General features: G+C 43.5%; 2 protein-coding genes across 4 annotated transcripts; both read right to left on the bottom strand.

Moving 5' to 3' along the window:
• Positions 1 to 418: 418 nt before the first annotated feature.
• Positions 419 to 51,807, bottom strand: GOLPH3 (golgi phosphoprotein 3). The gene is made up of 4 exons (XM_075932593.1): positions 51,339 to 51,807; positions 22,350 to 22,481; positions 9,251 to 9,365; positions 419 to 2,362 (listed from the first exon to the last, which is right to left on the bottom strand). The coding sequence occupies exons 1-4, from the start codon at positions 51,552 to 51,554 to the stop codon at positions 1,938 to 1,940; spliced, it is 888 nt and encodes a 295-aa protein (XP_075788708.1). The 5' UTR covers positions 51,555 to 51,807; the 3' UTR covers positions 419 to 1,937.
• A 30,891-nt stretch (positions 51,808 to 82,698) lies between these two features.
• On the bottom strand, positions 82,699 to 143,611 carry MTMR12 (myotubularin related protein 12). 3 transcript variants are annotated; one of them, XM_075932591.1, is made up of 16 exons: positions 143,365 to 143,611; positions 124,466 to 124,520; positions 122,872 to 123,008; positions 119,928 to 120,000; positions 116,133 to 116,263; positions 113,856 to 113,949; positions 111,633 to 111,756; positions 110,845 to 110,920; positions 108,434 to 108,540; positions 106,465 to 106,589; positions 96,047 to 96,125; positions 92,911 to 92,981; positions 90,762 to 90,934; positions 88,491 to 88,658; positions 87,237 to 87,398; positions 82,699 to 85,637 (listed from the first exon to the last, which is right to left on the bottom strand). In XM_075932591.1, exons 1-16 carry the CDS (start codon positions 143,575 to 143,577, stop codon positions 85,065 to 85,067), a joined length of 2,361 nt encoding a protein of 786 aa, XP_075788706.1. In that variant the 5' UTR covers positions 143,578 to 143,611; the 3' UTR covers positions 82,699 to 85,064. The 3 variants fall into 3 exon arrangements, with proteins under 3 accessions (XP_075788706.1, XP_014425687.2, XP_075788707.1); XM_014570201.3 differs by lacking the exon at positions 143,365 to 143,611 and adding an exon at positions 129,597 to 133,080; XM_075932592.1 differs by lacking the exon at positions 143,365 to 143,611 and adding an exon at positions 124,321 to 124,370.
• Between the last annotated feature and the right edge of the window lie 568 nt (positions 143,612 to 144,179).

Raw genomic sequence — 144,179 nt, 5'->3', positions numbered from 1 at the left:
ATACCAGGCTCCATTCATTTCCTACAAATTATAGATGCAGTGAATTGAGGACATTTAGACTTAATTACCTGACTGTATTTGAAAAATCAGTTACAATATCAGTAATCAAAAGTAAACCGTGGGAGTAAAACTGGGGGTCCAGTTAAGCTAAGTTGAAAAATAATGCTCTCAAGTGGAAGAGGGGCACCAGTGACACACACAACTGCACTCTATTACCCAGGCTTAGATTGTCTCACACTGGTCATCCAAATCTGCAGGACACAAGACACTAACACTGGCAATAATAAAAATGTCCATACTTCATTGATAGCATGAAAACAAATCCTAATAAACAGGATATTAACTAAAACTGTCAACTCAAAATAAGATTTTTTCTAGTTAACACAAAATACAAATGACATGCTTGCTCTGTTTCAGGCACTTTCAAGATCATAGTTTATTTACTGTAGGTAAAAAGCTAGTATACAGAATAGGGATCCCTTAAACTTCAACTCTACAGTTATACACCACTTAGTATTTTTGCTCAGAATGTTAACCAAAAAGTTTCTAAACACCTGTAAGCCCCACTATTAGTATGCATGTTATGAGAAAAATAATGTGTAATTTGCTTAATGCATAATATTTACACTGTGAAACCAGTGGCAGATAACAAGCAGTGGTAAAGAGGTAATAAACTTTAAAAAGCCAAAGTTTATATTTTTACATTGTGCTAATCAACATAATTGTATATAAAATAATTAACATAGTAGAGCTTCCCATTGCAGAAATCTTACTTCTCTGAACTGTAGTCATTACTTGCTAATAATTTTCATGCAAGACCTCCTAGGTTTGACATTTGATTTTTTTAACTGTAAGTAGATTATGACATTTAAGAGACAAACATTAACTTGTGTACAAACAAAATTAAAAACTGCACTCAAGAACTGTACTGGTCACAAGCCTCTTCCATACAGAAATAATATAAACGATGACAGCAACTGGTCTCCTCTCCATACCACAAGTATAAAAGGCAATGCATAGGCTGAGTTGTACCTAGATGGTACAACTCCATAGACATTGGGAACACACAGAGTTCACACACATGCTCTTTGTAAGAGGCCTGTCTTTCCATCACATGGCAATGGCTGAAAGCAAATAAGGGGCACAGGTGTACAACTAATTAAATCTTGCAAAATACAAAGATGGGGAGGGGGGTTGTTAATATACAATTCAAACTATATACAGAATATAATGGAATGTATCCCATCCCAAAACTGCGTTGTGAAACTTCTGGACCTTTCTACACTAGCCTTGTAAATCAGAGTTGAAATATAACAAAATGCAAGTTCACAAGAGATTTACATAAGAGGTAAAACTTGTGGGACATTTGACATTAACTATTTATGAAGACGTTTAATGGATATTTTAATTTCAAAATAAATTTATGAAGCACATTTGGACCAATATTTATATAGCAAATGTCCTGACAGACACTTCAATGTTTAACTTTGGTGATTTAAAAGGCCTTTTTGTGACTTTTGTATGAACTGCACAGCAGAATGCTACTGACGTGTGTACACATCTGCATCAGCCGAGACTTGTGATCCAACTCTGCATACACTTTTCTTCCTTGAGGTGCTTTCCAAGTTAAACCAGTCCAGCAACCAAAGACTGAAAAATGCATTAAACTAAGAATTTCAGGTAATTTTAATTTAATAGAGAATGGAATGCCAATATGGCAGCAAAACTTTTTTTTTAAACAGGAAGGTCTCTTATACGAGCAGAATCCGTATACAGATACACAAAGGGAGAGGGAATACGCCACCTATCATTCCTGTGAAACAAGAGCTGATTCATCATGTGAGAAGGTACAAATTACAGAAAACATGAATAGTCAATTGAAGAGAAATAACTGGGTTACATAAAGAAGAGAGAAGAACACTTCAATATGATTGCAGTTATTTTGTGAAGGCTGCTACAACAGCCCACAGGACCTCATTTGTGTTGGCCTTTAGACATTCAACTTCCGGGTCTAAATCCAGAAGCTGCCGCACTCTCTTTGTGGCTAAATCATACTGCTCATCCAGTAGGGGGGCAAAAGCGTTCTCAAGGACATCTGAAGCATGGGCTAAGTAAATGAGAGCCAGCAAGCGCTTGTCCATGCGGTGAGGGTCATTCACCCATTTGTCAAGAACTGCTTCTTGAACTTTCTTGATGAGGCGCTGTTTTATATTGTTGTTGGTGAGAGGGTGGGTAGTCATGTCAAAAAGAAGGAAGTTCTGTTTCTCCGTCGTCAATACTCCTTTTTCCACTAGGTTTTTAGCTAATCGTTCACGCACGTTTCGTAACTGGTAGTGCAATTTTAATGGATTCCATGTCTCACCTAAAAAAGATAAAGATCAGTTAATCAAGGTTTAGCTTCTATCTTTACTATTCACATTGATAAGTGTCTACTTTTTTCTGTAGTGCAAAAATAAAGGCTTCAATATAATGATTTAATGCAGAAAGATGCCATGCTACTGTTGGTTCCCTTCTAACCTCCGGGCAGCAGATATAGGCTTAGACAGGTGGAACATAAGAATGCCTACCTGTACAACTTCAGGGCTCTCAAACTTATACAAAAAACATATAGCTGGTTAATTTGCCCTGTTTTGAAGGTGAAATGCAATCAAAGCAATGACTTTGTCATCACTTACGTATGTAAGAAAACCATGCAAAGTGGAGACCAGGAAAGCAATGAATAAAAATAATTCTCAGTAAACAAAGAGTCCTTATAATCTTTCCCAGCACTGCCACTTGAAAAGGCTGGGAAATTGTCATTTTCAGTCATTACCATTCTTTCTGCCACAAAGTTGTGATGCTTATTCTACTCCCAGATATCCTTTTTATTGTTTTTACTAGTTATGTTTATATTCATCTCCTAAGTATAGACAAATCTGAGATAATGTTGACCATCCACTCTCTACTATTACGTCTTTATGCCTGAAGAAAGTTATGATGCTAACACGAAATAAGGAAAGACATTTTCAAACACATTTTTAAAGGGAAGAAAAAAATGTAAGGTTAAGTAAAATGCTTTTTTAAAATTTGGAGGTAAAACAGTGTAAATAAATGCAAAGTATAAAGCAATGGCAATAGTTATGACTGCCAAATTTCAATTTAACTCTTGTTTTTAATCACTTGTAATATACTTAAGCTTTCATCTTGTGGGTTAAAATTTTAAGGTCTAGTCTACTGAAAGTGAATTTTTGAAAGAATGAACAAAAGAAAGAAATTCCAAAATAAAACAAATACAGGCAGTCCCCGGGTTACATGGATCCGACTTACATCGGATCCCTACTTACAAACGGGGTGAGGCAACCCCGCACTAGCTGCTCCCCCCCAGCAGACCATGGAGACGCGGAGCGGCTTTTCTCAGCAGACACATCAGCTTGAGAATAAAGGACTGAGGGAAGTGAGGTGTGGGAGAATGAAACAGCTCTGGAGAAATGTTTGGCTAGAGTTTCCCCTACAATATGTACCAGTTCCGACTTACATACAAATTCAACTTAAGAACAAACCTACAGTCCCCATCTTGTACGTAACCCGGGGACTGCCTGTAGAAGTTTCCCTGACATTTCAAAAAGATTATTTTTTATAAGCCAGCAAGGATATGAAAGTTAAAAATCTGGCAAGGAAATGGCTCTTCTTCATAAGGGCTTTGGCAAGCTACAGTCTTTTGAAAATGCCATTTTGTATACGTACAACAAAAATGTTTACATTATTGGGGGTGTAACTCCTTCAGAACTTTTCAAGGAAATGCAGAGTACATGCATATATGCAATCAAAATCTGACTAAACCTCTGAAGTAGTCCTGTGAACTTGATTGACTCCTTCAGCATGCACATTATTGCCTAGTGAGCCTCTATCAGCCCTGCCTCAATATAATTTCTTCAGGTGGGTCCTGAATAATGAAGAGAAAGTAAGCAGGGATTATTAGCAAATTGGTTTTTTGCTCTTTACGGTGTCTGTACGACTCAAATGTAGTTCTGCAGGTGCTAATAAAATCAGTAGATTGGAGACACCTGTGACCAAGCCTCTAAACTTCACAAAACTGCACTACTAGAGAGTTAAGCATGTTTATTATACTTCCAGAAATACTGGATGTTTTTACATAAATTTGCATGTTCTGCAGGCTGCTTTCCCTAGGGATCACCTTAGGAACCACACCGGCTTGACAGACATGGCCTTAAAATGACCTAATTTGCACATCCATGATGGCTCTGAAATAGGGATGTTAAATAGCGTGTACTTGAATAGTCGTGTAACCACATGACATTTCGATAGTCCCCAGGGGCGGGACCTGCAGCCAGTGCGCTACTGGCGCCACTCCGGGGGAGCTCCCTACCACACTGCACTGCTGCCTTGAGGCAGCAGCATTGGGGGGGGGGGGGGGGGGGGGGTAGGGGGCGCGGATCTGGTGCTCATGGGGATCTGGGAAACTGGCTTTTAAGCCAACTCCTCATAGGCACTGGCTCCCACTTCTTCTCCCAATCCCCCGGATACAGAGGTAGCAGGGCGGAGGGGGACAGGAGGGAGGAGGAATGTGCGTAGTCAACAAGATTAACCTTTAAGCCCAGGCTTATTGGTTAATTGTGCAGTCATCTACACGTTGACATCCCTACTCTGAAAGATGTCATGTAAGCATCCTCTTCAGTAGAAACTCTCTCTCACACATTACGCTGCACTAATTTAAGATCAGAGTCGCTTTTCCCCAGGAAAACTCTTCACTCAAACCAAAATACTAAAAAACAAAAACTGTGTTGTCGTGAAGATTATTTAAAAATCCAAGTATTGTTTTTCAAAAAGCAGTTCTCTAAACCAAGGATTCCTCAATCCTACCCCAAACAAGCAACCAAATAATAGAGTATAAAGAGTATTAATCCAACTTTCAGCCGTGTTACCTTAACCTGTGATCTCCTCAGGTCAAAATATGGATGAGATCTTAGAGGAAAACCTAGGGTGATGGTGACATCTTATGTTAACTTTGAATCAGTACTGACCTAGTACACTCAGCATGGGGAAAGGGAAAGTGTGCTAATATGAATGGTGTATTTTGGATAAGAAAAGCAAATGCCTTTACAACCTGTAGAAATATCTGCAAGATCTGGGGCTATTAACCAGAAATCCCTCTAAACCACAAACCTATTATTTCCCCTCTTCTTTCTTTCCCTCTCCCACTAATTCATGCACAGGAAACAGGAATGATAGTGACAGGCCCTAACCTGGAAACTATGGGGACCCACAAAATCATGTAGCCCAAGGCCCCCAGAACAGTTCATCTGGTCCTGGATAGTGATAATGCAGGTCATGTAGGAATGTAAAATCCCATTTAATCAGTTAACCAGTTAAGCATTTAACTGGTTAATCACTTAAATGGGGATGGGCAGGATGCTGGGTTGCTCTAGCCCAGCTGGGCCACCGGTTAACCATAATCAGTGAGCATCACCCGGTAAAGGTGATTATTACTGGTTAACCGTTCACATCCCTAATGTGAGGCACGAAATGCAGTGGAAGGGAAGGAGACTCCATTTTAATTTATACTATTGATTTATTATTTGTGCCACACACACAAGGGGGGAAAAGTCTAACAGTGATTTTAGGTCTCTAACTTCATTCTGCCTGGACTAAAGTAATGTTGTAGTTTCCACTGAACACAGTAGTTTTCTTCATTTTTTACTTTTCTAAAGTGCACAGTGTTGCTAAATACTGTTTAACAACAGCTGCAGCCCATTAAGAGTAGCTGCATTTCACTTGCATGCTGGATGAAGTAACAGACAAACAGGATGGATAAAAATAGATGATTACAAAATCAGATACATTTAATATAAATGCATTTTTTCATTGTTTAATATCAATCTGTTCAAAATTAAACTGAAATCCTGACAATTTATGTTAAGGCATAATTTTACTATAATCTAGTAAAATAATTTTAACAAAATATGCTGCATAATGAGCACTCCTCAAATGTTAATGAGTTGGAGGATGCTGCTTTTTTAATTTGTATATAGTATCATGGAGAAAATAATATTTGAGGTCAACTCAAATGTTATAAATATATCATAACTTTATGTACTGAATATTATTTTCAGTCTTTATAATGGAGCTGGTGTATTTACATTTTTACAGATGTAAGTACTTTTAGTTTCTGCTGTGCAGAGAAGCTTTTGCCTTAATTATTTTTGGTTTCGGTTTGCTTCAGCAGCCAGTACAAAGAGAATATTTTCTTTGCGTAGACTATTTCATTCAAAATTGAGAAACCAGTTGGGAGTTGAAAAAGCAAGAAAGATTTTTTTTATTCTTAAGTGGCACATAGGATCTGGTCCAAGAGGTGAATATAGCAGGTTGACCTGCTCAGTAAAAGAATCTATAATGTAATTACATTTAACATCCTTCAGACTTCAGAGCGACAGGGAGAAATTCAGCACAGTAGCATTTAATTAATTAACAGGGACTATGCAAATACGAGGAACTTAGTTAAATGGAAATTTAAAGGAACAGTCACAAGAGTGAAATGCCTGCAAGCTGCATGGAAACTATGTAAAAACATCAAAATAAAGGCTCAAATGAAATGCATAGCTCAAATAAAAAAAACTGTAAAAGGATCAAAAAACCGCCACTGACTAAATAGAGCAGTGTTTCCCAAATGGTGTTCTGCGGAACCCCAGGGTTCCACGAAAAAAATCCATTACAACATTTTATGATGTAAAAAATATATATATATATATATATATATATATATATATATATATATATATATATGTGTGTGTGTGTGTGTGTGTGTGTGTGTGTGTGTGTGTGTGTGTGTGTGTGTGTGTGTGTGTGTGTGTGTGATTTTTGTTTTTAAATACGTGCAATTAAACTAAATGTTGATCTCACGACCTTGTTTAGCATTTGTTTATTATTATCCTTACTTATTTGTGGTCTACTTTTTCAGCTCCATATATTAGACTGTTATTAGGGGTTCTGCAAAATTCTTTTGTGTTTAAAAGGGTTCTGCGGCCAAATAAAATTGGGACACACTGAAATAGAGCAAAACAGGCAGTTAGAGGCAAAGAAATATTCTTTAAATGACAGAAGTCAATGAGGGAAACAGAAAGAAGCATGAACTCTGGAAAGTCAACTATAAAAGTATAACTAGTAATAAGTAATAAAGTAGCCAAGAGCAAATGGCATTCACTTGAGTTCCAAAGGAACTCAGATATGAAATTGCAGAACAATAAACTGTAATATGTAATCCACTGTTTAAAATCAGCCTCTTTACCAGACAACTGGAGGAGAGCTAATATAACGCTAATTTTTGAAAAAAGCTCCAGAGGTGATCTTGGCAATTATAGAACAGTAAGTGCAACTTCAGTACAACGTAAGCTGGATGAAATCATTGCAAAACAGAATTATCAGACACGTAGATGAATATAATATGTTAAGGGAGAGTCAACATGGCTTTTGTAAAGGGAAATCACACCTCACCAACTTTTCAGAATTCTTTGATGGTGTCAATAAGCATGTGGACAAGGGTGATCCACAGGATATATTGTGCATGGTTGGACTTTCGGACAGTCAGACAAGAGCCCTCACCAAAGGCTCTTAAGGAAAGTAAGCAGTCGTGGGATGAGAGAGAAGTTCCTCTCATGGATCAGTAACTAGTTCAAGGACAGGAAACAAAGGGTAGGAATAAATGTTAAATGTAATAAAAATTACAAAAGGTGATTGTGTACTTGGCCACAGTAAGATGGAAAGGCACTATATAAAACAAGATGATCATTATTCAGCAGTAGAATTCCCTTTTCATTTCAGTGCAGACCAACTGTGATGGATTTAAGTGTACTTGCAATTAACATTTGTCTTCAGTAATGGGATAATCTAATTTGCATTCCATCTCTTAATACGTATTTGTGGAACTCTCTCAAGGCAATTGTGTCCAAAAAAATCACTTTGTATGCTTCATTCTGAAGAGATTAGAAAGGACTGTTCTGATTAGTCAAATTTCAATTTTATAAGTTTCTCTGAATGATAAATTCTGAAGCAAAAGTAAAGAAAGGTGTGGGCTTGTTTTGATTTATAAAAGTCACCAAATTGTGTTTAAATTTGAAATATCAGTTCCTCAACTTCCATTTCTTCACTGGGTTTATATGCAAGATCTCTGGAGGACATGTACAGTAATTCCTCATTTAACACTATAGATATGTTTCAGAAAATGATCGTGTTAAGTGAAAATGTGTTATGCGAGGTCAATTTTCCCATTGAAAATAATGGAAAAGGTGGGGGTTGTGTTTCAAGTGGTGGTGTCTGTTGGGACCGGGACATAAGGTTGGGGGAGAAAGTGGATTGTGTTACAGCAGGGAGGGGAGATGTTTGGCTCTGGGGAAGGGAAGAGGAGAGGAGAGAAGAGAGGGGGATTGGGTTGGGAGTATGCCAAGACTTGCACTGTGTCTGGCATGGGGAGGTCGCCGGGGAACGGCGCGGCAAGCAGCGCACCCTCCGCCACTTTGCAAGGAGGCGGGGGAAGGCCCGCACAGCCGTTGGTGATGGGCCAGCTGGGGAAACCTAGCCACCAGCCTGCAAGTGGGGGCGGAGGAGAGGGGCAAGGCATCTGGCAAGGGGGAGTCAGCGGGGAACAGCGTGGCGAGCGGCAAACCCTCTGCCGCTTTGCAGGGAGGCGGGGGAAGGCAGCCGATGGCGACGGGCCGGCTGGGGAAATCGTGTTATTCCAGGGACGGTTGTGTAATTCAAAAAGCGTTCCCTAAAAAAAAAAATCATGCTAGCGTGAAAACGTGTTAAGCGGGCACATGTTAAATAAGTAATTACTGTACAGTAAACTCCTAGAAGGATGTAACCTGAACTGAAGCTATTCCTTCTTCCAAAGGGGTGAGCGGTGGGGAGAGATATAGGCTCTTATATCCTGGCAAGGAAGGCTTGTGTTACTGTGGACAACTGTTATTTCTCAGCAGAGATGTGGTGTTCCCAAATAATTAAGATTTACTATCCCTCAAAATTTGAGGTGCCAGGCAAATTGTATTCCCAAATGTTACATCTGGATCCCTTCTATCCAGTTAAGCCAATACCAGCAGTTACCTGTATTGTTCTACTGGCCACATTTTGACACATGCTACAACACACCGACAATCAGTAATTTTGCCAAGACGCAAATTACAATATTTCCTCTAATCGAGTGGTGACAGTGAACCAGAAACCAGGTTTATTTTTTAAACCTTTTAAAATTCTATCTTACCACTAAGCAGTTCAATCCAGTTTTGTACTGTTTCGGGAGGCTGGGTTTCCTTAATGTGTTTCAGAGCTTCATCAAGCAGAACATCACCTGTGGGAGCATCTGACTTGCAGATCACCTGATGGCAAGTACAAGAAAAAGTTGTGTTATCCCTCTCTATTTTCAACTCATTTTACACACCTTAAACATCTAGGATAAAAACCAGAAAAAGGCACCTTAATACCTCACAACACTATTACATTTGGTCAGCAATTCTCAATAGTGCACATTACATCTTGACCAGACAGTCCTATGTGAAACAATTTAAACTCAATTTAAAAAGCAACAGATAATTTCCTCTTCGTCTCTGAATAACCTGCAGTGTAGCTGTATTTAAAACGTCATTTCAATGTACCAGGTGACTTCCAGTTTGTACTACTTCTGTACCAAAAAAAAAAAAAATAAGGCCATCAAAAATGTAACTGTGAAAAAGTATGTGTAATTATCACGTCAAGCCATTTATAGACAGACTTTGCAAATACTGTTCTCAACTTTGAAACACACATTACATAAAGAGAATCCCCGATTTAATTTTTATTAGCCTTTCTGAACCATCCAGAGTAATCTTTATTACTTAGCTTTGCTACACTTCAATTTTTAGAACTGACATTTCGGCAGGTAACTTATTCAGCAAAGTTTCTTTGTGGTCTCCCACTAGCTGCAATTCATGCTCTTCCATAACACTTTTATGATCTTTCTGTTGCAAACAGCAACCTGCTGCCATCTGGTGACATGATTTGTATTTACTAAAAAAAAATAAAAAGATGCATGCAAAACATGCAGCCCAATTCTCATTTCATATACTATACAGCATTATGCAGAAGAACCACATTACTGATTTTTAGTATACTTCAACAACAACAATTCCATGTAACAATGAGATTAGATAGTTTAACTGAGACACGTTCTCAAAGGAAATTTTAAATGCAGGTTTCTTGGAGTCCCAACAGTATACCAGTGGCATTCTGGAGAAGAATCTGTATTATTCAATATTTGTAACACACAAAAGTTTTAATTTTTAAAGTGTTTTAAAACTAAACCAATCCTCACAGAACATCAGGGAAATTGGATTTTTTTTTAATCTATTGGCCAAAAGAGAGTCAGATCTAGAATTACAAAGCAAAAACAGTTGGTTCTCAATCCTATGCTCAGCTAGAGCCGTGTGTACCACTATACTAGCTACGTATAAATAAAAAACCTGTCAAAACATGAATATTAAATTAGTCCCTCCTCCAAAAAAAATCATGGACTCCACAACATTGGTAAAATTAGAACCTTCTGGAGACTGCTGTCAGGTGATTGGTAAACTTGAGTTTCCTCTAGATGTGATTTGCTATGAAGATTGAATATTGGGTGTACTTCAACAATCTAGAATCAACTAGATCAATCATTTCCAGCAAGCGCATTCGATATAGGGTTTGATATTCAAAATCCAATGGTTTCAGATTCAATGTGTTGGTGGTCTGTGATAGACAGGCAATCAGACTAGGCAATGATCTGTTGGCCCCTGCTGTCCTCAAACTCAACGATTATTTCTATAACAGCAAAATTGAGAACCACATTTTAAAAAGTAAAACTCTGTCATGCAGTTATCTATCAGTAGCATACAAATGTAAAAAACTGAATTTCGGCATTGTAAACACTGTGATGAAGCCATACAACAAAGAAAACCCTAATAAATTAGCCTAATGGGACGAAATGACCAAAGACATTCAGATATGTGGTTATTTAATCTGCATTAATAGATATTTCTTTAGTTTGTGGCACAAAATGCATATGTTTATATTTCTAACTGGCAAAGTACCCATGTATGAAATCCCCAGCCAAAGCGGGGATTTGAAGGATAACCAGAAAGTTTTCTACAAGCATGTTAGCAAGAAGAAGGTGATCAGAGAGGGTGTGCGGCCCCTACTGGATGAGGGCGGTAACCCAGTGACCGATGATGTGGGGAAAGCTGAAGTACTTAATGCTTTCTTTGCCTCTGTCTTCATGGACAAGATCAGCTCCCAGACTAATGCTTAAGTGACGCAATATGGGACGAAGGTGGACAGCTCTTAGTGGGGAAAGAACAGGTTAGGAACTATTTAGAAAAGCTAAACATACGTAAATCCACAGGTCTGGACTTAATACATCTGAGGGTACTGAGGGAGTTGGAAAATGTTATTGAGGGGCCTTTGGCCATTATCTTTGAAAAGTCGTGAAGATCAAGAGAGATCCCAGATGACTGGAAAAAAGCAAATGTAGTGCCCATCTTTAAAAAGGGGAAGAAGAACGATCCAGGGAACTATAGGCCGGTCAGTCTTACCTTAGTCCCTGGAAAATCATGGAGGGGATCCTCAAGGAATCCATTTTGAAGCACTTGGAAGAGACGACGGTGATCAAGAATAGTCATCATGGATTCATGAAGGGCAAGTCGTGCCTGACCAATCTGATTAGCTTCTATGATGAGGTAACTGGCTGTGGATACGGAGAAGTCAGTCGATGTGATACAGTCTCCCACAATATTCTTGCCAGCAAGTTAAGGGAATGTGGATTGGATAAATGAACAGTAAGATGGATAGAAAGCTGGCTGGAAGGTCGGGCCCAGCGGGTAGTGATCAATGGCTCGATGTCAGGATGGCAGTCGGTTTCTAGCGGAGTGCCCCAAGGTTCGATTCTGGGACTGATTTTGTTCAACACCTTTATTAATGACGTGGATGAGGGGATGGACTGCACCCTAAGTTTGTGGATGACACTAAGCTAGGGGGAAAGGTAGACACGCTGAAGGGCAGAGATAGAGTCCAGAGTGACTTAGACAAATTGGAGGATTGGGCCACAAGAAATCTGATGAGGTTCAACAAAGACAAGTGTAGAGTTCTGCACTTGGGACAGAAGAATCCCAAGCATTATTACAGGCTGGGGACCAACTGGCTAAGTAGCAGTTCTGTAGAAAAGGACCTGGAGATTACAGTGGATGAGAAGCTGGACACGAGTCAACAGTGTGCCCTTGTAGCCAAGAAGGCTAATGGCATATTAGGCTGCATTAAGAGGAGCATTGCCAGTCGATCCAGAGATGTGATTATTGCTCTTTGCTCAACTCTGGTGAGGCCACATCTGGAGTAGTGTGTCCAGTTCTGGGCCCCCAATTACAGGAAGGATGTAGATGCATTGGAGAGGGTCCAGCAGAAGGCAACCAAAATGATTAGGGGGCTGGAGCATATGAGCTACGAGGAGAGGCTGAGGGAGCTGGGTCTATTTAGTCTGCAGAAGAGAAGAGTGAGGGGAGATTTGATAGCAGCCTTCAACTTCCTGAAGGGAGGTTCCAAAGAGGCTGGAGAAAGGCTGCTCACAGTAGTGACGGATGGCAGAACAAGGAACAATGGGTCTCAAGTTGCGGTGGGAGAGGTCCAGGTTGGATATTAGGAAAAACTATTTCACTAGGAAGGTGGTGAAGCACTGGAATGGGTTACCTAGGGAAGTAGTGGAGTCTCCATCCCTAGTGGTGTTTAAGTCTCGGCTTGACAAAGCCCTGGCTGGGCTGATTTAATTGGGATTGGTCCTGCCTTGGGCAGGGGGCTGGACCTGATGACCTTCTAAGGTCTCTTACAGCTCTATGATCCTATGAATAGATCTATATGACATTTTGAATCACAAGAACAAAGGGCTCGTAATTTATTACTACTTTTGGGGGTATCGTAACAGGTACATTTTATAGACTCAGAGAAATGGAAAGACTGGCAGGAACCCAAAGCAGCCATCTAGTCTAGCTCCCTGCACTTGGGCAGGATTATCCAGATTACCCTAACAGGTGTCTGTCTAACCTGCCTCTAAGGAGTCCATAACCTCCCTTGCACACCTATTGCAGTGCTTACCTACCCTTATGGGTAGACAGTTTTTAATATCAACCCTAAATCTCCCTGGCTATGTATTACATTGATTACTTCTTACAGTATCCTCAGTAGACATGGTGAACGATCAAGCACTATCCTTTTAATAACAGCCCTTCTCATACCCGATTATTAATTTATATTATAAATATAATCTTTTTTCAAGACTAAACATAGCCAGATTTTTTAACCTTTCCTCCTTGATCAGGTTTTCTGAAAATTAATTTCTCCACATCTTTTGTGAAATGCAGTGTCCAGAACTGGACACAGTAATGCAGCTGAGGCCTCAATAGTGCAGAGCGGGACAATTACCTCCCATGTCTTACATATGACACTTCTGTTAATCTACCCTAGAATATTAGCCTCTTTTCCAAGTCTACCACATTGTTGGCTTGTACTCAATTTGAGATCCATTACAACCCTCAGAGACTTTTCAGCATTAGTACTGATTCGTCAGTTATTTCCCATTTTGCTTTCATGCATTAAGGATAAGAGGTGGGTAACTGACTAATTGTGAGGTCGATACAATTTGTATCAATCGCACGATTAGTCGACAAGGGAAAGAGACTGTGCCGGCTCACACCGGTCCAGGAGCTACCCCTGCTGTGGCTCTTCAGTTTAAATGTAGTAGGAGCCAGGTGCACAGGCAGTCTGGCTCTTACTACATTTAAACTGCAGAGCTACAGCGGAGGTGGATGGCTCTTACTACATTTGGTATCCTAGGCTGAATTCCATCACACTGTGTTGATTTAAACTAGTCTAAATATTTTTAACCTATTCTTTCCTTATTTGGCTTGTGTTTCTTCCCCTTGTTGGTCTGCTAAGTAGAGGACCTACACCTGAATTAGTCTCTCTTGTTCCTAATGTATTTTTAAAAGCTTTGCCAATTGACTTTTGTGTCCTTTGTCAAGTGTAACTCATTCTGTGGCTTAGCCATTCTGATTTTGTTCCTATATGCTTGTGCTATTCTACTGTACTCATGTTTAGCAACACGTTCATGTTTCACATTTTTGTTTGTTTTTTTTTAAAATTTCAGATCATTAAAGAGCTCCTGATGGAGCCATAATGGCCTCTTATTATTGTTCCTATTTTTCCATTGTATTGGAATAATTTGCAGTTGTGCCTTCTCACGCTGTGGACCATAACTCCCTGGGGAAATGTAAATGGGTTTCTGAGAGGTTGCTTTATTATTTAAAAACAAGTTTATTGATAATACTTAGAGTTGCAGAAATAGCCTTGAAAAGGTGAATCAAAATACTGATGCATTAACACCAGCTTGAATTAGCAGCTCTAAGAAATATCAAAGCTCTGCAATTCTGTGGCCATGGAATCAGGTACTTTTCAATTATGCTACAAAAATGAAGTATGTTGTCATGGAATTTTCTATTTATCTGCAGCCAGTTGCCCATTTTTTTTTTTTCCTGTTTCCCTTCTAGGCTGGAACAAGCCTATAACTGTTTCTTACTCTCCCAATTTTTCCCTTGGGGAAGTTAATTGGATAGCACACTGTTGTATAGAGGCAAGCATCTGGGAAACCCCAGTCAACCTCCCTTTTTTCTACAGATCCTCTGAATGTTTCTCTGCCCTTATAGATCATCATTGGCCTGCTCTAAATGTTTCTCTTCAGGAACTGACTGCGTCATGGGTTTTTCAACCTGGAGGTCAGGACCACGCTGCCCTTTCCACAGTGCTAAATGGGACAGTGATCTTGGGAAATCAATCATAGAACCAGGTGCCCAAAAGGGAGAAATCAATTTTAGTCTTGTTGTAATGGGGTGCGATCGCCCCGCACTCCGAACGCCCCTGTTGCCATGCTCTGCCCACTCATTCACAGTCCGCTCATTCACAACCTGGTGCAGAACGTGAGCACCTAATCCCGGCCCCTTGGAGTAAGGGGAGCCAGAGTCTACAAAGTTAGTGAATAAGCAAATTTGGCTTGGGTTTTTTTTTTTGTTTGTTTGTTTCTCTTTTCTGTTGCCATTTTGTTTTTGGAGTAAGACATGGAGCCAGCCAAAATGCTCGAATGGCTGGCAAAAACCAAAGACAGCAGCAACAACAGCAGATACTGCTGATACAGCAGCTTGCTTCGCAACACCAAGAGCAGCAAAGGCAACTAGTGCAGGAGCTGGCGGAACAGTACCAAGCGCAGCACGAGAGATGGATACAACACTATGGGATGCCGACAAGAAGAGGGGCTACGCCAGGTGAGAGTAATGAGGCCGACCAGGGCACAATGTAACAGCTGCCAATATGCCTGGCTAAGATGGCCCCACAGACGATCCCGAGGCATTTTTGATCACGTTTGAGAGGGTGGCTACTGCGGCCCATTGGCCGGAAGAACACTGGGCCATCCTACTAGCCCCTTATCTGACTGGACAATTATAAGGTTAAAAAGGCGATCCTGGAGACCTTTCGCCAAAGGTTTAGGCAAGAACGCTATCCCCCAGGGACAAGGCCCCAAGCAGTCACACAGAGGTTAAAGGAAGTCAGATGGCGCTGGCTGGAACCAGACCAACGGTCGGTGACTCAAGTGGCAGAGGCCGTGATTCTGGAGCAATTCCTGCACATTTTGTCCAGCGGAGGGTAGCGCGGGGTTCGGCGGCATCGCCCGTCCACTCTTAATGAAGTAGTCACTTTGATGGAGGATTACGTGACGGCAGAATCGGCAGAGGTAATAGGAAAACTGGCCCAGGAAAATCCCCCACTGAGGCCAGGGGCCGACTTGGCATCCTGGCAGAAGGAAATTAGCAGAGCAGGAGGATGAACGCGGATGACGGGAAGCGGCGAAGGACGGAGATTAGCCCCGGTGCGGGCAGCCCCTGTCCGAGAGGCAACCCCCAAAAAGGCTCCACAACTGACTGAGAAAGAACCAACCCAGGGGAAGGGTGGACCCTCTAAGGGCGCATGCTTCCAGTGTGGCCAAGAAGGGCACTTCCAGAAGGAGTGTCCCTATATGGATTGTACATATGGACAGCCCCTGACGGGGGAGGGAATGCAAGGATGACAAAGTGTCTGGAGAATCCTCAGGGTTATTAAGATAGAGGGAGTGTCAGTGATGGCACTTGTAGACTTTGGGCGTGGCCAGACCATAGTGAAGTCCGACCTGGTGCAGGAAGGGGAACCTAAAGGGCCGCCGGAGTTCATGCAATGCATGCATGGGGACGTCAGCCTCTTTCCCACGATGTGGGTGTGAATTACTGATGGACAAGAGGAGAGGTGGTGCTATGTGGCCATAGCTCCTATGCTGGCTTATCTCATCCTCTTGGGCAGAGACTGGAAGGGGTTTCACCGCATTGTGGAGGAGTGGGGGCGTCAGGGCAGGGGGAAAGGGACCAGATGTCCTGACGGGGGAAGAAGGTGGCATTAGGGAAAGGGGAGGTTATAACCCCGAACCGTAGCACAGCAGCCCTCGAACCGGCTGGGGGTCCCAGCACAATGGGCGTTACAGATCCAGTGGCCTAACCCGAACTCTGGAGCGGAGACTTCATGCAGGAGCAAAGAGAAGACCCCTTACTGCGAAAGGCCTGGGAAGATGCTGTGGAGACCGACGAGCAGGAGGGCCAGGCAGCCCGGCCAGTGACAAGTCCCCATTTTGAGGTATATTGTGATCGTTTGTATAGAGTCATGGAAGGGGTGGAGGTGCACGAGACAGTCTGGCAGCTGCTGGTCCCAGGGCGATATCGCCGGCAACTCCTAGAAGTAGCACATGCGAACCCATGGGCTGGTCACCTGGGGTATGAGAAAACTGTCAAGAGATTGTTGCAAAGATTTTACTGGCCGGGGATATACCAGGAGGTGAAGGGCTTTTGTGACTCTTGTCGTGAGTGTCAAAAGGCTAGCCCCAAAGGGGCACCCAGGGCCCCTCGAGTCTCTTTACCAGTGATCGAGGTCCCCTTCGAGTGGGTCGCCCTAGATCTGGTCGCCCTCGAGAAGATGCAGACAAGGCACCAGTACATTATGGTCCTGATAGACTATGTGATGAGGTACCCCGAGGCCATATCTTTGAGAAATATCACCGCCCCAACCCTTGCTGCAGAGCTAGTGAAGATCTTCTCATGAGTTGGGATCCCTCGTGAAATCCTAACTGACTAGGGGACTAATGTCACCTCACGATTGTTAGAGGAGCTTTGTCAGCTATTGCAGATTAGAGCGTTAAGGACCTCTGTTTACCACCTCCAGACCGACGGCTTGGTAGAAATTTCAACAGAACACTGAAAAGTATGTTAAGGAAATTTGCAGAGGAAGATCCTAAGGCGTGGGACAGGCTCCTGCCCGCCCTACTGGTCGCAGTTCAAGAGGTACCCCAGGCATTGACAGGGTTCTCGCCGTTTGAGCTCATATACAGACGGCAACCCCGGGGTATACTGAATGTTATTAAGGAAGCCTGGGAGGAACAAGTGACCCAGGTACAAGGCTCAGTGCAGTACATTCTTAAATTATGTGAGAAACTACATACCCTAGGGGAATTTGCGAGGGAAAACCTATTAACGGCCCAAGGGAAACAAGCCAGGTTTTATGATAGGGGAACACGACTTAGGACCATCGAGCCAGGGGACAGAGTGTTGCTCTTGCTATCCGGTCAGAATTCCAAAACGTTGGCAAAATGGCAGGGGTCCTTTGAGGTAGTTCACAGGGTGGGAGAGGTTGACTTACGAAATAAGAATGCCAGGGAGGTAGAAGGAGACCAAAGTTTATCATGCTACGGCCGACGGACTGACGAGTTACAGCAGAAATCTCCGTCAGCCGGACAGGAACTTGACTGTGCCTGTCTTTAGGGCCCTGGGCTGGGACCTGTGAGAGAGGACAGATCCGGGCCCTCCTACCCCAACGGTGCCAGTGTACAAGCTATTGGAAGTCGAGACTTTAACCGAAGAGGCAGGGTGGCTAGTGAAAAACTCTGAGTAGAGGGCCAATTAGGAACCTGAGTGGGACCCCATGAGAGAGAGGGGACTAGCCCACTCATTCACACTTGTGAACAAAGGCAGAGAGAGATTAAGTGCCTAATTTTCAAAGACAATGACCACTGACTTTGTTGCCAAATGTGAGCGTTTGTGTAATTGTGCTGGGGCTTCACCCATTTATTATATTTGTCCTGATATTTCTAATTTGCAGACAAGTAACTGATATTGGCCATCTATTGCTCATGCTTAATATTTTGTCTCTTAGTATGCATATGAAACTTATATGAAAGTTCGATTGGTGACTTTCCACAATGCAGCAGTCCTGCTCTGGAGTTGAGTGGTGCTAAATATGAAACTTCTCTTGCATTCATTGTTTTTTAAGCAACTTCTTCACTGTATAGACCTCATAGTCTGCTAATCCACTTTTTTATGGGTGTCTGACTTGTAAGCTTATGCAGGTGCTCAAAAGATGGACACACAAATTTTCTGAAACATGTAGTAAAATAGCTGTCACTTTCTCCATCCCTGTCCACTGCTGATCCAATGAGGTTATAGTTGTCCTGGTCCTCATTCATTTTGCAGTATAACTCCCTCCTGCCCACCCTCTTCCATTTTATGAAAAACAATCAGATTCCAGACACATTTCATTATCCTGGCACAATCAAAGTGTGTCTGGTACTTTTGTTGAAACCATCTGGCATCTCTAGGGGAGAAGTGTCCAAATGTCTAGTAGTTTAGCACTCTGCATTTGGGGAAACTCAGGTCTGGAAGGCTGTTCAGGTTATCCTGCAAAGAGTCAGTAGGCTGATGGAAGCTGATGGAGAAAATTTAGGCTTGTGGTGTCACAGCTGTGAGCCAAGCAGCCTAGCACTAAGGCACTCGAAATTACACAGCAGGAAGTGACAGAATCCCTTACTAGTTCCCAAAACTTCACATCAGCTGCACCACAACTGTACAGACCAAGACCTGGGGTGAGTGAGAGGACTGTTCCATATTTTAATCTGTTATGGTTCAAAATTAGATGGATAAACTGAATCAATTAGCCCCTCTATTTCAATAGGCCTCAAAATTTAAATATTTTGCCAGAGTATTTAAAAGTCTCTTAAACTCAGAATAAATCACTTTCTTCAAGATGTTCTTATGCATTTTTTATGAGCTTGCTGATATTTTAGCATCTGTTTTCAAAAATGCATGCACACTCCACTCTTATGGAATAAAGAATGCATGACTTTTCGAACAAAAAAATGTCAAATTCTAAGCAAGTCAACCCTGAAATTTTCCCCATAAGTAGCAGGTGTGAAAGTATGAGCATTTTAAATACTAGCAATTTGGGCTGTTAGCTATGTTATTCCTGTGGGTCACCTAGACGATCGAGATATAAAAGAAGCAATCAAGGATGATAAAGCCATTGCAGATAAACTAAATGATTTCTTTGCTTCAGTCTTCACAGCTGAGGACGTTAGGGAGATTCCCAAATCTGCACTGTCCTTTGTGGGTGATGAATCTGAGGAACTATCCCGATTTGAAGTGTCTTTAGAGGAGGTTTTGGAACAAATAGAAAAACTTAACGTTAACAAATCTCTGGGACCGGATGGCATTCATCCAAGGGTTCTAAAAGAACTCAAATGGGAAATTGCTGAACTATTATCTGTGATTTGTAACTTATCCTTTAAATCGGTTTCCGTACCTAATGTCTGGAAGGTAGTTAACGTGACACCAATATTTAAAAAGGGCTCTAGAGGCGATCCTGGCAATTACAGACCGGTAAGTCTAACTTCAGTACCGGGCAAATTAGTTGAAACAATAGTAAAGAATAACATTGTGAGGCACGTAGAAGAACATAATTTGTTGGACAAAAATCAACATGGTTTCTGTAAGGGGAAATCATGTCTTACTAATCTATTAGAGTTCTTTGAAGGGGTTAACAAACATGCGGACAAGGGGGATCCAGTAGATATAGTGTACTTAGATTTTCAGAAAGCCTTTGACAATGTCCCTCACCAAAGGCATTTGTGTAAATTACATGCTCATGGGATAAGAGGGAAGGTCCTTTCTTGGATTGAGAACTGGTTAAAAGACAGGAAACAAAGGGTAGGAATAAATGGTAAATTTTCAGAATGGAGAGGGGTAACTAGTGCTGTCCCCCAAGTCCTGGGACCAATCCTATTCAACTTATTCATAAATGATCTGGAGAAAGGGGTAAGCAGTGAGGTGGTAAAGTTTGCAGATGATACCAAACTGTTTAGGATAGTCAAGACAGACGCAGACTGTGAGGGACTCCAAAAAGATCTCACCAAACTGAGTGATTGGGCAACAAAATGGCAAATGAAATTTAATGTGGATAAGTGTAAAGTAATGCACATCAGGAGAAATAACCCCAACTATACATACAGTATGATGGGGGCTAATTTGGCTACGACAAATCAGGAAAGAGAACTTGGGAGTTATCGTGGATAGTTCTCTGAAAACTTCCACACAGTGTGCAGCGGCGGTCAAAAAGGCAAATAGGATGCCAGGAATTATTAAGAAAGGGATAGAAAATAAGACACAGAATATTTTACTGCCCCTGTATAAAACTATGGTACGCCCACGTCTTGAATACTGTGTACAGATGTGGTCTCCTCACCTCAAAAAAGATATTTTGGCCTTAGAAAGTGTTCAGAAAAGGGCAACTAAAATGATTAGGGGTTTGGAATGGGTCCCATTTGAAGAGAGGTTAAAGTGACTGGGACTTTTCAGTTTAGAAAAGGGGAGACTAAGGGGGGATATGATAGAGGTATATAAAACAGTGGTGTGGAAAGGGCCGATAAAGAAAAGTTATTTATTAGTTCCCATAATAGAAGAACTAGAGGACACCAAATGAAGTTAATGGGTAGCAGGTTTAAAACTAAAAAAAGAAAGTTCTTCACACAGTGTGTAGTCAACCTGTGGAACTCCTTGCCAGAGGAGGCTGTGAAGGCTAGGACTATAACAGAGTTTAAAGAAAAGCTAGATAATTTCATGGAGGTTAGGTCCATAAAAGGCTATAAGCCAGGGGATAGAATGATGTCCCTGGCCTCTGTTTGTCAGAGGCTGGAGAAGGATGGCAGGAGACAAATCGCTTGATCATTGTCTTCGGTCCATCCTCTCCGGGGCACCTGGTGCTGGCCACTGTCGGCAGACAGGCTACTGGGCTAGATGGATCTTTGGTCTGACCCAGTATGGCTGTTCTTATGTTAAGCACCACATAACCTTTTCAGGTTAAGTCTTTTGTACATGGGACTATAGAGAGTCAAGTATTCTTTCAATGACAACAAACACCAGAAAAACAAAGCACCTATGACTGTAACATCTTTTAACTCCAAGCTCTCCCTTTAAAAAAAAAAAAAAAAAACACACACACACACAATTAACAAAATTAAATCCAAGATGGCTTTTTGGAAAAACAATATTGGCATGAGTGAGGACCCAAAATAAACATAGTCTTTAAGAAACATTCTTGAATGTCTGACAAACCAAAGACACTCCATTAAGCTGAAGGGAGGGCGAAATATTCTGCAAACTAATCAGGGCTAAATACTGCTAAATACTTAACAGTAGGTAAATCTGTCTGCCTAAACAGAGGTCCAATTCTTCAAAAGTAGAGGAGGTTGGAAGGAAGCTTGGAATGTTTTCAAACTCCCCTTTAAAAAGTTGACCAAAAAATAAAAAGTATATTTATTTTGTGGTAAAAAGGTAACATTTAACCAGTTTCCAATAACTTGATTTTATAAATGTCCATTAACACTGCTATAACTAGTAATCCCTAAGAATTGTAGAAATCTCTATAAAGAGTTACTTTAAAATAAAAGCTGGAAAATCCAGGTGCAAAAGTGATGGATTAAAGACTGAGCTAGATTTTTAGCTTAATTGGGGCTCTGATTCAATAAAATACATAAGAACACACTTAACTCTAGAATACATGAGTAGTCCCATTGACTTCTGTGAAACTGATTATCTGCTACATTAGGCACATACTTAAGTATTTTACCAAATTGGGTCACATCTGGTTAAATAGTTTGAAGTTATGAAAATCAATTCATTAACTCCTTTTCAAAGTTCTTCAGGATAGGAACAGAGCTAAAGTATAGACACATAGCATAAAAAGTATTCTGTATATTCCTTTGGACATTTGGATTCTGACCATGACTGGATAACATATCTCAAAAGAAAACAAAAAAAGATTTTTTTTCAATTTTCAAATTGTAATTTACACCAAGGGCATTGCTTAGAACACTTCAGAAAACAAATAGTATTTTGTTTGCTTCTTTCTCTTACCTTTCTTGTTAGCAAACTTTTACGCCTCATTCCACATGCCTCCAGTTGAAGACGTCCTCTCAATGCCAATTCAATTAACATGCAGCCACGCAATCCAGAGGAGATACAATCATTCCAAAAAGATGTGTAACCCTGTAGAAAAAAAGACAACTTACAGTGTTTCATCTGTATTTGAAAACAGAAAGGCTCTCTCTCTTTTCTAGTCAAAAGAATTTCAGGCAAAGGTCAATTTTCTTCTACCTACCATCACATATCTAGAAAAATTAACTTTTGACCCAGGACTCTATATAGGAAAAACTGAAAGACAACCTACCCTAGATTTGTTCAATTTGTTTCTCACCCTGTATCTTTGAAGAAAGGTGAAACAGAAAATTTAAAAACTTTGCAGTAAATGACAGCTATATTGTTATCTTCAGTGTGTTATGTTAAACATATGCACAAGCAGCATAAATTACTTTTCGGAATTAATTTGTTCAGACCTCAAAGTTTAAGTTGTAGCCTAATTTAGACACTCTATTGGTTGAATAGTATCATCATCTATTCCCTGAGCAATACTAACATTACATTTACATTTGTGAGTAGAAAGGCCCTGAAGAAATGCTTAATATTGGCTTTCAGACTGGTATTATTGTAAATATCATGATTATGCATAATAATAGATAAGCAATCCCAGATCAAATGAAAGGATCTACTTAAAACACAGAAACGCCTTTTTTGTGAGTTGGTCACAGCACAAATAGGCAAGTAAAACATCCACTAAATCTGCTATTTATGCACACCTGTGTCGTGTGTGGTTTCTCTGCAGTGTTTCTCTAACTGGGAGTCCCAATCCAAAATTGCAAGCCTATTGTAGGGCGATTGCTATATGTCACCCTTACCTCTCTGGTGCTTTCAGAACTGGAAAACTAGAGAGCAGAAGTAAGGCGGTATGGCATGATACGGTCACCCTTACTTCTTCACTGCTACTGAGAGCAGTGCCTGGCTAGCAGTCTCCACTCTTTGCTCTGCCTTTAGTACTGGACAGCCATAAAGTGGCAGGTGCTGGCCCAGTACCCAACTCTAAAAGCGCCACAAAAGTAAGAGGGCAACAGTATATAGTACAGGATAAAAGTATACAAAAAAGAGAAGATTTCATGGTCCATACCACAATTTTCACAGCATCGAATTTGTCAGACCTCTAAGTATATGCAACACTTTACTCTGTTTGAGAAGAGTACATTGAATAAAGTATTTCACAGGAGTAGCCATGTTAGTCTGTAATTTTAAAAACAAGTGATCCTGTGGTACATCTACACATCAAGGCTAAAGTTGAATTAAGCTACACAACTTCAGCTACGTCACCCTTAGGCTACACCTACACTGAAAGGTTTTTGTGCAAAAAAAAGGCCATTTTTGCGCAAAAACCCATGGAGCGTCCACACCTAAAATGTGCTTTTGAGCAAGGAAATCAAGAGTAAAATGGCAGAACAGAGGGGCTTTTTCCGTCGTAGGTAAATCTCCTTTTACACAAGGCGTAACTAGCTGCGCCCCCCCCCCCCCCCCCCCCCGAGCAGACCAGGGAGACGCGGAGCAAATCCTCTGAGGACGCGGGCGGCGGGATCGCGACGCCTCTCTGTGGTCCCGCCACCCACGTCTCCCTGGTCTGCTGGGGGAGGGGGGGGCACAGCTAGCTCCCCCCCCCAGCAGACCAGGCTTTTCTCACCGCGGAGGACGCGGGCGGTTCTGCCGCCCGCATCCTCCGCAGCGAGAAAAGCCGCTCCGCGTCTCCCTGGTCTGCTGGGGCCCCCCCCAGCTCGCTCTGCATCTCCCTGGTCTGCTGGGGGCCCCCCCCCCCAGCAGACCAGTGAGACGCGGAGCAGCTTTTCTCACCACGGCTTTGCTCTGCGTCTCCCTGGTCTGCTGGGGGCCCCCCCCCCTCAGCTTTTCTCGCCACGGCTTTGCTCCGTGTCTCCCTGGTCTGCTGGGGTCCCCTCCCCCCCCCAGCAGACCAGGGAAACGCAGAGCAGCTTTTCTCGCCTTGGAGGACGCGGGCGGCGGGACCGCAGCGCATCTGGGCGGTCCGCCGCCCAAGTCCTCCGCGGCCAGAAAAGCCCCATTCGTATCTAGGGATCTGACATAAGTCGGATCCACGTAAGTCGGGGACTGCCTGTACTTATTTTACTGAGGTAAGTTGACAGGAGACCCCTTCCCTGTCGACTTCTCTTGAGCTTCTCATTCAGGTGGAGTGCCAGAGTCTAGGGAAAAGTAATCAGCAATTGATCTACTGCATGTATACTAGACTTGATAAATCAACCCTTGCTGGATAGATTGCTCCCCAGTGATCCGGCCAGTAGTGAAAAGAAGCTCCAAATTAGGGATGTTAAATGTCAGTTAACTGAATAGTCAATTAACCTCATGAATTCTTATCAGTTAGTTGACTATTCTATAGCCCCCAGGGGTGGGGCCGGCAACCAGTATGTTCTGCCACTCTGCACTGCTGCCTCTACTTAAAAACCAGTTCCCCTTGCAGGCCAGCTGCCTGTCATCCTGCACAGCTGGCTCTGATACAGAGGCAGCAGTACAGGGTGGAAGCAACCCCTGTCTGGGGAGGGAGGGGGGGAGGGTCTGTGCTCCTGGACCTGGCAAGAGCCAGAAATGAGTCAGGCTGCCTGCCCACCGGGCTCCTAATACTCTTTAAATGCAGAGCCACAGTAGGAGTAGGTCCCAGACCCAGCGCGAGCCACGACTGAGCCAGGCTGCTGGCAAGCACGCTAAAAAATGTATTGGCAAGGGGGTGAGAGGGGAATGTGTGTAGTCTATCATTTACAGTGTTTCTCAACCAGTGGTACAAGTACCCTTAGGGGTACCTGAGAGAAGCCTGGTGGGGTACATCAACACCTGAAATTTTGAGAAAACTGAATTTTTGTTTTAAGTTTTACAGCGCTTTATTATTTTTGTAGTTTTTACACCCAAAAATTTCATCGTCCGCCCGGCTACCATTAAGTTGTTTAAACAAATGTGTTGCAATGGTAGAAAAAAATGTTGTGTGTCTCAAAACTGTAGGTACTGGGGGTACTTACAATTTTTTTGGTGAGGAAAGGGGTACTTTATAATAAAAAGAAGTTTAGAAACAATGGTCTATAGCATTAGCCTATAAGCTTTTGCCTTTCGGTTAATCAACTACACTATGTTAAATATTGAGTGACTTACTAGTCGAGGAGTGGATGGGCACTTCCGCATTCCTCCTTGTACATTTCAAAGGAGGAATGCAGAACTCACTGTGCAGCCGGGGCCAGCAGGAAGTCCCGCTGACTCCGGGCTGCACACGGGTGTGCCAGCTTTGAAATGTACAAGAGTCCCCAGTGGGGGCTCTTGTGCATTTCAAAGCAGAAGCACCCGCATGGAGCCTGGTGTCAGCGGGGGACTCTGAGTCCCCTGCTACCCTAGGCTCCATGCTACCCTGCCACTTTGAAATGCCACACAGAGCCCAGGATCAGCTGGGAACTACCCAGTTGATTCCAGGCTGCTCACGGCATTTCCACAGAGCGTGGGATCAGCTGGGGACTACCCAGTTGATTCCAGGCTGCTCACGGAATTTCCACAGAGCGCGGGATCAGCTGGTGACTCCCCAGCTGACTCTGGGTTTTGTGTGGCATTTCCACAGAGCCCGGGATCAGCTGGGTTTGAAATGCTACGCTGGAACCCAGAATCAGGTGAGGAGTCCCCAGCTGACCCCAGGCTCCAAGTGGCTGCCCCAAAGAGACAGCACTGCACAGAGCACGAGCTCAGCTGTGCGGCGCTGCCACTTTGAAACTACGAGGCAGCATTTCAAAGAGGTAGCACCGCATAGCTCTGTGCGGCACAGACGCTTTGAAATACTCCCTCTTCCCCCCCCCCCCACTTTGCTGCCTCCGTCTGATAGAGGCGGGGGAGGATACTAGTTGACTTGACTATCCAATAAGCATTTGCTTACCAGATAGTCGACTAGTCCTTAACATCCTTAATCCCTATCCCAAATAGCCCCATCAGGAACTATGGAGCCTGGAAGCCCAGACTACCAAGAAGCAGTAGAGGCTCTGAGTTGGCAATGATTTTCTTACGTAAAAATAAAAAAAAATTCTGACAATGTTTAATTTTCCCCACAGAAAATTTCAATTTTACAGAACGTGAGTTTTCTGTCAAAATCATTCCAATGGAAAACTCTCAACCAGCTTTAGTTTTACTCTGAAAATGGAGGAGAGGGCACAGAATCCATGAAGTCCAATAGGACTTCTGCTTCTGATTTTATGTTGAAGACATTCTGATACTTTGATGACTGACAACAGAATAAAACTGTAGAGGCGTGTCTATACTAGGAAATTATTTCAAAATAATTTATTTTGAAATAACTCTTGAAATAACTATTTCAAAATCGTGTGTCTACAATACAGGGAAGCGTCGAAATTAGTTCGAGGCAGGCTCCCTCAATATGGATACACTACTCCGACTTAGAGCTTTAGAAAGTACTGGGGAGTAATTACTGTGAATGACTCTGGGGGAATAGTTATTTCAAAATAGCAGCAGTGGAGCATCCACACTACCACTATTTTGAAACTATTATTATTCCTCATGGAAAGCAGGAGTTATTATTTCAAAACACCAGCCCCTTATTTCAAAATAACTCCCTAATGCAGACCAGGGCTAGGTGTTTCTTCCTATGCCTCCTATTTCACAAATTATTTTGACACTAGGCTGCATACTTACTTTCCCCATACAATAGTTTCCTGCTGCCTATTAACATGTAAATAATTCCTACATTACATTCCAGCTTTCTTTTAAACAAGCATTCATTAAGTAAAAATGACTTTGGTGTGCTGTCTCGCAAAGCTGCAATGGGAACAGTGTGTCAAGCAGCCTTGTTCTGAAAATTTATTGGAAGGAGCAGCTCAGTGAACTAAATTAAAAAAATTAGGAAAACGTTATCTTTGCACTGTCAGTAACATCAACTGTTCAATTCCTTGTAGTAGTCAACTCAAATCACAAAAAGGGAGAGTTTTTCCTGTATGTAACTTATTATGCTGTTAATTGTTGCATTACCATAACTACATCCTTTTTTGTCTCAAAGCATCTTTTGCTTGGGGAAACACATTCATCTGAAGATTGGGAGTTTTTAGCCACCTGCCAAAACATTCCCTTCGCTTCCACTTGTTGCTATCCAAGCTGTAAGCAATATGATTCTATGGATGCTATTTCTGTGTCAGCCAAAATCTAAATGGTATGCTATCGCAAGGTTATGATACTGGGTAAGCTATTACTGCATTTTTGAAACATTTGTTTCCTTTGCTTATAATTATGATACACCACTCTTTTCTGTACTTGTGCAGACAAGTCTTAATGTCTATGGCTTATTGGTTAATTGTGTACTCGACTACACAAGGACATCCCTAACCAAGACCCCAGCATTTCATTTTCTTTCCCCTTTCCTTAAATGTACAGCATCCGTATTTCCTGTTCTGCACAAGTACCCCTTTTAACCATTCCTCTTAACTGCTGTTAATGTACAACTTCCACAACAGATTGAACCTGTATAATCTGGATTTCCCTCATCTGGCAACATTTGTTTTCATCATCCGTGGGTGCTCCAGGACTAGAACCTTCATGGAGAAAAGCCAGGGGGCACTGTGCTCCGCAACTCCTCCCCCACCTTTCCAGACATTATGGAGTAGCCTTTCAGGGAGAGAATTTAAGGGGAAGGGACAGGAGGTACAGTAAAACTCCAATTGTCCAGCATCCGGTGGTCCGGCACTCCCAACAGTCCGGCACGAACTGGAGCCCGGAAGTGCTCTGGCCAGCCGGACAATTGGAGCTGCTCCGCGCCGCTTTCCCAAGTCCGCTGCTGCCACTGCTGAAACTGACCAGCTGCGGACCTGGGGAAGCGGCACGGAGCAGAGCAGCTGGGGTGCTGCCGGGTTGGTCCTGCAGAGCCACCCCTCACCTCCCTGCTCGGCGCCCGGCAGCACCCCACCTGCTCTGCCCCATGACTTCCCCAAGTCCGCCGCTGCTGAAACTGACCAGTGGCGGACTTGGGGAAGGGCGAGCAGAGCAGCTAGGGTACTGCCCTGAGCGGCGCTGCGGGACCAACCAGGCAGCACCCCAGCTGCTCTGCCCCAGAGCTTCCCCAAGTCCGCCGCTGCTGAAACTGACCAGTGGCGGACTTGGGGAAGCCGTAGGGCAGAACAGCTGGGATGCTGCCGGGTTGTTCCCACAGCGCCGCTCCTCACCAACACCGGGTTCACCCCATGCTGCACCGTTTCCCACCCGACTCCCCTCCCCCCCCGGACCCGTCACAGCCCCTCTGCCATAGTACCTCTTGATACTCCGACATATCCGATAATCCGGCACCCCCTGGGTCCCAAAAGTGCCAGATTATCGGAAGTCTGCTGTACTCAGGGGAAGAGGTGGGGCAATGGCAGAGCCTCACAGCCCATGGCTGTGAGCACAGCCTGGCAGTGCTCTGCCAATGGCATTGGGGCCTTAATCCTGGCCCCCAGCTGTGGGGTTCTGCAGCCACCTCACCTCTCACACTGAGCGCCTCCTCAGCCCCACTGTGTGAATGCTGGCTCCTCTACTTCCACTAGAACACAACGCTGCAGCCAGCAGAAGCAGAGAAGCCAGCTTGACCACCATCACCTGGTAAATTCCCTCATACAGGACCAGTCAGGTGCTGAGGTTTCCAGACCAGAGAAGTTCACTTTCCTCTGCTCAAGTCCACACACCAGGCATTTCATTGTAACTACACAACTCCCCAAGGAGTTTTTTTCATTTTAAGACCCCTTCCATCTTCTTAATAATAGTATCCTAATAATATTTTATATAACTTTTCCCCCTCATCTACAGTCACTTGAGGAGGGGGAGAGAGAACATAAATGGGTAAGCAGCATGTGTCAGGACAGAAACTGCATCACTGGCACAGGCAACTGCTCACCACACCACTCACTTGCAGCACAGATAAGTACCTCCTGACTGGGACCAAGGAGAGAGAGATACTCAACTTCTGAGGACTCGCGCTGTCAGTCAGTCAGCTTTGTCCAACTACTTTTTTCCTTTTCCCATTGGACAGGTGAGTAGGGAAGGGACAGATAATCAGATAGAGATTTCTTTATAGGTTAGGAGTTTCAGGTCAATATATTTAAGGGGATGAATGATACAGGCAAGAGAGAAGTCTCTTCACAAGAGTCCATTTAAGGATAATCTAAAAACATTCTACACTATGGAGACTATACCAGCATAGCTAGATCACTGTAACTATGGCAGCATTACCCTGTAGCACAGATGCAGCCTCACCTACGGCAGGCTGATCTAAAATATGCAAGGCAATATCAATTGACCGGATCTGTGTTTGAACAATAATCTTATATGAAAATCAGCTAATCAAAATCAATTTTTAGTAAGGCATCACAGCTAACTTTTCTAAAAAGCTTCAAAAATCTAAAAAGTGACTAAAGCTTAAATTTTTAGGTTAGGTTTGGATTTGGTCTCTATTAACTGTTTTTCTATCATAGTACTGTACCTACTAAATTAGCAGAGAGTTTAAATAACAACTTTTAAGATTTTTTTAAACAATGTTTTGAAATTCAACTAATGCCAAGTAACAAATACTAAAATATATGCATATTAACTAATTTACACATGATTAGAAATACCCAAATACTTTACCTGATGGGACTCAGTGTCACTATAAATTTGATAACTACAGCCAAGCTGGGGAAAACTCTACCATCTTGTATTAGTATTTCAGGATAATCCTTCAGTCTTTTCAAGCATGCCCTTCACTTTGTTTTTAAGCAATACTTCATTTTATTCTTCCAGGGAGAATTTGTTGAAAAAGCTCTCAACACATTAATAAGCCAAAAAACCATAAGCACTGCAAAAATAAGTATTTAGACAATATGCTCTTGCTTTGTTTACAATCATTCCCATGGTAAACCTTTTACTATTAAAAAACCTAATGTATGTGCTTATTTTTCTTTTGTAATATGACTTGTAATATTTCAATTTTACACATACACCACTGGTATGGAAGTCACATAATAAAATACTGGCATACCAGAAGAGTTTATTTTTTGAAGCTCCACAAAGAACTGAAAGCATTACAGAGTAACTGCCTACTGTTTATAACATGGCTAACTAAAACATGCGTCTTTATCTAGTACAATCAAGCTGTTATTCTCCAATTTGCCTAGATATTAAAAAAGACATAGCAATGATTTATAGCTGCCTATTTTCCAAATCTAATTCTTGAATTAAAATCATAATGAGCTCTAATCTACCTTTGTTATTTGAGTCTCAATTCAATTTTTACCAAGAGAAACTCTCTTTGAACATATGTAACTTACATGAAATAGAATACAATGTAGCCCCCCATGGTCATTTCTACAATTGGAAAATGGTGTATTTTCAACATGTTATCTATCATTCCAGTGTAGACAAGACAAGTTTTAAAACACATTAATTAAAACACATTAGGCACACATTAAAAACAATAAATGCCTTGTCTATACTACAGTGTTACCAAGTGTTGGTTGGTCTGTTACATGCACCCATTTTCCTAGTGAAGATAAGACATTAGTTACATATTATAGCCTGGGGGAGAAGTATAATAGAATGTATGTGGGTAAGGCTCACCAATCTGACTAGAAGGTTCTAGGTGTTAGTCTTCCTTACCCAGGTCACATAAGTTGAAAGCTATAAAGCTATTTCTGGGGGTGGATCTGGGGACCCACAACAGCAGCCACGCTCACAATGAGGATAATACCAAATTAAAACAATTTTTATTACAACAGGTATTAAGATGGCAAAGAAAACAAAGCATACAGCACCAATTACACAGATTGATTCAATCACCTCTGAGGATAACATTAACAAAATCTGGTTATATAAACTGTACTTCTCTAACTATACAGATAGAATTACCTAATATAATACCATACTGACATCTCCTTCTCCAAGAAGACAGAGTGTAGAAGGACCAGCCTCCCTCCGCTTGCGGAACTTAGGTGCAAGGTGAAGTATGGAAAACTAAGAAGCAAAGACTTAGAATAAGTACAGGGAAGCAAAGAGCTTAAATGAAAGAAAGATATACTTGATGAGGAAGAAGCTAGATCTTGTGCTCAAGCCCCAAGCTTCCCTATTCCCATAGCTTTTATTCCTCTTTTTGCATCATAATGACCAGTCTTCTAATAACTAAAATCAGATTTCTGCACCCTAAGATTTTTGTGGGTACACATACTTGATTGGGTGGTGATATTCAGACATGTTTTGAATATGCATGAATAAAATCATGATTCTCCCCCCTCCCTTGGGCTCATTCCCAAACATGGAAAAAGCAGGAATTTTGCAGTTAGATAGAGAGGGTCTGTTTCTTCCCATTTCCTTAATCCACAATGTTAGTAAACTGGGTTTTGCAGTTTTGGATTTATTTTAGGTCTCACGAATGACAGACCCCATCTGTGTACTTACCCAACTGAAAATTTCGACACAAGGTCTTTCAGAATTTCTAAAAAGATATTAAGGATATATAATTTCTAAAAGATAATTAACCCTTACTTATCACACTACGCTACTGCTAAAGCTAAATCATACAGGCCAAATCAAGTCCTGCAAACCTTGCATTACTGGCATTTCTATTCAAATATAGAAAAAGGGATAGAATAGGAAAAGATATAGTTTGGCAGGCTACAATATAAGTTACCCCTTGTAAACTTTTGATAATTAAATTAGTATCTCAGCAAGCTGCATACTGATTTTACAGTTGTATGTCAGATTTACATACTGCTACGCAAACCTTATTTTCTAATGAACTATCTGCTGCAGATTCAAATAGCAGTTTTAATTAAAAACATTACTTCCAAATGTAATTAATGTTTTATACACAGTAATAAGAGCTGGTGTTGTAAATGTTAATTTCTAGGCTACTTACCAACTCAGCTAGAGTTTTAGCAGAGCACTGCACAATTTATAAAAACTGAACTGAGATTTTGCAAAACCTGGGCTAGCAGCTGAACTAACTATAAACCATTTTTTTAAATCATGCTCCTAAGTTTATAGGCAGGTATCTAAATTGGTAGCACTTCATTATAATATTTTAAGTTATTTTAAGGACAGTAAGTACTGTGCTTAATCTAACTGATTATTCAGACCAAAATACATCTTTACTTCTAGAGAGATGAGGTTCTCTGTTCATTATCCTTTTAGTAGAAACTGTTTTTTTTTAAACACAATCTAAGAATAATGTTCTGAAAACTTTTGAAGGGAAGGGAAAGAACAGAATGCTTTCTGAGCCTTCAAAACTGCACTGTGTGGAAAGGGATTATAACTCTCAAAGCTATGCTTTTCTCAGTTAGCGTAATGGTCACAAAATAAAAAGTATATTTACAATATAAATTCTCATAATGTTAATTTAAAATCTGCAGCATTCAGATTTGTTTCAGAGGTACTTTATAAATGGCTCTCATTTCTGCTATATAGTCTTCTTGCTTTCTCAGATTACAATATTTATTCATAGCAGGTTGCAACAATGAATGTTGAGTTCTTGTTTTTGAAGAGCTTCTTGTTGAAGCTTTTCTAAACATATCATACTTATTTGCTATGGGGTCAGAGTATTATACATCCATTCAAATGGCCTGCTTCTTCCATTTGCAGTGCAATGCACTGATACATAAAAGGTCCCTGTTTTAGATGGACTATCTGAAATGCTGTTTGATGCAAAGGAAAATAGCAAGCTTTTCCGAACATCATGTTCGGAATTAGCTTAGCCCAGGCAGATGACTAAAAGCAGAATCTAACAGATGGCTGGAAACTAGAAAGCATTTCTGTGAGAAAATCCATGAGGGGGACCCCACTTTTAAGAATATGAATTAGTAATTTTTTTTTAATCTCATTTTTCTAATACTGATTTTTTTAAGTCACCCTAACAAATGAATTGAAGGGTAAGTATCACTTAGAGTCTAAACAATACAGTTATGTAAGAGGGGAATAAAAGCCCCAAAAGCTGTTCCCATCTGTTCACTTTCCCACCTCATACCAACTTGTTAGGAAGACTTTGCCTCTTTTTTCCCCTTTTTCTTTTTTTTTGGGGGGGGGGAGGGAGGCAAAAGATGAACATTACATTTTGAATTGAACACAACTATGAGTTGAGCTGCATGTCCTCTGGCAAGAAGTTGTATAGCTGGGATCTTTATGGCAAGACTACTCTGCCCCAGCTCTGACAGTCTTTTCTTGTGCATCTTAAACTGTATTGGCACTGTGCAGTGCAATTATTTCAGTGGGTCACATAAATTATCCCAGAGGGAATTAAGTACCAACCCATTAACAGACCCGCAGATTAGAACCAGGACATCAAACTTGGAAATTAACAGTCTTGGAAACCTTGGATCATATATACAATCCTTCATGTCACCTACTGTTGAGTAGGAGACTTGCCACTCAGCTACATCAGCAGCAGCTTCTATGTTGGGGATATGCTTGTTCCCAGATAATCAGCGCAACAGTCTAATCTGCTGCTGACAAAAACTAGCATTACAATGTCTTAGATCAGTGGCAGGCAATAGTTTTTGATGGGGGAAGGGTGCCACTCAAAAAATTTGGAAAGTGGTCAAGGGCCATTATATTAATGGAGAAGGTACAGGGTCTGGGATGGAGGTTGTATGCAGAACAGATCAAGTTTGGGTGAAGGAGGCAGTCGTGACCTAGGGCACTCGACTGGGGTGCAGGAAGTTGGATTGTCACCTAGGGCGCAGGGAATTGGGGTACAGGAGAGGGTACAGGGATTTGGGTTGTGAGCAAGGGCAGGAGACGTCTGACCTGGGTCAGAGATTGGGATACCAGATCTGGGATTCGGGCGCAGGATGGGGGAAGAGGATTTGGGTATGTGGAGTAGAGGGCAGGAGTGAGGGACAGAGCGTAGGCAAGGGAGGGACTGGGGTGCCAGAGGCAGGGTCTGGCCACGAGACTTACCAGCCAGCAGCCCGTTCTTGAATCAGCCTCCCTGCCAGCCAGTGTTCCCTCTAAGCTGCTTGGTAGCACAGCTTCACAGGTGATTATTCAGCCCCACCCAGTCAGTCAGCTTCATGCACAGAGCCCTGAGCCTCTGACTGGGCAGGGCTCATTAATCACCTGTGAAGCTGTGCTGCCACACAGCACAGAGGGAACACTGCTGCCTGCCTCACTCCCACACAGGCTGCTGCCATGTGCTCTGGAGCCTCTTGTGCTTTGTGGCTGCCCATTATTGAAACGAGAAGCTCCCATTGGCCGGTTTCTGGCCAGAAACCAGCCAATGGGATTGTGCTGGGGGCAGGAGCAGCTCCTAATGTTTCCCCACTCTCTTCCTAACTCACAGTTTCCAAAGAAAAAACACTCTGCAGCCACATTTCTGAGCAGCATGCAGATGGGGCAAGGCAAGTGGGAAGCCTGCCTGGGGCTCCCTGCAGGGTCCACGGGCCAGATCCAGTAGCTTGGTAGGCCAGATCTGGCCTGCCAGCCATATTTTGCTCACGCCTGTGTTGGATCCTCATCTAACAGAAAGCAGCATGTTGTTCTGCTCATCTGAAGGTGGGAAACATACATTAACTAAAAGAATTACCCAGCATTGCTCGGGTCCTTCAGGGCAGAAAGATGGCGGTGTCAAGGGTGCAGGAGTTGGGGGCTCAGTGCAGATAGTGGTGGGTGAAAGAATCAGGGCAGAGGGTTGATTGCGGGGGGAGCTCAGGGCAGGGAGAAGAGATACAGGGTAGAGGGCAGAAGATTGGGGGGCTCCCCAGTGTTGACTGTAGCAGCGAGGATGGTGCTACAAGCTGCTGGCCCTTCCCACCACAGCTCCTCTGGGGGGGCTGCAGTGCCCAGCTCTGGCCACCAGCTCCTGGGAACAGGGGCGAGGCTGCATGGCCTGTCCCCGGCAGGCACTTGGGATAGGGGCCCAGTTACTTGTGGACAGTGGCCCATAATATAGTGAGATCTTAATACATGTTATGCTGATCATTCTATTCCTGGTGCGACTGCCACCCTGAGGTCACTCTGCAGTATAATGTCCCTTGGGCTAGCTGTCCCCAGTGGTCATTGCGGAGCATAGCTATCCTTGCTCTCAGCCCCCGCCTTTCTGTGTTATGGAAAACAATCAGATTCCAGGAACATACCCTTATATTTTCAAGCAAGATCAGAATTTGGTTATACCAAGAAAAGGGGAAGCTGCATACCAAATTTGGTGGTCCTAGCTTTTAGGCTGTGTCTAGACTGGCCAGTTTTACTGGAAATTCAGCCACTTTTCCGGGAAAACTTGCCAGCTGTCTACACTGGCCGCTTGAATTTCTGCAAAAGCACTGACTTACTACTGTAAGAAATCAGTGCTTTTTGTGGAAATACTATGCTGCTCCCGTTCAGGCAAAAGTCCCTTTTGCGCAAAACTTTTGCACAAAAGGGCCAGTGTAGATAGCTCGGATTTGTTTTCTACAAAAAAGCCCCGATCGCGAAAATGGCGATTGGGGCTTTTTTGCAGAAAAGCGCATCTAGCTTGGCGACAGACGCTTTTCCGCAAAAAGTGCTTTTGTGGAAAAGCGTCCGTGCCAATCTAGACGCTCTGTTCCGAAAATGCTTTAAATGGAAAACTTTTCCGTTAAAAGCATTTCCAGAAAATCATGTCAGTCTAGACGTAGCCTTACTGTTTAGGAGGAATTATTGAATAAACGGACTCACAAACAGATGGACAGACACACAAACTCTCTAATTTATTATTTAATACACACACACACACACACACACACACACACACACACACAAATAAATAAATAAAAGCAAGGTAAGTCCAGTCTTACTCTGAGGCTTCCAAACATTTTAATGTTCAAAGTCTTCCTTCTATCAGTATATTGATGAAGGTTTAACAACTGTGTTCCCACTTCTGGTTTTTCGTCATTCATTTTCCCACCCATCACACACACAGACTTTAAGGATAGAAGGGACCATTATGATAACCTAATTTGACTTCCTGTACATTGCAAAACACAACCTCATTCACCCACTCCTGTAACAGATCCCGAACTTCTGGCTGAGTTACTGAAGTCCTAAAATCATGATTTAAAGACTTAAGTTACAGCGAATCCACCACTTACACTAATTTAAATCTGCAAGTGATCCATGCCCCAGGGCTGCAGAGGAAATGAAAAAATAGGGTCTCTGCCAATATAGTTGGGGTGGCGGGATGAGGTCGTATTTCTTCTTGACCTTCAGCTAGGGATGTTAACTAGCAATTAATTTACTAGTCAAGTAGTCGATGGAATTTCCATCGACAACTCGACTAGTCAATAGGCACTTGCACACTCCACCTTTGAAATGTACAAGAGGGGCTCTTATGCATTTCAAGATGAAATGCCAGGGGGAGCCCGGGATCAGGTGGGGGCTTCCCAGCTGACCCCAGGCTCAGTGCGGCGTTGCCACTTCGAAATGCTGGATGGAGCCCAAGATCAGCTGAGGTCCATGAGGGTGGGCGAGATTCTGTGGCCTGCACTGTGCAGGGGGTCAGACTAGATGATCATAATGGTCCCTTCTGACCTTAAAGTCTATGAGTCTATGTGCCACTGCTGCTTTGAAGTACCCCCGCTTCCTCCGCTCTTGCTGCCTCTATCTGATAGGGATAGGGGAAGTGACAAGACAACTATCTTGTCGACTATCTGATAAGCATTTGCTTATTGGATAGTTGTCTAGTTGACTAGTCCTTAACATCCCTACCTTGAACAGGAGGCCAAATCTACCAGCCAGACACCTGCGAAAGAATTCTCTATAGCAATTCAAAATCCTTCCTTTCTACAGTCCCATCACCAGTCATTGCTGCTGGCTAGCTATCATAGGCACATCTGCTGCTAGCTATCATAGGCAGTCTCTTCTTATCATCTCCTCCATACATTTATCAGTCTAAAACCCCTTGGAAGGGGCCAGATTAAGTAATGAAAAAGATTCTAGATACTACATATGTAAACATAATGGAAAAAAACTTAGAGCTATTATCCAAGAAATATAACATATTAATAAAATAAAAAGCATTATTCCATATGCACAAGAGGCATAGGAGAAAAATGAATTAAGGTTGAAAAAAAAATACTCAATACTATTTCCCTAGGAACAAGGCCTATTAATATGGGTGAAAGATACCTACATTTAGGATCATGCATCCTGCAATTTCAAGGATCAGAAAAGCTATTCATACAGAACACAATATAGGGTTCTCATGTAACACTGCAGGCTTTAGTTTTGGACTACTTAATTGTGTGCTGCCTTAACATTTTTTAAGGTTTTTTATGGAATTACAAAAAAATTAACTTATGAGGTCAGTGATTAAATGCCTCATTAGAAGAAATAATGTTAACTGACTGTCAAGAATCTAAATGAATGCAGGATTTTACTACAAGGATGTGATCAAGTTTCCCTTTGCAGACCTTTGTCCAATGTAATTGAGTTATTAGAGAGCAGATGCATCTTAGCTGCTATATATGGGCACCTCTACACAGCAGGGCTAATGTCAAATTAAGCTGCACACCTTCAGCTATGTCAATTGCATAGCTTAAGTCAAAATAGCTTAATTTGGTTTTTGGGGCTGTCTACACAGCAGGAAGTCAAAGAAAAAAAAAAACACTCTTCCTTTGACTTCTCTTACTTCTCATGAAATGAAGGTTACCATGAGTCAGAGTAAGAGTCCTCCAGCTCGACATTATTTCAGAATAATGGCTTTTAGTGTATGCGCACTGTTATTTTGGAATCAAGTCAGTTATTCCAAAATAACGCTGCTGTGTAGACATACCCTATCTGTCAGCCATGTAAAAACCACTTACAGGCTGAAGCCCTACATGGTTTAAACTCAGGTAAGAAAGTTAAAATATAATGCAAAGTCTGTGTTCTACTTTTTGTAGAGCAATTTTCAGTTTTGAAGTTTTCAAAAGCATGCTCTCTTCTACAGTGGTTTTTCAAGCCAGCACCCATAATGATCTGTCAGTTATTTCAGTAACTCACAAAATGACCTAAAATAACTTTTTTCATAAATCATTGTTCAGTATCTAGCTCAAAGAGTCAAATGTCTACTGCTGCCCAAGCTACACAAATTAATAATTAAACTTCTCTGTATGTCTATGCCAAGAGACGTTCACAGTTATAAGTTACAGAAAAATTACTGTATTTGTCTAAGCTGCAGACTGCAATACATAACAGTAAGTACCTCAGCATATTTTACAATTGCAATGTGTTGTGTTTCAGCACATTGAGACTTAGGGGTGTTAAAAAGCATTGCGTTTTCTTTGAAAACATGTTACACATTCACACATGGGGAAGAGGCAGCTCCCCATGTGTACCCGCTCCCGTCTGCACACCCTCCCCTCCCCCGCTGTCTCTATATCACAGCGGAGTGGGGAGAGGAAGAGGTGGCTATGTGGAGCTGATGATTAAAAGCCAGCACCAGCTCCCATCTGCTCCATCCCACCCCGTTTCTGATACAGTGATACAGAGGGGTGTCCTAGCGTGTAACCATGATGGGCAACTGATGAGCCCAGGCTCATGGTTAACAGTTTAAATAAATACACTATCACATCCATATTGGGAATCAGTTAAAATATTTTATCTGTAGTTTGCATATCAATTATTTACAGTATAACAGAGGACCTATTGAGGATCGTTTAATAATTCATAATTTTTTCCCAATAAATCAGTTGTAGCACATCTGTAAATAGTGTGGGAACTAGGGATATAAACAAGTAGTTGTCCACTTGCATTGCCCTCTCCCCTGCCCAGCTATTACTACATTTAAGCTTCAGAGCCACAGCGGAGAGGAGTAGTTCCCGGACCAGGCATGAGCCAGTACTGAGGCTTCCTCCCTTATCAACTAACCATGTAGTAGATTAGAAATTCTATTGATTACAGGCAGTCCCCGAGTTACGCGGATCCGACTTATGTCGGATCCGCAGTTATGAACGGGGCTTTTCTCGCCCCGGAGGACGGGAGCGGCGGGACGCCCAGATGCGCCGCGGTCCACTGCCCCCGTCCTCCGAGGCGAGAAAAGCTGCTCCCTGTCTCCCTGGTCTGCAGGGAGACGGGGAGCAAAGCCGCGGAGCACGCCTCCAGGGGGACAGCCCAGGCGCGCTTGGGCTGTCCCGCTGCGGGCGTGCTCCAAGGCTTTGCTCCCTGTCTCCCTGGTCTGACCAGCAGACCAGGGAGATGGGGAGCAAAGCCTCGGAGCACTCCCGCAGTGGGACAGCTGCGGCGTGCCTGAACTGTCCCGCTGCCCGTGTGCTTTGCGGCTTTGCTCCACGTCTCCCAGGTCAGCAGACCAGGGAGACGGAGAAAAGCCGTGGAGGACTTGGGCGGTCCCGCCACCCCCGTCTCCCTGGTCTGCTGGGGGGGAGGGTGCAGATAGTGCCCCCCCCCAGCAGACCAGGCTTTTCTTGCCTACCCCTGGGGTAGAGCAGCTGGGGGCTGGCGGGTTGGTCCCGCAGCGCCGCTCCGGACCAACCCGGCAGCACCCCAGCTGCTCTGCCCCCGGCGTCCTGATTCAGCCGCTGCTGGTCAGTTTCAGCAGCAGCTGAATCAGGACGCCTGGGGCAGAGCAGCTGGGGTGCTGCTGGGTTGCTCCAGTAGTGCCGAGGAGCCGCGCTACTGGAGCAACCCAGCAGCACCCCAGCTGCTCTGCCCCAGGCGTCCCCAAGTCAGCCGCTGCTGAAACTGACCAGCGGCTGACTACAGGAAGCCCGAGGCAGATTTGCTCTGCCCCAGGCTTCCTGGAATCAGCCGCTGATCAGTTTCAGCAGCAGCTGACTTTGGGACGCCTGGGTTTCTTAAGTTGAATCTGTATGTAAGTTAGAACTGGCATCCAGATTCAGACGCAGTTGAAACTGATCAGTTTCAGCAGCGGCTGACGCCAGTTCCGACTTACATACAGATTCAACTTAAGAACAAACCTACAGTCCCTATCTTGTACGTAACCCGGGGACTGCCTGTACATGATTAGTTAATTACTCATTTCCTAACATATCTAGTGGCAATAAGTTATATACACACCCATTCTGCCTCAGTATCAGAGGCAGCGGGGGGTGGAGGTGAGGCAGAAGCCAGTGCCTGTGGGGAGCTATCTTTTAAGCCAGCTTCCTGTGCATGCTGGCTCTCGCAGAGCTTTCTGTCCTCCCCCGTACTGCTACCTCCAACAGAGGCAGCAGAGTGGAGTGGCAGGTGGGAGCTGGTGCTTAGGGAGAGCCAGCTTGAAGCATGTCCCGTGGGCTGCTCCTCCCCTTCCCTCCCCCACATGCTGCTGCCTCTGTATCAGATGCAGCAGTGCAGGCAGGAGCTGATATGCACACTGGTACACAGCTTTTAAGCTGGCTCTCCACGTACATCAGTTCCCATGGCTGTCTGCTCTTTCCCCTCCCAGGGGCAGCAGTGCGTGAGGACAGGAGGGAGCCGGTTTTCTGGGGAAACTGGCTTAAAAGCCAGCTCTCCATGGGCACCAGCTCCCACCTGGCCCTCTGCGTGTAAAGATGTAACCCCTAAAAAAAAAAAAAACCTGCGGTTACACATTTACACAAATGCATGTTTGTTAATGTCCCTAGTGTGGACATACTGCTCTGATTGAAAACATATTCATTTTTTACAAGGATGATTCAAAAAGAAGCCAGTAGCTGTTATAGAAAGCAGCCAAAGAACAGTAGTTTTCAAAGGGACTGACCCCAAAGCGAGAGACAGTACAGAAGATGAAGAGCTGTTCCGAGCAAACTAGACTATACTGCTTGTTTAAATTACACTTCTATAAAAAAAAAATTCCTATCCTCCCAAAATTTACTTCCTTAAGTGCTTCAGTAAGTTCATCTTCCTTAAGTGCTTCAGTAAGTTCATCAGAGTAACCCACTTTCACTGTTCCTTTTGTAAGTACTATCTTAAAGTGTAATATAGTAAAATCTTTCTTCTGCTATAACAATAGACCAGGGCTACACAATACGTGGCCCATGGGCCACATGCAGCCCGTTTGTTTGAGGCCCACACTGCGGTTTGGGTTTTCGTGGGGCTCAACACGCAGCCTGTGGGTGGAATCCTTTGAACATAGCCTCCTCTGGGAACATGCTCCACAACAGCGAGGCATCTCCCAGGTAGGGTGAGCATTAAAAGATGCAAGCAGATGGGCTGGCAGAACAGACAGTTACAGGGAGTCATCATTTCTAGCTCCCAGGGAGAAGGTGCCAGCAGCGCCGGGGCACTGTGAGAAGTGCCCACAAGGCTAAGCAGCCAGCAGAGTGTGAGAGGTGCTGACTGGCTCACACTGGCCACGGGTTTGGGTCCAGTGCCGCGGCTTAAGGCTTAATCTTTGTATTTATGCCTGTCAGTGTGAAAGAAGCTATTTGCATAAATATTTGCATGTATATGCAACCACACTTAAATTGCGTCCCTCAACATGTGCTGTGAATATCATGGTGGCCCCTGGGGCTTCCAAAGTTGAGTAGCCAATTGTCATCCTCCAACTTCAAAAAGATAGCACCCTTGAATCACAGAAATTTGTACTTTGTGTGAAAGCCAAAAACTCTCTAAATGGATTCAAATAGATCTTGTATTTAAAGAGTGGGCACAAAAATTGAAAGAAAAGCCAGAGAACATGAATGAATAGGACATGAGTAGGAAACTGGATTGTCAGAGTTTTGAAATATTCCTAAGACTGGCAGAGTTATTTTGGTCCACCACCATTTATTAATTTGTACATACATGTGCAACACACAGTTATTTTTAAAACAGTAATTCTGTTCATTAAAAATGTATCATTGTTTTCTATCATAGCAGCCAGAAAACTTCTGAACATATAAAATTAGAAACAAGTCACTTGTCAAGTACTTATCCAAGCAAAAATAATAGAAGTGGAAAATGATAAGAATGGACCATCAAACTAAAGCACTCGAACACATGACTCCTTTAGTCAATGGCTTTAAAAAAAAGTCTGGATGAACTGGGTTTCCTTTTTGGAGTTTAATTTCTGAAGGATTTACAGAAGAATTGTAGAATTTCCTGAAAATGTGATGATCCCTGAAGAATCCTAATTATGTACTGTGTTCCAATATGTTAGCTATTCCCCCCCCCCCAAGGATACCACATCTGTCAGTTAACATTAGTCTCCACCATCCGAGAAGCATGCCAAGGTGCTATTAATTGAAATCTCATCAACTTAAGAATATTTCAGTCTCCTAGATCTTTCAAGCTACCCAACTCCAGATATCTTTAGATACATCACTATTTCATAATATATAGATTTTTATCTAGAATGTCAACTGTGTTATTCAAAGACTATATTCTATAGAAAACTGCTTGCAATAGGGATGCTGAAATGTAAAAACACAGCAGTTACATCATTACTCACACCCGCAGCGACAACCGGCTCCTTGGGAGCTGGTGTGCATAGGAAACTGGCTTTTAAGCCAGCTCGTGGCTACAGATGTTAAATTGCAGTGTCTGACTAATCATGTAGTAGATTAATTGTGTAGTCAAAACAAACTGTGTCAATAAGGATTGCTCTGCATAGCCTCAGCCGGAATAGCTACAGGAGCCAGCTCAAGCCGGGACTGAGCAGTCCTGGCTCACGCTAATCTGGAAGCCACCCGTGTTGCGGCTCTGCATTTTAAATGTAGTAAGAGCTGCCAGGTTCTTACTATATTTAAAATTCAGAGGTGCAGCATCCCCGACCAGCACAAGCTGGGACTGCTTGGTGCCGGCTCGTGCTGAGTCCAGCAGTCTCTGTGGCAGCCAGTCCTGTCCGGCACGAACATAGGCTGGTGCTGGAGCAGCCTCTGTTCACGGCAGCCAGGGCTGGCCACTGTTCAGCACCAGCCCCTGTTTGCAGCAGCCAGGATTGGCTGCAGACAGAGGCTGCTCTGGTACCACCCCTCTTCGCAGCAGCCAGAGCTGGCCACCGTGAACAGAGGCTGCTTGCCGGCAGCAGCCCCTGTCTGCAGGGAGAAAGAGGCAGCTCCCCGCTGGGACCCACACAGACAGGGGCTGCTGCCAGAGCAGCCTCCTCTATACCCCCACTTTCTCTGATAGTGATAGGGGTGGGAGGCAGCACCGGCTCCTATCCCCACCACCTTGCTGTTTCTCATAGAGGCAGCAAGAGGGGAGAATCATAGAATCATAGAACTGGAAGAGACCTCAGAAGGTCATCAAGTCCAGCCCCCTGCTCTAGGCAGGACCAATTCCAACTAAATCAACCCAGCCAGGGCTTTGTCAAGCTGAGATTTAAACACCTCTAGGGATGGAGACTCCACTACTTCCCTAGGTAACCCATTCCAGTGCTTCACCACCTTCCTAGTGAAATAGTTTTTCCTAATATCCAATCTGGACCTCTCCCACCACAACTTGAGACCATTGCTCCTTGTTCTGCCATCTGTCACTACTGAGAACAGCCTCTCTCCATCCTCTTTGGAACCTCCCTTCAGGAAGTTGAAGGCTGCTATCAAATCCTCCCTCACTCCTCGCTTCTGCAGATTAAACAGACCCAAGTCCCTCAGCCTCTCCTCATAAGTCATATGCTCCAGTCCCCTAATCATTTTGGTTGCCCTCCGCTGGACCCTCTCCAATGCGTCCACATCCTTTTTGTAGTGGGGGGCCCAGAACTGGACACAATACTCCAGATGCGGCCTCACCAAAGCCGAATAAAGGGGAATGATGACATCTCTGGATCTGCTGGCAATGCTCCTCTTAATGCGACCTAATATGCCATTAGCCTTCTTGGCTACAAGGGCACACTGTTGACTCATATCCAGCTTCTCATCCACTGTAACCCCCAGGTCCTTTTCTGCAGAACTACTACTTAACCGGTTGGTCCCCAGCTTGTAACTATGCTTGGGATTCTTCCGTCCCAAGTTCAGCACTCTACACTTGTCCTTGTTGAACCTCATCAGATTTCTTGTGGCCCAATCCTCCAATTTGTCTAAGTCATTCTGTACCCTATCTCTGCCCTTAAGCGTATCTACCTCTCCCCCCAGCTTAGCGTCATCCGCAAACTAAGGGGGGAAGTGAGTAGTCAATACTCCAGCTGACTACCAGAGAAGCATAAAAAGTAGACTAGTTGACTCCTTGCTAACATCCCTATTCCCAGCATGTACTGGCTTCTGCCTGCTACTGCTGCCTCTGATACTGAGACAGCAGTATGGGGTGGCAGCCAGCTCCTGGGGAGGTGGTGCATGCTGGGAGCTGGCTTTTATATGCTCACATCCCTAGCTTGCACACAGAAAGCTAAACAGAAATGTAAACCTCTAAGTATTTTGCCTCAGTATCCACACGATGCGTCAGAATGTTTAACGAGACATGTATGTGTGCACATATACTTGTTTTTACGACTTTTTTCTGTATATAAACTTGCTATTAAAATATCAGAAAGGTTATGTGCATATGGAAAAAATAAGGAGAAATAATCAACAGGAAAAAATAATATGAACTCATAATGTATGAACAATATCATAAGTAAGGGTCTGCTCTGGACACATGTATATTGCACACACAGAAAATACAAGTAGAGAATTAGTAAAGTAAAAAAGCAAATTTGTCTATACCAAGGATGTCCCAGGCTTTGTTGAACCAACTATAGAGTGATTACACACTGCAGGCATCAATTGAGAATATTGCTATGATTTAATTAAAATAGTGCATCTCTTTTGATAGGGTCCACATAGAAAACTACAATACATTGGACATATTTAGCTGTGTGAAATTCCAAGAACTACATGCTATTTGAACCTTTTACAAAAATGTTTTTTGTTTTTTTCTAAGGAAAGCTTTACCACATATTTAAATTACAAATTGCACCCATTTCAACAGCTTCCCTTCTAGCATCACCTAAACTATATACATATGTTAAATTATATTGACAGAATACTAACACATATTATCTAGACTGTTTCCATCACTCCCTCAAGTTTTCAAAGAAAAGAAAGCAGAGTTATTATTTAGCTAAGATACGAATATTAAATTCCAAATCAACTTTTCCTGTCAGGTATCTACAGTTTTTAGGAGAAAAAGAGATGTTAGCCTAATAAAGCTATACTGAAGTTTTCTATGACTAGAACTCAACACTGAATCACTTGGTTTGATATTGATCGTATAGCACTGTAATAAGCATATAAGACTTAGCTTGAAATTCAGTCACTTTTAAAAGTGAGTTTTAAAGTCATTTTGGGTACTATACCTGCTCCTAAGTCTCCCTACCATTTTTTGTGGTGTCATAGTCACAGGTGACTAATTTTAAAAATGTTTTTCTCTAGCCTGTTGTTGTAAGGAAGACCCACACAAACAAACTTGAAAAATCAATCATAAAGATAGAAACAGCTAAACTAACTATACAAAAAAGTACTGCCAAATGCACAAAGTAGACTATTTGGAAAAAGTGAGAAAATTATTTTTGTTTACTAATATTGATTAGTATGACTCACCATAAACTAGGGATGTTAAATGGCGGTTAATCAACTAATTGAGTAGTTGATGGAGTAGTTGGGAGCTAACCCTGCTGCAGCTTTGCATTTTAAGCATTGTAAGAGTGCACCACAGTATCCCAGAGCCGGTGCAAACCAGGACTGCTTAGTTCTGGCTTGCACTGGCCCTGGAAGCTACCCCAGCTACGGCTAGGCATTGTAAATGTAGTTGTGCTGGCTCCGGGACGCTGCAGCTCTGCCCTCCCCGCCCCACTGAAACAGTGGCTCTTGCTCCCCAAAGGCAGCAGGGGTGATGAGTTGTCAACTCGACTACCCGATAAGCATATACATTTTAAATGTAGTAAAATCCAGGCTGGGCTCGCACCGGGTCAAGCAGCCCCAATCTGTGGGGACGGGTCCTAGCTTATCCGATAGTCATCTACTCAACTACTCGCTTACATCCCTAGTTATGATAAGAGGAAGCTGTATACCAAATTTGTTGATCCTAGCCCCTATGGTTTAGGAGTTCTTGAACAGACAGACAGACATACAGGTAGACCAGACAGACCTTCTCTCAAATGTATAGTAGATTTGTATCACCCATAATTTGTTAACGGATATTCTCTCTCACACACATGCAAACAATCCCAAATAAAAAGAGCTTATAGTCTAAGGCCCTAATCCTGTAAAGCATCTAAGCACACACTTAACTTTAATTCAGCACGACTACTCTTGTGTGTAAGTAGGGATGTAAGCAAGTAAAGTAGTCTAGGCTTATCAAGTAGTGAAGTCAACTACTTGGGATTCCCCACACTTTGCTGGAGCAGGTGCTAGGAGAAGCTGTCTTAAAAGGAAGGGGTGGGGGAAGCAAGGGAGGCTGCCACGAAGCAGCTTCTTCCCACGGCAGGCTCAGGCTCGCTGTGGGCAGGGGCTGCTCTGCATATCACTAGGTCCAAGAGCTACCTCTGCTGCATCTCTGAGGCTGTGTCTACATTGGCGCGATCTTACGTCAAAGCGGCCGCTTTTGTGCAAAAACATACTGCCTGTCTACACTGGCGGGGAGTTCTTGCACAAGAACACTGACATTCTAATGTGTGAAATCAGTGCTTCTTGCGCAAGAAATATGATGTTCCCACTCAGGAATAAGCCCTCTTGTGCAACTGTTCTTGCGCAAGAAGCCAATGTAGACAGGCAACATGAATTTCTTGCGCAAGAAAGCCCGATGGTTAAAATGGCCGCCGGAGCTTTCTTGCGCAAGAGCACATCTACACTGGCACGGACGCTCTTGCGCAAAGGCACATGCCAGTCTAGATGCTCTCTTGCGCAAATACTCTTGCGTTGAAGAGTGTTTGCGCAAGATCATGCCAATGTAAATGTAGCCGGAGTTTAAATGTAGTAGGAGCTGAGCTGCTTGCCCACCCAGTTCTTGCTACATTTAAACTGCAGAGCCGCAGCCACGGGGTAACTCCAGGAAGCTTCCTCCCTTATCAACTAATCATGAAGTTGATAGAAATTCTATCGACTACAGCAGAGTTTCCCAAACTATGGGCCGTGGCCTGGGAAAAAAACACACCATGCCTCCGGGAGGGAAGCGGGGCGGGCTGGAAGGAGGTATGTGTGTGGGAGAAACAGGCCACTGGGAAGCACAGATGGAGGCAGCGGAACTGTCTGGCGGAGATCGGGGGGCGGACGGGTGGGGGAAGCAGAGCTGGATGGGGGGGCAGGGACGGGGGCCTGGATGGGGGAGATCGGGAGGACGAAGATGGGAGAACCAGCTGCCGGAAGCAGGGCTGGATGGGGCAGCAGAGTTGGCTGGGGAGATCGGGAAGAGAAGCAGGGGAGAATCGGCCAGCTGGGAGAGGGTTGGGAGAGCGGGGCTGGCTGGGGAAGATAGGTGGGAGGGAACCAGCCGCTGGAAGCAGGGCTGGACGGGGGCAGCAGGGGAAGGAAAGAGAGAGATCCAGAGGAGAAGCGGGGGGGAGAGAAGGGGGGAGCAAATCGGCCGGTGGGAAGCAGGACTGACCCGGGTACATGGAGACCCGGGCACACGAGTGAGTCCAGCCCCGGGGATTCCATTTTGCCCCCCCAATACCCTCCCTCGAGTAACTGTGAACTGCCTGTCTGGTAGTTACACTCACGCAGTGTGAGCACATCTACCAGCCAGGCAGTTCGCAGCTACGGACTGATACACCTAATAATAATAAAACTTACCTAATTAGAAAATACCGGACATTTTATGTGTCCGGTATTTTCTCAATTTGTTTCCTGGACAGAACCCTCAAATACCAGACTGTCAGGTACAAAACTGGACACCTGCAACCCAAGCCCTCCTTGCATCCTGCCTCCTAGCCAGATACCCTACCCCCAATCTGCTCCTGCTCCCACTTCCTGCAGCACCGGGTCCCCCAAGCCCTGGCCCAGGCTGGGCGGAGGATGCAGCCGGGTAAAACACTGAACATTTATTCATTTTTAATTCTTTTTTATAATCATTTATATTTTTGGGCTGCAAAAAACAGTACTGAAAAAAACGGGTTCCAACTAAAGTAAAAAGTTTGGGAAACCTTGGTCTAGCCAGCTTTCTATCCATCTTACAGTCCATTTATCCAATCCATATTCCCCTAACTTGCTGGCAAGAATATTGTGCGTGGCCATATCAAAAGCTTTGCTAAAGCTGGCACTGGGGGCTTTGGGAGGACCAGAAACAGCTTATTTGAATATTCATCATTTACTTAATGAATATGCAAATATGCAAATGAATGTTCCCAGTCCCCCAAGAGCTCGTGAATGGATTTACTGGTCCCCATGTCAAAAAGTTTGGGAAACCCTGGACTACACAATTAGCTATTTACTTACACCCTAACATCCCAAGTGTAATGTTGAGAATATGTGTAAATATACACAGAACCAGGGCATAAGGCCCTGATGCTTGCCATCAGATTCACAAAGATCCATGTGTCTGTGTGGAGGCCTTACAACTTCACTGGGACACCATGCAAGTGCAAAAATACACCTAAGCAGATCCAATTACAAAAACATGGCCTAAAAACAAATATTACACAAGAGATAGGAAGCAGGGACATAATATACACAATTTTCATATACATATATTTTTAAATGTATCAGTTATACCAATTGCTTCTCAATCAACCATTATTGGTTGATTACTTAATTTTGAAAAACTTAAACAATCAGAAGCTTCAGGGGGTAGTGGAGTTATTCTGTACAGAAAAAAACAACAAATGGTCTCGTAGCACTTTACAGACTAACAAAACATGTAGGCTGTGTCTAGACTGCATCCCTTTTTCGTAAAAGGGATGCAAATTAGACACAGGGCAATTGCAAATGAAGCGGGGATTTAAATCCCCCCCGCTTCATTTGCATAAACATGGCTGCCCCTTTTTTCCGGCTCGGGGCTTTGCCAGAAAAAAGCGCCAGTATAGACGAGGATCTTACGGAAAATAAAGTCTTTTCTCGGAATAAGAGATCTTTCGGAAAAGACTTTATTTTCCGAAAGATCCCCGTCTAGACTGGCGCTTTTTTCCGGCAAAGCCCCGAGCCGGAAAAAAGCGGCAGCCATGTTTATGCAAATGAAGCGGGGGGGATTTAAATCCCCGTTTCATTTGCAATTGCCATGTGTCTAATTTGCATCCCTTTTACGGAAAAGAGATGCAGTCTAGACACAGCCGTAGATGGTATCATGAGCTTTCGCGGGCACAGCCCACTTCTTCAGATCAGATCTGAAGAACATGTAGATGGTATCATGAGCTTTCGTGGGCACAGCCCACTTCTTCAGATCAGATCTGAAGAAGTGGGCTGTGCCCACAAAAGCTCATACCACCATCTACATGTTTTGTTAGTCTATAAAGTGCTACCAGACCATTTGTTGCTTTAAAAAAAACAAAACAAAAAACAATGAATAGTCTAGTAACCCCTTAAAGACTAACAAAACATGTAGATGGTATTGTGAGCTTTCGTGGGCACAACCCACACTCTCTACTTAATTTGGGGTATTGTGCAACAAGAGTCACTCAAACATGATGGCAGAGGTCAATTTCACATTAGGGATGTTAAATATTGGTTAATGGAATAGTCAAATAACCTCGTAAATTCCCCATCTAGGGAGGTCTCAGCTCCTGGACCCAGCGCAACCCGGAACTGAGCTGGGCTGCTTGCCTGCCCAGCTCCTAATACATTTTAAATGCAGAGCCATAGCAGACGTAGGTCCAAGACCGATTGCAAGCCAGGACTGAGCCAGGTTGCTGGCCAGCCTGCTAAAAAATTTTACTGGACTGGGGGTGGGGGGAATCCATTTAGTCTACAGCATTAACCTATAAGCTTTGGTTACCGGTTAATCGACTACATACACTATTACATCCCTATTTCTCATCAGACCTTATTAATGAACACATTCAATTTAATGGTACATTCTCCACACACACATACCACACCAACATTTGCTAGTTTGCCTGAAAAGCAGATCAGACTTTTAAGTTTCAAGGTTGCATCAAAGATGAACGAAAGACCAGCACAGGTATACAATACATACCAAATTAATCAGTCTCCTTTTGTAGGACTGTTTCTACAGCCTCATTCTTAACAGGTAAGGCTTACTGGTTCTGGTTAACCAGTGGGAGCTGCAACAGGTCCCCACCTTCAACAGGCAGGGGGATGCTCCAGCCCAGCTCAGCTCAGGTAGCAGCACACTGGGGGGTGCTCCTGTCCGACTGTCGCAACCCCCGTCAGCAGCAGACCTGACCCAGATGCGTTGTAGTAAGGGTGCTCCAGCATGGCTGGAACAGCCCCTGTCCGCAGTGAGAGCCCTCAACCCAGTCCCCCTTTAATTGGTTAACCAATTAAATGGGATTTTACATCCCTAATCGCTACTAAACCCCCTTTGCACCTGCCCCTTTGGTTCTTGCCCCAAATCCCAGCACTTCCCTTCATGCTCCAGATCCTGGGTTACCTGGCCTCTTATTCTAGCACCCACCCCCAACTATGTCTTGGGCTCCACCTCCAGGTCCCAAACTCTCTCCTCAAGATCGTGCCCCTCCCCCAAGTTCTTGCCCCAGCTCAAACTCCTGCTTCCCCCAGCCACCAGATCATTGTTCCCACTGCCTGCTGCAACCCCTCTCCATCCAACAAGGCCCTCACCTTCCCCATCCCAGGCCTCCCCCCCCCACACCAAGCTTTTGTATCCCCCAAGATCCCCGCCTCCTCAGCCACCAGGTCCTTGCCCCCATTGCCTGCTCAAATCCCAAACCCTCACCCACCTTGCCCCTATCCGCCGTTCAGGACCCCAGGCTCCAGTCACCAAGCTCCTGGCCCTCCCTCCCAAGGTCCCCCCGCACCCGTCAGAACTTTCCCCCCAAGATCCCAGCTTCCCGGTCCTTGCTCCACTATCTGCTCAAACCCCCCACCGGCCAGGCCCTTGCCTCGCCCCCAAATCCCAGTCCCCTCCGCTCTGTCTTTGCCCCCCCCCCAATATCCCATCCCCCTTCGCTCCCCACCCGCCGGCTCCTTGCGGCCCCACTACGTCCTTGGCCCACCCCCACCAGTCGCTACCGCCCCGCACCTCTCGGTCCTTGAGGCCCAGCAGCAGCACCTCCTCCATCAGGGTGAGGCGCGTTTCCTTCGAGTCGCCCTTCTCGTCGTCGCCCTGCTCGTCCCGGCGGCCCTCCTCCTCCGGGCCGCCCCCGGCCACCCGCTCCTTGTCGGCGGCGGCGGCGCTGCGGGAGGCCTCGGTGCGGCGCTGCACCAGGCCCGAGCTGCGCTGGGTCAGGGAAGTCATGGCTCCGGCCGCCGGGGGTGGCACAAAGCCCGAGCGCGGGCGGGGCCGGGCCGGGGACACGGGCTCTCGCTAGCCGCGCTGGGGCTGCGGCCGGCCGGGGCGACTCATGGGGGAGGGCTCGGGAGCGAGGGGCCGGCTCCCCCGACAGCGGGAGCAGCCGAGGAGGCAGCGGACGCGGCTTCTCCTCCAATATGGCGGCGCTCGCTGATGTCAGCGGAGGATGTGGCAGTCCGGGCAGGGGGAGGGCACCGGAAAGAGCCGCGGCCCGGGGAGGGAGCCTGCGAGGCCGCTGGGGGCGCGGGGCTCCCCCCGGGAGAGGGGAAGGGGCCGGCTGGGACGCGGGGATCCCCGCGAAGGGGCGGGGTTCCCCCCGGGGAGGGGCCTCTCAGGGGCACCTGGCGTTTGAGGGGCCCCAGAGGAAGGGGGCCCGGCGGTTGCGGGGATCCCCTTCATGGACCAGGAGGGGCCCCTCAGGTGCGGGGATCCCTCTCGCGGAGGACGAGCGGGGGCTTGGGCGGCGAGGATTCCCGTCTGGGCAAAGAGGCAGGTTTTAATTTGCTGCTTAACTAAGCTTGAAGGTTTGGTGGGGTGCTGGGGTTCCTTCTAGCCACAGAATAAACTCTGCCTGCACGACTCCATGTGTTTTATAGTTGGGGCATTCACTTCCTTGAAGCGGGGGCTGAGGAAGATCTAAACTCAAGAGAGTAGCATCTACTAGCACTTAGAATTCCAGGACACATCACAGCAATGGTGATAGAGGAACAAAGATACTGTTGGGCACAGCAGTCTAAGAATTTAGTTTGGAAGGATAATGATTGATAGAAAAAAAGACAGCCAGCAAGCTCTACTCTATGCAACAGAGTGCATAGACCCAGAAAGGTCTCTGACAAAGTTACTTCAATGCAGAGAGACTTCATGTGACAAAGAATTTGGCTATGCTGCTTCTAATTTTGACTGATTTTATGAATTACTATGGCATGGAAAGCTTATGCATATGTTAGTCCCCCATGAGTTAGCTGGGTTGTGTCATATCTCTGCTAGGTCAGAAGCAATGATGAACAATCAGCACACAAGAATTGACCCAACTGCTGTTGGTGGATATATTTCTTCACCTACCTTCTCTCTCATCCTGAGGCTAACATAGTTTTGCAGCTATCAGAAGTAAAGTGTCAGAGGGGTAGCCGTGTTAGTCTGAATCTGCAAAAGCGGCGAAGAGACCTGTGACACGTTATAGACTAACTGAAGTGTTGGAGCATAAGCTTTCGTGGGCAAAGACCCACTTCGTCAGATGCATGACGTGTATCTGCAGCCTCAGTGAAATTCATGTACCGCAGAAGTGCATACATTGTTCTAAATTCACATCTAGGGCCTGCCGTGATCTGACATGCATCTGACAAAGTGGATCTTTGTCCACAAAAGCTTATGCTCCAACACTTCAGTTATCAAAAGTAAAACACCTTGGGACAATAAGTTTGCTCTGCCTGGGAGAAGACACTTCCTCCTCTTATCTGAATGAAGGCTGTGGAGATTATGAAATAAAATCACTAAGAGGCAGAACAAAAGAAGCAGTAACACCAGCAGAAGTGCATAAAGGGACTCACAGGAGGGAACTGGGGGGAAAAGAACATCTTGCATTAGTGTAAAATGTTATAAGGGCAGGGTGGAGCACCTCTCAAGGGAAGAGTGAGCTAGTGAGGAACATTGTTTAAGGGCAGGGTTTTTTTGTTTTTTTTTTACATGACTGGTACTCTCCTGCATTATATGAATCAAAATAAAGAGCATAAAGTTGATAGATTGAACAAATTGTGTCTGATGACTGCTTCATAACTGCATGTTCTAGAAACTAAAGCAAATTAAACAGTAAACACAAAGCTTCACACTGTTAGGTGAAGTTCTTCTTTGAGTGATGTCCCCGTGGGTGCTCCACAATAGGTGCTGGACTTGCCCAGGCTCCACAGGATGGAGATGTTGAAAGCTGTAGTCAGTCAAACCGCGCATGTGTGGGAGGGGCGTCTTGCAGCATGCGTGCTCTCCCGCTCTGCGCAATCCCGTCTTATCCGGTTCCTCTCAACTGCCTCAAGCTGCAGGTGGAGCGAATCCTCTCTTCTCCTTCTTAACACTTTGTGAGATAAAACCAGTTATATTTTCTTCAGTTTATTTCTTCTAGTTATTACTTATACTTGTTCATGTTCCAGTTTAAAAAAAAATTCTTAGTGTATACCGCTAAGTTTCCGTTCTCCTTCCCTTCCCCGTGTTACAGCCATCAGCTTATGTATATAGTTTGCCATTCCTCATTCCTCTATACTATTTAAAAAAAAAAAAAAAAAGAAGAGAAAGGGAAAAACGAACAACAACATACATATAAAATATGCCGGGTTCCCCCGGTTTTAAAAAATGCTCCCTGTGCCACAATGCCATGCCTGCCTACCTCTGATGGCTATGTGGCGTGTATTTGCTGCCTCCGCAAAATTCATGTACAGCAGAATCTAGGGCCTGCCGTGATCACGAAATGAGGCTCCGCATGATTCTTTTTGATAAGGCACTCCAGCCTGCTGGTTCATCCTCTCTACCGGGGCCCATCCAGCAACCTCAGAAACAGAACCTCCTCACCAACTAGGCCACATCCCAAGCAGCCCAAGCCCTCCCCCACTAGATCGCTGCCTTAACTCCCCATGTCAGAACTAGTTCGGGGTCTAAGTCGGTCACTTTTGGCTATAAGTGCCCGTTCAGTTTCTAAGGTACCTAAAAATCTGCCTGACATCTCCCACCACGCAATCGCGACTTCTTCAAATTGCGGAACCGGCGGCGTTGGCACCAAAGTCATCAGCACCGCCTCTGGCGACGGAACCGCAGGCGCAGTCGGCACCTGTATGGGTCGTGTCTACCTCCTCTGATTTGGGCTCGGCACCAGAGGAGTCACCAACCTCAGCATGGGAGCAAACAGCGCCGATCCTGGCGTGGGACTGCATGGCACCAACCGAGTCGCGGAACCGGCAACCTCCGGCACCGACTCATGGCCGCTTAGCATGGCTCAGGGATGCACCAACCTCTCAGAGGAGTCAATCGGCACCGACGTAGGCATGGAGACACCATGAGCTGGCCTCAACACATCAACGATTGGCGCCGTCCTTGGTGCCAGAGCAGACGGCACCCAGAGCGCCCACGGCGCCATCCTCAGCACTGGAATGAGTGGCACCAACCAAACCACGTGCAAAGACTCACCATCTTCTCAGTCCGTCCCCAGCTTCGCCTCCTCTTGCATTTTCACCAGCTCCCTCACCTTCTCTGTCCCCGCCATCAAGCAAGAGATCACCCTGGCTTCCTAGGAGATATAGCTCTCCTGATAGACTCTCATCTCCATTTCTGACGCCTCCTAGGGATACCCGTGGGTAATCTCATTGCTTCTCTGCCTCTCCATCTCCACCCGCGAGGAGATCGTTCTCCATCCCTCCAGTCATGGAGATCATCTTCTTGACATGATTATGCCAAGCATCATCGATATAGATGTTCTCCTTCACGATCATCCTGCTTTTACTGGGACCGCTACAACTACCCTCACTATCCTAGGGAATAGTCACCACACCACTGCCATTACCATTACTCACCCAGATCCCTGCCAAGATCTATGATGGGTTATTCCTCCTCCAGACACTCCCCATTTTCAGCCCCTCTTCTCCCAGATCAAGGCTCATCTCCGCACCACTCTCCTGCTCCTGTTCAGGAAGAAGAACCCCATACTATGACAGAGACTCAGCCTCCTGAAGTGTCTCCTACAGACCAATCTTCCTCTCCAGATGAAGCGGCCACCCCTGGAGATGTCTCCCCTCTGGATGATTTGAGACAATTCCAGGATCTTTTTAAGAGTGGGGCAGTGTGGCAGTAAATACAACTCATGGAAATTGAGAAGCAACACCGCCTCCTTAAAAACTTACAAACCACCCACAGCGCCAAGTTGGCTATACCCCTGGATGAAGCTATCTTGGAGATGGCTAATGAATTATGGCAAACTCCCACCTCTGCCTTCCCTACTAACAAAGGGACTAACAAAAAATATTTTGTGCCCCCCAAAGATTCGGAATTTCTATTTACCCACCCCAAGGCCAACTCTCTGGTGGTTGATGCAGCACATCAGCTAGCAAAAGCACTGTAATATAAAACCAACGCAGCAGACAGGTAGTCAAAAAGGCTGGATTTATTTGAGAGAAAAATGTACACCTCCTCAACTTTATTCCTCAGGATAGCTAACTACCTCGTGCACTTATCAAATCATAATTTTGATAACTACGCCAAGCTGACAGCCCTGATGGAGGCGCTTCCAGGATCCAAAAGGCCTCTGCTTAAGTCCATGGTTCAGGAGTGCTATGCTTCCACTCGAGCCAGTCTTCAGATTGCCATGGATGTGGCAGACATGGCAGCCCGCACCACCGCTACGGCTGTAGTCATGTGAAGGGCCTCATTCCTTCAGTCCACGGAATTCCCCAAGGAGCTACAATCAAAAGTCGAAGATTTACCATTTGATAAAGACACACTGTTTGGTGAAAAGACAAACTCGGTTCTACACTCTAGTAAAGACTCTAGAACGACATTACGATCGCTGGGAATGTATACCCCACCATTTAGAAGGAAGTGTTATACATCATTTCAGAGACGCTATGACTATTTCCGTTCCAGACAACACTGGCAACCTCAACAACGTCAGTTCAATCAACCACGTCATAATCAACGCCATGGATCAATGAGATGCCGAAACCTAAACAACCACATGCAGACTCAGCCCGGCAACAAGCAGCACATTTGACATGTTGGTAAGCACACAGCTACTCCAAGTTTCACCCACATGTTTCACCATCGTTTGAGGCCCTTCTACAACCAGTGGGCCAACATAACCTCCGACAAGTGGGTTCTAGAGATAATCCATTCTGGACCCGTCATTCCATTCCGTTCTCTTCCACCCACAACCCCACCATCCCCGTCCCTCTTCAGGGACACCTCTCACAAAGACTTACTATGTGCCAAAATTACTCACCTCCTTCATATGGGAGCAATAGAAAATGTATCACCTCAATTCCAAGGGAGGGGATTCTACTCCCGTTACTTTCTGGTACAGAAAAAAAACGGCGGATGGAGCCTAATATTAGACCTCCAAAAATTAAACAAACATCTCCAGAAACAGTGCTTCAAGATGGTGACCTTAGCCTCCATACTACCTGCCTTGGAGCCAGGCGACTGGTTTGCTGCTCTCAACCTCAAAAATGCTTATTTTCACCTGACAATTCATCCCGCACACAGGCGATTTCTACGCTTCACGATCAGTACAGACCACTTTCAGTATCAAGTTCTGCCCTGCGACCTTGCAACAGCACCCAGAGTGTTCACAAAGATGCTCACGGTGGTGGCCACGCATCTTCGATGCAGAGGCGTCGTGATATATCCCTACCTAGACAATGGTCTTATAAAAGGATGCACATCTGCAGAAACTTCCAAAATGGTGCGAATCACGGCCGAAACTTTCCTTCTCCTAGGTCTCCTCATCAACGAGAACAAATCCACTCTGCTCCCTACTCAGAACCTAGAGTTTATAGGCGCTCGCCTCGACTCCGTTACAGCCAGGGCATATCTACCCATTACTAGATTTCAAGCAATACAAGACCTATTGGACAAGTTCCAATACAAGCGCTCAGTACAGATTATCACAGTACTCAAACTGATGGGTCACATGGCTTCCACGACATACATCGTCCCCCATGCCCGACTACACTTTTGGCCACTACAGCACTGGCTAATCACAATTTACAATCTTCTGAAGCACAACTTACACAAGCTGGTGACTGTCCCTTCCACAGTCAGGTCTTCCCTCCACTGGTGGATGGTAGATAGCTTACTGTCAGGCACCCCGTTTCATTAACCGCCGTCTCATTGTCACATTACCACAAATGCCTCCCTCATTGGCTGGGGTGCTCATATGGGCAAACTCTCCATCCAAAGCTGTTGGTTGCCACAGGAGTCTTTACTACATATAAATCTCCTGGAGCTAAGGGCTGTCACCAACGCCTGCAGACATTTTTGTACACACCTCCGCAACTCCACAGTGGACATCCTCACAGACAACATAGTGACCATGTATTATAAAAATCATCAAGGTGGTGCACGATCCCGATCGCTATGTATGAAAGCAACCCAACTATGGAACTGATGCATTGTCAATGACACTACCCTTGTGGTGTCCTATTTACCTGGCATCAACAACACGATGGTGGATTCCCTCAGCAGGAATTTCACAATAGACCACGAATGGGAGATCGATCAAGAAATCCTCCATTCTGTCTTTCACCATTGGGGCACTCCTCAAATAGACCTATGCGCCACCGCCAACAACCGGAAATGTCACCGCTACTGTTCCAGAGCTGGCCTCGGCCACCATTCCTTGGGGGACGCCTTTCTCCTCAATTGGCGAGATCCCCTCATGTACGCTTTCCCACCTACTCCTCTTCTTGCCCGAGTCCTACAGAAGATCAAACTCGACAGAGCCTTTGTAATACTGATAGCACCCGAGTGGGCACGCCAGCATTGGTACCCACTCCTCTTGCGACTTGCATGATTCCCACCATATCACCTCCCACTACTCCAGAACTTCCTAACTCAGGAGTGAGGTTCTATCCTGCACCCACAACTGCGCACCCTTTATCTCTCAGCGTGGTACCTCCAAGGCCCTCTGCTCTGAATGTGTCAAGGACGTGCTTATACGCAGTAGGAAACAGAATATACACTTTACTTACCATGCCAAATGGCCACGATTCACTTCCTGGTGCTCCAAACATCATATGGACCCTTAATCAGCATCATTCTGGACTATATGATGCACCAGCAACAGGGAGGACTAGCCTTAGCATCCCTAAGAGTCCATATCGTGGCACTGACTTGCCTTTTGGCATCCAATAGAAAGGTTCTTGCTATTTGCCCACCCTCTCACCAGGAGATTTTTCAAGGGCCTACTAAACCCAAACCCTCCTTTGCATGCTCCCATCCCGTTGTGGAGCCTGGACTTGGTACTTGCAACTCTAACAATGCCACCCTTTGAGCTTCTAGCTACTATTCCTCTTCAGACCCTTACCATGAAGTTGGTCTTCCTCATCGCCATCACTTAAGCGTGCAGACCGAGTGAGATTTCAGCACTGATGGCATTGCCTCTGTACACCGTTTTTAACAAGAGTAGTGTTATTCTAAGACACCATCCAGCCTTTATTCCTAAGATCTGCTCAGAATATCACCTCAACGAACCAATAGTGCTATCTGCTTTTTATCCAAAGTCTCATGCCTCACTGTGTGAGGCAGCTCTCCACAAACTAGACAGGTGTAGAGCTTTAGCCTTTTATTTAGAGCGTACTAAATCATTTAGGAAAAACAATAGGTTACTAGTCTCCCTTGCTGAATGCTCTAAGGGGGAGCCCTTGTCATCCCAGAGAATCTCCAACATTATTGTTTCCTGCATAACCCAGTGCTACACTATATGAAATGTGCCTCTCCCTCAATGCCCTAGAGCCCACTCTACAAGGGCAGTAGCAACTTCTACTGCTTTCCTAAAAGGTGTTCCCCTTTCTGATATATGCAGGGCCGCCACCTGGTCATCCTATCACACGTTTGCCAAGGACTACACTATCCAAACAAGATGGCTTTTGGATACTTCTGTAGCATCTGCAGTGCTTTCTTCCTTACATACATAGGGTCCTCCGAATCCTACCTCCTTTCCTCGGGTGGATACTGCTACTCAGTCATCTTGTGGAGTACCCATGGGGACATCACTCAAAGAAGAAAGTGAAGTTACTCACCTTGGTGTTCCACTACCCATCCGCCTCCCTGCTTTGGAGTCTTTTTCTCTCTCTTCTGAGGCAGGTCCAAGGACCTGGATAAGACTGGATAGCGCAGTGTGGGAGAGCGCGAACGCCGCGAGATGCCCCTCCCATGCATCCGTGTTCTGACACTGACTACAGCTTTGAACATCTCTGTCCTGCAGCACCAGGGCAAGCCCAGAACCTATTGTGGAGCACCCATGGGGGGACACATCTCGAAGAACTACAGTTACTGCACCAAGGTGAGTAACTTCGCTTTCTGGGTGAGGGAGGATGTGTTTATGTAGTGGTGAGCCAGAGGGGTCAAGGCTGAGACCAGAAGGACTAGGTGTTTGAATAGCAGATTTTGGTACTTAGAAGTGGGGGGTGCTATATAGAAAGTCTGTAGGCTGGGTTTATACCTAAGGATGCCAAGATGAGCAATGGCTAGGCTCCATTCAGGTTCCAGAAGCTTAAAATACCACAAGTGATCTAGAGCACACAAATTTCAGAAGTCCTAGTGGATGGCCAGGAAAGGGAGCTGCCTAGTTTCGGTGACACTTCATATGTTTTCTTTAGACTTATCTTTTCTGACTGTCAATTCTCATTTCTAGCTTATATGACAATGAGTGAAGAGTAAAGAAAAACATGCAGTATTTGATTTAATACTTTTTTTTATTGTGAAATGATTCAAGTCCTTCACCTTGGTGTTTTGAAATATTGTACAAATATTTTTTTCTTTATTTACTTTTCTGATTTATAAATGTACTACTTCATCCATCAATCTACACACCAAAGTGAATGGTGTATTACATACAGCTAAAAGGAGCAAGAACAATTATTTGAAAAAGAAGTATTCCTTGTAGCCTACAACCAGAGGGCTTGGGTCTCAGTTCCACAGATAGGACATAGGAGATTACACAGTGACCATAGACTAAGAACTCTGCTGATGGTTTAACCTGAATGTGGAACTGCCTGAAAGGTTTAAAGAACAGGATCCTCATCTTAGTAGCCATTATTTTGCTGAAGATCCTGTTCTCCATGGTACTGAAGAGACTTAACCACATGAATGGTTTTATACAGATCCTAGTCTCTGCCAAAGTAGCCATTACTTTGTCAAAGATTTTCTCCAGTGCTATATATACCTATAGTCAGACTAGCTATATCGATTTACTCCAATCTCAGTGGTAGCTAATGTCACTGGCGACATAGGTAAAAAGGTATTGCTGCATTTCTCTCCTAAATTTTTCCAAGAAAGGCTTCCATGTGTAGGACAATGAAATTCAAGTCATGTTCTCCATCTGCTAACAATGCCACTAAGGGGACAGTTTTGATGAATAACACTAATACTGGCTGTTCATGTGCTGTGGTGAGAGGTTTTCATTTTGTTTTTCTAATTAATATAATTACAGCCCACTTGTTTGCGGTTTGCAGTGCGGATTGGGTTTACACGGGGCTCATCACGTGGCCCATTGGTGGAACCCTTTGAACATGGCCTCCTTTGGGAACACGGTCCACAATGGCGAGTCAATATAATGGTCTTCTATTGCATTCTAGTAGTTAAATTCCTTAACTGTCATTGCTCATTAAAGGTGCTGTTATATGGATAGAAATCGGGTAAATATTGCATGTTATTAATATCAGGAGAACTGATTTCAACGAGGCCTGCGTGTTGTGTAGTCTTGCCTTAATCTTTGTATTCATGCCCGTCAGTGTGAAAGAAGCTATTTGCATATATATTTGCATGTACATGCAACCACACTTAAGTTGCAGCCCTTGGCATGTGCTGAGAGTATCATCGTGGCCTCTGGGGCTTCCAAAATTGAGTAGCCCTGTCCTAGAGGGTATACTCCAGTCTTTCATTGTGTACACATTTGTGGGCCATGGCTCATGGTGCATGTTTTAATATCAGTGTCTCATGGTGTCAGAGTTGGGCCCTGTATTATGATGTTTCTAGGGTCCTATGTTGCCACCCTCTCACCAGAAGTCTACACTCAGTGTTGGTATTCCCTATAAAGTTGTAGCAACCCAGAACCATTCTGTAGAACTAGAAATTAAGCTGAGTAACTTTGAGGCTTTTCAGCTTGTTCATGTACTGGAATACTAGACATCAACAGGGAGTGTCCAATTATATGCTTTGTGTGGGTACTATTCAAAGATTTCCCCCCATCTCTGGACAAACAAGCAACATAAGAAAGTTTAAAATTTTAAAAAATGAGTTATTAGGGCAGCGGTCCCCAACGCGGTGCCTAATGAAATGCATCCTGGAATACTCAAGGAGCTATTAGAAGAATGATGATAGAAATGTAGCCGTGTTAGTCTGGTGTAGCTGAAACAAAATACAGGACTGTATTCTATTAGAAGAAGTATCTGAGCCTTTAGCTATCATCTTTGAAAAATCATGGAAGATGGGAGAGATTCCAGAAGACTGGAAAAGGGCAAATATAGTACCCATCTATAAAAAGGAAATAAGAACAACCCAGTTAACTACAGAGCAGGCAGTTTAACTTCTGTTCTAGGGAAGATAATGGAGCAAGTAATTAAACACTTCATCTGCAAACACCTGGAAGATAATAAGGTGATAGGTAATAGCCAGCATAGATTTGTAAAGAACAAATCATGTCAAACCAATCTGATAGCTTTCTTTGATAGGATATCAAGCCTTGTGGATAAGGGAGAAGTGGTATACCTAGACTTTAATAAGGCATTTGACATGGTCTCACATGACGTTTTTATCAATAAAACTAGAAATACAATCTAGATGGGACTACTATAAGGTGGGTGCATAACTGGTTGGAGAACCATTTTCAGAGAGTAGTTATTAACAGTTAACAATCATGCTGGAATGGCATAACAATTGGGGTTCCACAGGAATCTGTTTTGGGACTGATTCTATTCAATATCTTCATCAATGATTAGATGATGGCATAGAGCAGTGTTTCCTAAAGTGTGGTCTGCAGCTCAGTACCAGTCTTTAGAAAAAAAATACCCGTCCTTAGAAAAGTTATTGCGCATGATCCTTTGTGTCACTGATCCCTGCACTGCTGAGCGCAGTGGCATGTCTCTGCCGCACATGCTCCCGGGTGGCGGGGCTAGATCCGGCAGGCGCTAGGACCCAGGGAGAAGGCTGGATGCCGTGCACACGATGCAGAACGCTAGGGGATAAAGCAGCCAGGATTGGGGTTGGGGGGGGGGGAAGGGCATAACAACCTGCCGGATGGGTAGGGCCAGTGACAGTTTATTTGCATATTCATCATTTGTTTAATGAATATGAAAATATGCAAATAAATGTTACCGGTCCTCCAAAAGCTTGTGAATGGGTTTAACTGGTCCCCAGTATCAAAAAGATTGGGAACCACTGGCATAGAGAGTACAATTATTAAGTTTGCAGATTATATCAAGCTGGGAGGGATTGCAACTGCTTTGGAGGTTACGGTCAACATTCAAAATGACCTGGACAAACTAAAGAAATGGTCTGAGGTAAACAGGATGAAGTTTAATAGAGACAAATGCAAAGTGCTCCACTTAGGAAGGAACAATCAGTTTCACACATACAGAATGGGAAGTGACAGTCTAGGAAGGAGTACGGCAGAAAGATTTAGGGGTCATAGTGGACGGACCACAAGTTAAATATGAGTCAACAGAGTAACACTGTTGCAAAAGAAGCAAACATGATTCTGGGATGCGTTAACAGGAATGTTGTGAGCAAGACACAAGAAGTCATTCTTCGGCTCTATTCTGCGCTGATTAGGCCTCTGTTGGAGTATTGTGTCCAGTTCTGGGCGCCACATTTCAAGAAAGTTTTAGAGAAATTAGACAAGGTCCAGAGAGAAGAGCAACAAAAATGACAAAAAAAACCACCTCCCCATAACCTATGAAGAAAGACTGAAAGAATTGGGCTTGTTTAGTTTAGAAAAGAGAAGGCTGAGAGGGGACATGATAGCAGTTTTCAAGTATCTAAAAGGGTGTTACAAGGAAGAGGGAGAAAAATTGTTCTCCTTTGCCTCTGAGGATAGGACAAGAAGCAATGGGTTTAAATTGCAGCAACAGAGGTTTAGGTTGGACATTAGGAAAAACTTCCTAACTGTGAGGGTGGTTAAACACTGGAATAAATTGCCCAGGAAGGTTGTGGAATCTCCATCACTGGAGATATTTAAGAGCAGGTTAGACAGACACCTGTCAGGGATGATCTAGACAGTGCTTAGTCCTGCTGTGAGGGCAAGGAACTAGACTCAATGACCTCTTGTAGGCCTTTTCAGTTCTCTGATTCTATACATTCAGGCTCAACAGCAACAACATTAAACTCTTCTGAAATCAGATTAATGACCGTTATAAAAATTAATCTGAGGTTTCATATTCTGGATGCTACCACCAAAATAGGTTATATAGTAGAACCCCAGAGTTATCAAGTGACCAGTCAACTACTTACCTCATTAGAACCAGAAGTATGCAATAAGGCAGCAGAGTCGTCCGTCCGCCTCCCCTCCTCCAAAAAAAGGCAAATACAGCATATAGCACTGTGTTAAATGTAAACTACTAACAATAAGGGTAAGTTTCAAAAAAGATTTGGCAAGGTAAGGAAACTTTTTGGCGCTTGTTTAATTTAAAGTAAGATCGTTAAAAGCAGCATTTTTCTTCTGCATAATAAAGTTTCAAAGATGTATTAAGTCAATGTTCAACTGTAAACTTTTGAAAGACCAGCTATACTGAGGAACAGGAGAAGAGAACTCAGGACATTTTTCTGTGGAGTTTGGTTAATATTTTAAAGTAGACTAAATGTTGACTGTTTCTATTGGCCCAATGCTACCTTTAGTTATGCCTCTGCTACACCACTGGTTTCAATATCTTGGACTATGTTACCACCAGTTGGCTGACAAATAATCACTACTAAAGAGACCTGCCCATTGGGCTAACATTTTACCAGACCTTGGTTTCAGTAGTAAATGAAACTGATAACAAAGAGCTGATATTTACATGGAAATCCTTTTGAAAGGGAAATCTAAGTTAAAACTAGCCTGCAGACTTCAATCTCAATTGAAATAATGTAATTACCTGTGGGGGTCTAGACAAACAGAAGTTAAACAATTTCTCTTTCTATACATACTGAAGATCAAAGAGTCTTTGAACATCAAACACAGCCTTTGAAGCTAGCCAGTTAATTAAAAGATGGCTTTTATCTATTGAATGAGAAAGTTATTACCAAGCTTCCCTCCTTATTCATTACTAATAGGTTAATGCCCCCTATCTGTGAAATTCAGAAATCTAGACTTGTTACTGAGCGCTCTATGCCTAAGACCTGCCCTTCAGCTCAGTCCACCAGAAGAATTATTCCGAAGCTGTAGAAGCCCTTCAGCCACTGATTATTAGTATTAAGACAACTTGATATAATGTATTAATGCATTTTAAGACAACTATATGTTTAAGTCTCCCATTAGAGGAAAAATCTCAATTGGTATTCTGGCAGTTTACCAGAGTTGGTTGAATGAGGAGAGAAGAGAATCATCAGGTAAGACATTTATTACTCTGTTGCACATCTTCATTCACACATACATCACTAATAGGAAATAGCAAGCGGTGAATCACAGAACAGAGGAGGATAAATGGAGCTTTAACTAGTCTAGTAGAATAATAGATGACAATGAGAGTTTCCTCCAGATGAAACAAGGAATTATATGAGGACCAAGCCTACCATAGGGTGTCTCTACAGGGGAATGGAAACTTAGTTTGCAAATCTCTCTCAGGTAATATTTACTCTAGAAAACTCTGTTGTCCTAAATTATGTCAGCATACAGTTACCACAGTTATCACAATTGCTTGTGCATGTGCGCACTACACTCCTTGTGTCAGTGATGTGTGTCCTCACCTGTAGTGCACTGTAGGCAGTAACTCCCAGTGTGCAACGCATCACCATCCAGCACAGGGTGGTCTGGGAAGTTTTTGCAATGCCTCATGTGACAAACAAATTGTGAAGAGGTGACAGAGCAGAGGTTCAGCTTCCCGTAATGCAATGTTCTCTATCCCCATAGCTTCACGCACATTCCCATAATATTTCATGCAGGCAAATCCACACATCTGTCCTTACTGATCATCATCTCTGGCAGAAGCATGGAGCCTGCACAGCTCTGCATAATTGTCATGAGCATTGCAAGCACAAGGCACCTTAGCAGAGCCACAAAAGGAGCTGTGGGGAAAATGGTAAGTATCAGAGGGGTAGCTGTGCTGGGCCATGTCTCCACTTGTAGTGACCAATCTTCCGGCGTTCAATTTAGGAAGTCTAGTAAAGACCCTCTAAATCAAACTCCTAGGGCACCTCCATTGGTATCAACCCTCCTACTCTTTGTGAGGAGTAAGGGAAATTGACAGGAGTGTTTCTCCCATCCACCTCCCCCTGTGAGGATGGTGCTGAAGCTTGGCTTAAGGTACGTCAACTCCAGATACGTTATTTATGCAGCTGGAATTGCATACCTTAAGCTGACCTTCCCGCACAGTGTGGACCTGGGACATACTTTTGTGGATACAGACTAACAAGGAGTCATGTGGCACCTTAAAGACTGAGGGTATGTCTACACTACAAAGTTAGTTCGAACTAACGGACGTTAGTTCGAACTAACTTTAATAGGCGCTACACTAGCGCTCCGCTAGTTCGAATTTGAATCGAACTAGCGGAGCGCTTAGTTCGAACTAGGTAAACCTCATTTTACGAGGATTAAGCCTAGTTTGAACTAGCTAGTTCGAATTAAGGGGTGTGTAGCCCCTTAATTCGAACTAGTGGGAGGCTAGCCCTCCCCAGGTTTCCCTGGTGGCCACTCTGGCCAACACCAGGGAAACTCTATGCCTCCCTCCCGGCCCCGGACCCCTTAAAGGGGCACGGGCTGGCTACGGTGCCCGTGCCAGGTGCAAGCCTGCCAGCACCCAGTCAGCAGACCCTGCACCTGGCACGGCACAGAGCCACCCACCCGATGTCCCCCAGCCCACCCCCTCTTCCCGGGACCAGGCTGGCGGCTCCCGGGAGCTTGCCCGGGACCGCAAGAGGCGGGCACCTTCCTGGGCTAGTGCGGACATCGTGGACCTCATCCACGATCTCCGCACTAGGCACAGGAAAGTGGCCATCTAGGGCAGGAGAGCTGCCAGCCTGGCCACCCAAGAGCAGGTGTGCATGAAAATCAAGGGGGTCCACTGAGACCCCCGACCCTGAGCTTACAATGGCCGTCCTGGGTCAGACCAAAGGTCCATCTAGCCCAGTAGCCTGTCTGCCGACAGCGGCCAACCCTAGGGACCCTGGAGGGGATGGACCGAAGACAGTGACCAAGCCATTTGTCTCGTGCCATCCCTCTCCAGCCTTCCACAAACTTTGGGCAGGGACACCACTCCTACCCCCTGGCTAAGACTACTCCATGGACCCAACCTCCATGACTTGATCTCACTTCCCTTTAAACTCTGTTCTAGTTGTAGCCTTCACAGCCTCCTGCAGCAAGGAGTTCCACAGGTTAACTATTTGCTTTGTCAAGAAGAAGAACAACTTTCTATTACTAGTTTGAAGCCTGCTACCCATTCCTTTCCTTTGGTGTCCTCTAGTCCTTCTTTATGGGAACTCAGGAAGAACTTTTCTGAATGCACCCTCTCCACCCAACCTCTGCTTTTAGAGACCTCTATCCTGTCCCCCCTCCGTCTCCTCTTTTCTAAGCTGAACAGTCCCAGTCCCTGTAGCCTTTCTTCATCTGGGACCTGTTCCCAACCCCTGATCATGTTAGTTGCCCTCCCCTCTCCCAGCCTTTCTCTTCCCCTCTCCCACCTCCTTTTCCCAGTCTCCCCCAGTTTTGTTCAATAAAGACAGAGTCAATGTTGGAAGAAACGTTATCTTTATTTTGTACATCAATAAGAAGGGGGGCTAGGGAAGGGTAAGTGGAAGGAGGTGAGGGAGGAATGGGGTACGAGCCCCCGATGGGGAGGACTGGGCTGGCTCTGCGGGCTTCTGGGGGTGGAAGCTCTCCTGCAGCCCCCCGATTGCCCCCTCTCCCCAGATGGCAGCCTGCAGCAAGTGTAGCCGGGCTGATGGCCGAGTGCTGTGATGTGCCCAGTGTGGGTACTCCGGGCAATCCAAGCCAGGACTGGTTTTCAAGCGGGGCACCCCTTAGAACTGTCTGTCCAGGGTGGGGGTCGGGACCCTTTAAGCGCAGCCCGCGGCTAGCCTGAGACAGCATCTCCATGCTCTAAGTCCTCCTTTTATGCCCTGCCGGCACTGCTTCCGGCCATCCTTAAGCCCTGTTCAGGGTCATCTCAATGTGGACTTGCTAGTTCGAATTAGCAAAACGCTAATTCGAACTAGTTTTTAGTTCTAGACGCGTTAGTTCGAATTAGCTTAGTTCGAATTAACTAATTCGAACTAAGTTAGTTCGAACTAACTTTGTAGTGTAGACGTACCCTAACAGATTTATTTGGGAATAAGATTTTGTCAGCTACATTAGAGTGGAAATTACAAATATACTAGCTCATGAAAAGAAGTGGAGGAGTACTGAGGCCAATTCAGTCAGGGTGGAGGTGTCTCACTCCCAACAGCTGATGAGGCAGTGTGAATATCAAGAAAGGAAAACTTGCTTTTGTAGTGAGCCAGGCATTCCCACTCCCTATTCAAACCCCAATCTGCCTAGTGGGCCGACCGGGGCAGGATTTTTACATCTTCCCTAAAGAAACTTTGAGGCCCTCAGGCTTTGGCATTTTAAAGAGAATGAGATGAACATGGTATAACTGGTAAGCAAGCCCAATATGGCTTTAGAACACCGGGCATGCTCATTTATGCAACAACCTGTTATGGGAATAGCCAGGGGTAGTGGGATGGCTCCCCAAAATGCCAACCTTTAAATGGGCCATTTCAAGGAAGAACTGCTGGATGAATGCACTACAGAATCAAGAGTATATCCGAGACACATCAGCGATATATCTCTGGACTGAGACCTGAACCCCTTCAGCTTTCCAACACAACTTCAGCCACCACCACCATCCATCCATCCAAACGCTCTCTAGAATACTCCCATGCTAACCTCAACTTCTTGAAACCATAAGCAGCTTCAACCAAGCCTGCTGATTGGCAGAGGGAGGGGGAAGAGAGGACAGTTGCCCCAGGGCGCAGTGATCCAAAGGGACCCAAGGCTTCCAGCTGCCACTTCTGTGGCATTGGCAGCAGATGGAGCTCTGGGCCCTTTAAATCGCTGCCAGAGTGCTATTCTGCATGTCTCTAAGGGCCGGGAGGTAGCCCAGTGCCATGGGCTTGCTGCCTCCACCTTTGTGTGGGGGCCCACAGAAGATATCAACCCCCCCTCCTCCCGGCTTCAACAATGGAACCCTGCAAATGACTATATACAAGAAATCCATGGATCACCATACTTACCTCTGCAGCTCCAGTAACCATTCCAGACACACAAAAAATGTGTTATCTAAAGCCAGGCCCTCAAATATCACAGAAAGTCCAGGATACACACCTAAAGATATTGTGGAAAGGTCCACCCAAATATCCAACAAAACCCAACTTCAATAGAGAAAAAACTGATCACATTCCCCTGGTGGTCACCCACCATCCACTCCCAGATGGTAGAAGGTATAAAACGTTTTGGGAACTGCTCCATCTTGCTTCAGCTTCACTAACACTCAAGCTTCTGTACTATGGATTTATACCAATGGGAGCATTGCAAGAAAGGGACTGAGGTCCTTCTAATGATTTCAAAATAAGCAGAGACTTAAGCCAACTGTTTATTCCATCAATGTTACAAGCCTAAACCAAGAACTTTGCACTTATTGTATGTTTGATTCCTTTACCCAGTATTAACTCATCCTTTCTATGAATAAAGCTTTAGATTTTAGATACTCAAAAAACCTCACGGTCAGTCCTTCAGTAAGGGTCTAAGTTATATATTGACCTGGACATATGGCCAGTCCTTTGGGATCAGAATTACCTTTTATTTGATGAGACTGGTTTTCATAATCTCATCACTATAAAGAGTGCTACTTCTGGTAATACAGAGGAACTGGAGAGGCTACAGGAATTCTTTGTATGACTTCGTGTTAGCCAGTTTGCTGAAACAAGTTCTCTTTGTGGGTGGTTCAGGACATCTTGTAAGTGAAAGATCCCCTATTTTGGGCTGTAGGGCTACATCTACACTGCAGCATGATTTTGGGAAATAGCTAATCCGTGTCTTTTGAGCACGCCCATTATTTTGAAATATAATGGGCTCGCTATTCCAACATCCCTGTAAACCTCATTCCATGTGGAGTAAGGAACATTTCAGAATACCAATTTATTTTGAAATAAGCATGGTGTAGATAGCGCCTAATCTCAAAATAAGATTGAAATAAGATACACAATTTGAATTGCTCAAATGGCATATCTTATGAGCTACAGGTGCAGTGTAGACACACCCTAGCTAGCCAGTTTAATCAATTCACCCTGAATTAGTAATCTAATTACGAGTGTCTTAAACCACAGCATGCCTTGTATTGCCATGTACTGAGTATTTCTGAAAATTTGGCTCACTTTCCTGGTATTTTGTACAAGAACAACTAGAGTTAATGAAAGGGACTGAAGTAATAAGTTATTCCATAAAATATTCACTAGTGCTATAGAATATGTGCAGTGAGGGAGGTTTAGGTTGGATATTCAGAAAAACTTCCTGTCAGGGTGGTCGAACACTGGACTAAATTGCCTTGAGAGACTGTGGAATTGCCCTCACCAGAGATATTTAAGAGCAGATGGATAGACATCTATCAGAAATGAAATAGACAGTGCTTGATCCTGCAGCGAGGGCAGGGGACTGGACTTGATGACCTCTCAAGGTCCTTTCCAGTGCGAATATTCTATGGCTACATCTACACTGGTGCAAAAAAAACTTTAGTGCAAGAGTTCTTGCATTAAAGTAGTTGTGCAAGAGAGTGTCTGCATTGGGCGGGACTCATCGTCAGAGCGATGCGCTTTTGCGCAAGAGAATGTCTACATTGGCAAGATGCTCTTGTGCAAAAGCATGAGCCCGGAACTACTTTGGAGAGGGCAAAAGGGCACCAGCCCTTTCCGGGGACGGGGTCTGTAGCTCCTTTGACACACGTGCTTAAAGGGATCTCCCTGAACAGCCATTTCTCTCCTGCTGCGTGCTTTAGTACCTCTTGCAGGGACTGACAACCGTAGCAGTTTTAGTTGTGGTTGCCCTCTGCCTTGTTGGACACCACAGCTTGTGCCTTAGTGCCATTTGGTGATTTTTTGCCATCAGCTCTTTTGTTGTGCCATGGAGCCAGGGGTGACCTTGTGCCTGTTCTGGCCTCTTCTGGCCATTTTGGAGTGCCTGCAGCTGCTGTTCCATGCCGCTGCACTTCTCGTCCAGGACCTCGAGGCGCAGGTCACTCTGCACTCCCTCACCAGGCATCCCCACCCCACCATGGAGAGGCCCTTGTGGAGACTGGACACCAGGCTGGTCCTGGGGCAATGGGGCGACCAGCAACAGCTCCGGAACTTTCGGATGTGAAAGCGGACGTTCCTGGAGCTACGTGCCTGGCTCGCCCCTGCGCTCCAGAGAAGCACCACCTGGCTGCGGGCACCCATCCCCGTGGATAAGAGGGTCGCCATTGCCATCTGGAAGCTGGCCACCCTGGACAGCTGCTGATCAGTGGCACACCAGTTTGGGGTGGGCAGATCGACCATCGGTGCCGTCGTCATGCAGGTAAGTCCTGGGGGCGGGGGGGGGGAGGGGAAAGTGCTGCACTCCATGCCCAGGGGCAGGCAAGACTCCAGGCTGGGGCGATGGGGAATGCTCTGTCACCCAGGGGTTTGAGCCATCCCTCCCTTGCACAGGCCTGCTGGTGGAGGGGCAGAGGGTGTGTGTGTGTGTGTGTGTGTGTGTGGACAGAGGGCATCACAGGGGGTGGGAACCCCCCAAGGGAGCATGCACTCATCCTGCCTTATGTGATGCATTCTCCTGTGTTTCTGTGCACCCTTCTGCAGGTCGTCCATGCCATCAATGACATTCTGCTCCAGCTAGTCATCCACCTGCAGGACGTGGAGGCTACGGTGGCCGGCTTCACTGCCCTGGGGTTCTCCAACTGCGGGGGAGCCCTGGATGCAACCCACATCCCTGTCCGTGCCCCGGAGCATCGAGCGGCCCATTTCATAAACTGCAAGGGGTATTTCTCCATCATGCTCCAGGCCCTCGTGGACCACCGTGGCCACTTCATGGACATTTATTCGGGCTGGTCCAGCAGGGCATACAATGCCCACATTCTATGACACTCTGGTCTGTTTTGCAGGCAGGAAGCGGGTACTTTCTTGCCCCAGTGGGAATTTATTGTTGGGGCCGTGCCCATGCCCACATGTATTGTGGGGGATGCGGCCTACCCCCTGCTGCCCTGGTTGATGCAGCCCTACACGGGGTGGACAGACCACAACTGGGCACGGTTCAACAACCACCTCAACCGGGCCCACAACCAGGTGGAGTGTGCCTTCGGCCATCTGAAAGGCCGGTTTCATTGTTTGCTCAGTCACCTTGAGATGGGTGAATGGAACATCCCCGAGGTAGGGGCTGCTTGCTCCACAACATCGTGGAGCAGAAGGCGGAGGCCTTCCTCCTGGCATGGATGGCAGGCGAGGGCCAGGCCTTCGACCAACCCCACACAGCTGCCATCCGCCAGGTGCACCATGATGGGGTGCGCATCTGGGAGGCCCTGACGGAGATGTTCTCCCAGGCCCCACAGTAGTCTCGCCTCTATCTCTCTCCCATTCCCAACCCTTCCCTCCCAATAAACACATTTTTTTGTGGAAAATAACGCACTGAACTTTTTATTTACAATGGGGACGTAGGGCGGGAGGGGACTCTGAACTGGGAAGGGGAGGAGAGAGCTACTGCTGGGAGGAGTGGCCCCTGCGACCACCTCTGCGGGGAAAGACCACTATATGACATTCAGGCCGCATCGGGGCAGGCAGCACAGGGAGGTGGGAAGTTATGGGGTGCATCAGGAGGGGGCATAGCAGCATCAGAAGGAGGCATGGTGGGAGCAGCAGGAGGCACGGGCATTGGCACTGGAGGGATGGCAGGTGGATGGGGCAATGCCATCCCATAGTGTACAATGTGTCTGATGTAAGCAGTGAGGGTGGTGACAGCATCACGGATGCACTCACACTGAGCCTGGAAGCGCCCCAGGCCTGCTGGCACCACTCCAGGTCAGCATCAACCTGGCATGTGATGGCCGCCTTGATCCTCTCAACGGCCTGTACGTGCCGCCGGAGGAGTTGATTCCACTGCCTGGCCCACCGGCTTGGTACCTGGGAGGTTGGGGGTGTTGCCACTGCCACAGGGCTAGAGGGTCCCTCGCTCCTGGCTGGTCCCGCTGCAGGGAAAAGAGGAAAGGATGGGTCAGGCAGCCCGGCCACCGTCCCTGCACCCTATGCCCTCCGCCCTGAGCCCAGGTGACACCACAGTATTGGGGCTTGGGCCCACTCATTCCCCACCTCCCCCAGTGTTGTATGTTTGCATACAGGACTGCCCCCGCTGTAGGGTGCTCCTCCATGTATTGTAACCACTGGTCTGTGTCCTGGTCTCTTGGCCTGTCTTGTGTTAACCTGTGGAGGCTGTGAGTCTTTGGGCTAATCAATGGTGTTTGACCCGGAGCAAGATGAATCCCCACACAGTGCCCGGGAGCACATATGGCAGATGTGGTCTGGGCTCTCAGATCCCCATCACGTGGATGTCTCCTGGACAGAACCAGGGGTGACTGAGGAGTGTACCATCCTTGCAGCAAAACTCAGGTGGACCTAGGGCCGGCCCGAGTGCTCCCCCCACTCACATATAGCCCAGGGACACGTGTGGCCACAGTGCAGGACTTCCCTCGGGGGGCCAGCCAAGGCACCGGGAGCAGGCAAGGGGCTCAGCGGCAGCCATGCTCACAGGGCTATGTCGCTGCAGTTCTCCCAGGAGCAGCTGGCTGTGTCGCACAGCCAGGCATGAACAGCGTGCTGTTTGTGTGCTGCACTCTTCGGGAGTTGTGGGCTCTGGCATGAGCCCCTGGGGTCCTCGTTGGTTCCAGCCGGCATCCACCCTTCCCCCCTGGGCCAGATGTGTGCGAACAGCACAGTCCCAGGCATACCCTGGAGCTGCCTGCCGCGGCCACATGCCACACGGTCACCAGGTATGGTACACAGCGTGCAGCTCACGCTGCCTATGTGACACTTCCTCCCCCTCGCCTCTGGGCACCTGCCTCCCCCGCCCTTGTGAGTGCAAAGTGCAACACTCACCAGTAGATCCCTCCCCGGCCTTCAATGACATGCAGGAGACGTCCGGGCTGCCTGACGGCATTTCCAGCTGCAGAGTAAGGGTGCTCTCCTGGTCGTCCTCTGACCCGGTGGACAGCTCCGTCTCATCCCCCGCCTTGCTGTGCCTGGTGACGGAGGAGCACCTGCTAGTGTCAACGGGCACCAAGTGTCCCTGGGTTGTGCTGGTGGCTGAATGAGCAGAGCCGTGCAGCAGAGCTTGGTGGCAGAGGTACTTCTGCCGTGTGGCCTCTGCAGGCTGCATGTGCCTTTAAGGGGGCTCGGGTTACCAGTAAATCCGGAGCGGTGATTGTGCGTATGGAGTGTTCAAGCGGCCACTAGGGCTTTTTTCCATTTGGACGGCTCTTGCGCAAAATCTCTTGGCTGCCTATCTACATGGCTTCTTGCGCAAGAACAGCTGCACAAAAGGGCTTATTCCTGAGCAGGAACGGCAGAGTTCTGGCGCAAGAAGCCCTGATTTCATACATTAGAAAGCGAAGTTACTCATCTTGGTGCAGTAACTGCCATTCCTCGAGATAGTCCCTGTGGGTGCTCCACTGTAGGTGCTGGGCTTGCCCCGGCCCCGCAGGATGGAGATTTTTGCAGCAGTAGTCCGGCCAGACCTCGCACGCGCGGGGAGTGTCTCGCAGCTTTCATGCTGCTCGCTCCGGTATGAGCCAGTTCCTCATACCCGCCTCAGTATCTGTAACACAATAAAACAAACACAGACGCCGAAGCGGGAAGGAGAGCGGGTAGTGGAGCACCCACGGGGACCTTCTCGAAGAACGACATTTATTGCACCAAGGTGAGTTACTTCACTTTCTTCTTCAAGGAGTCCCTGTAGGTGCTCCATTGTAGGTGTATGCACAGCAGCGTCCCACTCCCCATGAATAAGAAGGTAGGTGGGATTCAGAGCTTAACGATTAGCTGATGAAAGGACTGCAGCTGTAACAAATTTATCTGGCAGCCATCTGTGCTGTACAGCACAATGCTCTATAAAGGTGCGGTAGGATGCCCACGTGGCTGACCTACAAATTTCCGGAAGGGGAACGCCTCTAAGAAAGGCGGTGGAAGCTGAAATTGCCTTTGTGGAGTGTGCCCTGGGACACTAGGGAAGGGGTATTCCCCGAATAGAGTAGCATTGAGAGATGCAGGAGACAATTAACTTAGCTACTCTTTGGGCAGAAATGGGCTCTCCCTTGGAACATTCAGCTAACAAGAGGAGAAGGCTGTCTGTTTTTCTAAAGGACTTAGTACGGTCAATATAAAAGGCCAGCGCCCTACGCACATCTAATGTGTGGAAAGCTGCCTCCTTAGGTGAAGCATGTGGTTTAGGTGAAAAGACGGGTAATACTATAGGCACGTTGATATGGTATTCCGAAAAGACTTTAGGTATGAAGGCTGGGTGGTGTCTGAGGATGACACAATCCCTCTGGAAGATGGTGTATGGAGGCATGGCCATCGCCAAAAGCTCGCTGACTCTTCGACTGAGGTTATCACAAGCAGGAACACCAATTTTTGGGTCAGAAGTTGCAGAGGTATTGTAGCCAATGGTTCAAATAGTGGGGCCGTTAGGGTCCGTGGTACTAAATCTAAATCCCACAAAGGCGATGGTGTGCATACAGGTGGGTGCAAATTTGTTAACCCCTTGATGAATCTTTTAGTGAGGGGGTGGCAAACACAGAAGAGCCGTCTACGGGCTGTCAGAAAGCTGCTATCGCCGCGAGATGTACTTTCAGGGATGGTATAGCGAGACCTGCTTGGTGAAGGCCCATTATGTAGTCAAGGATGGTATGGATAGGAATCAATATTGGATCAATCTGGTGGTCTGAACATGAGATAGTAAATCTTGACCACTTTGCGAGGTACGTGGTTCTTGTGTTATGTTGTCTGCTCTGTATAAGGACGTTTTTGACGACATCAGAACATAGGGCCTCAGTAGTGCTTAGCCAGCTAGGTACCATGCTGCAAGATGCACCGTGTGAAGTTTTGGGTGGAATAGGCGGCCGTGGTTCTGGGTGAGTAGCGTTAGAGACAGTGGCAGGTGATAACGTGGCCGACGGAATAGTTGCAACAGCAGGGGAAACCAATGCTGTCTGGCCCAGGAAGGGGCTATCAATATGACTATGGCTCGATCGGTCCTGATCTTTTGCAATACCCTCGGGATTAGGGGCATGGTAGGGAAGGCATTCATCAGTGGGCCTGTCCAACTGATGAGGAACGCGTCGCCCAGAGAGTGAGGACCAAGACCTGCCCTGGAGCAATTCTGGGGACACTTCTTGTTGCTGTATGTTGCAAATAGGTCTATGAGCGGAGTGCCCCATTTGCGAACTAGGAAATGGAGGGGTTCATGGTGAAGCTCCCATTCGTGGTCTGGCGCAAAATTCCTGCTGAGTGAGTCCGCTGTTGCATTGCTTATGCCAGGTAAGTATGATGCCACAAGAGTGATGCCGTTGGTGATGCACCAATTCCAGAGTTGGACTGCCTCTGCATATAGGGATCGTGAGCGTGCTCCGCCCTGATGATTGATGTAGAACATTGTAGCCACGTTATCTGAGAGAATTTTTACCGTGGAATTGTGAATGTGATCCCGGAAACGTCTGCAGGCATTGAAGACGGCTCTGAGCTCCAGTAGATTTATATGAAGCAGTGTCTCTTGGTGTGTCTAGCGACCCTGTGTGGACATGTCGCTCATGTGGGCGCCCCATCCCAGGAGGGAAGTGTCTATAATAATTTGGTGTGTTGTTGGTGGTTGTTGGACAGGTACCCCAGATAGTACGTTCCTTTGTGCAGTCCACCAACGAAGCGACCTGATAACGTTGGGTGGGATCGCTACTGTCTTGTGTTCGTCTGGAGTGATGTGATTGTGCACAGCGGCCAGCCAGTGTTGAAGGGCACAAAAATTTAGCCTTGCATGTAGAACTATGAAGGTAGTCACGGCCATGTGCCCCATAAGTTTGACCACTAAAAGAACCTGAATTCTTGGGCTGGCTCGGCAGGTATCTATTCTAGATTGTATAGCGTCAAACCTGGCTAGAAAAAAGAATGCTCTGGCCGCTATAGAGTCCAATCTCGCCCCAATGAACTCTAGGTTTTGGGTCGGGACAAGGTTGATTTGTCTTTGTTTATTAGTAATCCCAGATAGTGGAAGGTCCATTCAGTGATGGTCAACATCCTGGCGACCTGTGTAGACAAATGGCCTTTTATGAGGCAATCGGCGAGATAGGGGAATATGTGCACGCCATTGTGACGGAGATGAGCTGCGACCACAGAGAGTACCTTTGTGAACACTCTGGGAGCTGATGAGAGTCCGAATGGGAGGACTCGGTATTGATAGTGATTACATCTTACCACGAATCTGAGAAATCGTCTGTGGGAGAGGTGAATTGTTGTGTGGAAGTAAGCATCCTGTAGGTCGACAGCAACAAACCAGTCGTTTTGATCTAAAGCCAGAATAATAGATGCAAATGTTACCATCCTGAAACGCTGTTCTTGTAGGAACTTTAGTTGTCTGAGGTCCAAGATCGGCCTCCAACCTCCGGCTTTCTTCTCAACTAGGAAATAATGGGAATAAAACCCTTCCCCCTGAATTCTTGCGGAACTGTTTCGACTGCACCAATATGCAGAAGATGACGGATCTCCGACTTGAGCAAATGCTCATGAGAGGGGTCCCCGAAAAGGGATGGGTTTGGGGGGGTTGTAGGTGGGATGGACAGGAAGGGGATAGAGTAGCCAGTTATTATTTTTAGAACCCATCTGCTGTTGGTGATGTGTGCCCAGTAGTTGTAAAATGGGCATAGGCGATGTAGAAACAGCGAGGTGGTGAGGGATGAGACTGGTTGAGTGCTCCCGACCAAGAAGTCAAACTTGCTGTCTGGTGTTAGGCTGAGTTTGTGGACGATTATTCTGGTTGTGACGTCTTGGGAGTCGTTGGCGTTGTTGGAAATTGTCTAATGGTCTTTGTTGTTGTTGATGCCATGGTTGTCTCTGGTGATAATAGTCATAACGCCGCTTGAATGGCGGAGTATACATCCCCAGAGTCCATAACATGGATCTAGTGTCTTTACTGGAATGCAATAAGGTGTCGGTTTTCTCTGTGAACAAATTGTCCTTTTTGAAAGGCAATTCCTCCACTTTGATTGCAGTTCTCTAGGAATTGCTGCTGCCTGTAGGAATGAGGCTCTTCTTATGACCACTGCCGTAGCAGTGGCCCTAGCTGCAGTGTCTGCCACATCAGCCGCTATTTGTAGGCTGGTTCTCGTGGAGGCGTATCCTTCATGCATCAATGCCTTCAGGATCGGTCTCTAAGATCCAGGCAAGCATTCCATGAGAGTTGAAAATTTAGAATAATTGTCAAAATTGTGATTTGACAAATGAGCCAAATAGTTGGCTATGCGAAGGAGGAGTGTTGCTGATGTATACACTTTCCTCCCAAAGAGATCCAGTCTTTTTGAGTCCTTATCCGAGGGCTGGCTCCTATACTGTGGCGCACATGCTTGTCTGGCCGCATCAACCACCAAGGAGTCGGGCAACGGATGTGTAAAAAGGAACTCTGAGCCTTTGGGCAGCACAAAGTATTTCTTGTCCTCCTTCTTATTTGTGGGTAGGATGGATGCAGGGGTAGCCCAGAGTTCATTGGCAACTTCCAAAATTGCCTCGTCAAGGGGAATGGCCAATTTAGGAAGTTGAGAGATTTCCAAATTCTTGAAAAGTTTATGGTGGCGGGATCCTGAGGCTGTAAAGCCTTATCGAAAAGCATCATCCTAAGCCTCATTTCCCTATCGCGTCTAGCTCTTGAAGTGAGCTTGGAGCAGTGGGGGCATCTTTGTGGGACATGCCCCTCACCTAAACATCGAATGCAGGAGGAGTGACCATCAGAGGCAGGCATGGCCTCTCGGCAAACCTCACATTTTTTTAAACCCTGGGGAACAAGGCATTGTTGTATTCAGTCAGTTGTGTAGTTAAGAATAGAAAACATTCTTTTTTGTTTGTTTGTTATTTTTAAAAACAGGGAAGATTCAACTGGGAGAAAAATTCCAACTAGAACTTAAGGTAAGCACAAGAACTGTAGTACTTAAACTGAAGAGTTATGAAGAATTTTTTTTAAAAGAATAAAAGGACTCAAGCAGGGGAGATAATGTGACCTCTCTCTCTTTCTTAACTATTAACAAGCCTGAATTTGTCGTGTTTGAGAGAACCAGGGAGAAGCTCGTTGTTCTGTCTGCAGCCTGAGGCGGTTAAAGAGGAACTGGCTCAGACTGGACCGAGCAGTGCGAAAGGGCGCGAAAGCCACAAGACGCTCCCCATGCATGCGCGGTCTGGCCGGACTACTGCTGCAAAAATCTCCATCCTGCGGTGCTGGGGCAAGCCCAGCACCTACAGTGGAGCACCCACAGGGACTCCTCAAAGAAGAACGTCAGTTTACTTGGACAAGAATACGTGGCCAGTGTAGACAGGCAGCAAGTTTTTGCGCAAGAGCTGCTGCTTTTGCGCAAGATCGCACCAGTGTCGACACAGCCTATGATTATGTACTTTTAAAAAAAGCCCTCAAAGCAAAATATATTTCCAAAGAATAAAAGCAGCCACTACAAACTGGCACTCCAGGTCCCGTCACCACCTCCACAGCTCTGGGGCTGGAGCACACAAAATCTGCTAGCTAGGCCCTCCCAGGCTTGGGAATGTGATAAGTGTCTTTTTCCTTCTCAGTTGAAGGCCATGTCAGTAAGGGTTTGTTTGGTTTCTCACTTGTGTGCGGCCCCTCTGATTTTTTTTGGGTCAGCAACCCCCCACCCAAAAAAGTTCTACATCCCTGTTCTAGGACTCATTAATACTCAGTTTGATAGTTTTTGAATGATAAGAACTAGTAAGAAAGACAAACAGTTGTGAACTTTGATAACTGAACATTCCTTCACAGAGCTGTTCCTCCCTGAGTTTATCAGGAGCTAGGGAAGTGGATGGGAGACAACTGTTCTGTAGGAAAAAAAGTTAGAAGCCTGAAAAACCATGGTTTATAGCAGGGGCTTAAATAAATCATTTTTATAATCAGTTAAACATACCTGTATAATTACTGAACTCAACTGATATCCAGCACATCAGCTAAAACAATTGGAGTCTAATTTTTGTCCTGACCTAAAAATAGCACTCAGCTCTGGTCTCCAGCAGGAAGCAACACTCCTGGCCAGTGCAGCTGTTTCCTATCAGTAATGTTTCCTTACTGTAATAGTATGGGGTTTGTTTACTCTTCTTATTCTGCCCAGAAAAGGACAAACTCTCTCCATGGCAGAATGCAGGAATCTACACTGAGATAGCTACCTTATACTAGGTCTTATTTTCCACCCAGCCCAAAGAAAAATTTACAATGTTCTTGGCAGCAACTGTGTATTCATGCAGAAAATATTAAGTGCAACATGGAAAGTATCCAGAGACAGTGTTAGTTTGAGTCACCTGAGAAAATATATAAAAAAAATCAAGTAGACGCCATCATTTTTTTTTATTCAAACTTGGCCACCCCTAATTTCTTATGTGCTTGGATTTTTAATGTGAGTGGGAAAAGTTTAATTCAGGCTTCAGCAGTTTGGTGTTATGTAGAATTAACTGCCTGCAACCAATATTACTAAATCTTCTGATGGTCTCGCTTTTCACACCCTAAATACACTGACCTGCATAGACTGCTGTTCCTGGTTGTGTTCAGGGAACTGTTACAGGAGTAAAAAATGGTCAAAGTTTACTGATCATTATAATTTGCTGAATGGGGAAGAGGGCACTGCTCTGAGTAGGATCTGGTATACCATCATAATTCATAAACTACTACAAGTAGCTAACATGCAGCTCTACTGAGAGCTAAAAGCAGACACTGGAGTCTCAGAATTATAAGGTTTGGGGCACAAAACTGTGGGTCTAAAAATATACAGATAGTTTAAAGCAGGGGTGGTAATGAAAGCCCGGGGTCCAGATGTGGCCCCCAGCTTGCCTACACCTTGATTCTCTCCCACAGCATTGGGAAACCTGCATTGGCACTCCAGCCCCCATCGCTGTCCTCCCATAGGGCTGGAGCACACAAAATCTACTACCCTCGGCTCCCCAGGGCTCTGGTGCGTGAAGGGAATATGAGGAGTGTCTTTCTCCTTCTCAGTTGGGGGCTGTGTCAGCAAGGGTTGGTTTATTTCTCACTTTTTTTGTGAGTCAGAACCCCCTCCCCCCAAAAAAGGGTTCCTCACTCCTAATTTAAAAATATCCACCAACGATTTTTAATTTATAGTGGTGGATTTTTTGGCACCTCATGATGTTTTCCTGCATCATGAAAGATTTTTTTTTTAAAGACTGTGCTTTTTTGCTTAAAGGCTGTGCTTACTATGTTCCAAGTTCGGTTTTCCAGCTTTCTTTGGTGGGCATTTTGAGACTTCCTAATGCATGCGATTTGAAAGGCCTCACACCTGAGAAAGCCTGGTGTCAAATCTTTGAAACTATTTATGTAAGTGTTAAAACAAATGCCAGCATATGCTATGAAGAGGCAGCTTGAGTGTGTGCTGCAGTCTGTAGGTGCCAGAGGAGGTGGCATATCTGCTTTGGTCATTGGTGCTAGGCCCAAGCATGCATCAGTCAGTGCGGAGGAGCCTGATTTACCCTTCAGCTCCAAAGCCTATTGGTGCCACTTCATGATGCGGGATGTGGACAGAACTGGCAAATGGGTGGTGCCTGATATTGTCAGCAACTGTTCTGGTGCCACCGTAGACCAGGGCAGAGATACATGGGCTCTTTTACTCAGAGTTGCAGGTTCCACTGGGTCTCACCGTTGGGGAGACTTCTCCCAGAGGAAGTTCTTTAGACTCACCTCCTGGTCTTTTCTGGCCCTCGCAGTCATGCTTTGGCCATGCTAGCTTCTCTGACACCTTATGCAGGAGGCATGCCTGTCCCAAATGGCCATGAAGTCCCTGCACAAGTCACATTTTTTGAAGCTGGGGGAGCCCAGCATCTTTAAGTAATTGGGGAGACTGGATGAGAAGAAAAGGCTTGGGGGAGGGGAGAGTTAGGGTTAGAGAAGGGGAGAAGAGATGGCTTGGTTAAAAAAACTAGGTGACTAAAAATAGTTAAAGAACTGAATTAATCAAGGTGGTGCACTCAGTTTGTCTTCTGCCAAGGACAGTAGACCTGGAACCAAGGAATTGGCACTGCGTGTGCAGCTAACAAAATAGTACAAGATGGCAACTGTGCATGCACAGCGCAGGAAGGCACTGCTAGGATAAAAAAACCACCAATCACTGGCCCAAGGATGCACTGACAGCCAAGTGGAGCACACAAGGACACTATCTGAAGGAGAATGTTTCCTCTATTCTGCTTTTCACATTGACTCTTCAGATCAATTTAAAAAATGACTTGATCAAAGGCTTCTAGGGTAGGTAAGTCCTAAGCTGAGTTTCTAATTCTCTTTTTAAATGCCTTCAAACCACATTTGTGAATCATAAAGCACCACAACCTAGAAGCTTAATATCTTCCTTTTGTAGAAGGGACATTTTCCCGCTTTTAAGAGATATTCTGATGCTATTTTTATGACACTCATTTTATGACTCCTTATTCCCCAAAAGTTTAAACTGACAGTTCACATACACCAGCAGTCACGACCTCCTTGGAGGTTACAACTGTCCTCCAGGGGGGCTACAGCACCTTGATCTGGGCTGGCCGTCTTGGTGCCCAGACAGGCGGCAGGAGTGAGGGGAGTGGCAGGAGTGGAACAGCAATTAGAGGGGCTACGCTTTTTTTTGGCTCAACGAAAATTTTTCCGGAACCATTTTATTGGGCCCAGGGGTCATGAATGCAAAAAGGTTGCACACCCCTGATGCACACTATAGACAGAGAAGAAATAATAGGCATGAGTATTGTTCTACATTAGCATCATTGTTAGCAAAACATACAAACCTTTAAAAGCATAGTATGTTTATCCACTATAATTATGTGGTGCCAGTACAGAAAACCTTGTCTGTCTAATTAACTGTTTTTTAAATTTCTTGGTGTGTACTCAACACAAAAATATATATTTAAACTATTTCATTTAAAGAGAAGCCAGTACATTTTATTGACAGATTCTCTAAACAGCCAATTTAAGAGAAATAGGAAGATTTTAAAAATACAAATTGTTAAAGCGTCTGTAACTTGCATTCAGTGTAAAAACTTGAGGTATAAAAAGAAAACCAGAAGTCTGTAAAGTTAAGTACTTTCCAATCTCACAGTGCAGAAAATAGAACTCATAACAATGGCATTCATTCTACATTTACAATAGAGAAATGTTCCCATGTTTCATTCTGCACATAAATATCTCCTCTATACAAAGCCATTTGAGAATGTTCTATACAAAGATATTTGACATCAATTTTCCTACATAAATATGTAACTGTCATGACTGAACATATAACAGTTGAATAACCTGACTGTCAAAAGCACAAATTGAATCTTGCATATATAAAAATAAAGTTTCCAATAGCAGTGTTTAAAAATTTAAACTCCAAGTAGTTATAATCTTAGAAGAGAAGATCACTGTTTCCCACAAAATGCTTGGGTTGAACTACTCTGTAGAGGGATTACAACATACATTGAGACACTTGATTTTGAATTACAGTAATTAAAAATCTATTTGTTTTAAAGACATGAGTGCAAGACAGCCAATTCTGGCAAGTGCTAGTTTTAAAGAAGGCTCATACATATTATGAAAGTAAGTGTAGTGCTAGTGTATTTTAAAAATAAAATATTGAGAGCTTAAATTACTTAACAGTCTTCACTATTAAGATGTAAGGCAACCAAGACTTGAGAAGCTTACGTTTGGCATCTAGCTGCATCAATCCATCATCTTTCCCCTGATAAATGTATTTCATTTTATAGCAGATCAATCTTGGTTCATAACAGTTACAGAGAAGCAAGAAAAGACACAGGATCAGCTGTCCATAAGGAATATAATTCAGTGCAAGTTTAAGATTTCTCTTTAGCAACCCAGTTAAACATTCCTGATCACTATGAGCAGACCTATCTTAAATGTAAGATTCCTAACACCTACCATACAGCATTAATTCTTTCATCAAAGCTTTTATTACTTACTTCCATCTTGTGGACTATTTTCTGTATTTAAGGGTGCAAAAGTTACCAGATACACAATATTTCATAAAGAGTAAAAACTTGGATTTTACAAAGTATAATTATCTGCATAAAAACTGAGTACGTACACACACACACACACACACACTAGAGCAAGAGGTTTATGATAGGCATTTCTTACATGGCTTTTATCAGTGAGGTACTGTTATACCAAAGTTCAGCAACCGGATTTTACTATCAGCTTTTGCATGAAGGCCACATACATAATTCATGTATGCCACAAGTTCATAAAAAAGTGGCAACAGATCGTAAATCCAGCTTTACTGTAGGGTATAATTTTGTCCTATTAGCAGAGAAGGTGCAAGTTACAAAAAGCCATGAAAAACAGATGGCATCAAGTTGAGATATGAGCATGAGCGTGCAGTTCCTTCTGGTAAACTCAGTCTTCCAATGTGCCCATTGCCTATATTAGCAGCATACATCTAGGATTTAATATTCCTAGACAGCAGGACTGTATTGCATGATGGGCATGAGGAGTAAGACATGGGATGTGAAGTACCCTTGCAACTGACTGGTCTTTAAGCTAAGCATGCGCCAGGGCTGAAAACAGTCAAAATGCCCACTACAACACAAAGTAAAATTCTGTAGGCCAAGAAGGAATAATTGATCAGAACAGAAGAGGATGGTCAATTTAAAATTTCCACCCATGATGTAATGGATATAGGGAATAATCCCTGCATTTTATAGCATTTATTTTCTCAGCTTCAAAGAGTGAAGGATTATACTTGTTTGTATCTAAGTATTTACATTTTTCCACCTCTCCCCAGTTCACCACTTATGGAGAAAGATTACACAAAGATAGTTCAACTTACAACTTCATTGGAAGTAGTAGCCATCTTAATGGTTATGCAGAGAGGTTCATATCAAGGACATAAGTTAGAGAGAAAAATCTTAATTCCTTATGACTGAATAGCCATTTTATATTTCATTTTTTCTTTGACATTCTACAGTAGAGACATTTCACAACAAAGCAATGTCTCTCTTCAACCCTTATATCTGTCTGCAGTAAACATTGCTAGACTAAGCAAGGAACCATATCAATGTTTTCCCCACAGACAATATAAAAACATTAATTGTGATAGCTAATGATGCCTGCACTAAAGAGCTGGGTTAAGATTTTAGCCTATTGGCTGAAGCCAAAGGCAGACACTTCAAAGGAAGAACTCCATCGTTAGGACACAGCATAACATTTAAACCTGAAGTTTAACATGTACAACTCGCACTGAAATTTGTGCCAATACTTTCATTTCTGCCATCTGAGTCATGTCAAATCACTTCACCTAAATCAACAAATTCGTCATCTCTCTTGGCCAAGTCTTCCTCATCTTCCAAGTCTTTCCAGGTGCTGGTGGGCAGAACTGGCTTGAGAGAATTCCTCTGAAGCATAGCAAATGGAAACAAAGATGACAAACGAGCAGAATTTCTCAGCATTGGAAGAACTTCTCTGCCTTGGAAGACTGTTTGACTATGTTTTTCATCCATTTTCTTCTGTAAACGCTGCACTTCCTCCATCACGTCCAAGACTTTAGTTGTAGTGGCAACTATACCACCACCTACCAGCTGTGCTTCAGGAATCCATCGTAAATATCGCTGTGCCCAAACTTTGATTCCTGGCCCTTCAATGTGAGGCAGCAGAAGACCATGGAAGTCAACAGGTTTACAGTGCCAGCTATCATAGAACTCTGTAGAGTTATTATGAAGCTCATCTGAAGAATTTATCAGTTTGCTAATTCTTTTGCCCAGAATGTTTTTAATAAAGTTATCAGTTTCCTCCCTAAAAAATCCTCTTTTTGGAGAAGATTTTGTTTGTGTCAGTGGCAAAGAAAGCTGTCGTTGATGCTTTAAAAAAAAAAAAAAAAAACAAGAACGCATTAAAGTAAACTCAATATCACTGGGTATGAAGTCTTTCAGTAAAATATGAGAGAGATTTTTCAAAGCACTTCTAGGGAGCTATATAGGGGCTTAAAAAGGTGATAAAAATTCTAGTAAAGCATTGATTTCAAGCAGCCTGTGCACACTAAAGAAAATTTATATTTTCACACGTTCAGTCTCCAAATTGCAAGCTTCTCAGGATTATTCTGTAGCTGTCCAGCTGCATACCACAGTAACTTAAGCAGTTATCCCTGGTCTACACTAGGGGTAAGTTTGAATTAAGATATGCAACTTCGGCTATGTTAATTGCATAGCTTAAGTCAAAGTATCTTAACTTAATTTTGGCGCCGTCCACTCTGTGGGAAGTTGAAGGGAGCACACTCTCCTTCTGACTTCCCTTACTCCTCATAGAAGCAGGACTACTGGCATCAAAAGGAGTACCCTCTCTGTTCAAATTTAGCATGTCTTCACTAGATCTTCCAGGGTTCAAATTAGTGGATCAACTGTGGCTGCTTCGATCTTATCTGTAGTGTAAACGTGGCCTCAGTATTCTTAGTACACAACAGAATATTTAGCCCCAGCCCTAAGAAATGAATGAGGCAGAATTCCTCGTTAGACACCAAACAATGCCGTAATAAAAACCAAGGATATTTTACATGAATTTTTACTACCTTATAATATTTAAAAAGTGCCCATCCATTAAAATGGGTACCTGTGACAATCTCAGCAGACCCATTAGTTACCAGATCCAATTCAGGTTAAAATAATCTAGCAGATTTATAATTAGCTATGCATTTAGATTAAATGGTTTGCTGTGGCTTATGGAACAAGTCTAGTAAAGTATCTATTACATTAATTAGCAATAACTGATTTGGTACTACAATAGGCAATATATTGAAATTATCACTATTCCTATCCTTCTGCCAATGAATAATTCATGTGTAGCAGCGCAGGTTAGGTCTGTGTTTCTTCAGTTGTTTTACAGCTGTAGAAAGCAGATCAAGTAGAAATGCTTCTTTCTAGTGCAAGAAGGTCTCAGAATCCTTGGGTTTCTAATGTGGGCTTTTAAATCTTAAGTTGAGTTTCTAATTCTCTTTTTAAATGCCTTCAAACCACATTTGTAAATAATAAAGCACCACAACTAGAAGCCTAATATCTTCCTTTTGTAGAAGGGACATTTTCCCGCTTTTAAGAGATATTCTGATGCTATTTTTATGTCACTCATTTTATGACTCCTTATTCCCCAAAAGTTTAAACTGACAGTTCACATACACCAGCAGTCAGTTGCAACCTCCAAGGAAGTCGCGACTGTCTTCCAGGGGGGCTACAGCACCTTGATCTGGGCTGGCCGTCTTAGTGCCCAGACATGTGGCAGGAGTGAGGGGAGTGGCAGGAGTGGAACAGCAATTAGAGGGGCTACGCTTTTTTTTGGCTCAACGAAAATTTTTCCGGAACCAGAATGTGTTTTGGTTCCTAGTTTGAAATATTTGCCTTAAGTATAAACGACTAGCACAAAAAAGGAAAATGTATTCTGGGTTTTGGACCAAAGTTGATCAAACTTCTTACTTTGAATCGTGTAGTTTTCCGCTGACTTCGGTCCAGTTTTTGCTTCTCTGCATAAAGAGGGTTGTTCAGCAAAACCTGTGCTTTGGGTTCAAACTGCACAGACCAATCCCAAACTGTAAGAAACCTGAAATGGCTGCTTTGTGCATTGTAGCTTTCCCCAGACTGCCAAAACAGAGCAAATAGTTAGCGGCAGCCAAGAACAAAATTCCACAAGACTCTAAAGGTGAAATTGGAATCTTTGACAAAATCCTATAAACTCCACAGCTAGCTGGACACAAATTCTGCAGTAAGATCCCCAGACTCTGCAGTACACTCAAAATAAAAATAATAAAGCCACCCAGATATTTTAAATAGAGGAATTAATGTAGTCTATATCATAACATCAATTTATTTTGGTATTAACCGTTTTATTTTATACAGTCTCCCTTTTGGTCTTTCAAAGGCAGTTTCCTGGAGTGAAAATACCTCATTGCATCATTAAGGTTGTCGAGAGAAATTGGAGGTTTTAAAACCAAATAGGAGACTGATAGTCCTTGTGGCAGGATTGTGAGATAAGCACATTAAGGTTATTCTTCTAAAATGATCAGCACTAAAATAGTTAATGTTGCCAATTGAATTATATTTTAATTACCACAGTTAATATCCCAGACAGATGAACAGGGTACTGCATATGAGCTATTTTTTCAGGCTGTAGACTTTGGAAAAATGACAATGCAGTGATTCACAATTGGTTCATGTTTTCAAGGTTCTCTTCCTTCAAGGCAGCTACATAAAAAGGTATAAATGAAGTGTGGATTTGGAAGCACAATTCTACAGCATGTGAACTGTGGGGCCATGAATACAGAAGACCCAGTGCACAGCTGTAACTGTGCTAGCCACCTTAAGAAGTTTTAATGATTCAAAGTCTTATATTCTCATAAATAAATCCCTATTTTGATAGAATAGTAGCAAAAACAGATCTACAACACTGTTTGAAGTATTATGAATATTTATCTTAACAGCCCTGCTCAGGTATCTGACTTTCAGTCTGAAGACACAAAAAGATGAAATGACTTCCCTAAAGCAATGGTAAATCAGGATCAGAACTCAGCGCATCCAGACTCCCCACCCTGTGCTCCATCCATCTACATCACCCTCATTTTTTTCCTTGGAACATAATTTAATAGCTAGTCCTCATGCCAATGTAGATTAAGTATTATCTATACCATCAGCAAAAGGAATCTCCAACACCAATTCCATAAATCACACCCTTACCATATTAGTGTCCTTTTGATGCTGTGAATTGAAGAAGAAGGTGCTAAAAATAGGTATATATAAACTGTCTGATAAAACAGTTAAGTAGGTCTCTGTGAACTCAAATGCTGGAGGATACTGTTGTACCAATTGCCAAACACAATCTAAGAAGAGCAGAAAAACAGGAGCCTACATAAAAAGAAATATTAAAATCAGTTTCAGAAACGACACCACCCATTGTCCTACCATGCAGATGGCACTCCTAAATTATGTGAATTGCTCCAAATATAATGCATCTAAAACCAGTCATCTGGATTGACAGTGAACTGCATTGAACTGTTTTTACAAACCAGTTTTGTCTAAGACACAGCACAGTTTGCTCTTCATTGATCCATGTGACAATTTAAAATTATGTCATGCTAACTCCTAATCTAGAGAGATTAAAAATTTGCCTTCTTGCAGTAGTCATGAAACTTCTGATGAAAACTACAGATCTGCCAAAACCAAATGGATTAGCAGTGAAAGCTGGAGATTAGTTTGGATCAAGAGTCATTGGGAGTTATGCCAAAAAATTTCAAAAGCTATAAATTCCCTCCTCTTGATAAAACTATACAATGAACTTATTCCTAGAATTCAAGGCTACATAAAGAAACTAAATAGGGTAATTGCCACTGGGTGGATTTAACCTGGGACCTCTAAAGCCTAATGTAGGAGCCTCTACAGCTTGAACTATAAAGCCAGCTGGCTCTCAACTTCAGCTATAGAGCTCACTTGCTCTCCTCTCTCCATGTAAGTGGTCTAAGTGCCACTATATGGGACAGTGAACCACACTAGGTATCAAGTATCAGAGGGGTAGCCGTGTTCGTCGCTTTTGCAGATTCAGACTAGGAGTCCTGTGGCACCTTATAGACTAACTGAAGTGTAGGAGCATAAGCTTTCGTGGGCAAAGACCCACTTCGTCAGATGCATCTGACGAAGTGGGTCTTTGCCCACGAAAGCTTATGCTCCTACACTTCAGTTAGTCTATAAGGTGCCACAGGACTCCTCGTCACCCACACTAGGTATGTGGGTTACAGTAGCAAGTTCAGAGATTTAATTAAATCCATGTTAAAGGTCAATATTGTATTGAATTCTGAACTGTACATATTTCAACTCATTTTCCTGCTTGATTAGCAAAATCTATGCTTCTCCTTGCTAGTATTTCAGAAAGACAACTTCAGGGTGTATCTTCTTCCAAAACAGGAATTCCTTTCCAAAGAGTACAGACATGCATTCTTATGGCTGAATCTTCAACCCTGGAGCATGCAAGCTTATGAATGATGCAATGCTTAACCAAAATGTTTAAGATATGTATTGTAACCTACTTAATAGCAACGTTCCAAGGTAACATGTTAAAGGTATTTTTTTAAAACAAACTATTTTCCAATGGAATGAAAAACAGACAAATGAAGTATCTACAATGAATGAGACAAAATTTATAATTAAGGTCTAGGTTGACCCTTCCAAACCTGGGACGCTCTGGTCTGGCAACATCCCAGTGTCAGCAGGGCCAGGTGATGGCCAGGGCGCTCCAGCCCGGGACCCCCAGTGTTAACAGGGCCACAGAGCCAGGGAGTTCGACCCCCAGCTGGGGAGCCTGTGGCTGCAAGCAGAGCTGCCTGCAACTGGATGTCTCCGGCCAGGAACCCCGGGCAGCCTCTGCCAAGGAGCCCCAAGCTGAAGTGGGGCTGCAGAGGCAGGCGGCTCTGGCTAGGGAACCCACAGAATTCCCAGTGGCAGCAGGGCAGGGCAGTAATGGGAGTGTCTGGACAGCAGCAGCAGCAGCAGCAGCAGCAGCTAGGAACCCCTCCCCCTTTTCTCCCACCCATCAGCAGTAGGCCCAGTGGCTGGATGGCCTCAGATGGGAACCCTGGGGAACACCTTGTGGCAGCAGGACTGACAGCAGCCAAGTATTTCCCACCAGGAAGCCTGGGAGGCCCTTGGGCAATGGGAGGACAGAAAGGTGGGGAGTCATGCCAGGCCAGTTTTAGTGGGGCCAGTGACAGGACAAGGGAGCACCAGGGAGAGGAGCCTGGGAGCTGGGCAGCCAGCACAGGAGCACTGACCTCCTCTGGTCCAGCAAACTCCCTGATCCAGGACAGCTCAGGTCTAGAGGGTGCCAGACCAGGGAGGTCCAACCTATATCTTCAAAGCAGACATTTTCAGCCCAAATGCCCATCAACCACAGTGTACAAGCTTTGTGAAGCTGTATTTAAAACAAAAACAAAACCCACCAAGATTCAAGAAACATACCTCCTCTTTGTCATTTTGCCGTAAATGGTTGCAGCGATCCAAAAAACAATGTCCTCCCATTACCCACTCCTTCTGAATAAGGCTCTGAAAGCCAAACTTTGTTCTGTAGTGTGAATCCATCATCACCTGAACTAGACTGGAGATCACACAGCACAGATCAGAGGCATACTCCTCTAGAAAGTAATAGTGAAAGGATAAAAACGTCACATTGGTAATGCACATTGCTCCCCTTTCCATCTAAATGTATTTCACATTGTTTGGTGTGGCTGATGCTTATGGAAATATAAATTGACAAACAGATTTGCTAGGATTAGTGTAGACTTGGATGCCTATGTAAAGACTTCCTATAGGTGCTAGACACCTACTGTACTAGTACTGTCTTTACAGAATAAGTTAATAGATAAAATCGCAGGAAGTACTATTCTGCTCTGTGGTCTTAGTTCATGGTCATCTACACATCTAAAAAGTCTTCTTATATGTATCAATTCTGGCTTCTGATGCTCTCCCGCAAGGAAATAAGACACTAAAACACTAGACTGTTGAGGGCATCTCCCAAGTAGTTACTCTGCTTTGTCCTCACATGCTTTAACCCACACCCAATCCAATTTCATGATGTAAAAAGAAAACAGAGCTGGTAATGATGGAGGGCTGGATGAGATGACAGATGGCAAAAGGGAACAACTAAAGCGAGGAGACATGGAAGGAAAAGAGAAAGTCATGGAACAAGGAGTATACCAAATTGTGCCTTATTCCTTTTAAATTATTATAGTCCTTTCTTTCCCACAGAGTCTTGTCTACTAGATTGCAGACTTTTTATAGGGAACCCTTGTGTATGCAGACCAAGAATGTTAATGGACTAGTCGACTAATTGATTCCCCTGTCTTGCTGCCTCTATCAGACTAACTGATTCCCCTGTCTTGCTGTGTGGTTCTGGCACTTTGAAATGCGGTGGTGGTGTTTCAAAGGGGGCAGTGCCACACAGCTGATCTCAGGCTCCAGATGGCTTTTCAAAGTGACTGAGTGTCCCGCTGACCCCGGGCTCCACAAGGGCACTTCTGCTTTGAAATGTACAAGAGCCCCCACTGGGGACTCTTGTACATTTCAAAGCTGGCACTTGTGTGCAGCCCAGAGTCAGAGGAACTTATCGCTAGCCCTGGGCTGCATGCGGAGTTCCACATTCCTCCTGCGAAATGTACAAGAGCTTCACCAGGAACTCTTGTACTTTTCAAAGGAGGAAAGCGAAAGTGTCTATCGACTAGCTGATGGAAATTCCATCAACTACTCAACTAATAAATTAATTGTTAGCTAACATCTCTAATGCAAACATGCAGCATCATTGCTACTCAATATATTCTATGCTTCAAACCACTGTACTCTAATACCCACTCCCCATTATTTAACAAAATTATTGCCTTAGGTTAATTTCCTCGAATTGTGGGTCAACTTTTTCAGTACCATAAATGGAGACTGGGAGCTCTGTCTTGTATTGAAAATATTAAACTATCTGGAAAAAGTCTACTTCGCAATTAAATATGCATATATGTGGCTTAACCTTTAGATTGTAGGCCGGTACAGTTAGTGCTTGATCCTGTGACTATTAAGTGTGCATGTAAATCAATCAACTTCTCAAAATGACCATGTATCAAATAAATGTACTGGGTCCTTCTTGAGTAAGCTGAATTAAGCCATTTTCCCGTGCATAATATTCACAATGACAATCATAAGCCACATTATTTGAGCAAACTCTGGTACAGACACACAAAGAATAGATGCAACTCTCCAATAGTTTTTTATTTAACAGTTTGTATAACGATATTAGGGGGTTAATAATCTGAACTGGTTAGGCCAAAAGCATGAATAAAAAAATCTTGACTCTCATATAACAGTCTTTTAATATTTCATCTCTACTCCCTTCCAGTGATTCCATCATGGGCTGAGACTAAGCATGTCAAATTTCAAATACAGGAAACACTAGTTGAAGTACAGGTGGAAGTTTGTATGTGAAGTGCCACAATATTAAATATAACAAGTTTATTAATTTTCAACTGTTTACCATTATTTCCCTTTCAATACATTTCTCAAAGTGGTAAGCTGATGGGAATGAATAAGAATTAACTGATATGATCATATCTTAATGAAAGATTCTTACCTACAAGGAGAACGTTTGTGTTCTGTCCTTCTAGATACTCAACAACCTCTATTGCTTTTTTCAGACATCGCCTAATATGGTATAGAGCAATAAGACAAAATTAAAATACTTACATGTGGTTTTCAATTAATTAAGTTTAAGCAGCATTATGATGATTCATGTACTTTCAGTCATCTGTTAGATTAGTTTCCCATGAAAAACTACCATGCCAGTCAAAAGCAAGTCTGGGTAGAGGAGATTTATGAAGTTTGTGATTTGGATAGTAACCAAATACAATTCATGTTTTAAAAACTTAATCTTTGGTTACAGAAATTTGTGTATTCTCATTTTATAAAAGTTTTTATTTCCAATGTGCATTTTTTTAAAGATCAGTTTTATATTTCCAATTTATAACAAAGATATGAACGAGGTTTCAGCAAAAACAACAAGGAGACCGGTGGCACTTAGCAGCTAACCATTTTATTAGGGCATAAGGTTTTGTGAGTAGCAACTCACCTCATGCAGCTAACAGTGACTTGTAACTCATGAAAGCTTATGCCCTAATAAAATTAGTCTTTAGGATGCTACCGGACTCCTTGTTTTATAATGTCAACATTCATAACACATCAATCTCACTCCATCAAGAAGAGTCTATTTTATTCTGGCCTTTTTCCAACTGCATGTTATAAAAAATTACTACTGTATAGAGTTCAGATACTCCACACGTGTTATACTGAAAGGAAAATAGGAATACTTGACAAATTTGAAAAGTAGGCAAGTATTTTCTATAAGTGTTTGGGGATGATGATTAAACAAAGCCTCTCAAAATGCAAATAAAAACCAAACATTTTCACATTAGAGGAAATATTTTCTCCCTAGGAAGAAAAGTGAGATTAAAAAAACCCCAGAAAATTAATACAAAAAATTCTGAAGTTTTGGGTAAGTTTGAACCATCTTGAAAGTCAGCAACTCATTTGCACACAGAGGAGAAATTCTTGCACATGAGCCAACATAACAGCGTTTTCATCTTTTTTGTCAGACTGTTTAATTCAGAAGTTTGGACCCCAGAACAAAGAGTACTTGCTGAAGTGCCAAGAATCTGCAGAACAAACAAGGCCAAGTCTGAATGTTAGGGAGAATGTGAATATGGGTAGAATATGGGTAGGGCACTTCATCCAATTGTGTTTATCACTAGAAGAGAGTCACACATTAAATTATGCAGGTAAAAAAAAACCCTTATGTAGCTCATATGCAGATAGGAGAAATGTAATCCAAAAAAGGACAGAAGAATGCAAACATGTCATTCTACCTCTCTGGTCAAGATGTGAGTGTGGGAGCAGAAACAGTATTTTAGTGTCCTTAGAGATAATGTCACCAACCAATCTGGTTATTTCCAAAGTTTCTGGTCAGTCTCCAATAAAAAAAAAGTGTGGTATAGCTAATATTACTTCTCAAACGTTACACATGGGAATTCTATAACAGATGGATATTACAGAGGATATTTCAGATCAGGACAGGTTTTCCATATTCCAGAGTTGAGGATCAGAGGTGTTTAGAAACCCAAGAATTTGGGTATTTCAAGTTCTTACTGGTTTTCCTAGTCTTTCAGACCTTCCTTTCAATACAAAATTGCTTTTAAAGTTATAAATATTTCCAGTTTACATGCTTGGCAAGTAGCTGTCTTTGCATTCTAACCTCTGTTGCCACAATTCAGCTGCTGCTCATCACTAGCAACTCAAAATAAGTTAAATTTTCTGAGATTCCATTTGGCCGCCTACTGAAGCGCCTAGCTTCACATGCATTAGAATTTTTTAAAGCCCTTGTTTACATAAAAAGTTCACAAACAATTAACAGTTCTAGTCATGTGACTGGCTATTAGTAGTGCAGATGACCACACTTTCAGTTGTGTTTTCTTTGCAACAGGTATTGCTACATCACTGGAATTCAGCAACCACTGTAGTCTGCACTATGGCTCTCACTAATGTATATGAATTAACATGAGCACAAGTGCCACCTGTACACATAGTCCACAGTACCACACATTTCTTTTTCAAATTCACCATCTATGGGGTATGATGGTATACATTCTATTGTAATCCAGAAGACTGAGGTTTCAAGTCTGTCTGGCTAAGTTTTTGTTTATTCTTTCATTTTTTGTTAGGTTTGTGCAGCAAGTGATGTGAAATTTCCTTCCCACAATGAGAAAGTTTGTGACCACAGTTTGGGAGGTTTTTGTCCTCTCAACAACTGTTTTACAGTGCATCTAGTCTGGCTTCCAAATGTAAATGTTCTATTGGTATCTGATCATAGATTAAACAATGCACATTTTGATCCTATCTAGATTTTATACATCTCAGACTCCGGAAACACAGCAGTGTTAAAGATCCCATGAAATTCACTTCATATAAAAAAAATCATTTATTAAAACTAGCTTTCTAATAACCATGTGTGACCGGGTGAGGAAACCCCGCATGGCAGCGAACCGGTCCGGGGAGGCAACTGGTTGACCTCCCCCCTCCAGTGGAGGAAGCAGCAGAGGCAGTGGCCGGAACATGCAGTGCAGATGGCAGGGTGACGGACGCTAGCACAGGTGCCTGGAACAAGCCCCAGGAACGGCGCAAGCGCAGCAAGAGGCAGGTAGGAAAAAACCTGCGGGGGCAGGGAAGGAGCGCCCAGACGGGAGAGCACTAGCGCAAGGACTGCAAGAGGGAACCTGGAGAACGCCGGCACAGGCGCACGGGAGGACTGTGAAGTAGGGGGCGGAGCCGACATGTCAGGCACCAGCACAGGCGGCCTACAAAAGAGGGTGGACCGCCCTGACCAGGGGAGGAATGGAGGGCCCAGAGCAGGAGCAAAGAGAGGCTCGCCTGTGGACTGATGAATTGAGGCATTGTGCCTCATCAGCCAGGTGGGGGAGAGTGAACATCCCCCACCTTAGGGTCCTGGGCTCAGGGCCCCCCCTCCCATCCTACTCTGGGATGAGCGTACGGACCATAAACCTTCCAAATTCCTTGATTGGAAAGGACGGGTTAGGTATTCTGGGGAATAAGGGAAGGGGGACCAGAAAATTGGCAGGGGTCACCCCTTCACACCATAGCTGAGTAGTCACCACAGATTCATTTAAAGACTGGACCCGAAGAACTCATATTAAACAGACCTAACGATTTCCAGCCAGTTTGTGCTCTCCAGTAATGAAAACCACTTTACATCAGTATCCCAGAAGTCTGTTCGGTTATCTGTAAAAATAGAAAGTTAGATGAGTGCATACAGCTAGCTAGTTATCAGTGGTCTGTCATATAAAACACAACTTCAACAAGGGTGGACGAGGTACCCAACAGATTAAATTTTCTTTTAAGATTATGAAGACTAAATCTAACTGAAAAGTAGCAAACCTGTCCATTATTAGAAAGTCAATGCCTTGTCTGGGCCCAAAATTTTACATAAAAAAACCCCAACTGATTATCTATTTTTTTGTAACAATTGTTCAAGACATGTTGCTCATGTCCATTCCAGTTATGTGCACACCCATGTGCACAGTTAGAAAAATTTTTAAGTGGTATTCACAAGGTTGGTTAGAGGTTTTTTGTTTGTTTGTTTTAATTAAACAAAAAAGTGCTGGTACTCACCCCGCTGTTAAGAAAAAGACCCAACCAACCAGCCAGGTTGGCCACTTCCTGGCAGGCAACAAACTGTTCCCAGGAAAAAAAAAGGGGGGGGGGTGAAAAGGTGACAGTACTCATTTCTTGAGGAGAGTAAGTTGGAAAATTGTCTTCCACCCTTTTTCTTACTGAACCCCCTAAATCCTTTTCTATTGAATTTATTATAAGCTTTTATAATTATATTGAAATAAAGACTGTTGAAATAAAATATCAAAATTAGACATTTATATGTGCCATTTATTATTTTGATTTTAAAGAATACATGAAGACATACTAAATTAAGTTTTATAGAAAATTCCAAATTTTCATCAAGTTCTCGTCTGACTCAATGTCCCCACTTCATTCCTTGCTGTTGGTATCTATGGCTGAATGAAGTTTTCGGAATAACCATGAGTCCACATATTTCTTAGGGTCGAAGTGTGGGAGGGGCGGACCAACAATTTTAATAAACAATAGTGCTGAAATTGTTTTTGTCATCAACAAAGCTCTGATTGAAGTGATGATCAGATTCATTTGAGAAAATCCTCATTCACATTCACTTGAAGAAATGGGAATAGTACTTAGAGCACGTTTCAAATGCAGCAATTTTTCCAGAATTGTGTTTTCAGTCAGATACTCACAAAATCCGCCAATCATCTCTTTCATTTAGTTGAAATCTAATCAATTTTCTAACTTCACTCTCGCCAAATATCAATTGAGCATCAACATCTTCAGGCCACTGTTTTTAATCAAGCCCACGTACTCATTGCACCAAATCAGCATCTTCACTATCAAGCAACCTTTTTCGATTAATTTTTTCAAGGTTCTGTAAAAAGCTTCTGGATCAATTGAAGGATAATTTTTGCAATCTTTCTTGTGAAGTGAAACTCCCTGAAAGATTTTCCACAGATTTAGCAGCACTTTCATAATACGGGCCTGGGATCATTTGTCTTTCTTGAAAAATGTGTACTACAGCTTTTATCTTTTGATCTGCCCTGCATAGGTCCATGTCGTGCTCTTGCAAGTCCAAGCTCAATTCGGACAATTCTAGAAAAGCATCACACATCAATCCTAAATCTATATAAAATCTGTGCTTGTAATTTTTTGCTGTAAGCCATCATATGTGCATTTATCCTGTGTCCCTCGTTGAATCATTCTTCGCTTCTTCGAAATGTTGCCCTAAAGCTTCATAGTTTTCCCAAACAGCTGAAACTATTCGGAAACTGAATGCCACCCATTGCGTGCTTAAAATTTGGCCAATTTTTACAAATTGACACTCTAGCAAGTTCGCACACATTTTCAGTTCTGCTATTTTTAGGCGACGTGTTATACAGCACATAAAGCTTATCAATAATCGCTTTAAATCTGTTGATACCTGAAACAGATTTTACTGTGTCACTGACCGACAGCTCTAATCTGTCATTAGCACAATGCCATACAATTAAAGAAGGAAATTTGTCATTCATTAGTTTCATAACTCCACTTCTATTCCTCAACATCACGGCTGCACCAGTACATGCAACACAAACTAAAATACGTTTTTAAGTACTCTTCCGTCAGGCCGTGTGACTGAACACAATCAAGGAAAGAATCAAAAATGCCATCTGCAGTAACACTTCAGAGTTCCATCAATTCCAAAAATAAATTTACTGCAGAGTTCATTCCACTATCCGTGGCACAAATTTGAACATACATGATTAGGGTCCGTTTTTTTACTCAGAGTAGTGGACTCGTCAATTATCAATGAAATTTTCCTATCGACCTAGTATTTTGTTTGCCAATTTTTTTCTCATTTCATCACTAATGTGATTCACGAAGTTAATACACGTGTTCATTGAGTGAAGAATATGTTCCATGTCAATTCCATTTAGTTCTTGTAAATCAATTTCAGATTCAAAATTATGAAATGATTGGTTTTCTTTTGCACCTTATATGCTGTGTAAAAATTTTGCAATAATCACTTTCGCAAGATTAAAAACCTTTAAACACATTCTCAAGGGTCTCTCTCAGCTTCTGCAAGCAATTTTAATGCAGCTTTATGCCCCATGCTTTCCTTGTGATCAAAAAGGTTTTTTTGTAAAGATATAAGGTGTTGCAGTTGATTTTCACCAAAACAGGTTATTTTATTGTTTGCCCATTCTTTAGAAATTTCCATTCCTGCCTTCTTTTCTACTCCGAAATTCCAATTTTTTGACAGAGCATACAGCCAAGTTTCTTATTTCAAAAATGTAGCCAATTGTACATCATGCAAAAGTCATTTTTTGATAGACAGTCCAGCAGCTAGGCCAGTCGTCAGTTTGCTCTTAGACACTAATTGAACCAGGAACAGAAACAGTCACTGACTCAATTAATACGTTCTCTTCACTCACTTCCTCACTTGTTCTGGCTTTCTTTTTTATGGAAGGTGAAAAGAAACTTGTAATCCTTTTCATTTTTACTTTGGGGTTCAAGACACAGTAAACTAAAAAAATACATGTGGGGTTCAGTCTCCACGTTGGAAGTCACATGACATGCCTGTATCATGTACAGGGGAAAGCTATGCAGCGTGAGCTGCTCCCAGGGCCAGTGGGAACTGTGCTGGGGAGAAGCGGAGCAAGCTGCTCCCGGGGCCAGCAGCGGCTGTTCTGGGGGAAGTGGCAGTGCTCCCCCAAAAAAAGTGACGGTACGCCATACGTTTTGTGCATACCATCACAAAAAGAGCACTGGCTACAGTGTCTCCTTGAGTGTGGCATATTTAGCACTGTGACCCTACATCCTCTCAATTCTTTCTTGACAGCAGCTCCAATAGAGAGGTACGAGGGTGGGTAATGGAATGGACATAAGCAATAAAAAACAGTTACAAAAAGGCAGGCAATTTCCTCCTTCCCCCAATCAAGTGCTTGCTCCTGTCAACTCCATTCTGGGTGACTCACCAGCAGTATACTCTGAGGTGAGCTTAGAGTTCATAGTCTTACATTGTCTACCAAAGCTAGCATCATCCCGGGCCTGCTGGGTAGTGCATAATTGGATAAGAACATGTGGATGAGTGATCAGATGGCTGCCCTACAGATGTCTTGGATCAGTATTTAGAATAGGAAAGCTGCCAACATAGCTTGCATCCAGGTTGAACAGGAGTTACGATTGCTCATAAGAACGGCTATACTGGGCCAAACCAAAGGCCCATCTAGCCCAGTATCCTGTCTGCTAACAGTGGCCAATAACAGATGCCCAGAGGGAGGGAATCACAACAGGTAATCCTCATGTGATCCCTCCCGTGACTCACCTCCAGAGAAACAGACTAGAGATACCATTCCTATCCATTCTGGCTAATAGATTCATGGAGATTAGGTTCATCAATGGCTATCTGGCTCTTTTTTGAGCCCTGTTAAAGTTCTAATCTTCACCGTATCCTCTGGCAGATTTTCAGGTTGTTTAAAGAACTTAACATTCTAACCAATCTAGATACTTATGGTCCTCCTCATTTTGTGAGTTTTTCACACAGACTACATACAACTTGAGGCATGTGAATTCCTAGTGTGAATTCATTATTTCCTTTACTATGTGTATTATTACTTACACATTCTCACATCAAAATGACTGACTAAGTCTTTTACTACTGGTTAATAATACTGGTAAATTAAATCAGTGTTCTATTTTATGCTGCAGAGAGCCTGCAGAAGAGAAATTGATTCACCGGCAGCTTCTGAGCCAGAGAATAGCTCCTTAACTTAGAACAGGTTAACTGTTGAAGACCATTTTAACTATGCAAGACATCATTTAACAAGCAGAAGCCACAAAAAGTTTGTTCAGCATGAGCATGCATACAGCTGAGTAAATAAGAAGTACATTAAAAAGCTGTATTTTTTTACATATACTCCATATATTTAATGGATCAAATCTCTTTAAATAGAACTGTAATAGCAACATGTTACAGTATGTGTTTAAATAACTATAGCTCAGTCACTGAAAGATGTCTCTAATCTTTTTCCAATTCAATTCCAACTCATGCTTATAAGCTACCTTCACATTTACCTTTTCTCCTTACTACACAGGTGGAAATTGATGGCAACTATGGAGGAGAGGAGATTTCTGAGTAACTGCCAGGAGACAGACTGATCATGTGTTGTGTCGGACTCATTTATTTACTAGCTAGTTGAAGTCAGTGGGCAAATGAAGGATCTACTGGAAAGAAGGGGCAGTGGGACTATTGGAGGACCTATACATTCCAAAGGACATACAGGCAGTCCCCGGGTTACGTAAAAGATAGGGACTATAGGTTTGTTCTTAAGTTGAATTTGTACGTAACTCGGAACTGGCTCCAGATTCAGCTGCTGCAGATTCAACTGGCCAGGGGCTGACTACAGGAAGCCCAAGGCAGAGTTGCTCTGCCCCCAGCTTCCTGGAATCAGCCACTGATCAGTTTCAACATCGGCTGAATCTGGAGCCTGGGACAGAACAGCTGGGGCGCTGCCAGGTAGGTCCCCCCAGGACCAACCCGGCAGCACCCCAGCTGCTCTACCCCAGGCGTCCACAACAAAAGCCTGGTCCGCTGGGGGGGGGGGGGGGGTGCCGCGCACTAGCTGTGACCCCCCCCCCCCCCCAGACCAGGGAGACCCGGAGCAAAGCCATGGAGGCGGTGGGGTCCCGCGCCTCCAAGGCTTTGCTCCGGGTGTCCCTGGTCCCCTGGGAGGGGTCCCCAGCAGACCAGGGACACCCTGAGCAAAGCTGCAGAGGTGGCGGGGTCCCGCGCCTCCGCGGCTTTGCTCTGGAGCAAAGCCTTGGAGGTGCAGGACCCCGCCGCCTCCGCGGCTTTGCTCGGGGTGTCCCTGGTCTGCTGGGGACCCCCCCAGCAGACCAGGGACACCCGGAGCAGCTTTTCTCACCCCGGAGGATGCGGTGGCGGGACCACTGTGCGTCTGGGTGGTCCCACCGCCCGCGAGTTCCGGGGCGAGAAAAGCCCCGTTCGTAAGTCCAGATTCGACATAAGTCAGATCCGCGTAACTCGGGGACTGCCTGTACTCCGGGTGTAGAGCAGCTTAGAGAATTTCAGACTGATAAAGGTATTTTTCTTACTAAGAATTTTTCACATTTACAATCGTCATCTGAAAATTGAAAAAAAAAAAAAAGTATAGGGTCTCACTACCCTCTTTATTTGAATATCATGAAATATAGCCCATGCTATACTTGCAACCAGCACTACCTTCTGAAATACTGAACTTCCCTAAGTAAAAAAATTGAAATGGCCATATGCCATGGAGATTTAGAGCTTTAAGTCCGTAAGTCTTGGGTTCCTTTCATTTGATTGTGGCCTAACTCTGCAGTGAATACAGTACGTATGAACTGCACTCAGGTTAAGCTGGCCTAGGAATAGGCAGCCACATTGCAAAGTTCTACCCACATTCCTGTGTCTGTACTGGTGCTATAAGCTCCCAAGGGATTCTTGATTCTTTGTGTTGCTCTGATTATTCCCCAGTAAATCGCAAGACAACCTGTCTGTCCTTTGCACTTGTGGAGAACTTTGGGAAGGAACTGAAGGATTATCAGCATTCAAATGATTTAGCTTGTATCCTGTCCTAATTATAAAATGGCAGGCTACTGATAGCTTCATCAATTGACTGAAAGTCTAAAATTGTTTATTGTTAAAATAATTTTGTTTTCAAGTGAAGAAGATTTTACACAGTTGAATAAAAATACAGTTTTATGCCCTGTTGCAATCAAATCGGAAGAAAAATAGTCTTCTCGTCTCTTTCACTGATAATTTTAGGTATTAACTTTGCACCATTTTTATCTACTATTGTTAGATAGAAGTTTTAAGATAATACTATCTTTTGTAGCCTTGCTAATTTACTAGAGTTCTTTGAGGGCGTCAACAAGCATGTGGACAAAGGGGATCCCGTGGATACAATGTACTTAGATGATTTCCAGAAAGCCTTTGACAAGGTCCCTCACCAAAGGCTCCTAAGTCAAGTAAATTGAGTCAAGTCAAGGGATAAGAAGGAAGGTCCTCTCATGGACCTTTTAACCTTTTAACTGGTTAAAAGACAGGAAACAGAGGGTAGGAATAAATGGTCAGTTTTCAGAACAGAAAGAGGTAACTAGTGATGTAGCCCAAAGGTCTGTCCTGGGACCAATCCTATTTAACCAATTTACAAATGATCTGGAGAAAGGGGTAAACAAATGGCAAAACTTGATTATACCAAACTGCTCAAGATAATTAAGAATAAAGCAGACTGAAGAAATTCAAAAGGATCTCACAAAACTAGGTGATTGGGCAACAAAATGGCAAATAAATTTAATGTTGATAAATGCAGAATAATGCACTCTGGAAACAATAATCCCAACTATACATGCAAAGTGATGGGAATTAATTTAGCTATAACCACTAAAGAGAGATCTTGGAATCATTGTGGATAGGTGTCTGAAAATATGCACTCAATATGCAACAGTGGTCAAAAAAAGCAAACCTTAGGAATAACTTAAAAAAAGAGAGAGAGAGAATATATCTTATTACCTCTGTATAAATCAATGGCATGTCCACATCTTGAATACTGCGTATAGATGTTGCTTCATTGCAAAAAAAAGATACATTGGAAAAGATTCAGAGAAGGGCAACAAAAATTATGAGGGGTTTGAAACAGGTCCCATATGAAGAGAGATTAAAAAGACTTGAGACTTTTCATCTTAGAAAAGAGGAGACTAAGGAGGGGGGCTATGATAGAGGTCTATAAAATCATGACAGATATGGAAAAAGTGAATAAGTTATTTACTTGTTCACATAACACAAGAACTATAGGTCACAAAATGAAATTTATAGATAGAAGGTTTAAAAAAATAAAAGGATGTTTTTCTTCATGCAGAGTACAGCCGACCTGTGGAACTCCTTGACAGAGGATGTTGTGAAGACTAGGACTTTAATAGGGTTCAAAAAAGAACTAGATAAATTCACAGAGGTTAGGTCCATAAATGGCTATTAGCCAGGATTGGTAGCCCTAGCCTCTGTTTGTCAAAAGGTGGGAATTGGTGACAGGAAATAGATCACTTAATGGGGCATCTAGCATTGGACACTGTTGGAAGACAGAATACTGGACTAGACGGACTTTTGGTCTGATCCCCTATAGCTGTTCTTGTGTTTTGTAATAAGAAAGTTAAGGACTAGTCCAGCCGTGCCTAGCCCACAGCTCGAGAGGAACATGCGGCTCTTGCCCCCAAAAAGCGCGGCTCTCAAAGCCACTCCTGCGTCCCCCCCGCCTCCCAACGGCCCACGCCTCTTGCCGGCTCCCCCCAGCCCCTGGCTTCCCTGTGCTTACCAGGTCAGAGTTACAGGTTTTTTTTAAAATGGCAGCTGTCTTAAAGGGGCAGCCTCCTTTAAAAAAAATTTTTTTTTTTTTTTTGCTTGACAATTCTGGTGTGTTTCTTCGCATTTTTTCCGCCACTGTTTTGGCTCTCTTTGTTAAATGGGTTGGCCACCCCTGGACTAGTTGATTTCCTTCCTCCCCCCCCCCCCCCCCCCGCTGCTTCAGTGAGATAAAGGCAGCAAAGGGAGGGGAAGGGGTATTTTAAAGCGGCAGTGCCACACAGCTGAGCCAGGGATCAGCCGTGTGGCACTGCCCCTTAAAACAGCCAAAGCACCATGGAGCCTGGGGTCAGCTGGGGACTCTCCAGCTAACCCCAGGTTCTAAGTGGCATTTCCCTAGAACCCAGGGTCAGCTGGGGACTGCAGTGACCCCAGGCTCCATGGCTGCCCCTTTGCAACATGGAAGCAGCGTTTTAAAGGAGCAGCTTCCGCACAGCTGATCCTGGGCTCAGCTGTGTGGCATTACCCCTTTAAAACACCACCTTTGCATTTCAAAGGGGCAGCGCCATGGAGCCTGGGGTCAGCTGGGGACTCCACAGCTGATCTTGGGCTCCTGAGCACTTCAGCTGAGCCCAGAGTCAGCTGGGAAGTCCCCAGCTGGCCCTAGGTTCTGGGGAAATCCCCAGCTGACCCCGGGGCTTCACGGGTGCTCCTTTGAAACATGGAGGCAGCATTTCCAAGGGGCAGCTGCTGCATAGTTGATCCCAGGCTCAGCTGTGCGGCGCTGCCCCTTAAAACTCCACCTCCACATTTCAAAAGGGCAGCACCGTGGAGCCTGGGGTCAGCTGGGGACTCGCTAGCTGATCCTGGGTTCTGCTGAAATGCTGCCGTGCATCCCAGGCTCCACGGCTTTGAAATGCACAAGAGACCCCGCTAGCCCCAGGCTGTACACGGAGTCCCACGTTCCTTGTACATTTCAAAGGAGGAATGCAGAAGTGCCACTCAACTAGTTAATTAACTGCAATTTAACATCCTTACTTTGTAAACCTTTACGCACGAACTTCTTGAAAATTCCATGGAGTCCCACTGGCTTCAAATGGCACTACCTTATAAGTAAAGTTACACATCTGCTGAAGAGTTGACAGGATCAGGGATTATGTTCCAATATTTTGTTTCTGCCTATAGCTATATTATAAAATTCAAATGAGACCTTCAAAGGGATTTGAAAAAAAAAATGTAGCCCATGTTAACCGAAATTGCAATAGCAAAAAAAAAAAAAAAAAAAAAAAAAAAAAAAAAAATCCAAATTGGTTCTACAAATTTACAATGGGACCTAAATCAATGGTCTTTGAACAGAGACAAGTAATTTAATGATTTAATCCTCCCCTCAAATTACAGCAGAATGCGTTACACATTTTAACAACTATTCTCCAACCTGTTTTAAGTACTATTTTCATTGCAATTAACTCAAATGTTTTTGCTAAGTTTAGCAAAACCTATCCAAACACAAAACACTCCTGAACCTGAGTGTCAGCATAACTGTCAGCTGCTCATAAATCCCTTGTTATTTGGCAATGTCACCTCTTTCATCTGAGTTAGGCTAACACAAGAGTAGTTGACTAGACTATAGCTATCCTGTAGTGAGGATGTAGTCTCACAGGGCATTTTAGAAAAGGTACACTAAAAATGCTGAAAGCTTATTTAAATCATTATGTTTAGAACAGTATAATTTCTTATCACTCCAATTATACTGATTTTGTTCAAAAATCTGAAACATCTCCAAAGTACTACTAATGCTTCTTGAAAATAGCTCCAGATTAAAAACATGGATTTAACTTCATTTTAATTAGATATAGGAGATCTGAGACATCTGCTTAACAGTGTTCTATCATAACCATTAGATATTAATGAGACAAAAACCAATTTCCAATTGGTTTGTTTTCTCAATTTTTGTATCTCATTATACTGTGGCTTATTAGCGTGGACTAAATTTTGACAACATTAGCCTTCCAGTTTAAATACACCAAACATGCACAAATGTCACATGGTATGCAGACTATTATCAATTAGGTATTCAAAAAGGGATCCTTTCACCCTGCAACCAGAAGAAAGGGACTATCAATTTCTTAACTTAAAAACTATATTCCAGATCTCTTAGAGATGTGATTGAGTATCTAGATGCAAAATTAGCAAATCTAAGGGTATGTGTACACTGCACGTTTATTTCGAAAAACTATTCCGGAAGAAATATTCCAAAATAGCTTATTTTGATATAACAAGTCTACACTACAGCAAAGACTCAAAATTAGTCTGAGACTTCCCTAATGTGGACATGCTACTTTTATTTAGAGCCCCAGGAAGCACTGGGGAGTAATTACTTTGAATGGCCCTGGGGAAGAGCTATTTCCAAATAGCAGCAATGGAGCGTCCATACTACGGCTATTCTAAAATAGTATTTTCTGAACAGGCATTGTTCCTCGTGGAATGAGGTTTACAGATTCTGAAATAAGCTGTTCATTATTTTGAAACTATTTCAAAGTAACAGAATTGCTGTGTAGACACTCAATGTTATTTCAAAATAATTGTGCTGTGTAGATGCACCCTCAAGGAATATTTGTCACATCTTAGTACCTCCCACTTCATTTAACTCTATTTATAACTTACCTATCAGAAACAGCTGTTTAAATCTAGTGTATGCAGCATGAATATCTTGAAGAGATGGAAGGCTGTTTGAAAGGTCATCAGTTTTCAAGACTTCATAAGGTGGTTTGTGAATTGTCTTATAAACTCTGAATAATCAAAGAAATAAAACCTTTCCTTAGAGAAACCTAAACACTAGTAGTTGTCACTAAAGGTAGCAAGTTCATATTCACACCTCCCCATCAACTGCTATGAGTGAGCCACATCCACCCTAACTTAATTAGCCTCGTGAACACCAGTCCTACATTTCCTATACTTATATATACACACACACCCTTGCCTTTGTAATTTTCACTCCAATTCATCTGATGAAATAGGTTTTGCCCATAAAAGATTATGCCCTAATAAATCTGTTAGTTCCTCATTGGTTTTACAAAACCAGACTAACACTGCTACCCTTCAGACTTTTCCCCACAAAAGGTAAGTCATAGTGCAATTCCTCCAGTGTTATGCGTTAAGTTCAAAAGAGGAAAAAGAAGTACAAGTAGCCCAATAACCATGATAAGCTTATTTTTGTTCAGAAATCTCAAGTACCTATACTAGTATAAGGCACTAATTTACTGCATGCATATATTTTATTTATTTATATATATATATATATATATATACACATATACACACACACACACACACACACACATGCATGCATTTTTTACCAGCATAACTGTTGACAAAAAAGTCACACCGCTTACCAATACAACTAATCCAGTAAACCAGCTATCTACTAGGAAAACAATCACAACATTAAGCATGATTTTGCCTTCAGCAGAGACAATGAATCATGTTTAAAAACTTGTTAGTGGTAGTACTTAAATGCTAGACAACTCCCAGTGCAGACAGTTTTTGGGTAGAATTCTTGGGTAGCTGAAGACAAAGGCCCAAGAGCAAAATCAGATCTTGTTGTGGTTATTTGCTATTTTCATATGGTTCTTTACCTTTTGAAAGGAAATGTTTTTCAAAGCAATTCTGAAAGTTCATTCAATATATGCTTCCAAATTTCATAATGGACAGCTAAGAGGCCATAGGGAAGTGTTAGGAACCTTCACTACTGTTTCAAGCATGTGAAGTTGTTAATTAAGTTAGGGCCCCTAGAAAGATCCTTGTGATTATTTTATTTATCCAAACAAGCTAAGCTAACATTCAGCAGTTATTTATGGCTCTCCTTTATAATGAGCAGGATGGTAACCAAGAGCCAAGAAACTTCTCTTGAAAGGGCAGCTGGGCTCAGAGAACAACAATTTAAAACTCACTTTTCACTTCTTCCTTAGTCCAACAACCTAGTCCTATTTTAGGTAACTGGGAGCTGGCTTAGGGCTCCCAGTTCACTTAAACATAAAAAATAAAGTGAATTCAACTGCCTCTGTTGTTACTGTAGCTCACTGGGGTTAGAAATTGGTAACTACTCATGCTTAAGAGAAGCAGCTGCCTCATTTCCCCAGCCTGAATCAGTGCTGGAGAAGTAAGGTTTGAGATAAAAAAAACCTCTGACTTGAGCTTTTAAAAGGAGGGGTGTTTGCAGTTAATTTTCAGGCAAAGGATGGAAATAGAGCAAAGGCAATCTGCAGAAATTATAGGTTGTGCTGCTACTGAAGCTAAAGCCTGCAGTTAGACTGGGGATTTGGGGGAGGAAGGAACAAAGGAAACTCTCTCCACCTGTCCCAAATTAGTTTCCGCAGAGATTTATTCTGGTGAGTACGTTCATAGTTGTGAAATCACAAGAAAAAAAAAAAGTGACTTGTCCAGTGACACCACTATCATCATTTGGGTTTAAACCCATATTCCCAATAAGAAGCTGCTTTTAAACACACTGATAAGAAGAAAAAACTTTACCAAAAATAAACACCGGTTCAGACACAGAATATGAAAGTACAAGCATGGTCCATAAGAAGCATTTTTTTTTTTAAATGTCAAGGGCAGAATAACTATTACTGACCCATCCAAAAACAATCTGTGCATTTGTGAAGTGTTGTCTTCTTGTTCTTTGGGAAAAGCAGACATTTTGAGAAGAGAAGCACCATTATGGCAAGACCAACACCAAATCTGCAGGGAGAAAAACAAAACAAACAAATAAAAAACCACAACACTCCCACATTTACCTGGTTAGTTAGTTCTCTTATACATATAGAAGCATGTAATCCATATCATAAACTGCTTCCTGCTGCTTTACCACAGAATTTTGGGGCAGCCAGAGAATAATTCAGCAGCAATCTTGTACTTTTGAACAAACTATAAAAGCTCCAGACACATTTTATAGAATTATTGTCAAGAAGTTTAATTAAGTACAAGCAATGGACAATGTAACATGTTGTATGTTTATCAAGTTATAGCAGAGACACTGGTCTTCCCTTAGGGCTTGTTTATACAGGGAAATTGACAATAGCTATTCCAGTTTCCCTGTACAGGCAAGATTTTAGACTGCTTTGCCTTGACCTACAGATAGACTAACAGGATAGAAGCTAAATAAACTCCTATGGTATGTGTGTTCCTAAAACTAGCTCACAAATAGTTATCAGCTTTACAAGCAAGTAAATCATCATGTCTCATCGGAAGATCAACATTTTGATGCACTGATGTAAATAATCCAAGTTCTCTTCAAGCAAGTCAGCTGACAAAGAATGAACACACCATAAAGAAAGTGAATGAACCTAGATTCCACACTTAAAAAAAAGCAACTGCCGAGAAGTTTACTTGAGGAAAACTTGTTCCTTTGTCCTTGCAATAGTCTAGACTTATGGAGTTAACACACGATGGCATCTCTTATAACAGTGACTCCTAAACTAGTCTCAAACTCACTTTGGACTCTGCAAATTCAGTAGCTTATTTCCTTCTCACACATCAGCAGAAACATGATGGCCAAATTATGACTCAGTGACTCTTATGCAACACCATAATATGTCAACTATTGCACAAGTGCACCAGAGTCAGTCTGGTCTATAAAATCTGTTAGTGTGGGAGAACTGCTTCCACACCCAAGAGAATTTTCAGGGTTAACAGTTCAGAACACAGCTTTATTTGTAAACTAAAATTTGAATTGGAGCCAGTGGTGCTATTTTACAATGACTAAGAGCTGTAATTTAAGAAGGGTTTGCATCAAGAAAACAACAAGGAAATAATAGGGTAATGTGACAGACATCTTAACTAGAACTAATTTGGTCATAGAAGTGATTTTTAAAACAATTTTTCAATTGGTGTTTAACTGGAAATTAAATGTACAGGACTCAGTCTTCCTTTCACTAAAGGAAGCCATCATAGTAACAGCAATCACTTCAGTTACTGGATAACAATACTGTACTCTGGCTTATTTGAAGATGAGATCAGAGAGCTATTTTTAATAAGGGTAATCAAAAGCAGCCAACATTCCTCCAGACAGTGTCTAGTTTAGAAATTAAAGGTGTGAAAGGACTTGCTTTTCATAGGCGAGTCAATGGGAGCTGTGGGTACTCAGCATCTAAGACAGAAGTCCTCAAAAAACTTAGGAGCACAGAGGAATGTTACTGGGAGGTGTCAGTGTGAGCCCCCAACATGGAGGGAGCAGCACCCAGTCCCTCCCCACCCCCAGCTCTGCTCACCCATAGCTGAGTCCCCAGCTCCTGGCCCCACATCTGACCCTATCTCCAGCCTTAGCGTGGCTCCAGTCTTGGCCACTGGCTGCAGCTCTGTTCCAGGCCTAGGGCTGAGGATGAGCTGGGTGTGGCATGAGCAACTGGCCAAGGCACAGCTGCCAGTCCCCACTACAGCTCTGCTCCTGCCCCACCTCACCAGCCCCAGCCTCAGAAGTTGGGGAGCATAGAACTATGGTAAGTGCTCTTTATACAAAAGTCCCTTTGCTTTCTCTTCTATACTGTACCTTATATGTTCTTATGATGTGACCATCACGTTCAGAGCCTTAATACTCCCCACTCAAGTACTATCCTAAGCACAGCAAACAGCACCAAGCAGGGTCCTGCAGATGCCAAGGAACAAGTGCCCCTGGAGAATCTCAAAACCTCAAGAGACTAGTCAGAAAATGCATTAAGCACATGTGGTGCATTAATGCTCACAAATCTGTTGATAACTTTATTCAGATACGCAAGAAGAGCTAAAATAAAAACTGCTGCTCTATGTGTTCTTTACGGGAAGCTTTATGTACAACCTCTACTTTCAGCTGCTGTTACTTCTTTTACAGACAAGTCTGCTATTACAGAAAGGACTTTAATAGTGTAATATAAGCAACACTAAGACTATTTAAATAATGTATAATTTATTTGTAGAAGAATATAGTCTGCAATTCTAGTTACAATTTTCCTTTCCCATCTACATTTGTTCACACTTTAGCATTGTGTGTGTATATATATATATACTCACTGGAATGCCTCTTCCTTGGTGCTGCAAGATACTCTCTTCAGAAAGGGACATGGGAACAACAAAATACAATGGTAATCTACAGGAGAGAGAAACATTTCCTATAGCAAAGAATTCCACAGCATATTCAATACCACTCATATGATGCTGGAAGTCCTAGCCACAGAATCAAGATAATTAGAATTACTAATTTCCTACATTAATCAGTAACTATATGTTCTGAAGACACACTAATGTCCAACTTTTAATGACATTTGATACAAAACTCAGTACTTGCAATATGTTATCAAAATAATTTAGTAACATCTTGAGAACTCACATTCCATTATTCTGAGACTTGGTACATTATCTGAAGTCAAAAGCTTAGTGATAATCATAATGTGTTGAATCCTAAAAATGAAAGAATTTCCACTTGAAAATAAAAGTCTTGTCTAAACCTGAAGTGACTTGCTGATATAGATATGAAATTCTCTCCAATAACTATAGTTTGAATCAGCAAGAGAGGGTTTAGGGAGTTTTGTTGCCAGCATAACAGCCAAATCAATTCCCCAGAGTAAACTACACTGGCAAATGACCTTTTTATTGAAATAACTTCATCCCTGAACTTTGCTATTCCAATAAAATTTTAAAGCATACACCAGATTTAAGTGTTTCCTATGTTGCTTGAAGCCTTGGAGAAATATTCCACGAGAGGATAGATATTTACCACCTATGTTCATCTCTGACCTTTGAAACCAACAATGGCTTTAATACTGAATTTGCCACACACACACTTTAGATTTCAAGCTTACCTTTCAGAGACTTTGTAGGCTTCATTGGCACTCACTACTTTATATTTCATGTTCCCTTTGGTCCGTTCCAACTCTTCACGCCAATCCTTAATAGTATCAAACATCACAGTTTGGTTTTGAGAGACTGTCAAGAGAAATCCAATTAGGTATTATTTTTACAGAGGCAGTTGTGATTACAATGAAAAATGCTTTTGCAGTAGCAAAGTAAAGCAACCACTTTACGTGCATATATAGAATGCCTCATATGAATGCTTTAAGCACACCATGTTCATATGCCTATATGCAAAACATTGTATGCTTCTGTCTGATCTTTACTACTGATTTTTAGTCAAATGTTGCTTAAATCCAGACAAGCATTCCTAAAGTAACAATGCACATTGAAGAGTTTTTTATATGCTTCCACATGCTTAAAGGCTAGTTAGCAGCCTACAGCCAAGATCCACTGTGTACTCTGCAGGATTTGGCAACTACTACTATTTATTCTTCTTATATGTGGCGCCCTGTTCTCCCACTTTGTCTTATCTATTTGGATCATAAAAGCTTTAGGGCAGAATCTGTCATTTTCAGTGACAAGAACATTATGTCCTCAGTGCTTTAGACCTTTAAACCCTACCGCAAGATAAAAAAACCCTAAAATTTCAAACTAAGCACCTGAGCCAGCATCATGGTGCATTAGAAAGCCTCTTGATAAAATAGATGTTTCTGGTGTGAAAAGAATGAAGGATCAGCAGCAAACTCATTTGAACAGGAGTATTACATCAGCTAGTTTTCTACAAAAGCCAGCAATTCAAAAAATTACATTATCTACACTACAACTGTTTTGCTTGTTCAAAATATAACAAGCCACTCTCGCGCTTCATTAGCATGTTCCCGGGGGGTCGCCATTTTGGCCATTTTGGAAATTGACTAGCCTGGAGTAACTGTCCGGGTCTACACGCGGCAGTGAAACGGGAGTTCGAAGTAAACCCCTTAACTCAAATTAGTTGTTAAACCTCATTCCACGAGGAGTAACAGCTAATTCGAGTTAAGGGGTTTACGTCGAACTCCCGTTTCACTGCCGCGTGTAGACGCGGATGGTTATTCCGGGCTAGTCAATTTCCAAAATGGCAACCGCCCGGGAACATGCTAATGAAGCACGGGATATTTAAATCCCGTACTTCATTTGCAATTTCGGTCGCCCTCATTAGCCTCCCTAGTTCGAACTAGGGAGCTAGTGTAGACATAAACATTGTGACTTAACCAGCCATGGCTGAGTAGGAACCTTTCACAAATAGTTTTGCTGAATTTATTTCACTGAAATCTTTTGCATTAGTGTAAGTTACTATCCATGCTAAAATGACCAGTTCATCTTTCCTAAATGAAAAACTCAATCCTGGAATAAGAGTAGGTATGTTTATATCCAAAATCTATAGGGTCACTCGGTGACCCTGCCCCCAGGGACTACAGAATAGTCGACTAACCGATAAAAATTCATGAGGTTATTCAATTAACAGGGTCACTCAGTCTAAAATGTGACTGCAGGAAGTTATGCTAACCCTTCTCATAGTATTTTAGCCAAAACAGAAATAAAGAGTATAAAAGGGAAAAATAAATCAGGAGGAAAAATTGTATACCCAAAATCTCTGTGCAAGTTGATCATGAACAAGTTTAATCTAATAATGCTTAGTATTCTCAATTGTTAACTGACTATCCATTTAATCCTGCCCTTTACTTTATTGTGAAGATCAGAATACATTATTCAGATAGAACAAGTTTTGAATTAATTTTACTGGACTATCCTCCTATAGGGAACAGTTAGCCCCATGAGTAATACAGGTGATGATGAGAACAATTCCTCCCCATTTAATCCATCCTCTTGATTGTCCTCCTTTGTATCTACATTCATCCTTCCACCTTGGAGATCATTAGTGTGTCAGGGTCCAAAAATTCCACATCTTTCTCTGGGTTAAGCATTTTACTTAAGCTTGATATCACGTAAAACCAAATTACCCAAAAGCCCACTGGGGACTAGGAACATGCAGCAGGCACATTTGGAGATTTTAAAAGCAACCTACAAGAAACTCTACTCTGTAAGTGAAAATGTTCAGAGGATTATTACTTGGCCAAATTTGGTGATATGGTCACAGGTCTAGCACACTTCTGGGCGTTAAAAATCTCAGACATAGGCAAGGAAGCAAGAATGATGGTAGTTAAAACAACCTAAAAAAAAACAACTAAGTTTACCTGTTTTGGTTGGTGCGGCTGTGGCATACGAGAACAGAAACAAGCGTTTAAGTAGCTTAGGAGTCTGGCTATGATGAACTATGCCACTGACGATCTGAGAAAGGACCAAAGATATACATGTATATATGAGATTGTAATAAAAAAAAGTCATGTGAAGAGCAGCTGAATCTCAATGGCAAAGCCAGGAAGAGATTACACATTTTAAACTGACATTGTCAATAAGGTTTAAATAAAGCAATCTATTAAAAACCTGGTTAAAAGTTTTAAAATATGGCTTTCCCCAAGCATCTGTGCAACTTCTATGTCTGGCACTATATTTATAAGGCAATCCTGAAACTATAACATTTTACTTCAATTTTTTTTAGCTCTTTGGTCAAGATTTATACAGGCAGTCCCCGAGTTACGTGGATCCGACTTACATCGGATCCCTATATACGAACGGGGCTTTTCTTGCCGCGGAGGATGCGGGCGGCGGGACCTCCCAGACGCACCGCGGTCCCGCCGCCCGCGTCCTCCGCGACAAGAAAAGCCGCTGCGCGTCTCCCGGTCTGCTGGGTGGGCCAGCAGACCAGGCTTTTCTCACCGATGCCTGGGGTAGAGCAGCTGCGTCCCCAAGTCAGCCGCTGCTGAAACTGACCAGCGGCTGACTACAGGAAGCCCAAGCCAGAGCTGCTCTCCCTCGGACTTCCTGTAGTCAGCCGCTGGTCAGTTTCAACAGCGGCTGAATCTGGACGCCAGTTCCGACTTAAATACAAATTCAACTTAAGAACAAACCTACAGTTCCTATCTTGTACGTAACCCGGGGACTGCCTGTACTTTCTGGAGGAATGTCTTAAAAGTTTATAGAAAGATCATTAAGTGAACTTCATCCTAGACTAGGGCTCAGCCTTAGTTTTAGTGCACCCATTGATACCAAAGCATCTGATAGAATTTCACCTGAGTACATTCCTGTGATGTGTGTGTTCATTTTCCTTAATGCCAGCAAGAGTTGCATATGTGCATTATTATGACTATGCTGCCTAGTTCTCTCTCATTTGTATAGTGTCAGAATTGGACATTCTTCATACCGTTAAAGTTACTACACCACCCTTGATCAATGTAAAAAGCTATGCATTAGGGATGTAGTAGTATAGTCAATTAACCAATAAGCAAAAGCTTATAGGTTAATACTATAGACTACACGCATTTCCCTCCCCTCCCTGCCATTCAATTTTTTTTTTTTTTTTTTTTTTTTTTTTAAAGAGGGCTGGCCAGCAGCCTGTCTCAGTCCTGGCTTGAGATGGGTCTGGGACCTACCCCTGCTGTAGCTTTGCATTAAGTGTATTGGAGCCGGGTTGGCAGGCAGCCCAGTTCAGTTATGGCTGACACCGGGTCCGGGAGCTCAGCCCCACCCCCAGACAAGGACTGCTGCCACTCTCAGAAGCAGCAGCACAGGGCAACAGGTAGCCAGTCCACGAGGGAAGCTAGATTTTAAACTGGCTCCCCTCATAGACCAGTTACCACCTGGCACTGCGCGCTGCTGCTGCCGCCGATACAGTGGCTAACTGACCTTGCCCCCAGGGACTACAGAATAGTCGACTAACCGATAAAGTTTCATGAGGTTATTCAATTAAACAATATTTAACATCCCAAATATATACACCAAACGTGCTAAAGCTTTTCAAAGTGCAGTTAAGTCTGAAGGCAAACTAGCTAGCCAAACTGCAAAGCAATTCAAAAGCTAAAATTTAAGATACTGATTTTAATTAGGTTTGTATTCTTACTATACTACTTTCATTATTCAAAAAAGCCACATAAATCCTTCAGTATCAAAAGAAATAATTTGCATGCCAAGTTATCGGACAATTATTTGTTTATTATGGCAGATGAGACAGTAGCAGGAAGAAGGGTAGCCAGACAGTGCAAGCAAATATGAAGCCAGTTTACATTATATCCTTTAGTTAAACAAGCCCCTAAAACAACAATTAATGCAGTGCTTCCAAACTACCATGATTTTCACTGTGGAAGTGTTAATGCATAAATTTCAAGTTGTTATATGTAATCCAAAAAAAGATGGTTGAAGAAACAAGTTAACCAAACCAAAGAGTTACTTTCCCAACAATCTTTACATGATTGTTCAACCCAAATGGTGAATGATTCAGAAGCAAGCTTGGTCATAGGGGTTTGAGTGAACTGTTCTCACACTCATCTCCTTATTCTCCAGAAATCCTACATCGTTTCCCAACAATTAAAATACCCTGCTAATAACCCATCCAGATTTAAAGCTGCTGTACTTACCCTTTTTACCTCCTCTTCCTTTGTGTACCTCAGACAGAAGTGAAACACTCTAAGATCTTTACAGTAGATGATTAATTTCTCTGGATATTTTTTCAGTTGTCCAAACAGAGATTTCTTTTTCTCATCATAAACTACAAAAGTAAAAAAAAAACAATAATTACTATATCAACATTAAAAATTCTAGCATCTCTTGTTGGGGACCCAATTATAAGAGTTTTACTAAGTATCCTAAAACACTGACTTATAGTGCGAACAAGCATCTGTGCTCACATACCCAAATTGTGCTCTGTTCCACGTCCTCTCTGTCAGTGAAATTGAAGACTCATTTTTTTGGCTGAAATTCTTAATTCTGACTACATAATACTACTGTGTTGGTATTCTGAACAGGGCAGAGATTTCTCTTATACGAGCGGTTCTCAAACTGTGATCCGATGACCACAGGTGGTCCACGGCTAGAGCTCAGCCTCTCCCTTTCCCCACACCAGCAGGGAGCCCGCACTCCCTGGGAGTGGCACAGGGTTCAAAAGCAAGCAAATGCCCCCTAGTCTCCTCATACCCAGACCCTGCCCCCCCCCCCCGAGACCCCACACTCCCAGCCTACCTCTGCACCCTCCCCCTCCCGGCCAGGCACCCTACTCCCAAACCTCCTTCTACACACCACCTCCCACCCATATTCTTCACCCCCATCCCTAACCCACTCACAGGCAGCCCTATCCCACACCCTCAACCCCTAATTTGTCCCCACCCCAGAGCCTAAGAAGGGTCCACAAAATCCACTAACTCCAGAACCCCAGAAAAGTAAATCTGGCCTATGGAAAGCCCTGAACATCAGTCTTCTCTGTCCCTCCCCCTTGCCTTGTGGGGCTGGAGTGCCACAGGAGTAAGGTGATTCAGTTGGGAGCCATATCAGTGAGGGTTAGAGTGGTTTTGGAGGGTTTTTTTGGATCTTACTCTGTGGCTCTCAACTGATTTTTCTGTGGGTCAATGGCCACAGATCAAAAAAAAAATCAAAACCTTGTGTGTCAGACAAATTAATATTTTACTTTTATCAAACTTCATTTTAAATAAAGGCTTGTTTTGTTTAATTTAAATGATTAAACTAACATGAGGAAGTTAAACCATTCTCCCTAGCTGCAGCATTAGCAAAATGGCTCGGGCGTAGTTACGTAGTTAACGGCAAGTTTCCATTAGCAACTGGTGGTCCGCGGAAAGTTTTGCTTCGAGCCAGGTGGGCCCAGGCCAAAAAGTTGAAGAACCACTGTCTTATACCATTCACTGTGGCTGCTTCCCACAAGCAGCTAACCAGTTACAACTTGGGCATTAAGTTGTGGTAGACAGAACATGGAAAAAAAAAACCCAACCAACTTGTTATGGGAGCAAATAAAACTTGTTATCTAGGCTTTCCTTCAAAATTATCCAGAAGAGGGGCAGTTTTATGGGATAGCTATAGGGCATAGTGAAAACCTCCATGGGTTCATATACAAGTAAAATAGGGCAGGGGTGAGCAATAATTTTTGATGGGGGGGGCACTACAAGATTTTGGAAAGCTGTCAAGGGCTGCACTTTTTATGGAGGTGGGTACAGAAGGGAGTTCAGTGTAGGGGACTGGGGTGCAGCAGAGGGTATGGGTTCTCAGAGGGAGTTTGGATGAAAAAGGGAGTTATCTGGGGCAGAGACTTCAGGGTTAGTGTCAGGGAGGCAACATGGGTGCCGGAGAGGATTCTGGCGTAGGGGAAGGGTACAGGAGGGGGTGCAGGGTCTGGGAGAGAGTTGTGACCTGGGGAGGGGGGGATGCAGAGGGTTTGGATGGTGACCTAGGGCAGGGAGTTGGGGGAGGAAGGGGTTGGGATGCAGGCTTTGGCAACGAGATGCTTACCTAAGTGGCTCCCAGCCAACAGCCCTACAGGACCCTGAGGCCAGCTCCCTACCTGCTGCAGCCCCAGCCTGCACAAAAGGACTGGCTTCTCCTTGTGGCTCTCTGCTCGGGGCGCTGGGGAAAGCTTTGTGCAAAACCTACTTGCAGCAAACTCTCAGCACCCATTGGCCAGTTTCTACGAAGCCTCCCTCTTCTCCTGGCACCCAGAGCAGAGAGCCACTTACAGCAGCATGGGTCTGTTCTGAAGCAGCCCATGGGCCAGACCAGGCAACCCAGGTGCCAGATCCAGCGGCTTGGTGGGCTGGATCTGGCCTGCCTCTTCAACAAGTGTTCATCTGAACTAGCCTTTGGTGCCCACATAGCCACTAACCTATCATTTTTACATAATATTTGTTGAATGTGGCAAATTTAATCAATTAGCTATGCCACACTGCAAATCACAAGTATTCATGCAACCCATATCAGAGGTTAATTTGTCCAGTAGAAAGCAAAAAAAAATAAGAAATTTGTACCAAATACTGGATTCAGCTTACCGGAGTCAGTTCATTTGAAGTGTCTTAGACAAGTCTATCATTTGTAATGTTAAATAAAAATTGAAAGCTAGTCTGAATTTGTAATTAATATGATGAAGGGGAAGGAGTGTAAAGTCTGGAGGAGAGCAGGGAGAGAGGGGACCCATAATTTTGTGTGAGCTAGGATAAAAGGAGAGGAAAACAATAACCTTTGGAGAGAACAGCAGAGCCTCATGGCATGAGAGCAACTGTATAGTTGACATTGCTTAAATGTCTCCAAGTAAGGGAAGGATCTGGAGATGACCATTCTGAAGTTGAATTATTTTAAAATATTTTAATTATCAGACTCTCCTGTCACTGTTGTGTTAAAGATCTGCTCTCTATTGGACAAATTAATCTTCCTTGCTCTCCTCCAGACTTTACACTCATTCCCCCTTCATCATATTAATCATTCCCCCTTCATCATATTAATTATAAGTTCAGACTGGCTTTCAATTTTTATTTAATATTACAAATGATAGACTTGTCTAAGACATTTCAAGTATGCTGAATCCAATCTTTGGTAAAAATTTCTTTTTTCCTCCCTTTCGACCCCTTCTTCTAACATTGAGATAAAATTGAAAAGATTTTTTTATTTTCAGGTTGCATTTCTCTGTAAGTCTACCACAGAAGCATGAAATAATCACTTGGCAACTCAATATCTAAATTGTTCTGATGTGCTATTACTTAGAACCAATAAATTGAAAAACTTTTATGGCTCTGTGCATCAAACACTTGAGAATGGTCCCACATCTACTAAGCCAATGTGGTCCAGTTGTAGCCAGATATGTTACTAGGAGCACTGTGCCAAGAATAGTGACATCTCACTTAAATTAACTTCCAATCGGCCTAATCAGAAACTTAGACAAAATTTAGATTTTCCAGTTTCATCCCAGTATGTTAACGAAGTGGGTAAACCATAAGGACTAGCCTGAATCAAAGAATTTTTCAAAGCTGTGAAAGACCTGCATCAAACAACATGTTGACTTATGCTGTATTTTATGTTCAAACCAATCTTTAATTGAAAGAATAGGAAAGATGAATGTAAAAAAAATTAATTCATCCATGTTTCACTTCACTATTTATTCCAAGTTAAGCGATGAAAGTATCACATTGCAATTATGTTACTTATCCTAAGTAGACACATTTGCAAACCAAAAGTACAAAGTCCAGGTTTTTTAAACGTATTAAGGCATTACTGCAACATTAACTAATTTAGGAGCCTAAATGTCATTTTCAAGATCAATGCTGGCATTTAGGAATCTAAATTACATTGACTATCAATAGTTAAATATGTTAAAAACTTTTAGCTGATATCTTTAGAGTTATATGAAACATAGGATAAAAGAGGGAGGGAAGCAAGCCTACCTCCATAAATGTGGTCTACACAATGCAGAGTTATGTCATTTTCTTCTATGATCTTATTCTTAAATTCTGGTTCCTACAAGACAAAACATTTCATATTATACAAAATTCCAGTAATGAAGCACATTATAGTCAAACTAGACAAGAGCATTTTTCCCTCAAGAGTACTATCACCTATGTATTTAGTGAACATATTATTTACTTTATTAACAAGCATTAATCTCCTTTTTACCTATTGGCCTTTTAAAGCAAGAGTGGGAGACTGAACTAGTTTATATTCACCCAAATTATACATGGCTTTCAGTCATGTAATATCTTTAAAGGCAGACAAAACCTTGTCTTCAGAACTTGTTACTAATGGTTATGAGTGTATGAAACTCAAACCCCATATGAGTTTGCAGTTTGTCGTTGAAAAGTTTTGCATGTTAACTGAGCATATGTATTCCAGAAGTAAATTATATGAACATAAAATTAAATTGTGAAAGTTTTCAACGGTCATTTTTAGATTAGACCTTTAAGTCGATTCTGAAAGTAGTCTGATATTACTGTCATGCATCTCAAGTATGATATAAACGACTTACCCAGGGTTGCTCAGGTCATTAACTCAATTTTTGTTTAAGAAAAGAAATTGAAAATGTACATCCTTCATTTAAATCACTAGTATGGGGTGAGGCTGAGGGTGCAGGGTTCAATATTCAGGCTGCTCTGGGGAAGAGAGGACTACCCCAGCCCCCTCTCCCAGCAGCAGGTTGGGGCCAGGTGGGAAGCACCTTTCCATGGCCACTGCAGCTCCAGTGGAAAGGGGTACATGCCCCCGCAACTGGAGCAGGTCCAGGTTCATCTGCCCCCATTCTCCTCAGAGTCAGGAAGGCAGCAAACTGAGAAGTTTCCCCTTGCTTTCTGACAAAGATCACCTGCCTGGTAATTCTGTCTCTCTTCTGTATGGTTTTATGCGTGCCCATGCAATTGGGAAGAGGAGGTGCTTCAAACCTCCGTCCTCCCTAAAGGGCGCCAGGGAAGTGGGGGTGGGAGGGTTGGGTAGTCCCAATTGCACTTTAACAATGTGCAGTGCCACAGAGTATATGAATGGAAAAGGCTATTTTTCTATTGTTATGCTAGCACTGGTGGATAATTTGGAGCACTTCCCTACCCAGCCCATATCAATATAAGAGAAGGTCCACTACGCACCTTGAAGAATACATAGAGGCAAGTCTACAGCTCAGCACAGATCTGTGACAGTCTTTCACTGTGGCATATTGCAGCAGTTCCTTCTCTTTCATGTAGCACTGATGCTGATCCCTCTTCTACTTCTTTGTCTGCATCCCCCAAACTATCAGCTGGTAGAAATCTACATTTCTACACCTGATCCAACACCTCCTGTCTACTCCAGGCAGGAGCGCATCTAGGGTGTGGGGCTAGTATGACTAACTAAACTGCCCACTAAGAAGCACAATCAAAAGCATTTCAAAAATACATGTTGGGGACAGAGGACATGTGGAGAGGAAGGCTTCCAGTTTCCATGACCCCAGGCAGCAGATTTCACTATTGTTGCCCTGTGAACAACTGCCACCAGGGTTGACACAGATCATGCAGTGTCTACTACCTTCTTGCTGCATTGATCTCAGTAGGCCCACCATAGCTCTGCGCCATGCAAGGAAGTGGTTTTACCATATTGTAATAGGATACTTACATCAGTACATGCACAAATAGATCGACACAAAGTAACTTATATCAAGCTAACTTCACAATGTAGACCAGGCCCCTGCATGCCTTAGTTCTGCATCTATAAATTGAGGCAAATAGCTCTGTATCTCACAAGGGTTTGTGAGGATAAAAGCTTGTGGGGGCATTCAAATATTACACTAATGAGGCCAGATAAATAACAGACTAGACTCGACATTATAAGTTGAGCAGATCTAAAGATACACTTTGGGTTTTTTTTAAAACTGAAGAGGTGTTTAAGATTTAATTAAACCAGTAAAAGCACTTGTCTGGACAGTAAAATAGATTTAAACTTGACCTGTACAGACTACCTACCAATTCACATGGAATGGCTATTAACAAATTTAAATTTGACTTAAGAGTGCTTACAAATGCCCACAAGGGCTTGCACTCAGCATTCAAAAGAACACATTGAGTCAAACCCATCCCCACTTGCAACAATCATGGACTTAGTCTTTAAGTACAGGCAGTCCCCGGGTTACATGGATCCGACTTACATCGGATCCCTACTTACAAACGGGGTGAGGCAACCCCACACTAGCTGCTTCCCCCCAGCAGACCAGGGAGACGCGGAGCAGCTTCTCTCAGCAGACACCTCAGCTTGAGAATAAAGGACTGAGGGAAGTGAGGTGTGGGAGAATAAAACTGAGCTCTGGAGAAATGTTTGGCTAGAGTATCCCCTACAATATGTACCAGTTCCGACTTACATACAAATTCAACTTAAGAACAAACCTACAGTCCCTATCTTATACGTAACCCGGGGACTGCCTGTATTATAATAGAAAATGCATTATTCACAGGAGCAATTTTCAATAATGTAGTAGTAGTTCTAAAACAGAGCATGAACTAGAGACTGAGACTTCTACTAGAAATAGGACTGCATTAGTTTTATCATCTCTATATTATGACTGTTTGGGACAAAAATGCTTTTGAGGAGAAAGTTGTGACCTCTCACAGAAAAGATGGACCCATGAAATAAAAGTTCTCTGTCATGACTAAAGAGGGCCCTGTTTGGACATTAAATGCACAAACAGGGTTTAGTGGTATGTAGTGCCACATACAAAGCTTGCTACAAAGCATTCCATTTTATTTCTTTGTAACACTCCCTCTAACAATACCGGTTGGTGGGGGGAAGAGTGGGTCAAGGGCTACATAGCAAGCAATACACACTGCCTCTAAGAAGTCACATTCACAAGACTTAGCCAAATGAAGTTTGTCTTCCTACATCATCTGCAGAAGATTCATCACCAAGAAAAGCAATCTTGAAGTTTGTGCAAATAAGTTTCCCATAGGTGCCACGATTTGAACCGTCTTCTTGTACACATTTTAATACTCTGCTTGCCTCACAGAGCAGCAATTCACCTGATTGAAATAAACAGAGTCTTAGTTTGCACCACTGTGGAACATTGTAAATATTAATATACAAAGTAAACTATTCAACCTCCAACTCAGCATTAACCGAGTTCAAACTTCCTATCCATTCATTGGTTGAATTTACCATGGCACAGAAGTGCCATAAAAAAAAACCCACACAGAAATGGCTCAAGGGAACTTCTTATATAGGGATTCTCTCTCTCAAGTTTACTGGCTCAAAAACTGGTCAATGGCTTTTGAAATTAACTGCTAATCTTAATTTCTAATGGAAAATTTACATATTACAAATTGTACCCTTGTGAATAAATTGAGCTTACATGGGTCCAATCTAAGTGGCTGCTCTAGGTTCAAATTGGAGGCATACTGGAGAAACAAAGCAATGCTGCCTCAGTGTGTTGTAGACAGGGAGAGCATTGAGTGTCATGGAGATTAAAGTCAACTTCTTTCATGAAATCAAAAGTCTCAACTATAAATTCTCACTGTCAAGTTTTTGTAGCCTACAGCATGCTAATGCTTTTGTATGAATTGCTATCTACAACCATAACTCTCTTAATGCTGTCTTGGCACGGAATCATGACATGCATTTGATGTGTTATCAACAGTACACAGATTCCACAGGTGCAAAGGATATTCAAAGCCCACATTTGTAATGACCAGAACTAAGCTCTACACCCCACATGCAAAGATTGTAAGCTCCAAGCTTAATGCTAATTGCATGAGTTTTTGCTGTCCTTTCATAGGACACAGTAAAGACTTAAAAGCAGACTAAAGAATTTTAAACAGTTAGGTTTGTACCATTTCTAGTTTCTTTTTGAAGAATTCAAAAGCTTGAATTCTTGTTTTACTACTACTACTACTACTACTACAACAACAACAACAATTGACACTGTTTGTTGGAGAATATTTAGAGGTTCTCACGGATTTTATTGTCATTCCTAACATAAAAGCTTTGTATCTAAAAGGTTAGTCATTGAAGTTGAATAGCTGTAAAAAACACAAGTGTAAAACAAATGTGTAATTTGGAACTGTAACTACAAAATCTTTTACAATAGCTCAACTTGCACTCTTGAGGACAGTGCACTAGATCTCCTGTCACACTTTCAGACAAAACACAACCTAAATTTATATCCTATATCCTTCTAAGTCTTCATTAGAAAAATACAGAAACTTAAAACATGGACACAATTCTTCCTCATGCAGGACACCTGTAAACACAGTACTCAAGGTTAAACAAATGCCAACTTTGGATTTCAGAGCCATGCAGATGCAAACAGAACGTTTAGCCTTTATGGTTACTTACCTTTCATCCTCTATTTACTACTCAAGATACAGATGTCTTTTGAATGTTTACTGCACCAAACAAATGAGAATATTTTTATAGCACATCTTCATGAAATGACAATTTTATATTCTACATTCAAAAAACAATGCAACACAGCAGTTACCTGGTAACAATTGAAGATTTACTTCCTTTTCTGTGGGTTCCCTTATTTGTATTTCCTGAAACAAAAGAGCAGAGTCCATTGTTTCTTTGTAAAGAACTCTAAATACATTAGTACCATTGACAGTATGACTCAAACACTAATGGTGTCTCTACACTGCAGGACTTAAACTCGAAAAGCTACACAAATTAACCTATGTTAATTGCATAGCTTATTTCAAAATAGTGAGCATCTCACAGCACTTACTCCGAAATAAAGCACTCTTCTTTGACTTCCCTGACTCCTCATACAATGAGGGTTACAGGAATCAGAGTAAGTAGTCCTTCAGCTTGACAGTATTTTGACACTATTTCGAAATAACTGCCTGCTGTGCAGACATGGACTAATTTATTTCAGAATAGTGCTAGTTATTTTGAAATAGTGTTGCAGTGTAGATGTACCCTAGATTATCTTGGGAATCTACAAAGCACTGCTCTGTTCAAGGCCCAGGGAAAAAGGTTGAAATGTCTCTTCTCTTGCAAATTGACAAGGATACCATCAACAAGAAATAAATTTCACAACAGAGCTAGAAGCAGAGACCCCACACAGCTCATGCAATATTTGTAGTCTTACAATATTTGCGGTTTTCCTAATTTTAAAAAAGGTGTTACTCTTCTAGTTTGTGAAAGATCTGAATAAGAGTGATGGCAAATACAGGGGTGGGGAATAGTGTTCCCTCTAGAACAGGCATGTCCAAAGTCCGGCCCGCGGGCCAATTGCGGCCCGTGTTCCGGTTTAATACGGCCCCACTGGTAATTTGGCAATATCTATTTTTTATGGCCCCCAACGAATCCATATGTATTGAGATGAATACATTGTAAAATCTCAGTTAATGTCAGTTGGTCTAAATCAGTTATAAATATATTTGGACACAACATGTATACTTGGTGTTATGTTCCTGTTCATATTTTTTGAACTTAAAAGTTGACAGACAACCTTTATTACCAATAATATGTAATGTACTTTACAATGTTCCTGACATATATTTCAGCTTCCTGGATTTTTTTTTTCATCTGGCCTTCAGATATGAAAGGCAGAGTGATTTAACACCTGTTTAGATTTGTCATCCATGTGACGAAATGAAAAGTATGCCATTTGCAATAAACTTTGCATAAAATAGTTAATTTGCATTTAATTTTAATGGTTCAAAGAATGTCAGGCAAAATGGTCGGCCCTTATGCATGTTCACTTCATCAAATCTGGCCCTCTTTGAAAAAAGTTTGGACACCCCTGCTCTAGAACAAGAAGCACAGCTTCACAAGTGATTAATCAGTCCCGCCCTGTCAGTCAGCTCTATGGAGGGAGCTCTGAGCCTCTGACTGGGCAGAGCTGATTAATTGACTGTGAAGCTGTGCCACCAAGCAGCTTAGAGGGAACACTAGCGGGAAATCTTTTTTTGGGTCAGGGGCTGCTGACCCACAGAAAAATCAGTTGGGGGCCACACACAAGTGAGAAGCAACAAAAACAAAAAAATTAAAACCTTCTCTGAGTTGCCCCCAACTGAGAAAGAGACACTCCCCATATTCCCCTCAAACTCTAGAGCCTAGGGTAGGCCTGGGCAAAACACCCTCCGTGGGCCAGATTCGGGCCGCCAAGCCACCGGATCCAGCCTGTGGATGCAGCAGGGAACCTCAGGCAGACTATTCTGCTTGCCTGCCCCCACATGCCACTGAGAAAAGTAGCTGCCACGCTGTTTTTGCTTCACAAACTGAGCACGGGGAGAGGTGCTTCATGACTCTGCCTGCACCCAGCACAATCCCACTGGTCAGTTTTTAGCCAATGGGAGCTGCCGATCTCCACAACAGGCAGTCACATAAAGCACCTCTCCCCCCTAAGGCTCTGCAACCTGGGCAGGGGCAGGGCAGGTCTCATACTCCCTGTAGGGCTTTCTTTTTAAATGTACAAGCACCCCACTGGGGCACTTGTACATTTCAAATGCTGAGGCATGCAGGAAGCATGGGAGTCCCGTTGGCCCTACGCTCCCCGTGGGGCTTCCGCTTTTGAACTGTAGCAAGACCCCGGCAAAGGTGGAGGTGCCCTTATAGACTAAACAAATAGTCGATGGAAATCCTACCAGTATGGACATCTCCTCTGGAACGGTGGTTGCAGCATGGAAGAACATATAAATCTTTACATCTGGCTCAAATATATTCTAATGCTGGCTACTGCAATGTTGGCTATAGCAGTGCCTTAAGAACCTCTGTTATCACCTTCAGATTAGGGATGTAAAGGACTAGTCAACTATCCAATAAGCAAATACTTACCAGATACTTACCGGAAAGTCGACTAGTTGCGCCCCCCTTGCTGCCTCTGACAGAGGTAGCGGAAGGGTGGAGAGGGAAGGAAGGAAGGAGGGTACTTAAAAGTGGCAGCGCCGCATGGAGCCCTGGATCAGCTGGGACCCTGGGCTCCATGAGGCATGCCAGCTTTGAAAAGTACAAGAGTCCCAGAGAGGGCTCTTGTGCATTTCAAACAAGAAGCGCCCGCATGGAGCCCAGAGTCAGCGGAACTTCCTGCTGGCCCTGGGCTCCCCACTGTGTTCCAACTTCGAAATGCACAAGAACCCCTGCTAAGGACTCTTGTACATTTCAAAGGCTAACTGTGAAAGTGCTTATTGACAAGACGATGGAAATGCCATTAACTACTGGACTAGCAGATCAATCACTACTTAACATCCCTACTTCACATGCCATTGTAAATAAGAGCAGGCAGCACTACTGCCTGCAAATTATAACCAAACTTGTCTTAGTGACTGGCTGAAATAGTATGCTTTAGGCGCTAAAATTTTATATTTTTGTACATGATTCTACATTTGAAAATTCAACTTTCATGATAAAAAGATTATACTACAGTACTTGTATTAGGGAAATTGAAAACCTATTTTTACAGAACAAATAATTGTAATCGAAATAGAGTGAGCATAGTACAGTCTGTATTCTGTGTTCTAATTGAAACGTATTTGACAATTCAAAAGAATCCAAAAATATTTAAATAAATGGCATTCCACTGTTAAATAGCCGTATTAATGTTTTTAAATTGCTTGACAACCCTACTTATCTTTCAATTATTAACAATCTTAGGTAAAAACTTCCAGATAGAAGTGTGACTTTCTCTTTTAAACAAACAAAGTTTGGCAGTAGTTCTTAAAGGTCATTTGTCCACCAGCAACTTTAACTTGATGATTTGGCAACGATAATGTGAAACTCTGCCATTTTTTAAAATAAAGATTTAATCTTTGTGCTGTGAACCCAACCAGTATCCAGTTTAGAACTAAGTTACAAAGATATTAAATAAAAAAAATTAGGACAGGCCACAGAACAAGTAAAATTTAGTTTCCATATCTTCTCCACTTCAAAAGTCACACAGCCACTCGTGTCTCCATACAAGACAAACCTGTCAGAACAACAGCATTAACTATCTTCAGGTATGTAGCCTCTTTCCAGTGCCATGAAGTTTTATATTTCAATAACTAATGTAATAAATCAAATAGGGAGCAAAATATGTACACCACACATAAAAAGCTGTAACTATTAAAGACATTTTGCAAAAAGTGACTTCAGGAGCTCAGAGCCAGAAATCCTCTACACAAACTAAATATGGCACAATTAATTTAAGAGTCACACACACAGCACAAGGTCCCAGGAAAAGGTCTCATCAACCATTTCACTAATCTTAGAGCAGGGTTTCCCAACCTATGGGTCACCATTACATTGCAAAAGGGTCGCCAAGTGTCTCTGCCCTCCCTCTCCCCCCGTTTTTGAATTGCTGTGGGTCACCAAGTCTTCCTGAATTGTCAAAATGGGTCCCCATCTGGAAAAGGTTGGGAACCACTGTCTTAGAGGCATGCCACATGATTAGGGCGATTTTACTGATGCCTCCCAAGATCAAGGAGCATAAGCCTTCCTGCTCAATTATTTCAGAACGCCCCATCTGGAGTCATAATGAACAGCTTCACCTAATGTGCATCAGGAGCCCGTGTTGAGTAAGGATGTGAACAGATAACTGGTTACTTGGGAGCAGCCCCCTGTCCAACATGGGGTTGGGAGGGAGCTGGCAGCCCAACACAGGGTCAGAAGTAGCTAGGGGCACGGGATCTGCTTCCCCGCCCCCATTTAATCAGTTAACTGATTAAATGTTAAGTTTAACTGATTAACTGGAATTTTACATCCCTATTGTAGAGAACTACTGGTTAACTGGAAACCTTAAAGGAACCACAGTTGTTGCAAACTAAAAAGTCAGTTGTGCCCTTTATCCTAACAAGAGATTGACTTGATCAGGAAAGCAAGTTGGGAAGTTTGTGAAAGGTCAAACAAGAGGGAACAACAAACAGTATGCTGAGTGGTGCCTAAGCACAAAGGAAGAGAAAATATTTCCCGGAGTCCTGGGACACACAAAATTAAAGACTCATAGCCTAGAACAGGGGTGTCTAAACTTTTTTCAAAGAGGGCCAGATTTGATGAAGTGAACATGCGTGAGGGCCGACCATTTTGCCTGACATTCTTTGAACCATTAAAATTAAATGCAAATTAACTATTTTACGCAAAGTTTATTGCAAACGGCATACTTTTCATTTCGTCACATGGATGACAAATCTAAACAGGTGTTAAATCACTCTGCCTTTCATATCTGAAGGCCAGATGAAAAAAAAATCCAGGAAACTGAAATATATGTCAGGAACATTGTAAAGTACATTACATATTATTGGTAATAAAGGTTGTCTGTCAACTTTTAAGTTCAAAAAATATGAACAGGAACATAACACCAAGTATACATGTTGTGTCCAAATATATTTATAACTGATTTAGACCAACTGACATTAACTGAGATTTTACAATGTATTCATCTCAATACATATGGATTCGTTGGGGGCCTTAAAAGATAGATATTGACAAATTACCTGGGGGGCCGTATTAAACCGGAACACGGGCCGCAATTGGCCCGCGGGCCGGACTTTGGACATGCCTGGCCTAGAATATAGATATTTGTTATCCAGACCCTAAAAGACCCCACATGCAAAATGGTCAAGTTGTTAGATGCTCAGAAATAAGGCAAAGGGCATATGTCTACACATCCAAGAAAAAAAATAAAAACTAACAGCCAACACTGGCTCACAGGGCTCTGGGCTAGGGGCCAGGTAGATTTCCATGCCGGAGCTGGAGCTGGAGCCCTGGAATCCTCCCACCTTGCAGAATCCCAAAGTCAGCTAAAGTAAGGCCAGCTGCAGGTTTTTCCTTTGCTGTGCAAACACATACAAAGTATTAAGCTCTGGGACAGAAAACAGAAAAAGATAGTCATCCTTGTAAAACAAACAAGGTAAAGCAATCATGAAAAACAATTCAAGCCAGAAGGTAACAGAAGAGGGGAAAAACCTGTTCTTCTGTTTATTGTATAATCATGAATTAAAGCTTTAAACAATTAAATATGATGGAAGAGTTCAGACTTCCAGAAGTGCTTTTAAAACAAATTGGATCTACACTACAGGCAACTCCAGTACTCCACTGAACCAGACCAACTCTGTTTTATGCCATGGTTGCAATTCTCTCAATGGCAGTCCTGTTTTTTGGTGAAGAAATCGTCTATGTAGCACTTTAAAGATTAACAAGCTGGTTTATTAGGTGATGAGCTTTCGTGGGCCAGACCCACTTCCTCACATCAAATAGTGGAAGAAAATTGGCACAACCATATATATCAAAGGATACAATAAAAAAAAATGAACACATATGAGAAGGACCAATCAAATTTCAGAACAGAAGAGGAATGGGGGGGGGGGAGGTAAATGTCTGTGAGCTAATGATATTAGAGGTGATAATTGGGGAAGCTATCTTGGTAATGGGTAAGATAATTAATGTCTTTGTTTAGACCTAGGTGATAAGTGTCAAATTTAAGTATGAATGACAATTCAAAGGATTCTCTTTCAAGTCTGGTGTGAAAAGGCCTTTGAAGAAGGATGCAGGTAATCAAGTCGTTGAGACAATGCCCTTTCTGGTTGCAATAGCAAGAAACTGTTTTTTCTTTGTGATCCTGTCTAATATCTGTTTTGTGGGCATTGATTCTCTCGTGAAGTGTCTGAGACGTTTGTCCAATGTACATAGACTGACATTTTCAGCATATGATAGCAGAAATTATATTTCTGGATGAGCAGGAATGTGTGTTCTTGATCTTTAACTCAATTGGTTAGGTCCAACAATGGTATCAGCAGAATGAATATGTGGACAAAGCTGGCAACGGGGTTTGTAGCAAGGAAAGGTACCAGGGTTGGTATTAGTGTGATATGCCCTGTGGTTGTTGGTAAGAATCATCTTGAGGTTAGGTGATTGTTTATAGGAGACTATGGGTCTGTCCCCCAGAACCTCTCGGAGTTTAATATCCTGTTCCAGTATAGGCTGTAGTTTATTGATAATGTGTTGGATAGGTTTAAGTTGGGGGCTGTAGGTGATGACAAGTGCTGTTCTATTGTTGGTTTTCTTGGGTCTGTCTTGAAGTAGATGGTTTCTAGGTATTCGTCCAGCTCTTTCAATTTGCTTTTTTATTTCTCTGGGTGGGTAGTTAAGGTTTATAAATGCTTGGTAGAGATCCTGAAGTTTCTGGTCTCTGTCAGTGGGATTAGAGCAGATGCGGTTGTATCAAAGGGCTTGGCTATAGATGATGGATCAGATGGTGTGTTCTGGATGGGAGCTGGAGGCATGTAGGTAACTGTATGAGTCGGTAGGTTTTCTGTAGAGAGTGGTGTCTAATTTTCCATTGGTGATTTGTACTGTGGTGTCCAGGAAATGGATCTCTCGTGTAGAATGGTCCAGTATGAGATTGATGGTGGGGTGTAGGTTGTTGAAATCTCTGTGGAATGTTTCCAGTGTTTCTTGGCCATGCGATCAGATCATAAAGATGTCATTGATGTAGCATAAGTAGAGAAGGGCTAAAAGGGGATGGGAGCTGAGGAAATGTTGTTCTAAGTCAGCCATAAAGATGTTAACATATTGTGGGGCCATGCGTGTACCCGTGGCTGTGCCGCTGATCTGGAGGTATAAGTTGTTCTCAAACTGGAAATAATTGTGGGTAAGAACACATAGGTCTGCTGTCAGATTGGCAGTGGTGTCCTCTGGGATAGTGTTTCTAATTGCTTGTAATCCGTCTTCAAGTGGGATGTTGGTGTAGAGAGCTTCTACATCCATGGTGGCAAGGATGGTGTTATCGGGGAGGTTATCAATGTTTTGTAGTTTTCTTAAGAAGTCAGTAGTATCTTGGAGATAGCTGGGGGTGTTGGTTGCATAGGGTTTGAGAAGAGAGTCTACATAGCTGGATAAACCAATAGTGAGCGTGCTGATACCTGAGATGATGGGACGTCCGGGGTGTCCAGGTTTATGGATTTGGGGAAGCAGATAGAACAATCCTGGTCGGGGTTCAGAAGGTGTTTCTGTGTGGATTTGTTCCCGAGTAGCTGTAGGGAGGCCTTTAAGGAGACAGTGTAGTTTCTTTTGGTATTCCGAGGTGGGATCAGAGGAGAGAGGTTTGTAAAATGTGGTGTTGCAGACTTGTCTGGTTGCCTCCTGGTTATAGTCAGCCTTATTCGTAATGACCACAGCACCCCCTTTGTCAGCTGGTTTGATTATAATGTCCGGGTTGTTTTTGAGACTCTGGATGGCATAGTGTTCAGCATGGCTGAGACTGTGTCATTTGTTGTCGTTTGTGAATAATGTCAGTCTGTGCGTTGTTGCAGAAGCTTTGTATGTAGAAATCCAGATTGTAATTCTGACCGTCAGGGGGAGTCCATATAGAATTATTTTTCCTGTGGTGTTGATAGGGGGGGATCTTGTAGATCAGATTGATGTTCATTGGTGGTTTGGAAATATTCTTGGAGGTGGCAAAAAAAGCTTTCACCAGTGATAGCAATACAGTTCCCATTTTTTAGAACAGACACAGCTGCATGTGTATGCACAGTCAACTCTGAAATTCTTGTGTGTTTAGTTCATGCAGCTTCCCCTTCTAATGGGCAAACACGATGTTTTCCTGTTAGACTGCTGAAGCCGAGTTTAACATACATAGTAAGACTATTTAAAACAACTCTTTATGCTTCAAAAGACTATGGTTATGAATGTTAATTTATTCTGTGAAGATTACTTGTGGCTTACTAGCAGGCAGTCGGGATAATTAGAATCAAAAAAAGTTATTCATCTGGATCAATGGGAATAGCAGTGGATTTTTGAATGCTCACATCAATGAGTTAACATGAAGCGAAACACTTACAAGAGACTGCCTTTACAAGGGGCCATCTAGAATCCTTTAAGTGTATAAATGCAGTCTGGTAAAGAGAAGCAGGCAAAACAAGATGACCAGTTTAATTAAGCTGACCTATAAAGAAAAAGATGCCCTTTTTGATTCTTTATAAGGCAGCCGGAAAGGTTTTCCCAAAAGAATGTTTTCTGTATTAGAAAAGCAAATTTAATCTATTTGAGAAATGTGACAATTTAATTAAATGGTAACACACTTGAGTGTCAAGTATCAGAGGGGTAGCCGTGCTGGGTTCCCCACTGAATGGGCTGGGAAAGGAGGGGGACTGAGCTTCCTCCCTCTCCCCCCCGCCCTCCGAGGAACAGCCTGGAGGCTTTCCCTGTTGCAGCAGGGTGCCAAGCCAGCTAAGCATCCCCCCTCATGCCCAGACCCTGCACCCATATCTCCCTTGCTCCCCTCTCCTCCCCCCATCAAGAGCCCACATTCCCAGCTTGCTCTGACACTCTGCCCCAAGCTCCCCTCTTGGCCAGACACCCTGCCCCAAGCTATCTCCTGTACTCTTGCCTCCTGGCCAGGAGGCTGCAGATCTTTATGATTTACACACAAACATCATGAAGTATTTACCAACCATAAATGACAACAATAACTGGATTTGAAATCCATTAAGTGTAACAGGAAAGCCGATCAGTTTTTCTATGCAAGATTATGAAAACCTAATCGAAATCACTTCAGATGCCCAATAAATACAAGGTAAAGAAGTTTCTCTGATTATGTTTTGGGGTGGCTTATGTCAAGAATATTCAGCTTTATCAAGACGTGCAATTCATCAGTTGTTACTTCACCAGCACTTACTCATGTGAAACTGGGGTCTCGAATTATGCAGCAACAAAAACAAAATACAGAAATTGACTGAATGCAGCACTAGATATGCAAATCCAACTTTTTAATATTAAACAAAATATATAAAGAATTTGCCAAGAAAAGAAAAGCTACTCTTCACATTGAAAACTGCCAATACAATTCATATTCGTTTGAGCTTTTTTTTTTGTACACATTAAATGTGATTTTTGTTTTTAAATATGTGCAATTAAACTAAATGTTGATCTCTTTACCTTATTTAGCATTTGTTCATTATTATCCCTACTTATTTGTGGTCTACTTTTTCAGCTCTATATACCAGACTGTCTTCCTGGGGTTGTTTTTTTTTGGGGGGGGGAGCAGGCTCGACAAATATTCCCCTGGGCACCCTAGGGTACCCCGGCTGTAGGGGTTCCTCAAAATTCTTCCAAGTTTAGAAGGGTTCCGTGGCCAAATAAAATTGGGAAACACCGAGATACTTATCAGGTAATTGGTTATCACCCCACTGTGGACTGTGCTCTTCCAGCCCCTCCCTGTTAAACTATAACCGGTAACCATCAGCTGGTAAATTAACATGATTAAAATTGACTTAAAAGCAATCTACTCTATTGCAGAGGACTTTACATAGCTCCCAGTTAGATTTGGGATGTCACTTGTGCAAAGCCACCAGTGCCATTGATGCTGTCCTAAGGAGAAGAATTTCACAGAAGAAGGACTAATCTAGAATACAGGATTTATTGGATGGCCTAGAGAAAGAGGCTGATTTGTAATTCTCCATTTATTACCATCTAAATGTCCCTAAAGTAAGTGAATGATATAAAAGGATGGTTTCTTGGCAATAGTTAGAATTAGGGGCCATTTCATGCATAAGGGAGAACAGGATAAAAGCATTTTGGACTTATGAGACCCTGGAGAAGCAGTTGAAACTCATTTTAAAAACCAGTAACTTTGGCTCTGAAATGAAAGTGAGGTTGGTAATGGAAGTTGCACAAGAAAACAGAAACTATTACTGCTAACAATCTGAATTAACATCTCATACTCTTGAAACTGAGAAAAATGGATGTACAGTAGAATCTCAGTTACCACCACCTCAGGAATGAAACTTATTCATAACTCTGAACACAACACACACACACACACACACACACGCACGCTGTTTTCAGAAATTTACAACTGAACACTGACTTTATACAGGTTTCAAATTTTAACCATTCAAAAGAAAAATGCTGCTTTTACCATTTTAATTTAAATAAAAAGCACAGAAACAGTTTCCTTGCCTTGTTAAAACATTTAAAAAAATCTGTTTGTAGTAGTTTATATTTAGCATGGCACTGTATTGTGTTTGGGGGTTTTTTTAGTCGGTCGCCTAATTGCATACTTCTAGTTCCAAATCGTGTGCGCGCCTGACCAAACAGTTTATAAGTCTGAGGTTAACAACTATGCAGTTCTACTATATAGATGTGAGAAACAACTGTGCAGGAAAAACAGATTCAATTGAATCTACACTTACAGTAAGAACATAAATATAAGAATGTCCATACTGGGCCAGACCAAAGGTCCATCTAGCATAGTATCTTGTTTTCCAATTATGGCCAATGTCAGAAGTTTGAGGGGAAATAAACAGAACAGGAAATCACTGAGTAATCTATCCTGATGCCTATTCCCAGCTTTTGGAAAACACAGGCTTTGGAAACTCTGAGTATAGGGTTGTATGCCTGACTATCTTGGCTAATACTAACTGATGGACTTAGCCTTCATGAATGTATCTAGGTTTTGGGGGGTTTTTACCATCCATTATAATTTCCGCCTTCACAACTTCCTCTGCCAACAAGTTACACAGGTTGTCTGTGTGCTGTGTGAAGCAGTACTTCCTTATGTTTCTTCTCCATTGCTTATTAATGTCATTGGTTCTTGTGTTATATGAAGTAGTAAATAAGAAACTGTATTCTTTATTTTCTTTCTCCACATCAGTCAAGATTTTACAGACTATCATATCCCCTCTTCGTTGCCTCCTTCAAAATGAAAAATCCTATCTTTTTAAATCTCTCCTTCACACAGAAGCAGTTTCATCCTCCTAATCATTTTATTGCCTATCACTGTTCCTTTTGCAACTGTAGTATCTATTCTCAGATGGGGGCCAGAATGCATGCAGCATTCAAGCTGCAGACACACCATAGACATATATCTGAAGGGGGGTAAACTATGGCCCGCAGGCTACATCTCACTAGCCACTTCCTTCAGTCTGTGCCCTGTGCTTCTGCTGGGGAACAGAATTAAGACAGCCTTGCCAGAAGAAGCCAGCCCAAATCCTGAGCAGAAGTGTTGTGATCACAGGTGGCTAAGCCCAGTTCCTCCCCTGCAGCCTCAGTTCCCTTAGTGCCTGGCAATCACATTCACCTCGCTGTTAGCTTCAGTGCCCTGGGCAGTATGTCCAGAGTGCAGGGATCAATGTTTGTTGGATAGGAGCAGAAATCCTGGGAGGCAGTCAAGGGGCAGAGTGCAAGGACGTCTGGACAGGGACATGGGCCGGACCACACCTGGCTGTTTGGAACACACATCTCAATCATCTAACCCTCCATAAAGTTTTCAAACCCAATGTGGCCCTCAACCAAACAGTTTGCCTACCCTTGATTTAGAGAGACACATTCTGATATTCTGTTTTATTATCCATCCCCTTCCTAACGGGTCCTACACTGTTTGCGTTTTTGATGGTCAACGCTGTCCACTGAATGGATGTTTTCAGAGAACTATTCTTAATGGCTCCAAAATCTTTCTTGATTGGTAACTGCTAAATTGGATTCCATTATTTTGTATGGATACTTAAGGGGTGTGTATAGACTGGCAAAATTTTGCCCAAAAAGCGGCTGCTTTTGCTCAAAAACTTGCCAGCTGTCTACACTGTCTGCTTGAATTTGTGCAAGAGCACTGACTTTGTAATGTCCAAGATCAGTGCTTCTTGCGCAAGAGGGCCAGTGTAGACAGGCACCTTAATTTTTTGCGAAAGAAAGCCCGATGGCTAAAATGGCCATTGGAGCTTTCTTGAGCAAAATCGCGTCTACAGCGGCCACGGATGCTTTTGCGCAAAAGCACTTTTTGCACAAAAGCATCCGTGCCAATCTAGACGCTCTTTTGCGGAAATACTTTTAATGGAAAAACTTTTCCGTTAAAAGTATTTCCGCAAAATCATGCCAGTCTAGACGCAGCCAAGATGTATTACACTGAATTTCATTTTTTTGGTACAGTCTTCTCTGTACGTAATTACCATGAATAATTAAATATCTGCAAATTCTACCACCCTCACTCATCACCCCTTTTTTCCAGATCATTTATGAATATGCTGAGCAACAATGGTCCCAATATACATCCCTAGCAAGTGCCACTATTTCCCTTTCTCCATTCTTTGTTTTCCATTTTTTTACGGTCTATGATGACCTTCCCTCTTATTGCTTGACAACTTACTTTGATTAAAAGCACTTGATGAGGGATCTATTTCGGAAAGGCTAGAGTACACTAATCTACTGGACTACCACCTATGTTCACATTTGCAGATCTCCCACACCTTCAAAAAATACTAATACATTGACTGGTGATGCATAATTAGATAGGAAGGATTTCTTTTTACAAAAGTCATGTTTATTCTTCCTCAAACCATGTTCATCGGTGTTTGATAATTCTGTTCTTTACTAAGGATGTTAAACAAGTAATTTACTAGTCGTGTACTCAATGGAATTTCCATCGACTACTCGATAGGCACTTCTGAATTCCTACTCTGAAATGTACAAGAGTCCCCACTGGACGGATCCTGGGCTCCATGTGGCATTTCCCCAGAACCCGGATTCACCAGCTGACCCGGGGCTCTGCATGTTTGAAATGCTGGCATTTCAAAGCAGCAGCACTACACGGAGTGGGATCGACTCCAGGTTCCGTGGAAATGCCACAGGGAGCCCAGGGTCAGCTAGGGAGTCTCCAGCTGACCTTGGGCTCCATGCAGCACTGCCACTTTGAAACGCTGAGGTGGCATTTCATAGGGGCAGTACCATGCAGCTAATCCCTGGCTCTGTGCAGCATCGCATGGAGCCTGGGGTTAGCTCTGTTCAGCACTACTTCTTTGAAGTACCCTCTCCTCACTCCCCTTTACCACCCTCTATCTAATACAGGCATCAAAGGGGGGGGGGGGGGAGAAGGAGAGAAGAATCGACTATGACTCGACTATCCAATAAGCATTTGCTTACCGGATAATCAACTAGTCCCTAACATCCTTATTCTTTACTATTGCTTCAATAGGCAAATATACCTATTCTAGGATCGGAGGTGTCAGACACTGACTTTTGCACATTTCTATCCATCCATGCTTCCGGAAAGTTAACCAATTCTGTTAAGGAAAGAAGTGTCAAATACCAGACCTTAGGTTGACAATATTAACAGACCATTTATCAACCTTTGCTCCCATCGAGAAAAGGATGTCTGGACTATATTTAGTCAGACTGGAACCTCAGCTTTTCCAGAGATTGTCAGAAAAGAGACAGCAGTTGCTATTCTCACCTATTTTCAGGGCTTGACAAACAGCTGCAAAAGCCACTTGCCAGCCCCACAATGCGCATGAGCAAGAGCCACATTGCGCATGCGCGCGCCGCCGGATGGGAACAACTAATTGACTATCCAATAAGCAAATACTTATCTGATAGGGGACACAATAGTCAACTAGTTCCTCCCCTCCCCCACTGCCTTTATCAGAAAGAGGTAGCAAATGGGGGAAGGGCGAGAGAAGGGGTACTTCAAAGCAGTAGCACCACCTGGAGCCCAAGGACAGACCCTGGGCTCCATGCAGCACTGCTGCTTTGAAACACCATGTGCAGCCTACAATCTCAGCTGGACTCACAGCTGGCTCCAGGCTACATTTTAAAGCAGCAGCACTATGTGGAGACCAATATCCGCTAAGGATGACTCCACCGACCCCAGGCTCCATGCAGTGCTGCCACTTTGAAATGCCACGGGGAGCACAGGGCCAGAGGGAGACGGCTTGAGCTCCCCACTGGGCCCGTGTTCCCCGCAGCGCTTTCGCCTTAGAAGTGTAGCAATAGCCTCGAGGCTGTTGCTACACTTCAAAGGCAGTGGCGCGCTTATCAACTAATTGAATAATCGATGCAATCTACATTGACTATTCAATTAGCCATTCATTTCAATTTAACATCTCTAACCTATACCTCAATCAGTCCTTAGGGGACAACTTCTCTTCTTGTATATTTGAAAAACACCTACCATGTCCACCACAGAAAAGTAGTAATTCCTAGAACATAAGAATGGCCACCCTGGATCAGACCAACAGTCAGTTTAGCCCAGTATCATGTCTGCCAATAGTGGCCAAAACTAGACGCTCTAGAGGGAGGGAACACAACAAGGAATCCTCACATGATCCCTCCTCCGTCACCTATTTCCAGAAAAACCGAAGCTAGGGACACTATTCCTACCCATCCTGGCTAGTAGTCATTGATGGACCTAGTCTCCATGAATCAATCTAGCTCTTTTTGAACCCTGTCAAAATCCTAGCCTTCACCACATCCTCTAGTAAGGAATTCTAGAGGATGCCTGTGCACTGAGTTAAGAAAAATTTCCTTTTGTTCGTTTTAAACCTGCTGCCTATTAATTTCATTTGGTGACCCCTTGTTCTTATATTGTAGGTGTAAGTCAATAATTTTTCCTTGTTCACCTTTTCCACATTAGTCATAATTTTGTAGACCTCCGTCATAGCCCCCCTTAGTGTCCTCTTTTCTAAGCTGAAAAGTCCAAGTCTTTTTAATCTTTCTTCATATGGGACCCCTTCCAAACTCCTAATCAGTTCTGTAGCCCTTTTCTGAACCTTTTCCCCTTGCCAATATATTTTTTTTGAGATGAGGTGACCACATCTGTACACAGTATTCAAGTTTTATGTAGATGCAATAAGATATTTCAGGTCTTACTCTCTTTCCCTTGTTTAATTATTCCTAACATTCTATTTGATTGCCACTAAACAGATGTTTTCAGAGAACTATCCACAATGATTCCAAGATCACTCTTGAATAGTTGTAGCCAAATTAGTCCCCATCATATTGTATGTATAGTTGGAATTATTTTTTCAAATGTGCATTACTTTGCATTTATCAACATGAAATTTCATTTGCCATTTTGTTGCCCAATCACTGAGTATGGTGAGATCTTTTTTAAGCTCTTCAGTGTCTGCTTTTGCTTTTGAGCAGTTTGGTATCATCTGCAAATTTTGCCTCCTCACTGTTTACTCCTTTCTCTAGAGCATTTATAAATAAGTCCCAGAACAGACCATTGGAGGACCCCACTAGTTACCTCTCTCCATTCTGAAAACTTAGCATTTATTCCTACCATGTTCCTATCTTTTAACCAGTTATCAATCCATGAAAGGACCTTCCCTCTTATCCCATGACAACTTACTTTACTGAACAGTCTTTGGTGAGGGACCTTGTCAAAGGCTTTCTGGAAATCTAAGTACACTGTATCCTCTGGATCCCCCTTGTTCGCATGTTTGTTGACCTCTTCAAAGAACTCTGGCAGATTAGTAAAGTCTGGTTTCCCTTTTCAGAAATCATGTTGACTTCCCCCCAACAAATTATGTTCATCTATGTGTGACAATTTTATTCTTTACTATAGTGTCAACTAATCTGCCAGGTACTGATGTTAGACTTACCTGTCTAGTTGCCAGGATAACCTCTAGAGCCCCTTTTAAATATTGGCATCACGTTAGCTATCTTCCAGTCATTAGATACAGAAGCTGATTTAAAGGATAGGTTACAAACCACGCTGAATAGAAATGCAGTTTCACATATGAGTTATTTCAGACTTGTGGTTCTGGTGACCTGTTACTTTTAAGTTTATCAATATGTTCCAAAACCTCTTCTAATGATACCTCAATCTGGGACAATTCTCAGATTTGTCACCTAAAAAGAATGGCTCAGGTTTGGGAATATCCTTAATATCCTTAGCCACGAAGACTCAAGTAAAGAAGTCATTTAGCTTCTCCACAATGACTATCATCTGAGTGCTCCTTTAGCGTCTCGATCATCCGAGGACCACACTAGTTGTTTAGCAGCCTTCCTGCTTTTGGTGTACTTAAAAAACATGTTGCTATTACTTTTTGGCTAGCTGTTCTTCAAACTCCTTTTTGGCTTTTATTATATTTTTACACTTAATTTGACAAAGTTTATGCTCCTTTCTATTTGCCTCTCTAGGATTTGACTTCTACTTTTTAAACCATTTCTTTTTATCTGCCACTGTTTCTTTTACGTGGTTGTTTACTAGAACAAATACAAATCATGAAATAGGGATTTAAGTGACTAGTCAACTACCCGATAAGCACGTGCTGGGAGAAGCCGGTTTAAAAGCCGGTTTGCCCCCAGCATTGTCTGGAGGAGGAGGGGAGTAACTGGGACCCGGCCTGAGCCGGGAATCAACTGATTCCCGGCCCAGTCCCAGTTGCTGCTGCACCTCTGCTTTTTAAATGAATTAAGAGCCTGGTCTCTTAATTCATTTAAAAAGCAGAGGTTCAGCTTCTGGGACCAGGCACAAGCCAGGAGAATGGATTCCCAGCTCACTCCTGGTCCCCCCCAGCTATACCTCTGCTTTTGACAGGTGTTAACGAGTCCAGAGGCTCTTAATACATTTAGGAGGCAGATCCTCAGCAGGATTAACTCCCAGCACCAGAAGCTCATCCCACTGTGGCTCTGCAATTAGTTGGATAAGGGCAGAAACTGATTAGTCAATGAAAATTCCATCAACTACTTGATTAGCTGATTATACCCAATTTAACATCCCTATTATGAAGTATAACTCCATGTATAGATAGTGTCTAGCTCCAGTGTTTCTCCATGACCAGTCCCTGGACCAATTCCAGTCTCTGAGATCTCCCTGACACATTTTAGGAAGGAACAGTCCCAGGTACTGTATTAAGAAGTTTACAACACTGGTCTAGACGACCTTAGAAGCGTATCAGTCACTCATACAAGTCCTCCAAAGTGAAGACAATGAAGTACACACTCTACACCCACTGTCAAACAAATTGTAGTAGGTCATTAAGACTGAACATTAGTCAGCTTACAAATGATGTGATTGAGGTGCTAAACACCACCACATAATTGGTCAAGTCAACGAGATGCTGTGCTTCTTAAAATACAAGAGAAATTACAGACTACTGCACTTCACCTCTAAATCTGTCCGATTAGCGACAAAATACAGGTACACTGTAAAATAGATCAAGATAATATATGTAGAAATGAGCAAGGCTTTTTTTCCAAGAAAATGCAGATCTTCCCATCACTCTGAATTGACAAGACAGTCAACAAAAAGAAGTTATTTGTCCTCTTCAGAAATTATGTCATGATTTAAACACTGATTAGACACACAAAATTAAGGGGAGGATAATTTTCAGTATAATAGAGAGGATAAATAGTGGTATACCCTAAGGGTCTGTGCTAGGATTAGTGATGATATATTTGTTTGTTAATTATATGGAAAAGGAACAATCAGTGAGGTGACAAAATATGTTATTGATAACAATATTTAAGTTAATCATGACAAAGCTGAGCAATTGGGCAAAACAGTAACAGATTAAATTAAGTATAGTGAGCAAAAGGATAAAGTACACTAGAAGAAATCATTTGAAGCACTTGCACACACACAATTTCTAAACTAAGTAACTGTTCAGGAGAAAGATCCAGGCCTCACTACAGACAACTCAAAGGAAAAGATTGCTTGATACAGAGCAGCAATTAAATGACTAAAATAGTAAATAATGAAAATATACCATTTTATAAGATAACTGTATATGCTCACCTTGACAATTACATTTGGTTTGACTCAACTTATCAATTCTACCATAACAAAGCTTAACATTTTGACTTAAAAACTTTGAATTAATATGCTAAAATATCAGTGGTACCATTTGTTGGTCATGTTCTCTTATCAAACAGAATTAATGTAAAATGCTTCCCCTTGCTCTGCAGTACAACATCTCTTTGCTGAACCATCTTTGTACATTAAACCACAACTCTCCAATACTACTTATAAGTATTTGGTCAGTTGACAGCTGATCTTTAGATGTTATGAGCTATAATTTAGATCTTCGGAACTCTGTATATTCCAAAGCGGTCTTAAACATACAATTAGTACTGTAGCTGAACAAAACTGAAAAACAAGAATAACCTGTACAGTGCTGGCCTCGAGGGCAAGTTCAAGTATCTATCAACTTTAATTCCTCTTACAGGTCTCGCTTTAGCAAGTGGAACAGTGACCATTACCCTCTCCAAACCGTCTAGTGGACAAGCTAGTCATCTGGCTTGCTGAGGTTTACAAAAGACACGCTGATGCTACAGCACCGAACGACTTCACTCTGCAAGGTGCACGAGGATGCGCCTTGACGCTCTGGTTTTGGGAGACGCGAGTGCAGCTCCGGCCTGTGGACGGCCAGGCCTGTTTGGCAGACGGGAGCGAGCCGGAGTTCGGGCAAAGCTCAGGCCGGTTCTAAGACCCCGCCGGCCGGCCGCTTTTGGCAGGGCCAAGGTGCCGGGCACCCCCTGCGAGAGCGGGCAGCGCTCGGCACCTCACTGCCCCCAGGCTCCGCACCAAAAGCTTCGCAACGGGCCCTTGCCGGGAGCCTCCCGGCCCGGGCGGCGCAGCTCGGACTCTCAGGCTGGCCCGGGGCTCAGCGGCAGCCACGCTGCTGGTTTTAGCCAACGAACGGGAGCCCGGCTGACCCCTCCGCGCCCCGCGCCCCTCACCTCCGGGCTGACGTAGGACACGAAGGAAGGCTTGGCGGGCTTGGCCCCGCCGCCGCCGGCCCCCTTCCCCAACATGGCTCCCCGGCTCCCGGCGGCTGGGCCGGCCAGCGGGCAGGGCGACGGCAGCGGCACCAACTCCTCCCAAGACTCCTCGTCAGGCTCCTCCGGCGGCCCCGCCGCCCGTCTCTGGCTCACGTAGTTAACCCCGCCCATGGCGGCTCCCGCCCCAGCCGGACATCACCCCTCCCCCCTCCTCTCCAGCCCTTTCGTGGACACTGCCTCCCCAGGACCCGCCTCCCCGTTGGGCCACACTGCCTGTCAATCACATGCCCTGCTTGGATTGGCGGCCGGGAGGAGAGGCCGCAGGTCTCCGCTGGGTCCTAGCGCTGCCTAGGTTTGACAGCAAAAGGGTCACGGCTTCGGCCGACAAATCAGCGGGGCGTTCTTGGCCGCTCCGCTGATTGGCTGATGGAGCTGTCTGCTCTGAGCTAGTCGCCGCTAGGGGTGGAGTTGTCTGCCGCTGCTGGAAGCGGTAGCTAAGCTGCTGGGCGGTGACTAGTGGTTACTGTTTCGTTTGTACCTTAAGAGGCTCTCTTGGCCAGGGAAGAAACTCTCTGCAGCTTCCCCCACCAGCAAGGGACGTGCAAGGATCAGGGCAGTGGAGAGGTTGGGGTTTTGTGTACACTAAGGATGTTAAATGTCGATTAATTGACTAGTCAAGTTTTTCCGTATTCCTCCTATGAAATGCACTCGCTGGGGCTCTGACTCCCCTGCTGACCCCGTGCTCCATGCTGCGCTGACATGTTGAGCTCCGG

Source organism: Pelodiscus sinensis, chromosome 6, assembly GCF_049634645.1.
Source record: "Pelodiscus sinensis isolate JC-2024 chromosome 6, ASM4963464v1, whole genome shotgun sequence".
Classification (NCBI taxonomy): domain Eukaryota; kingdom Metazoa; phylum Chordata; order Testudines; family Trionychidae; genus Pelodiscus; species Pelodiscus sinensis.
The sequence above is the reverse complement of the archived record's forward strand: the minus strand, read 5'-3'. Positions and strand labels throughout refer to the sequence as shown.

Coding starts and splice junctions, on each gene's coding strand:
- GOLPH3 (XM_075932593.1), bottom strand. CDS start 51,554: ATGACTTCCCTGACCCAGCGCAGCTCGGGCCTGGTGCAGCGCCGCACC. Junction 9,366..22,349: donor AAAGTTTGCTAACAAGAAAG/GTAAGAGAAAGA, acceptor ACTTGCCATCAG/GTGATCTGCAAGTCAGATGC. Junction 2,363..9,250: donor CTGGATTGAACTGCTTAGTG/GTAAGATAGAAT, acceptor TATCTTTTTTAG/GTGAGACATGGAATCCATTA.
- MTMR12 (XM_075932591.1), bottom strand. CDS start 143,577: ATGGGCGGGGTTAACTACGTGAGCCAGAGACGGGCGGCGGGGCCGCCG. Junction 116,264..119,927: donor TGTAGACCACATTTATGGAG/GTAGGCTTGCTT, acceptor TTACTTTTGTAG/TTTATGATGAGAAAAAGAAA. Junction 110,921..111,632: donor GCCTACAAAGTCTCTGAAAG/GTAAGCTTGAAA, acceptor TCTCTCCTGTAG/ATTACCATTGTATTTTGTTG.